At 43.0% G+C, this 144,179-nt stretch overlaps 3 protein-coding genes and 1 pseudogene across 7 annotated transcripts; 2 read left to right on the forward strand and 2 right to left on the reverse strand.

Annotated features, from left to right (window-relative positions):
• Positions 1–34,816: 34,816 nt before the first annotated feature.
• CHCHD7 (coiled-coil-helix-coiled-coil-helix domain containing 7) lies at positions 34,817–49,593 on the reverse strand. 4 transcript variants are annotated; one of them, XM_088844465.1, is made up of 5 exons: positions 48,232–48,352; positions 48,128–48,182; positions 46,337–46,406; positions 44,670–44,768; positions 34,817–43,710 (listed from the first exon to the last, which is right to left on the reverse strand). In XM_088844465.1, exons 1-5 carry the CDS (start codon positions 48,335–48,337, stop codon positions 43,606–43,608), a joined length of 435 nt encoding a protein of 144 aa, XP_088700591.1. In that variant the 5' UTR covers positions 48,338–48,352; the 3' UTR covers positions 34,817–43,605. The 4 variants fall into 4 exon arrangements, with proteins under 4 accessions (XP_088700591.1, XP_088700590.1, XP_055288059.1 ...); XM_088844463.1 differs by lacking the exons at positions 34,817–43,710; positions 48,128–48,182; positions 48,232–48,352 and adding exons at positions 43,717–44,526; positions 49,122–49,218; positions 49,493–49,525; XM_088844464.1 differs by lacking the exons at positions 48,128–48,182; positions 48,232–48,352 and adding an exon at positions 49,493–49,593.
• A 460-nt stretch (positions 49,594–50,053) lies between these two features.
• PLAG1 (PLAG1 zinc finger) lies at positions 50,054–98,162 on the forward strand. 2 transcript variants are annotated; one of them, XM_055432491.2, is made up of 4 exons: positions 50,054–50,217; positions 89,602–89,700; positions 92,620–92,978; positions 93,485–98,162. In XM_055432491.2, exons 3-4 carry the CDS (start codon positions 92,737–92,739, stop codon positions 94,740–94,742), a joined length of 1,500 nt encoding a protein of 499 aa, XP_055288466.1. In that variant the 5' UTR covers positions 50,054–50,217; positions 89,602–89,700; positions 92,620–92,736; the 3' UTR covers positions 94,743–98,162. The 2 variants fall into 2 exon arrangements, with proteins under 2 accessions (XP_055288466.1, XP_055288467.1); XM_055432492.2 differs by lacking the exon at positions 92,620–92,978.
• Positions 98,163–126,451: 28,289 nt separating this feature from the next.
• On the forward strand, positions 126,452–127,578 carry MOS (MOS proto-oncogene, serine/threonine kinase). Its single transcript, XM_055431572.1, has one exon. The coding sequence runs from the start codon at positions 126,556–126,558 to the stop codon at positions 127,576–127,578; it is 1,023 nt and encodes a 340-aa protein (XP_055287547.1). The 5' UTR covers positions 126,452–126,555.
• Positions 127,579–133,870: 6,292 nt separating this feature from the next.
• Positions 133,871–134,022, reverse strand: LOC129560545 (U1 spliceosomal RNA; annotated as a pseudogene).
• Positions 134,023–144,179: the final 10,157 nt, after the last annotated feature.

Consider the following 144,179-nt stretch of genomic DNA (forward strand, 5'->3'; position numbering starts at 1 on the left):
CGGGGAACAAGCATCCTCAGAGAGTGTTTCCTGGCAGTTTCCATCTGAAATTTAATCCTAATGAAGCCATGATCAAGAGCCCAACACCCAAAGAGGCCTCAAGACTCAAAAGGCTGGAGACAAGAGCTGTCCCAGGAATGGGCACGCTGCCCTCCAGATTGCATCACCTCACATCCTGCAATCAGCATACCACTCAAGAATGAGAAAGAACTCTTGATCTTGGAAGGAGTTTGGCTGAGGAAGATATGTATGACCGTGGTTTTAGGACAGCTTTTTGGCTTGTAAAGATCTACCACAGTCAAACAAATAAAAAATAAAAGTAATTATTATTTTAATATTTACTTTTAATTTGTTTGGCTGTGGTAGATCTTTAGTTGGGATATGTGAGATCTAGTTCCCTGACCAAGAATCAAACTCCAGCCACTTGCACTGGGAACATGGAGTCTTAGCCAATGGACCACCAGGGAAGACCCTGGCTTGGTGTTTACATTGTGATGCTGTATTAGCTCAGATTGGCCCACCATGACAAAATAGCAGAGACTGAAGGGCTTAAATAACAGACATTTATTTTCTCACAGTTCTGGAGGCTAAAAGTCCAAGATCAAGGTGCCAGTGGGTTTGGTTTCTGGTGAAGGCTCTTCCTGGTGTGAGCCCTCTTCTCACTTCCAGCCCTCTTCTCACTGTCCTCACATGGCCTTTCCCTGTGTGTGACCACTGAGAGAGAGAGGCCATGCTCTTCCTATAAGGGCACTAATGCTATCATGAGGGCCCCACCCTCACAACCTAATTGATCCTACTTACCTCCCCAAGGCTTCATCTCCACATATCATCACACTAGGAATTAGGGTTTCCAACACCACATGCTATCAGCCAGAATTAGTCACATGGCTGAACTAGCCTGCAACAGAGGCTGAGTGTGGTCCCTGACTTGCACTGCATGAGCCAGCTAAACATCAGGAGTTATAGCACTATGGAAACAAATAAAGACACCTGTTGATGTCAGCTTACAGCACTGTCACAGTCTACTTCCCCAAATGGCTATGTATCCTCTTCTCAGATGGAAACCACGGACACACTCTGCCTTCAAGACCTTCCCACTCTTCATCTCAGGCAAAATCTAGGACATCTGGATCAGGATAGCACTCTGCATCAGGTACAGAAATGGATCTTCTCAGTCTGATGACCAAGAAGGTAAAAGGTGATATTTGCTGCCATGCTAGATTCTATGGTCTAAAAGACAAGCTTTAATGGAAGCTGCTGGGAAAAGGCTTAGGACCACAGTCTTACTTTTGCTAAGGCCACTGTCTGGAATCCACACGTCCCAGGACTTCTTATCAGACATAGAGGGTGCTGGCTGCTTCAACCATTCCAGGCTCTGCTCTGCAGGTAGAAAGGGCCATCCTGGAATAGACTTTCATCCTATTAAACTTCCACTTGCACATGGTGCTCTCCAGTCTTCAATTTTAGAAAACTCTGCTGAAAGCAGCAGAAACATCCAAGTTGTAGCAAAGTTATGAATTTGTCTTAGCTTTCCCCCTCACACTGCAGTCTCTCTTAGTGGGTGACAGACCTTTCAAGGTAGAGTAAGGTCAATGTGAACCCAGTGTTCCCATATGCCAAACAGGATCACCAGATTTCTAGTCCATATGATTATGAGCCCTTGCCACCTCCCACATGAGAACTTGAACTTACATCACATATTTTCATCTCTGCCATACACAGCATTGCTCGACATGGTATTGAGTTATTGTTTGTTGTTCAGTCAGTCAGTCGTGTCCAACTCTTTGTGACCCCATGGACTGCAGCACACCAGGCTTCCCTGTCCTTCACTCTCTCCCAGAGTTTGCTCAAATTTACGTCCATTGAGTTGGTGACGCTATCCAACCATCTCATTCTCTGTGGTCCTCCTCTTCTCTTCTTGCCCTCAATCTTTCCCAGCATCAGGGTCTTTTCCAGTGAGTAGGGTCTTCTCCAATGAATCGGCTCTTTGCATCGTGGACAAAGTATTAGAGCTTCAGTTTCAGCATCAGTCCTTCCAATGAATATTCAGGGTTTATTTCCTTTAGGATTGACTGGTTTCATCTCCCTACTATCCAAGAGACTCTCAAGAGTCTTCTCTGGCACTAAAATTCAAAAGCATCAGTTCTTCAGCCCTCAGTCTTCTTTATGGTCCAACTCTCACATCTGTACATGACCACCAGAAAAACCATAGCTTTGACTAGATGGACATTTGTCAGCAAACTGATGTCTCTGCTTTTTAATATGCTGTCTAGGTTTGTCATAGATTTTCCCCCAAGGAGCAAGGTATTGAGTTATAGATTAGTTTAAAAACAAGGTTCAGTGACCCAGGGATTCAACCCACATCTCCTAAGTCTCCTGCAATGGCAGGTGGGTTCTTTACCACTAGCACTCCACGGGAAGCCCACTGGAGTGGGTTGCCATTCCTTTCTCCAGGGGATCTTCCAAAACCAGGGATCAAACTCAGGTCTCCTACATTGCAGGCATATTCTTTACCATCTGAGCCACCAGGAAAGCCTATCAATGGGCTTTCTAGTGACCTGGGCCACAGATAGCTCCTCACTTGGTCATGCCCATAGGGTGGAAACAGCATCGCCAGCAAGATGGCAGCTGTCATAGATCCCTCCAGGCAGCAGATGTAGGAAGACATAAGGATGGAAAAGACACGGGCACAGTTTGCCTTTTAAGAATATTTCTAGAAACAGCCACACAACATACTCTTCAAAAATTATTAGTCAGATGCAAGTGAGACTGAGGATTGTTGCTTTTATTATAGCAGCCATGATTCCATTTAATAACTTCAGAGATTTCTAAACATGTGAAACTCATGTGATCTTGGCCACAGGCTCTCTCAGATCATAGATGAGAATTCGGATCAGTTGAGTTATGCAACTTACATCAAGTGATGTGAGCTTTCTGAAACCCTTTTGCAATGCTGCAAATGACTATAATTCATCATGTGTAATTCCTCATAAACAGCCTCTTATAAAAGTGAAAGAGGAGAGTGAAAAAGTTGGCTTAAAACTCAACATTCAGAAAACTAAGATCATGGCATCCCTTCCATCACTTCATGGGAAATAGATGGGGAAACAGTGGAAACAGTGAGAGACTTTATTTTGGGGGGGGGCTCCAAAATCACTGCAGATGGTGACTGCAACCATGAAATTAAAAGACGCTTTCTTCTTGGAAGAAAAGCTATGACCAACCTAGACAGCCTATTAAGAAGCAGAGACGTTACTTTACCAACAAAGGTCCGTCTAGTCAAAGCTATGGTTTTTCCAGTAGTCGTGTATGGATGTGAGAGTTGGACTATAAAGAAAGCTGAGCACTGAAGAATTGATGCTTTTGAACTGTGGTGTTGGAGAAAACTCTTGAGAGTCCCTTGGACTGCAAGGAGATCCAACCAGTCCATCCTAAAGGAAATCGGTCCTAAATATTCATTGGAAGGACTGATGCCGAAGCTTAAACTTCAATACTTTGGCCACCTGATGCAAAGAACTGACTCACTGGAAAGACCCTGATGCTGGGAAAGATTGAAGGTGGGAGGAGAAGGGGACAACAGAGGATGTTGGATGGTTGGATGGCATCACCAAGTGAATGGACATGAGTTTGAGTAAACTCTGGGAGATAGTGGAGGACAGGGAAGCCTGGTGTACCGTGGTCCATGGGGTCACAAGGAGTCAGACATGACTGAGTGACTGAAATAAACTGAATTCCTCATAAGGAGTAAATGAGCTGACAGTTATAAAATGCCCAACATATGGTTTGGTGTCTACTAATGCTCAGTACTCCCGTAGACAGAGGAGCCTGGCAGGCTACAGTCCACGGGATCGCAAAGAGTCAGACACACTGAGTGATGAACACACCAACACACAATGCCCAACACACACCAGATTTTTACTGTGTCCCCTATGTTAATCCCAAACACCTAACTTATTGCCTTCAGTTTTCAGACGGGTCAAAGAAAAGTGATTTGTTTTCGGTTTATCTAGATTTTGTTGTTTAAGATTGGAATGATGACTTCATGTCAGAGATGAAACCTGAAGTTTAGAAGATGAAATATGAAACCAGAAGTTGGCATCTATCAGCTAATTCTGCATGTTTATGTTTAACACGGTTTTTCAGAATATAAAGATCCTTTTCATCCTCAGCTTTGTGGGTTCTGCCAGAAGTTCAAGGTATCAAGAAAATGTTCCACTTAAGAGCCTATAACTGGGGCTTCTCTGGCAGTTCATTGGTAAAGAAGTGACCTGCCAGTGCAGGAAACACTGGTTTGATCCCTGATCCAGGAAGATCCCACATGTTGTGGGGCAACTAAGCCTGTGTGCCACAACTGTTGAGCCTGTTACTGAGCCCACATGCCACAATTTACTGAAGTCTATGTGCCCTAGAGCCTGTGCTCCACAACAAGAGAAGCCACTGCAACGAAAAGCCCACACACCACAATTAGAGTAGCCCTGCTTGCTACTACTGAAGAAAGGTCTGTGCAGCAATGAAGACTCAGCACAGCCAAAAATAAATAAATACATATATATTTTTTTAAAAAAGAGCCTATAGCATACATTTGCACACCTAATACATTTTGTACACATAGTACTTTACAAAGTGAAACAAAATGGACATTCAGGACTTATTTTTGAAAGGAAGACAGGAAGAGATAGAGAGACAGAAGTTAGAAAGGTGAAAGTCAGGAGGAAAGAAAGAACAAATAGGAACCACACAACAAGACAGTCAAGATCCAAAGTTTATCCAAAATTATATCAATATAAGTGGCCGACATAGACTATAGTGAATAGTAACATGAGTGAAAACATCAAAGTAGAACATTATGTTTTCTTTTTGTGTGTGTGTACTCCAAAAGATAGCAAATTCTTTTAGATTGCAAAGAATTAAAAGAATATTCTATACCTAAATGTCCACTGACAAGAGGAATGAATTTTAAAATGTGGTACATATACACAATGGAATATTACTAAGCCATAAAAATGAATGAAATAATGTCATCTGCAGTATCATGGATGGACCTAGAGAGTTTTATACTGAGGGAAGTAAGTCAGACAGAGAAGAAGAAATATCACATTATATCCTTTATATGTGAAATCTAAAAAGAAATGATACAAACGAACTTACAAAACGGAAAGAATCTCATAGATTTAGAAAACAAGTGAATGGTTGCTGGGGGGAAGGGAGAGTTAGGGAGTTTGGGGAAGGTTGGGTACATGCTGCTATATTCAAAATAGATAACCAACAAGGACCTACTGAATAGCACAGGGAACTCTACTCAATATTATGTGGCAGCCTGGATGAGATGGGGGTTGGGGGGAGAGTGGATAAAGGTGTATGTATGGCTGAGTCCCCTTACTGTTCACCTGAAGCTATCACAACATTGTTAATCAGCTATACTCCAATACAAAGGAAAAAGTTAAAAGTTTGAAAAAGAATATTCTGTAGAAATCCATAGCTATAAATAATTCCACTTTCTGCAGTGAAATACTAAAATACCCTTAACATATAGGTTTTAATATGTCATTGCAAATGTGTTATAAAGAATTTCAAGTGGTACCAGGCACATTGCTACAACCTAGAAGTTTAACATATACACACAGTTCAATTCAGTCGCTCAGTTGTGTCCAACTCTTTGCGACCCCATGAACTGCAGCACGCCAGGCCTCCCTGTCCATCACCAACTCCCAGAGTTCACTCAAACTCATGTCCATCGAGTCGGTGATGCCATCCAGCCATCTCATTCTCTGTCGTCCCCTTCTCCTCCTGCCCCCAATCCCTCCTAGCATCAGGGTCTTTTTTTATGAGTCAAGTCTTCACATGAGGTGGCCAAAGTATTGGAATTTCAGCTTAGCATAAGTCCTTCCAATGAACACCCAGGACTGATCTCCTTTAGGATGGACTAGTCGGACCTCCTTGCAGTCCAAGGGACTCTCAAGAGTCTTTTCCAACACCACAGTTCAAAAGCATCAATTCTTCAGGGCTCAGCTTTCTTCACAGTCCAACTCTCACATCCATACATGACCACTGGAAAAACCATAGCATTGACTAGACAGACCTTTGTTGGCAAAGTAATATCTCTGCTTTCTAATATGCTATCTAGGTTGGTCGCACAGAGAACTATACTGAATATTTTGTAATACCTGTAAAGGAAAAGAATAAAAAAAAAAACAATATTGGTAGTTATAGATACACCTCCCTGATGGCTCAGATGGTAAACAATCTGCCCGTAATGCAGGAGATGTGGGTTCAATGCCTGGGTCAGAAAGATCTCCTGGAGAAGAAAATGGCAATCCACTCCAGTATTCTTGCCTGGGAATCCCATGGACAGAGGACCCTGGCGGGCTACAGTCCATGGAGTTGCAAAGAGTCAGACATGACCAAACAACTAAACAACAGCGATGATGACCTAGCATGACAACAAGAAACTTTTGAAAACCAAAATCTTAAGGACCCCCACACTTCAATGGGCTTTTTCTCCAGGAATCCCAGCAGGTTCTCACAGTAAAGGTCTGAGAAAGATCCCTTCCTGACTCTGGGAAGTGGGATCATTGGGAAAGACCCTCACACCAAAAGCCTATTTACTCCCATTCCCAGAACCCAATAAAACATGTTTGGCTTTCAACCAAAAATAGCAAAGCATGCTTTTTGAAAAAACATAGTCTGAAGAGACATAGTAATCATTGAAAACAGACTCACATATGACACAGATATTCACATTACCAGGCAAGAAATTTACAATAAATAGATTAATATATGGCAGAAAGTGAAGAGGAACGAAAAAGCCTCTTGATGAAAGTGAAAGAGGAGAGTGAAAAGGTTGGCTTGAAGTTCAACATTCAAAAAACTAAGATCATGGCATCTGGTCCCATCACTTCATGGCAAATAGATGGGGAAACAGTGGAAACAGTGTCAGACTTTGTGCTTTTGGGCTCCAAAATCACTGTGGATGCTGATTGCAGCCATAAAATTAAAAGATGCTTACTCCTTGGAAGGAAAGTTATGAACAACCTTGATAGTATATTAAAAAGCAGAGACATTACTTTGCCAACAAAGGTCCGTCTAGTCAAGGCTATGGTTTTTCCCGTGGTCATGTATGGATGTGAGAGTTGGACTGTGAAGAAAGCTGATCGCCGAAGAATTGATACTTTTGAACTGTGGTGCTGGAGAAGACTCTTGAGAGTCCCTTGGACTGCAAGGAGATCCAACCAGTCCATTCTGAAGGAGATCGATCCTGGGTGTTCATTGGAAGGACTGATGCTAAAGGTGAAACTCCAATACTTTGGCCACCTCATGCGACGAGTTGACTCACTGGAAAAGAGTCTGATGCTGGGAAGGATTAGGGGCGGGAGGAGAAGAGGACAACAGAGGATGAGATGGCTGGATGACATCACCGACTCGATGGGCATGAGTTTGAGTGAACTCCGGGAGCTGGTGATGGACAGGGAGGCCTGGCGTGCTGTGATTCATGGGGTCGCAAGGAGTCAGTCACAACTGAGCGACTGAACTGAACAGAACTGAAGGGCTCTCATGGAAATAGCAGACAACATGCACAAATAGACAGGTAATTGTGATACTGTGATTTGTATTAAGTCATACACATTCCTCTTCCCCAGTGCCGGCACGGAGTTCCTAAATCTCTTGCAACTCTTAAGTGATAAGCGATAAAGATAAAATAGATGTCCTAGTACTCAATTGACAAGTACCTTTCACTCACACCTGAGTTTAGATTAATGGGGGGACTTTTGGAAAGTCCCCGAGGGTCCAGGCTGGTTGCCAGGGGAACAAATCATGATTACAGGGTTGGAATTTTCAACCTCTGGGAAGGGAAGAGTGGCTGGAGGCTGAATCAGTCACCTAATGGCCAATGATGCAATCAATCATGCCTGTGTAATGAAGTTTCTATAAAACCTGAAGGACAGGCTTTAGAAAGTGTCCCTGTTGGTGAATGCTTCCCATGGCTGGAAGATGGGCACCCCCAGTCCCATGGAGACAGAAGCTCCTGCACTCAGAACCTATCCCACCTCTACCCAATTCATCTCTTCTGGCTCTTCATCTGTATCCTTTATAACATCCTTTATAATAAACTTAAATGTGTAAGTGTTTCTCTGACTTCTGTAGGGCTTCCCTGGTGGCTCAGATGGTAAAGAATCTGCCTGCAATGTAATAAAACCGGGTTAAATCCCTGGGTCAGGAAGATCCTCTGGAGAAGAAAATGGCAACCCACTCCAGTATTCTTGCCTGGATAATCCCATGCACAGAGGAGTCTGGCGGGCTACAGTCCCTGGGGTTGCAAGAGTCAAACACAACTGGACAACTAACACTTTCACTTCACTTTCACTTTATAATAAACTCATAAATGTAACTCAGTGTTTCTCTGACTTCTGTGAGCCATTCCAGCAAATTAATCAAACTGAAAAAAGGAGGCATGGGAACTTTCTATTTCAAGCCAGTAGGTCAGAAACACTGGTGACAGCCTGTGCTTACAACTGGCATCTGAAGCAGGGTCAGTCTTATAGGACTGAGCCCTAACCTGTACAATCAGATGCTAGCTCCAGGTAGATAGTGTCAGAATTGTGTCTATTTATAAGACACTCGGTCAGTGTCCACTGAGAACTGGAAAACTGCTTAATGTGGGGATAAAAAAACACACACATCTGACGTTGGAAGTGTTATGAGTGTGGAAGTCTTCCCAACGCAGTTGGCGGTGTTGGAAAACACGCATCAGAGTGATGCAAACAGAAAGATGGAAACTCTAAGAAAGAATTAAAAAAAAAAAAAGATAGAACTTCAAAGCACCATAACAGAAATGAATGTCTTTGATGGGCTCATTAGTAGACTATATATAGCCAAGGAAAGAATCAATGAAATTAAAGATGGATCGATACAAGCTAGAGGAGTAAGATGGGTTGAGGGTGGGAGGGGGGAACATACGTACACCTGTGGATGATTCATGTTGATGTATGGCAGAAAGCAACACAATATGTGAAGCAATTATCCTCCAATTAAAAATAAACTGATTTTTAAAAGACAATTCAATGGGAAGTTCCCAAATTGAAATAAAAAGAGGAAAAGATGAGGGGAGAAAACAGAACATTAAAGAACTGTGGGGCAATTTCAAATGTGTATCATATGCATAACTGGAATACCAGAAGGTAAAGAAAGAGTTTCTTATTCTTAATTTTCCAAAAGTTTCTTTTACTAGGATTAAACATACACGGACTCTCTCTTCTGGATTCTTGCTGAAGCAGTAAGAAGGTGTTGCATGATAATATGCTTTTGCAATTCCCCTTCTGGGCATGGACCCTTTCCCTTCACCTGATATTTATCTGTTTGTGTTACCTGCCTTCCCACATAAATGTGCAAATTGGATTCTGATGGCATAAGTGTGTGTCAGTCACTTAGTCATGTCCGACTCTTTGTGACTCCTTGGACTGTTGCCCATAAGGCTCCCTGTCCATGGGATTTTCCAGGCAAGAATACTGGAGTAGGTTGCCATTCCCTTCTCCAGGGGATCTTCCCAACCCAGGGATTGAACCCCGGCATCCTGCATTGCAGGCAAATTCTTTACCATCTAAGTCACCATATTGCCTGTGAATATAGTCACTTTGCTGTCTTGATGGATGCATCACCAGAAAATGTAAGGTTCTCTACACAAACCCTCCATGTTCCACAGATCTGGACCTACCAACCCAGCACCACTGCTCTCTGCTCACCCCCGACCAGTGACAGCTGTCAACCTGGATACTCACACAAGCCCTATCCAGACTTTTATTTTTTAAAGTGAAAGTGAAGTCACTCAGTCGTGTCCGACTCTTTGCGACCCCATGGACTGTAGCCTACCACACTCTTGGGATTTTCCATGGGATTTTCCAGGCAAGAGTACTGGAGTGGGTTGCCATTTCCTTCTCCAATAGCACATTAAATCAGAGGTGTACTATTTACTCTTAAATTTTTCATCATGATGAGAAGTGTTATGTTTGTATTACATTAAAAATTATGTTTCTAAAAATTCTTATGATGATTGAGAAGTGCTTCTCACAACTGATCCTGGGCTTTAAATAGCAGGAAAACAAATTGTGCAGAATCATAACTACATAAAGGGAAACTTAAAACAATTCAAAATCATATGGAGAAAAGCTTCTGTCCGTAAGCCTTCACAGGTAATGTGACCGCAGTGGTGTTTTTTTACTTCTCTTTCCTGTGTCTCTCAAATCGCAATGAGGATATCACACATGCTGGTGGAGTCCACTCAGATCCCTTTTGCCCCAATACACCCACCCTAGCTGTTGCAAGGGATTCCTAGCAGCTGATACTTGGACTCTTCACCCCAGGCTCCTTCCTGCCTGACTGAGCCAATCCACATCTTCGGGGCCTGGGTTTGTTTGAATGAGGGTCGAAACAGTGGTGTGTGTGTGGGTGCTCAGTCATATCCAACTGTTTGTGAACCCCATAGACTGTAGCCCACCAGGCTCCTGTGTCCATGGGATTTTTCAGGCAAGAGTACTGGAGTGGGCTATAAAAAGGAACACATTTGAATCAGTTCTAATGAGGTGGATGAACCTAGAGCCTATTATACATACTGAAGTTAGAAAGAGAAAGACAAATATCATGTATTAGCGTGTATATATGGAATCTAGAAAGACAGTACTGACAATCCTATGTGCAAGGCCGCAAAGGAGACACAGACAATAAAGAACAAACTTTTGGACGCAGTAGGGGAAGGCGAGAGTGGGATGATTTGAGAGAATAGCATTGAAACATACACATTACCATATACCAAACAGAGAGGCAGTGGAAGTTTCACCTATGACACAGGGCGCTCACACCCAGTGCTCTGTGACAACCTAGAGGGGTGGGAGGGGGTATAAGAGGGAGGGACACATGTATACCTATGGCTGTTTCATGCTGATGCACGGCAAAAACCATCACAATATTGCAAGGTAATTATCCTACAATTTAAAAAAAAAACCTAGTGGGATCCCATTCTACAACTATTTTAAAAAAAGAATACTGGAGTGGGAGAGGGAGAAAGAAAGAGAGGGTGGGGTAAGGCGGCACCCTGCATCTGTTCTTATAAGGGCACTAGTCTCATTCATGGGAGCTGAATGGGTAACTCATGATCTAGTCAGCTCCCAACGGCCCCACTTCCAACACCATCACATTTGGGAGGAGTTAGAATTTCAACATATGATCTGGGAGCTAGGAGAGACACAGTCCCTAAAACACTATCTTGCAACATGTTGTTGTTCTCAGCATCCCATCTTTAATTGCTTTCTCACTAGGACACACACTCCCTGGCTGGTCTCCTAAGGGCTAAGGAAACAAAAGAAAAATAAATGGGACCTAATTAACCTACAAACATTGCACAGCAAAGAAACTACTGACAAAACGAAAAGTCAACCTACTGAATAGGAGAGAATATTTGCAAATGATATGATCGATAAGGGATTCATATGCTCAGTCACTCAGTCATGTCCAAGTCTTTGTGACCCCATGGATCCCAAAGGAGCCAGCCATGCTCCTCTGTCTATGAGATTCTCCAGGCAAGAATCCTGGAGTGGGTTGCCATGCCCTCCTCCAGGGAATCCTCCCCAACCAGGGATCCTAAGCAAGTCTCTTCCATCTCTTGCATTGCAGGAGGATTATTTTTACTTCTGAATCACTAGGGAAACCCAAGGGATTAATACCCAAAACACAGAAGCCACTTATACAACTCAATATTTTTTTTAAAAATCTGATTTTAAGAAATGGTTGGAAAACCTAAGTAGACATCTTTCCAAAGAAGATACACAGATGTCCAAGAGGCACATGGAAAGGTGTTCAGTGTCACAAACCATCAGAGAAATGCAAATCAGGACCACAGTGAGATATCATCTTATACCTGTCAGAATGGCTATCATCAAAAAGTCACTCTGGGTGTGAGCAAACTGTTATTTTTCTTTGGGAACAGAAGGTCCCTTTAAAGCTAAAAGTCATGAGTAGATGCTGTATCCCTGTGCTCTAATACTTCGGCCACCTGATGCAAAGAGCGACTCATTGGGAAAGATTGAGGGCAGGGGAAGAAGAGGGAGACAGAGGATAAGATGGTCAGATGGGTATGCTTAGTTAGAAATGGGCACAAGGCAGGACTTTGGTTTTTAAACATAAAATCAGCTGGAATCCCTGCAGAGGGTACACTCTCAAACTCTTCAGATAACTGGTATCACAGTTCTCATTTTTTTCCCCCTAGAGTAAAAGAATAATTTTGAAACAATCTAAACAGCTCAGTTTACAGTTCAGACAATTCAAACAGTTCAAACATCCCAAACAACCTTCATTGCTAATAACAGCCAGTTCTAAAGGAATAGCTAGGTCTCAGAGGAGCAGAGTCAGGCTTTTCAGGCAGTTCCTATAGGTCAGCTCCTCTTCCAAAGGAACAGATGAACAGCTGAACGGGAATGGTTTTAGTGAAACATATACTGCAAAAATCAGACCAGGGACTTCCCTGGTGGTCCATGGTTAGGAATCCGTCTGCCGATGCAGGGGACACAGGTTAGATCCCTGGTCCAGGATGATCCCACATGACTCAGAGCAACTAATCTCCTGCCCAAAGACTACTGAAGCTCAAGTGGCCTAGAGCCAGCAATCCAGAACAAGAGAAGCCACGGCAATGAGAAGCTTGCTGACCACAACTACAGAAAGCCCACATGCAGCAATGAAGACCCAGCACAGCCAAAAATGAATAATAAAAGAAAAAAAAAAATCAGACCGAAGTACCAAACAAGTACACTCATGCAGAAGAAGGATTTCACCCGGAAAAAAAAGAAAGAAAAACCAGAACCTTAAAGATCCCAAATTAAACCCAGAGAGCTTCAAACGCAAAGAGGGTGGAGGCTGTGATGAAGGAGAAAGAGTTACCTTCAAGCTCCAGGGTCCTTGAGAGAAGCCGTGAGCTTGATGGGCTCCACTTGGCTCCCGGACCTTCTTGCTCACCAGCCCGGCACCCTCAGAGGTCTTCTCTGCACCCCAAATGGGCCACCAGGATGAAGACTTGAAGTGGACAGACTGCCCGATGCTTCTCAAGCAAAGAGGGTCTTATGTGGGACCCGCAGAACCTTGCAACTTGGGTTCGGCAACCACAGCAAGCCCCTGCAGGGGGAAAGAGGTGGGGAGGGATTCAGTAAGCACGTGGCTTGTCTTTGGCTGAGTCCTTCCTGCCTGGCTTCGCTATTGTCACGGGGTGTGAGAGCGCCGCCTGCTGGTCTACTGGCGCTATTTCACTGCTGCTGCTGCTGCTAAGTCACTTCAGTCGTGTCCGACTCTGTGTGACCCCCTAGACGGAAGCCCACCAGGCTCCCCCGTCCCTGGGATTCTCCAGGCAAGAACACTGGAGTGGGTTGCCATTTCCTTCTCCAATGTGTGACAGTGAAAAGTGAAAGTGAAGTCGCTCAGTCGTGTCCGACCCTTAGCGACCCCATGGACTGCAGCCTACCAGGCTCCTCCGTCCATGGGATTTTCTAGGCAAGAGTACTGGAGTGGCTTGCCATTGCCTTCTCCGGCTATTTCACTGAGGTTTCTACTAATCTTTTACATCTTCATCTGCAGTATGTAGATACTGATAATATTTAGTGTTAGTAGCTAAGAGGTGTCTGACTCTGCGATCCCACGAACTGCAACCCGCCAGGCTTCCCTGTCCTTCACCATCTCCCTGAGTTTGCTCAAACCCATGTCCATTGAGTCGGTGATGCTGTCCAACCATCTCATCCTCTGTCTTATTCTTCTCTAGCCCTCAGTCTTTCCCAGCATCAGGGTCTTTTCCAATGAGTCCGCTCTTCACATCAGGTACCCAAAGTATTGGTGCTTTAGCTTCAACATCAGTCCTTCCAATGAATATTCAGGGTTCGTTTCCTTTAGGATTGACTGGTTTGAACTCCTTGCTGTCCTAGGGACTCTCAAGAGTCTTCTCCAGCACTGCAGCTCAAAAGCACCAATTCTTCAGCACTCTGCCTTCTTCATGGTCCAGCTCTCACATCTATACATGCTGCTGCTGCTGCTAAGTCGCTTCAGTCGTGTCTGACTCTGTGCGACCCCATAGACGGCAGCCGACCAGGCTCCCCCATCCCTGGGATTCTCCAGGCAAGAACACTGGAGTGGGTTGCCATTTCCTTCTCCAATGCGTGAAAGTGAAGCTGCTCAGTCGTGTCCGACTAGTAGCGACCCCATGGACTGCACCCCACCAGGCTCCTCCGTCCATGCGATTTTCTAGGCAAGAGTACTGGAGTGGCTTGCCATTGCCTTCTCCGAGCACATCTATACATAACTACTGGAAAAACCATAGCTTTGACTAAGTGGACCTTTGTCGGCAAAATAATATTTCTGCTTTTTAATATGCTGTCTAGGTCTGTCATTGCTTTTCTTCTAAGAGCAAGCATCTTTTAATTTCATGGCTGCAGTCACCACCTGCAGTGATCTTGGAGCCCAAGAAAATAAAATCTGCCACTGTTTCCATGTTTTCCCCATTTACCATGAAGTAATGGGACCAGATCCCATGATTTTAGTTTTTTGAATGTTGAGTTTTAAGCTACCTTTTCCACTCTCCTCTTTCATCTTCATCAAGAGGCTCTTTAGTTCCTCTTCACTTTCTGGCATTAAGGTGGTATTATCTGCATATCTGAGGTTGTTGATATTTCTCTGGGGAATCTTGATTCCAGCTTGTTGCTACTCATCACCAAGTCCTGGCAATTTGGTGCCCCAGGTATCTCTACATTTACCCCTTCCTACATCCAGACCTTTATCTTTAACTGCCACCATCCTTGGGCAGGCTCTTATCCTCCCAGCTGGAGTTTTATAAGAGCTTTTTGCACTATCTCCCTGTCTCCTGAAATACCATCTTTCCCTCAAGACCACCATGCTGGCTCCTTGAAAAAGCAATTTCAAAACCATCTCAGTTCAGTTCAGTTCAGTCACTCAGTCGTGTCCGACTCTCCGCGACCCCATGAATCACAGCACGCCAGGCCTCCCTGTCCATCACCAACTCCCGGAGTTCACTCAAACTCATGTCCACAGAGTCGGTGATGCCATCCAGCCATCTCATTCTCTGTCGTCCCCTTCTCCTCCCGCCCCCAACCTTTCCCAGCATCAGAGTCTTTTCCAGTGAGTCAACTCGCCGCATGAGGTGGCCAAAGTATTGCAGTTTCAGCTTCAGCATCAGTCCCTCCAATGAACATCCAGGATTGATCTCCCTTAGAATGGACTGGTTGGATCTCCTTGCAGTATAAGGAACTCTCAAGAGTCTTCTCCAACACCACAGTTCAAAAGCATCGATTCTTCGGCGATCAGCTTTCTTCACAGTCCAACTCTCACATCTATACATGACCATGGGAAAAACCATTGCCTTGACTAGACGGACCTTGGTTGGCAAAGTAATGTCTCTGCTTTTTAATATACTATCAAGGTTGTTCATAACTTTCCTTCCAAGGAGCAAGCGTCTTTCAGTCCCTTGCAAAAACAAACTCAAAAAACAAACAGAACAAAATAAACCTCTCAAATGGTACCACAGTGACAACATCTTAGCCAGACACTCAAGGTTTTCCTGATATATTTTGGTATTTCTCGGATACGACCTCTGACCACTTTTAGCACATTAACTTGAAACCTGTTAAGTTTCCTGGGAGGGGATCCAGGATCTCCATATTTAACAAGCTTCCCAGATGTAAAATGGGAAGCCTCATGTCTACCCTCTTGAGTCATTTTCCTTCACACTCTGCAGCACAAACAGGGTTTCCCAACCCTGGATGCTTGTTAAAATCACCTAAGAGACTTATTTTGTTAAATACCAGCACCTAGGCATCTCCAGTTGAATTAAAGAAGACTATCTGGGAATTAGGGGCTTCCCTGGTGGCTCAGTGGTCAAGTATCCACCTGCCAATGCAGGAGACACAGTTTCAATCCCTGGGTTGGGAAGATCCCCTGGAGAAGGAAATGGCAACCCACCCCAGAGTTCTTGCCTGGAAAATCCTATGAACAGAGGAGCCGGGCGGGCTACAGTCCATACGGTCGCAAAGAGTCAGACACGACTTTAGTTTCTACTAAAGAACAATATCTGGGAGTGAAGTCCGGGGATTGTTATTTTTTAGAAAGTCCCCAAGTAATCTGATATGGACCCAAGACCAAGAACCCCTGGTAGCATTTAGGGTTGAGCTGTTCAGAAAAGTACCCTCACATGTATGATGTGTCTCATCTCCATTCCTTTACCCACAACCCTCCTCACCTAGATGGACCTGAGCCCGGATGTCTGCTGAACCAATTCCTCTTTATCCCTCAGGACTAGCCGTAGGTACTGCTGACAATCCCAGGAAGCATCCCCACACTCCCTCCCACAGGCTGGATTTGGTCCATTCTCTCTGGGCTCCTATAACATCAAGTACATATCTCTACTATTGAAGTAAGTTATATAGTACATAATATTTTAAAAATTCTCTCTGTTTCCTCCAAATAAGTTTTGGTGCTCAGTCACTTAGTCGTGTCCGACTCTGTGAGCCCATGGACTGTAGCCTCCTAGGTTCCTCTATCCATGGGATTCTCCAGGCAAGAATACTGAAGTGGGTTGCCATTTCTTCCTCCAGAGAATCTTCCCGACCCAGGGATCAAACCTGCGTCTTTTATGTCTCCTGCATTGACAGGTGGGTTCTTTACCACTAGTGTTACCTAGGAAGTCCAAATAAGTTTTGAGCTAAAGGCAAAGCCCATAAGCCACACATCTTTGCATCCTTCTGAACTTAGCAGTATCTGGAATATCGTTGTTGTTTTGTTTAATCACTAAGTCATATCTGACTCTTTTTTGATACCATAGACTGTAGCCCACTGGGCTCCTCTAGCGATGGAATTTCCTATCAAGAATACTGGAATGAAAAAAAAAAAAAAGAATACTGGAATGGGTTGCCATTTCCTTCTCCAGGGGATCTTCCCAACCCAGGGATCACACCTGTGTCATTTTCTGTATTGACAGGCAGATTCTTTACTGATGAGCCACCAGGAAATCCCCTTCTATCATATAGTAGGTACTGAATCAATGATTGTGGATTGAATAAATAAATGAATGGAAAAAACGAAGGGATTGATCTTTTTGATAAAATAGTAGGTGAGTTATCTGTCTAGACTAAGAGGCCTAAGGTGAAATTGCTCTGTCGTGTCTGACTCTTTGCGACCCTATGGAGTATATAGCCCACCAGTCTCAGCGTGAATTTAGAGTATTGGAAAGAGGAGGATATTTGGGACTATGGTTGTGAATCACCAAGAGATGAATGGGAAAAGTGAATTTGCGTATATATTCAAGTAAAATATGGGAGTAGAATTCTTTATTGTTCTTAAAATATTGGTTTAGCCATGCAATTCATTCTATGTGCAAGCATTGTTAAGTGCTATAGGACTGTATGTATGTATTTAGCTGAGACCCAAATAGGACTTAGTTACTGCTGTAATGGACTTGTCAGTCCTTTACACCTTAGTGTAAATAAAAGCTTTGAAGGTGGGAGAAGGGTGCCATCTACCGATAAAACGAAGAATAACAGAGACATGACAACTTCAGTGATTTCTTCTTTTTCATTGTTCCTAGGAATTGTCTTACCTAATTTCATACTTGGGGTCGCAAAGAGTCGGACACGACTGAGCGACTGAACTGAACTGAGCTAAATTTCATACTCAGTCCACTGAATATTTAATCAAGTCTTTTTCTAGATTATTTTAATCACATTACTATTTAGGAAAACATTACACCACCTCCATACATACCCCATGACTATTTTTAAATGTTGTTCACATCATCCTTAAAATTTTAGTGTGTGGTTTTTTTTCCTAATGTCCTTAATCGAAATGTTTAAAATAGAAATTAGTGGATAACGCAGCTGCAAAGTCTGGACAGTTATTTATCTTTAACAAACAAACAAAAGATACCACTGATTTTGTTCATAAATTCAGGGGGGAAAAGAATTTTTGACACAAGGCAAGGGCCAGATGTGTTCACATTATTTAATACAAATGCAAACAATGTGCAGTTAAATGCATCATTGGAGCCTCTGCAAGAAGGTATCCCTGGCCTGGCACTGCAGTCCTCACCGTGCATCCTGGAGGATGCATCCGTGCACCATGCATCATAAAGCTGATCAGTTCACACGGACAGTGGAGAGACGGTCACCCAAAACCCACTCTTTAGGTCCTGTACCCATTGTATGGGTAATATTCTGTACATTACATAAGGTATTTTCTTAACAGCCCTCCTCATACACAAGAGACATACTTATTATTCAGAGTGGAGGCAGAACCAAATAGTGAGCCTGTTTCATGACCTTCCTGCTCAGATTCCCTGAAAGTTCAAACGTAAGTTGTTATTGCTGCTGTTTAGTTGCTCAGTCATGTGTGACTCTTCTGCAACCCCCTGGTAGCCCACCAGGCTCCTCTGTCCATCAACTGTCCAAGGCAAGGATACTGGAGTGGGTTGCCATTCCCTTCTCCAGGGAATCTTCCCGACCCAGGGATCAAACCCACATCTCCTGCAAAGGCAGGGGGCTTCTTTATCACTGATCCACCAGTGAAGCCCTTCAAACATAGGTAAGAATAGCATTTATTGAGCAGTTTCTATATGCCAGTCACTGAGTTTTTTACCTTATAGATGGTGTATTGTTTAATCAGTTGGTCCCCTGGTGGCTCAGACAGTAAAGAATCCACCTGCCAATACAGGAGATGTGAGTTTGATCCCTGGGTCAATATGTGGTTTTGATACCTGGAGTAGGAAATGGCAACCCACTCCAGTATTCTTGCCTGGAAAATTCCATGGGCAAAGGAACCTGGTGGGTTACAGTCCATGGTGTCACAAAGAGTCGGACACGACTGAGTGACTGAGCACACACGCCAATACAGGAAATGTGGATTTGATCCCTGGGTTGGGAAGATCCCCTGGAGAAGGGAAAGGCTACGTACCCCAGTATCCTTGGCCTAGAGAATCCCACAGCCAGACAAACCTGATGGGCTACTGTCCGTGGGGTCACAAAGAGTCAGACACAACTGAACAACTAACACTTTTGTTGTTTAATCAAAACATTCCTGTGAGGTAGATTTTATACAGAATTTAACAATGGAGGAAAGAGACTAAAGAAACAGAAGCTTGCACCAGCTGGTAGGTCTATAAGTGGTTGAAATTGCAAAGTCAACCTCTTTGACCCTCAAATCTATTTCGTTTTCTCTCGCCAGGGCTGTGAGGAAGACAATGTAGCCAAGAAAAATGGTTAGGGGCAACATCAAAAGGGACACTAATTCTTACATGGGGGAGGCGGAGTGCAGTGAATCCCCACTGGTTTGAATTCTTCACAGTTGCTATAGGAAGTGTTTCTCAAAAGACTTCCTTTGTGATCCTGATCGCTGTTGTGTTTCCCTGGAGAAAGTGTGGGGCCCATCCAGCTAGATTTAGGAAAGGCTCTATCTCGCATCTTCTCTTACAAGGGTCGCAAAGGCCAGTAGTCTGCAACACATCACTGACTGGAGATACATCTTTTGTTACCAGAATGTTGTTGCCCAGAGACATATCAATGTTTTAAAGAGTGATACAATTAACATTATGTATTAATAAAACTATGGCATGCCACAGTCCATGGGCTTGCAAAGAGTCCGACAAGACTTAGCAACTGAATAGCAACATAGCAACTAAACAACAACAATTAACATCACCAGGTAAACTTGCTAGGGCTTAAAATTGATCAAAGGTTCATTAGCCAACTTATGATTGTCATTATCATTCACATTTGCTTGGTTAGGCTTTCGTTCCAACCTTTATTGTTGTTCAATCACTGAGTCATGTCCGACTCCTTGTGACCCTATGGACTGCAAAAGGCCAGGCTTCCCTGTCTTTCACCATCTCCTGGAGCTTGCTCAAACTCACGGCCATTGAGTCAGTGATGCCATCCAACCATCTCATCCTCTGTTGTCCCCTTCTCCTCCTGCCCTGTGTATATTATATACATAGAAATTTTTTAAATGCACATCATGAAATTTTGAATGAAGAACTTTACAGTGAATTTTGTGCAGATACTTTCTCTGATTGTCCAAGTGACATGTGTACTAGTATCTCAGAGGATGATAGTTCTTCAGAATATAGTGTTGATTCAAACAATGTGAATATTAGACCAACAAAAAGGCAAAAACCTTAGAGGCTAATTATTACTTGAAAAGTTAAAATGAAACCCACAAGGCTGGAGAATGCTCCTTTGCATCTACAGAAGAGTGTATGGAGGACAACATTTCATGAAAATTTGAAGACTTTACAGGTGTGTCAGGTGTAACTGACTGTAGTAACCATCAAAGTATTAGTGAAATAACAGAATTAAATTTTGCCCAACCAAAATAAACATCACCACCCACAGGCACTGGTTTCAGCAAACCAGTCAATATTTAAGAGCTCTAGGAGGTAAAGAGGGGCTTCCCTGGTGGCTCAGAGGTTAAAGTGTCTGCCTCCAATGCAGGAGACCCGGGTTCGATCCCTGGGTCGGAAAAGATCCCCTGGAGAAGGAAATGGTAACCCACTCCAGTATTCTTGCCTGGAGAATCCCATGGACGGGGAAGCCTGGTAGGCTACCGTCCGCGGGGTCGCAAAGAGTCGGACACGACTGAGCGACTTTACTACTACTAGGAGGTAAAGAACTCTATTTAAATTGGCTTATCCAAGGCTTCCTGCTGAATTTTTCTTGCAACTCTTCGAACATCCCAGTGAAACCAGTTAGAAAGCACCAGTGAGGAGTGGAATGGTTGTAAGCAGGGCATGATGTGTGATGTTTATGTTTTTAAATAGGATCTGGCAGTGGGGTTGGAAGAGGCTGATTAGGAAACACAGCCAAAACCTGAAATAGGATATTTGGTAGGGGAATTAGGATGGAGAGAGAAAGACAAAAATGGAGAAATATTTAGGAAGTAAAATGAATAGGGCTTGAAGATGTATTAGATACCAACAGGAAATAAATAATAATAATACATTATTTATTCTAATATTAAATAATTATTACATGAAGTTTTCGAACTGTGGTGCTGGAGAAGACTCTTGAGAGTCCCTTGGACAGCAAGGAGATCCAACCAGTCAATCCTGAAGGAAATCAGTCCTGAATATTCATTGGAAGGGCTGGTGCTGAAGCTGAAACTCCAGCCCTTTGGGCACCTGATGCAAAGAACTGACTCACTGGAAAAGACCCTGATGCTGGGAAATATTGAAGGCAGAAGGAGAAGAGGGTGACAGACGATGAGGTAATTGGATGGCATCACCAATTCAATGGACATGAAGTTGGGCAAACTTCGGGAGATGGTGAAGGACTGGGAGGGCTGGTGTGCCGCAGTCCATCGGGTCTCAAAGAGTCAGACACGACAACTGAACAACAAATTATCAATCTGCAGATTTCTAGTTGTTTGGGTAACTGGATATGTGACAGAGAAACTGGCTTAACTTTAAATTCAGTGCTTTCTAAATGTATTTACCCCTAATGCTGCTTTTCCTTTTTCCCCCTTGGAGATTTCCAAAAGGATCGGTGGCCTGCAGGACTTGCTTTCAGAAATGTTGCCATGGGAGTTCCATGTGTTAGAAAAGAACTGGCCTGGAGAATCTGCTCGACATCAGCCAACTTCTGTGTGGAAAATCCTGAGAAAATTGTTATGGAGACAAATGCATTTTACTGTTGAAATGAATCGCGGGGCCACCATTCCTGTGAAAGAACCTGGAAAGAGCAGTAGGTGAGCCACAGCCTGTGTAGAGGAAGGGAAAGAACCTGGGAACGGCGTTAAGTAAGTGAAGTCATTTTTCTCATGTCCCACTCTTTGCGACCCCATGGACTATGTAGCCCACCAGGCTCCTCTGTCCATGGGATTCTCCAGGCAAGAATACTGGAGTGGGTCGCCATTTCCTTCTCCAGGGGATCTTCCTGACCCAGGACTGAACCCACATCTTTTAAGTCTCCTGCACCGGCAGGCAGGTTCTTTACCACTCACGCCACCTGGGAGTGGTATTGGGAGCAGCTGAACTGCAGTATCCGACCCAGAGGCTGTGCTCCGCTCACTCCCCAACACTCTCTCTCCATGATCTGTCTGGGTGAAAACAACGCCGCCATCTTGCTGGTGCCCTGCCTGGACGTGTCTCCACAGGCCCCTTTGGCCTTGCTCGGTGTGTGTGTCACAACCTCCTTGCTCAGAATGTGACGGAGCAGGACCCCATGGGGTCTTCCCTGGACAAGCCTTCCCCATATCCTCTGTTGCAGCTCTTCCCCTGAAGAACCAAGATAACAGTACTGGATACACACTTCCTGAGTTGCTTGGCAGATGTGAAATCCCTCCATCAAATGGAAGATGTTAACTATTTGAAGACCACACAGCCCCAGGCCTCCTGGAGCCTAAGGAGTGAACCCCTGTGACCTCACCATCAGCCAAACAGAGAATCGTGCTCAAGCTGATCACAAACTCTGCAACCACACCCTCGCCCTACCTGGCTTTTAAAAATGCTTTGCTGAAACCCTCCAGGGACCTCAGAGCTTTTTAGGGCACAAATCAGCTGTGTCCTTGAAGGGCCCTGCAACAAACCTATCTCTACTCCACACTCCAATGTTTCAGCGTGTTTGGATTCACGGTGCATCAGGCACATGAACCTGTACTCACAATAACCCTGGGGACGATACACTGTGGAACAACCAGGGACACCACCTCTCTCCACTGACTTTCCCATGGTCCCTTTCATTCTTACTCTGAAGCGTGAAAAGAAGCAGGCTTCTTCAAGAAACTCCACCCAGTGTCCTCTCCAGCATCTCAGGATAGTTGCCCTCTGGGGGAACTTCCAGAAACCTCTAGACATGCCTGAACCTCCAGGTGGGTACAACTCAGGATCCCACTCTGGGATCCTTGCAAATCAAAAGGGCAGAGCCGGACAGAGGGGATAGAAACAGGGTTTCAGGAACACAGTGCCACAGACAGGATTTATGGAATACCTAACACTTGCCACAGGGTTCCCCATGTAGCTCAGTCAGTAAAGAATCTGCCTGCAATGCAGGAGACCTGGGTTCAATTCCTGGATCAAGAAGGTCCCCTGCAGAAGGAATGGCAACCCATTCCAGTACTCTTGCCTAGAGAATCCCATTGACAGAGGAGCCTGGCAGGCTACAGTCCACGGTGTTGCAACAGTCAGACATGACTTAGTGACTAAACCACTACCACTTGCCACAAACAAAGTCCATATTTTAATTATATGATATTAAATACATTCAATAAAATATTAAAGTCTATATTTTAATTTTAAATATTTGTCTATTTAAAAACCAGACCAGAAAGAAATTCTTGAAAATATGGTAACTAGTACAGTATTAGGGTCATTAAGTTTAATAAGAATCTTTATTTGGATGTTGGATGGACAGTTGGTTGGTTGGCTATTATTTTTTGTTAAAGTTTATGATAAAAAATAATAATACCAAATATAATATTGATTAAATACTGCATTAAAAATCAGTCAGTTTTTATTCTCCAAGTTAAAAAATTGTAATTGATGCAAATGAATCACAAAACGGGTATTTACCCCTTCGGCCATGTGTGAACATGACCAACATTACGTTGTTGTTGTTGTTTAGCCACTAAGTTGTAACCAACTCTCTTGAGACCCCATGAACTGCGGCCCACCAGGCTTCCCTGTTCTTCACTATCTCTTGTTGGAGTTTGCTCAAATTCATGTCCATGGAGTTGGTGATGCTATCTAACCATCTCATCCTCTGCCGCCCTCTGCTCCTTTTGCTTTCAATCTTAACCAGCATCAGGGTCTTTTCCAGTATACTGACCGAAAAGAGGAGACAGTAGGAAGGGCACCAAGTTATCTGAGAAGAAGCGAGACGTTGTCCACAGAGAAGAAAAGAAAATCAAAAGAACTAAGGAGTTCCTATGGCGCAGAGTGGACCAACAGGCTAAACCTCCGATTTTGCCTGTTATCTGGTGAGCCCGCTGAGAGCGAGTGAGTCAGACTCACTGGGGAGGCAGTGCAGCAGTTCACCACCAGATGGCAGCATAGAGCCACTGCCATTTTCACCCTTGGCCAGCATTGCCGCTTCATGATATTGAACTTTATTTTTTGTTGTTTTTTAGTTGTTCAGCCGAGTCCAACTCTTTGAGACCCCATGGACTGTAGCCCGCAAGGCTCCTCTGTCCATGGGATTTCCCAGTCAAGAATACTGGAGTGCCGTCCCCCCACACACCCTCTGCATTGCAGGTGGATTATTGACCACTGAGCCACCAGGGAAGTCCCACTGAACTATATACAATGTTTCAAAGAAGGACTGGACTCACAGCTATGGAAACAGGAATTATTCTAGCCAGACTCCTTTTACTGCACTACCCAAGACCTGAGCACTGATGCTCCTGAATCCCATTTCTGTTCACTTTCCCTCATTTCCCCTTTTCTTCTTGCTGTCACTGGGAATGTAGAATAACTAGTAAATCTGATTTATTCAAAAAAAGGAATCATTCTACTTCCAAATTAAAGAATTGCTGAGTCCATTCTGCATAAAGAATTTTTGCTGTTCTTTATAAACCCACAGCGGTTCAGCTATGGCTAAAACTTTTATTAAAACAAAACACCATTTGCCATGTTTAACAGTACCACCAGTAAGAGGCAAACCACATTTTAACAAGAGTAGTTCAAAAATAAAGACGCCACAGAAATCCAATTGCTCTTCTGCAGAAAAGTCAAGCTTTCTGCCATCAACATCCTTTAAGATTAATTTCCACATACTTAATAGCTTCTAAATGTGTTCAGTCGTGTCCGACTCTTTGCCACCCTGTGGACTGCAGCCCACCAGGCTCCTTTGTCCATGAAATTTTCCAGGCAAGAATACTGAATGGGTTGCCATTTCCTATTCCAGGGCATCTTTCCCACCCAGGGATTGAACACAAGCCTCTTACTTCTGCTTCTAAATGGATTCATACAAATAAAGTATATTGCATCCTCAAACCCAAGATCTTTATGAATTTTCATTGTTAAACTACGCAAACAAATCATTTTCCTTTATAGCCACCAATAGGAATAGCATTGTAGTGATCTATTCAAGATTAAAATACTGTAGGACAATCAGTCCACCCATTCATTTTAAGTTCGGGCCAAGTCATTCAAGAAGAATTTCACACATATACATGATGTCCCCCAAATGCTATCATTTACATTTGGTGCTTAGATTTTGTCAGCAGATGTGACATAAATATGTATCCAAATGGTTCTCTAGGAACTACACATTATACAGAAGTTGAAGACACGTTGTTCTTGCTTCTGTCAATGTTTACTCTTACTTGAAAGTTCCCTCGTTTGCCTTTCTGTTGTGATAGAGCCTGGCTGGTGTTGTAGCTATGCTCTCATCTCTTGTTTCTGTGTTGTTCTTTGGTCAGTAAGTCGTGTCCCACTCTTTGCTGCCCCACGGACTGTAGCCCTCCAGACTCCTCTGTTCATGGAATTTCCCAGACCAGAATACTGGAGTGGGTTGCCATTTCCTTCTCCACTGGATCTGCCCATCCCAAGGATCGAACCTGTGTCTGCTGCATTGGCAGGCAGATTCTTTACCACTGAGCCGCCAGGGAAGCTTTCAGCCTAAACTTAATGTGGATTAATTGTAAGTCTACATTAATTTTTAACATTTTTCCAAAACTACCTATTAATAATGACAGTACATTGAGCTGAAGATAATTAAAACATCGACTCTTTGAAATATGTAGGCTTAACCTAAAGTTAATATTACCAGTAATTAACCTCATCAGTGACAGTATCAAATCACATCATGCGTCTCCTAGTATCAGGCACTGGAAAAGCCACAATAGCTCTTAGATAGGACTCCATCCAAAAAAACCCCACAACCTGAACCTAATCATGAGGAGATCGATGATCAGCCAAACTGGGGAACATTCTACAAACAAATGGCTTGTACTCTTTGAAAATGTCAGTCATGAAAGAAAAAAGGAGAAACTGATCCCGATTAAAGAAAACGGAAGAGACGTGAAAACCCAGTGCAACGTGTAATCCAGGATTCCAGGTTGAACCAGGGGGGATAAATTGCTAGTTAGGACATTACTGGGAAAATCAGTGAAATTTGCATAAGGTCTACAGATTAGATGGGCTTCTCAGGTGACTCAGTAGTAAAGAATGCACTACCAATGCAAGAGATGAGGGTTCAATCCCTGGGTCGGGAAGATCCTCTGAAGAAGGAAGTGTCAACCTACTCCAGTATTCTTGCCTGGAAAATCCCATGGACAGAGGAACCTGGCGGGCAACAGTCCATGAGGTGGCAAAAGAGTCGGACAGGACTGAGCGACTGAGCACAGCACAGCACATAGATTAGATAATAATTCCATGATGTGAAGTGTCCCGACTTTAATCATTGTACACGTTTGTGTAAGTGGATGTCCTTGTTCTTAGGAAATATGCACTTAATGTGTTTAGGGATAAAGGGCAATGCACTCTCAAGAGACTCAGAGAGAACACATAATCCTCATGTGTAGGGGAAAGAGTGTGCAAACACAGAAAGTGTTAACAACTGGTGGATCTGAGTGAAGAGTAGGTTGGAATCCTTTGGACCATTCTTGAAATTTTTCTATTAGTTTGACATTTTTCAAAATTAAAAGTAACTCGTTAAGAAAAACATGGCAGCCAGAAAGTAGTTCCAAACTAAGATCCAGTCAGGTAATTTTTGTTGTTGCTATTTAGTTGCTAAGTTGTGTCTGACTCTTTGCACACTCCATGGACTGTAGCCCGCCAACCTCCTCTGTCCATGTGATTTCCCAGGCAAGAATACCGGAGTGGGTTGCCATTTCCTTCTCCAGGGGATCTTCCCCACCCAGGGATGGAACCCACATCTCCTGTGTCTCTTGCATTGCAGGTGGATACTTTACCACTAAGCCACCAGGGAAGCCCAAGACAATTTTTACTTTATACTTTTCTTAATGAATAACATACACCAAGGTGAAAAAATAGAATATTTACAAAGAAAGTAAAATCACCCTAAATCCACCTCCCTAACTTGCAGGTGTTCCCACGACTACAGATTTCCTCCCGTCCTTACTACCCTACATCTCTTGTCCCCTCTCTGTTCCCATTGCCTGTTTACAGCTTCCCCTTGAAGGCTGGATGCCCCTCTACCTGTCCCCTGCCCACCTAATCTTACCAGAGCAGCTAAGGTGCCCTTTTGTGTTTGGTACTTTCCACAAAGTTGTGCACATTCACCAGAAACCAAAACACGTTATGTACTTGGGCACATAATGAAGTGAGTGGCTGAGTGTGTTTGCATTTGAAGACATTTGAGCTTTGTTTAATCCTAGTAAAACCCCTTCTCCTCTCGCTCATCCCCAGAGTTCATCTTCTACTTAGTTGAAAAGGAGACCAAACACCCCCAACTCCACTTTTGTTCTTCCTCCCCGCTATCTTTATCTCATACTATATGCATGCACACATGAGCTTTCCAGGTGCTTGATGGTAAAGAATCTGCCTGCCAATGCAGGAGATGTGGGTTTGATCCCTGGGCCAGGAAGATACCCTGGAGAAGGAATGGCAACCCACTCCAGTGTTCTTGCCTGGGAAATCCCATGGGCAGAGGGGCTGGGGGCGGGCAGCACGGCAAGGAGTGAGAGACGTACGGCTTAGTGACTGAGCACACACATGCACGACTCTCCACCAGGGCGTTGCTGAGGCCAGGCAGCAATGGTCACACCTCTCGCTTGAGATCAGACTGAGCTCTGCCCTCCAAATGAGCCAGAGCCTCCCCAGTCTCACCAAAATCAGCAGGTTAAGTGTTAGGCATCTGCCACTAGCCAGCTGTAGGCCTTTGGCAAACTATAATCTTTCCTGTTTTTAATTTTCAATTAAGCCAACCAAAGGCAGGATTCAATAATTTCTAAAAATCACTTTTAGTTCTGAAAGTCTATGATCCATGATTCGATAGCCCAGAAATGTAGAAATAATCAGAAAATCAGAAGCGGAAAAATTTTGAAACAGCATAATAAAAGATGATTATAAACAACGTGGGTTTATTCTAGGACTTAGATGCAGAAGATAGAAGAATCAGACTCTCCTCACACATACTGGTGGAATAGAATTAGCTAATTAGAGACTGGGGGGTTTCACAATGAGACAGTTAATGACTTGATACAACAGTTGCCCATGACTTATCACTATGGATGAATGACACATCTCCAAATGCTGGAATTAAATAGATCAAAAACCAAATTCCAGCTATGAGTAAGCTTTTCTTCCTTTATACTTTCAGTAGCTTGGGAAGAAAAGTAGAGTCAGTTTTTTAGGTTATTAAATCAATGGTTCTACAAGTTTAGACCAGAGATAAGAGCATTTCAGACGAGAAGGGAAGGATTGATGACAACAAGCCCAATGTTTAGTTAGTGCACAGGGAAAGTAAAGACCAGGCTGGTTGAGTGACTTGCCAAAGGTCACACAGCATGGAGGTTCACTCCCAAAACGTCTGCTCGGTGGGGTACCCCACTGCTAAGCATCCTCATCCGTCAAACACTTCTCACCAGCTAGTATCGTGCTGGTCTCTGGGCTCTTATTGAAACCATCACCTTTGACACTGATTCACACGCTTCACCCCTGTACACACTTCATCCCTGAGGCTGTCAGCTTAGGTAGCCTGTGTACAAGGAGACCTTTTGTAGTGTTGGCAGTCATTCCAGCCCTCTGGGATGGAGTCCAAGATGCACACCTTCTCCCTCCCTGCTGTGGGTCCCACTGGCGACCATCCAGGTGTTTCCAACTCTTGCAACAGCAGTAGGTGAAGGGCTCCACTTGGCTCCAAGGATGTATATCTCCATCAGCATGCTGTCTAGAAATCTGCAAAACTTAAAAGCCCAGTACATGAGCTTCCCTGGTGGCCCAGACGGTAAAGAATTCATCTGCAAGGGACTTTCCCGGCGGTCCAGTGGTTAAGACTTTGCCTTCCATTGCAGGGGGTGCAGGTTCAATCCCAGGTCAGGGAGCTAAGATCTCACATGACTTCTGGCCAGGATAAAAATATATATATAGAAGCAATATTCTAACAAAGTCAATAAAGACTTTTAAAAAAAGATCCACATCAAAAAAAAAAAAAAGCCTGTCTGCAATGCGGGAGACCCAGGTTGAATCCCTGGGTCAGGAAGATCTCCTGGAGAACAGAATGGAAACCCAATCCAATATTCTTGCCTGGAGAATCTCATAGACCAAGGAGCCTGGTGGCATAGGATTGCGAAGAGTCAGACACGACTAAAACGACTTAGCATGCTTGCACATTACTTAGCCACTCGAGTCAAAGGTTCTCTTCTCTATGGATGAAGGCTGCTACGAAGAATAAGTGAGCAGGGACCACGGTGAGGACCGTGCTGCTTTCTGCCCACAGGCAGCTACACGACGACTATACTGAAGAGTTTGACTGTCCCATTTTAGATGCAGAGAGAACAGCTGATCAGTTAGAAAACCAAATGAGTGAAGGTGGAGGTCTTGTTGACTACTATGGTTGTGATTTCTTCCCTGAACGCTGGTTTCATATAGTATTTGTGCTGAAAACAGACAAGTGTTTTGTACAAGAGACTTGAAACTAGGGGTTATAATGAGAAGGAGTTAAAAGACAATATTCAGTGTGAAAGTTTTCTAGTTCTTTATAAAGAAGCCTTAGCATCCTACAAAGAAGAAATAGTGAATTAGCTGCCAAGCAATAAACCAGAAGATCTAGAGGGTAATACCAATCAGATATTGAAATGGATTGAGTAGTGAGTCAAAGATCCTAGTTCTTGACTTAACAAGAATGCCATTTTACAATCACTCTTGATATCTCTCTGCCATCATCATACAAATTGTTCAGTTATCAGTAAGACTTTCTTACTGAAATTGTGCTCTTGGACTAGGAGGTGGATAATATAAAGGTTTATGCTTGGGTTTTTTTTTTTTTTTCTCTCCATGAGAAAGCCAAACTCAAATATAATGAATAATACTATTATTAAAGGTTGAGAGTTAAAACTGTAATTGCTCAATGGTTCAGTTGCTAAAGAAAAAATGTGTTAGTCTCTCAGTCATGTCCCCAACTCTTTGCGACCCTATGGACTGTAGCCCACCAGGCTCCTCTGTCCATGGGATTCTCCAGGCAAGAATACTGGAGTGGGTTGCCATTCCCTTCTCCAGGGGATCTTCCTGACCCAGGGATTGAACCTGGGTGTCCTGCATTGCAGGCAGATTCTTTACCATCTGAGTCACCAGGGAAGCCAGTAAATAAATAAATCTGACCAATGGCGTAGAAAAGAAAAGAATAAATGAGGAGAAAATGCAAGATATTCACAAAAGTACCCGGCACAGCACTTGGTGCATAGTAAGCATTTTTAAAATATTAGTTATTGCTATTAGTGGAAATGCAGTGGCAGCAACATGGCAGGAGTAACAGCAATATCGCTTTATTTGGGAGACAACTTGTAATTAATAACAGTGGAATATCTCTGAAAAATGTTCTTGGCAGAATTCATGTTTCCATCTTTGACTGGAGCTCATTACAAATTACCATCTTCTCTGAACAGAGCAAGAACCTTTGAAAGAATGTCCTGGATGAATTGGGAGGGCACACCATCCAGTAATGTGTAGACAGAGAAACATTTTTTCCCCTCCTGAACTGTTCCATTGGACTTATTAAAAAACCTTTCTTCAGCTGCTTTAATCGTTGGGATACTAATAAAAACAATAAAAATTCCTGCCAATATTTATAATATAAAAATATTCACTGGCCTCATATTCGGAGCGTCTTAAGCATTTACCTGAAGTCAATTTATTCTCTTGAGGTACCATTATATAAGAGATGTACACTGGATTTTACATGCTTGTGCTTAGTTACTCAGTGGTATCTGACTCTGCAACCCCGTGGACTGTAACCTGCCAGGCCCCTCTATCCATGGAATTCTCCAGGCAAGAATACTAGAGTGGGTTGCCATTTCGTTTTCCAGGGGATCTTCCAGACCCAGGAATCGAACCTGGGTCACCTGCATTGGCAGGCAAATTCTTAATTGTCTGAGCCACCATGGAAGCCCAAGTTGAAACAAAACCAAACATGTTATATGCAAAATACTCCTCCATCTACTGACTTGGGTAGAATATCATGACCCTGGACCATCCCTTATTATTTCTTCATTTCTTCATCTGTCTCCTCATCCATGAAAATAGGAACCTTAGTCGCTGCCCTGCCAGTCTTCCAAGGTTGTTATTGGAGATGAGATGAGGAAAAACTTGGATCCAATAATTGCAATTGAACAAATTTAAAAGTTGTTCATATTTCAAAATGTGAGCTCACTGCCCTACACAAACACTGGTTCTCAGATTCTATTTGTGCTAACTGAAAAACAAATTCCGTGGTTGGTACATCTGCCCCGCCACTGGGGCCTGAAGCTGGCTCTCGGGAAGGGAGACAGGCCGACTCAGAACTTGCTTGAAGGTGTTTGGATGCTCACCTATCTGTGCTGCAGACAGGGAGGCCACGACAGCAGGAGCCTTTCCCAGACTGCTTGAAGGAATGTAACCAGGCTGTCTCAGAGCTGTGTGCAAGCCAGAATATATATTGACATGATAGACCACAATGGATTTAAGTGTTTAAAGTCAAAAATACACGTTTAAAAATAAGTGCTTGAGTTGGCTGCTTGAGCAATACCTGGGTGCCGAAGCAAATTTGTTTAGAATAAACCACGGAGTATACAGTGGCTCAGACAAAGAATCTTCCTGCAATGCAGAAGACCCAGGTTTGATCCCTGGGTTGAGAAGATTGCCTGGAGAAGGAAATGGCAACCCACTCCAGTATTCTTGCCTGGGAAATCCCAAGGACAGAGTAGCCTGATGGGCTACCGTCTATGGGGTCACAAAGAGTCTGACATGATTGAGTGACTAACACACACACATACTTTTTCTTAACTTTTTTGCACCGGGGCAAGGACAATCAAAGGGGAGAAGCACAGTTCTACGGACCACTTCCTCATTTCTGTGTTATGGACCAACTGCAGCTGTTGGCAGCGTTCTATCACAAGGCCAGCAAATTCTGCCGGTCTCTGTAAAACAAGGTTTAGCTTCAGATAAATGTGCTTCTGTGTCCCCTGCTCCATGTCCTTTCTAACGCTTCATACATGTCCCTTACGCTTCCTGTAGCCCTCCTTTTGATGGGCAGAAACTCTGCTGCAAAAGAATCTCCCGAATTTGGGAAAAAACTGCAAAAATGTCGGCTGCCTCCTTTGCCCTGATGTGCCTGAGGGTGTGCTTCCCAGGTGGCTCAGCAGTTAAGACCTTGCCTGCCAATGCAGGAAACGCAGGAGAGGAGGGTTCATCCCTGGGTCGGGAAGATCCCCTGGAGGAGGAAATGGCAACCCACTCCAGTATTCTTACCTGGGGAATCCCATGGACAGAGGAGCCTGGCGGGCCACAGTCATAGGTCGTAAAATCAGCACAACTGAGCATGCACAAGCATTCTGAGGGTGCCCAAACTGCTCTCCCTTCCTCTGGTAGTGGACAGCTCCTGTGACCCTCCCAGGTTATCTCCATTGCTTCAATACAGGTGTTATATTGTGAAGTATTTTGTCTTGAGTGACATCTTGTGTGCGTGGGAGAGCCAGGAGTTCTGAAGCATGGAGGTGAGTTTGTCTCATTCACTTGGCTCACTTAGGGAGACACCACTGCCTCTAGCATATTCTAAGAAGCGATAAGTTATTTCATTATTTGGTGATATTTCAAGCGCCAGCTTGAAGCATGAGGGGAAAAACCCTGCTGAACCAGGCAGGTGGTCAGACCACTCTTGGTCATGTCATGTCCTCAGATATGCAGACACTGGGCCATCACGTAGTGACAGGAGAGGTAAGGGGGTGGCCCTGGGAAGGTCTCAGAATTTGCCACAGGGGCCTCGCTCCTCCACTTCTGACCTGGTTCTGCATCCCAGGGGTGGGAATTGGGGAGCAGGACCCCACCCTCCAACACAAATGTAGAGCAGTAGGTCAGAGGTGGTTGACTCTCCCTTTGGCCTAGAGGGGCCCTCAGCAATTGAGACAGATTTATCAGGTCTTCCTGCCTCTGTCAGAGGTAAAGGTCCAATAAATAGTTAGCTCAGCCCCCAGCAGTGGGTAAACAATCTACCTGCGATGCAGGAGACATTGAGACACGGGTTCTATCCCCGGACCGGGAAGATCCCCTGGAGCAGGAAATGGCAACCCACTCCAGTATTCTTGTCTGGAGAATCCCACGGACAGAGGAGCCTGGCGGGCTACAATTCATGAAGTCACAGAGTCAGACATGACTGAGCGACTGAGTATGCACATCAGTGGCCAAGACAGCCTGTTTCCTCCGAAGGAAGGAAGCCTTCCTTCCCTCTGCCTTCCATCTACGGATGGCATTCCTCCGACCTCAAGTGAGTGTCCTGCTCAGCCTTCACCAGCTCCCAGCCACACCGCCGAGCTCGACCACAGGCACACAGGGCCGCGTCCTGGAGGAAAGAGAGACTGAGGCAGTCATGCAGGTGCTGGGGGTCACATCGCAGGCAGTCAACTGCATTCCTCACCTAGGTATTAGAATCCCCCTGTGGGGAGAGATCTCTTTCTTCCAAGGCGTTTAGCGCTCTGTAGACCCCAATCGGAAGCGTTTCTGAATGCCAAAGCTTCCTGCAGAGCCTCTGTGTATTCCGCAAGGGCACGCACTCCTCACTGCCCATGCTTTACAAGTTCATGGCACCCTGTGGGCTTCGGCTGCCTGGGCCCTGGGGAGTTTCAACACTGCTTTTCACTGTGAGTTTCCATCACCTCCATTACCTATGATTCCCAGGTTCTTAAATGCTTATTCCTGCTCTCCCTGGGACATTCGTATGACCTATTTTACTCCCACATCCTAAACCAGGAGATGATCATTAGAAAAACGAGGTCAGAACAGCAAGAAGGAAAGTCATCCATTTGGGTGGTGGCCCCAACTGCTATCAGAGAAATGCGCTTTGTTGCCCCTGAATCAGTACGTCCATACCCTCTTCTCATCCCACATCCACTACTCCTCACCCCTCTTCTCTTGCCTTTACAGTCCTTTTATTCACAACACTTATAACTTTCTAATAAGGTATCTAATAATAGTTTATTTATTGTGTTTATTGCTTACTCATTCTCTCTCCAATCATGTAAGTCCCATGAGGGCACAGGTTTTTGCCTATCTTGTTCAGTAATCTTAAGTTCCAAGGATAGTATAAGGCATAGTAAGTACTCAATAAATAGTTGCTGGAAAATAAAAAAGAAGTACTTGCTGTACAAATGAATGAATGCCAAAAGACAGATACCTGTCTGATGCTCAGGTCATAAAGCATACCCTTCAGAGTGCTAAATCTTTTCCTTGCTTAATTTCCTCATCTCCACATACAAAGCTTCAGCAAAATTTTAAAACTTGGCCATTCTTTTTTCTGTTTACCTCCTCTCACAACTGTAAACCAGAAATTTATTTAATCTGCTGCTGCTGCTGCTAAGTCACTTCAGCCTTGTCCGACTCTGTGCGACCCCATAGACGGAAGCCCACCAGGCTCCCTCGTCCCTGGGATTCTCCAGGCAAGAACACTGGAGTGGGTTGCCATTTCCTTCTCCAATGTGTGAAAGTGAAAAGTGAAAGTGAAGTTGCTCAGTCGTGTCCGACCCTTAGCGACCCCATGGACTGCAGCCTACCAGGCTCCTCCACCAATTCCTTGGTCCAGTCTGACTCTATTCTCCAAAGAACCCCATGCTTCAATAGGAAATGCATTCTCTCGCAGTCATTTACCGCTTCTAATTAAATCCATCCCATTATTTATTGTTCAGAGAAGCACTCAAAATTTCAGAATCATAAACATTTCCGGAAAAAAACCTCTTCAAGTTAACATAATTGTCTATCTTTGCAAATATGCTACTGTCTTCTGGAGGATTACTAGTGCCAAATCATACAATCTTGCGCAGCTGGCCCTCCCCCTTAGAGATACCCAGATAGTAGAATTACTATAATTAGTTTTGCAATCACTCAGCACCAAGGAACTCTTACTCAAGACCAGGATACTGTTTTTGAGATGACAAGCTCAACAACATGGAAGGAAGTGGTACTGATCTAAAGACTAGTCTAGTGAAGAGAAAACAAAGTCTAAGATCTCTGACTTTCAAAATTTAATCTCCTGGAATGGAGAGTTCATGGGTATATTTTGCTTTTCCTTCTCCTCAAAAGGGAGGGACACAGAATAAAAATAAGGGAGATTTATCAGTGCTTCCTATGGTCCAGTTACCATGCTAAGTTTTCGACAGCCATCATCTGACTCCTGGACCTCATTAACTGTAAAATGTTGGCATTTCACAGTTGCAAAACTGAGACTTCTACATCGAAGCAATTATCCAGAGCCCACTGCTTAGGACAGCTAGGAAGTAGGGTTGCCCTTACCTTCAATCACCAGCCGCACCCCTCCCGTCCTATCCCTTATTTCCTCCGCTTTCTACATCTTCTCCCCACGCCCATCCCGAAAGGATAAATAAAGGGGCTTCCGAAGAGATACAGGTAAGTGACCCAGACACTGCTCTGAGCCCTCTTGTGTCATGAGGGGCTGGAGTCATGCCCCCACCAGAAACAAAACTCAGGAGCAGCGACCAGGTAGGGTGTGCTGCTGTTTGCATTGTTGGGTCTTGTTTTCCCAAGAAATGTAGTCCATAGAGCTTGTGAAAGACATGTTTCAAAAGTGGGAATTACATACAGAAGCTGTCAAGGGTCTGGAATGCGGTTCTACAGGATATCATCCATGTTTCAAGGGAGACGAGATGACAGCTCCAGCTGCCAAGCCCATGAACCGCAAAGTGGAAACACCCCCGCCCCAGCCATGAGTCCCCAAGTCTCTAAGAAGCCTGGGTGTGTGTCAGGAAGCACTTCGGCACACCAGATTGACAAAGTCCACCTTTTTATCCAGGAGAGTCTCTGCAGATGACCCAGACCTTGGCCTTCCTCTTCCTTGCTCTTCACGTCAAACAGCGTGGTCATCATATCGATGTCATGTTCCTCTGACATCTCTGGAGCAGAAGACACAGGCATGGTGACGGGGCACCCAGGGCCAAGCACTTGAAGAGATTTCTTAGAGGTTTGGTGAAGAGTCAGTCACACGGTCACACACACTAACTTGTAAATTTACTCATATAAATCCTTATTCAATTTTACATCCCATGTGGAAGCCTTTTATTTGTGTAGACTCAGTAAGTATTAAATGATGAAATGAATAGTAACTGGAACACTAGGCAGTCAGGAGCTGCGAAGAAAATAAAATGCTGAGGCCGTGTCAATGCAGAGTGTGAAACGTGAAAGTCAGAGACGTGCGGTATTTGCATGGAGCACAGCTTATAGAGTACAAGTTTTGCTCTTTAATCTGTGACCCAGGAAGACACCTGGCTTCCCACGGGTGGGCTGTGAGATTAATAGGACATTTCTGACACTGCCTTCAAAACTGCAAAGTGCCACACAAACAGAAGTGTCAGGACAGCCCCTCGTTCTGCAGTTTTGCACAAGATGTAATAGGGACAACCTAGGTTTACAACTGGGCACATGACAGAACATGCATCTGGTTGCAGATTGAGTAGACTGGTGCTGCATGGGGTGCGCAGGCACTGGGAGGGTACAGGTGGCAGGCAGTTACTTCTGGAACAGGGCAAGGACTGGTGTGAAGCAGAGCTGACCCACCACAAGTCTGCGCCTCAACGGAGCAGAGGATGACTTTGCAAACGGAGCAGCAGAATGCTCCCAGCCTCAAGCAGAAGGACCAGTCAGCTCTGTTTATGCAGTTCAGACCCTAAGCACAGAGGCACAGTAAACTTCTGACTGATGTGGTGGTAAATAGCTTGTTCTTATAATACGCCCCCCACCCCAAAATGAAGTTTTTCACTTGTTCTTGCTTATCAGAGGTTTCGGGTATACACGAAGCAATTAGGATGGGGGCGTAGAGTGCGAAGTTGAACCACCAGTGCTCTGAGTACGTGATCTGAAGAGTCGACTAACTGGAGAAGACCCTGATGCTGGAAAAGATGGAGGGCAAAGGGGACAACAGAGGATGAGATGGTTGGATGGCATCACCAATTTAAAGGACGTGAATCTGAGCAAATGCCAGGAAATGCTGAAGGACAGGGAAGCCTGACATGCTACAGTCCATGGTGGCACAGAGTTGGACATGATTGAGTGACTGAACAATAGCGTGTGAGAAGTAACCTATAAGGACAACATTCTGGACCAAATTATATAATAAAACTATAGAAGTGAAGGAGTAAATGAAACAGAGTTTGACTTCTTGCAATCTTCTCCAGCAGAGATGGGTTTAGGGGGTCAAGTAAGAAGACTGTTGTAGTTGATATAGTTTTCAGAGTGGACCAAGAATTAGCCAGGCTTCCACTGATTACCTATAAATCCACTATCATCAATGCATTTGAAATATTAATACTTACTTGCATGCCATACATGAAACCTGCTGTGGGACACCCTACAGGAAGTTATGGCATTTTAAAAAGACTTATTCCCAGGAAGAAAGGCTTTGAAGAGTCAGTGGTTTGCTCAAGTTGTAATGGCAGCAAGTGGCATAGCCTGAAATCAGTTCTGGGAACTGACCCCAAATGCAGTGCCGTTTTCACAAGTTTGGGTCTGGCTTCTGGGTATTATGTGGATTTCTGCTGTTGGAACCTTTATTTTCACTGCGAACCTTTTCCCTCAGTGTTCACCACACCGGGCAGGTCACTCTCTCCTCCTCAACCCCCACCCCCTACTCCCGTCTCAACACCCTATACTTGCCCCTCCTTCTCCCCACCCACCCTGATGACAGGTAGAGCCCACCCTGATTCTCTTCTTTCTCCAGGACGACGATCAGGACTGGTGGAGGAGTCCGAGTTGGTATCAAACTAACTTATCTGTGGTCTCTAAACACAGCAACGAGGGGATGCCCCTGGTGGTCCAGTGGTTAAGAATCTGCCTCCTAATGTAGGGAGGCCAAGGTTCGATCCCTGGTTGGGGAACAAGATCTCACATGCCACAACTTAGATCCTACGTGCCGCATGGTGTGGCCAAAATAAATAAAATTTTGAGAAGAGAAAAATAAACAGTGATGAAACACAGTGAATCTGAGTGCACAGCCCAAGGGAATGTTTGTAAGTGGGGCTGGTCCTATAGGCCAGCAGGTTTGCAGAATGTAAGCCAGGAGATCTCCTAGAAGCAAGCAGGTGTTCAGATGTGGACTTGACATTTGGTTGTACAACAGCTCCATCCAGGGAAGAGGAAGAGCCTGGTGGCCCTGAAAGAGTCACTTGCTTGGGGACAGGGTGCCACAGCGGCCACCTCACCACCTCAGGTGTCAAGCACATTTGCTCCTGATGCGGGTGCCTGTCCATGAAAGCCGTTTCTGGGGTTGTAACTGCAGACCAGAACCAGTTCACCTCATTCAATCTCCTTTTCAGAATAGAGCATTTCACACTTACTACTCTTCTACAAAATATAAAAAGGTGAAAAGTTAAAAGTCGGTTCAGGTGGCACTGGTGGTAAAGAATCTCCCTGCCAATGCAGGCGATGCAAGGGACTTGGGTTTGATCCCTAGGTCAGGAAGATACCCTGGAGAAGGAAATGGCAACCCACTCCAGGATTCTTGCCTGAAAATTTCCATGGGCAGAGGAGACTGGTGGGCTTCAGTCCACGGGGCTGCAAAGGGTCGGACACGACTGAGCATACACAGGTGACTTTATTTTCCAGGTTCTACCACATCTGACTATGTGAACTCACAAAGTGAGAGCCACCATGGAGTTGGGGGTTAGGGAGTGAGATGGGCTCCGATAAGGTGGTACGGAGGCTGCAGAGACAGCCAAGGGCTGAAGGTCAGGGGAGATCTGACTGCAGCCCAGGAGGCCGGGGCGCTCCACTGGGAGGACTAGGTCGCTCAGGGAGCTGCATGGGTGCAGGAGACCCCGTGTCTGAAAGGAGGCAGCTGTGTACCTGTCTGTCTACCTCCCTGAAGTCTAGGGCCCTGAGGACAGAGCTTGGGTCTTCTGTGTCCAAAAACACACCCTCCCCACCCTGCTCAAGCCTGCACCCTTTACACATGGCACTGGATGGCCAGGACTGTGTAAAGGTGAGGAGGGAATGTGGATGTTTACCCTAAGGTGACGGCAGGTCTCAGGAAGTTCAAGGAGGAGGGTCACTGGGTTTCCGTTTGGGGAAGGTTCTCTGGGCTGCAATACCGAGGAGGGCCTGAAGCAAACCAGGATTCCTGCGGGAGACAGTGTAGATGGTAGAAGGGATCCTGGACCATCACCATAACCTCTGACTCAGCGTCTCCACAATTACCCTTCTCAACACACAAGTCAAGTGTGTTGACTTGACCTTCTTTATCTCAGAACCATGCAGAGCTTTCCTTTCTGTACAGAGTCAAGTTTAAGTCCTTGGAACAGCCTTCAAGGCCACACACAATGTGATCCTAAGCCACCTGTCCACAGCCCCTGCCACTGCCTTCATCTACTCTTTCAGCCAATAAGACGATGTGTCTGTCAAAGCCACTCACCTTCTGGGAAGCTTGCTTCTGTCCCTCCAGAGCCCATCGTCCAGGGAGCATCTCAAAGTCTCCTGAGGCCGGTGGTGCCTTGCTCCTCCCAATGGTTACCCCAGCGCTCTGCACACTGTGGGCACTTTGCTAAGGCTTTTGCTAAGACCCAGGAGTAGAATCGGAGAAGGCAACGGCACCCCACTACAGTACTCTTGCCTGGAAAATCCCATGGACGGAGGAGCCTGGTAGGCTGCAGTCCATGAGCTCGCTAAGAGTCAGACACGACTGAGCGACTTCACTTTCATGCATTGGAGAAGGAAATGGCAACCCACTCCAGTGTTCTTGCCTGGAGAATCCCAGGGACGGGGGAGCCTGGTAGGAGGCCGTCTATGGGGTTGCACAGAGTCGGACACGACTGAAGTGACTTAGCAGCAGCAGCAACAGGAGTAGAACCAATCTGCAGTGCTTGCAGCTGGATTCATTTAGTACTTACTGAGCAGCAGAAACCATAAGCAAAAAGACTGATCCATTTAATTACCTTAAAATATAAAATGTGTCTCCAAAATGAAAATAAAAAGTTAAAAGACAAACTGGGAAAAATACACAGAATATATATGACAAAGAGGTATTAATAAATTTTCTTACCAAACCAAGCATTCCCCAACCAGTTCACAGCAACAATCTAATTAGAAAAAAAAAAAATGGACAAAGGAAATGAGTATTTATTTTTCACTCGTCAATGATAAGGATGGAAATTTTAAAGTGCCCAGTGGGAATGAGAGCCTGAGAAACAAGGAAGGACTCACAGGTTTTTCATCCAGGACTGTGAAGGTGTGCTTCCTGGGGGAAGGAATAACTACAAAATTCAAACTACTGAAACCTTCAGCCTAGAAATTTCACTCTTAGAAATGCAGCATATAGATAAAGACAGAAGCAGCAAAGCACCACAGCTGACATTACTTCTAAGAGGGAAGGAATCCATCTGTGGGAAATGGGTCCATGACCTAGCATCTCACAAAGACAGACCTACAGTGGACCTGAAACCGGCCATGCAGAACTATTCCAAACTACACTGCTCAGTGGAAAAGGCCAAGCACCTCCACTCACACACTACCATGTTCCTTTTTTGCAAACCAAATAAATATACAGCAATACCTGCTGTTTAGTTGCTAAGTTGTGTCCAACTCTTTTGCGACCCCACAGACTACAGGCCTGCCAGGCTCCTGTGTCCATGGGACTTGCCAGGCAAGAATACTGGAGTGGGTTGCCATTTCCTTCTCCAGGGGATCTTCCTGACCCAGGGATAGAACCTGTGCCACTGAGTCACCTGGGAAGCACCAGATGTGCCTGTACTTGCATGCAAGACCTTGAAAATCCCTAACATTGGCTGCTTCCAGGCAGATTTATCTACATTGTATACCTGTTCACATCGTTTGAATCTGCCGTGTTTTCCAATGTGTTCAATTTTAAAAGCCTGCTCTCCCTAAACACATACACAGCTGTTGATCATTTATTATACACTAGAAGCTTCCTAGGGAGGTATTATGGACAGAGCTGCTTCTTGGAGTAGTTGACATTGCTATGTCCATTATAGTGGATGACATTGCTTCCGTCCTTCAAGAGCTTCTGGGTAACTACAAATATGCAGCTCTTAGAAGAAATACAGATGTTAACCTTTGGACTTTTTTGTAGACACCAAAAGCTACAACCACCACCACAAACTAGACAACATCAAAATGAAAAGCTTCTGTGTTTCAAAAGACACCATGAAGTGCAAACACAACATATTCAGAATGGGAGATAAAATTTACAAACCATGTATTTTATCAGGGACGTGTATCTACTGTGTGTAAAGGACTCTGGCAGTGATAAAGATACACAACCCAATTTAAAAATGGGCAAAGGATCTGGGCAAACATTTCTCCAAAGAGAATCTCTAAGTGGCCAATATGCATGTGAAAAGATGCTCAGCATCATCAGCCATCAGGAAAATGCAAATCAAAACCACAATGAGATACCAGCTCAGGCCTTCTAGGATGGCTGTCATCAAAGGCGGGTATTACAATAAATGTTAATGAGCATGTGAACAAACTGGAACTCTCATATACTGTCAAGTGGTGCTGCCACTCTGGAAAACATGTTGGCTCTTCAAAAGACTAAATGTACTTACCACATGACACAGTATGGTCACACCAGTTCAACTGCTGGGCATATATCCAAAAAGACGCTGTCTATGCAAAAACTTGTACACACAAGTTTCAAGGAGCAACACACCTCATAAAACAGCCAATAACACAAACAACCCAAATGCCTGTCAACTGATGAACGTATAAATAAAGTGTGGTATATTCACACAATGGAAGCTCTGTCAGCAACAAAAGGATTGAAGCACTGATACAAGCAATGGGACTGAACCTTGACAACAGGAGGTTGAGTGAAAGAAACCAGTCACCAAAGATCACAAGGTACGTGATTCCATCTATGGAAACGTCCAGAGCAGGCAATCCTAGAGACAGAAAGTAGGTGAGCGGGTGCCGGAGTGTTGGGGATGTGAGGTGGGGACGAAGGATGGTGTGTGTTAGGAGCAGACCAAGAGTGCTAATAGGTACAGGCTTTCTTTCTGGGGTGATGCCTCCTAAAATCAATTGTGGGGATGGATGACAATTTTGTCAATAAACTATTAATGAAAACCAGTGCACCGTACACTTTAAACAAATGATTTACATGGTATACAAATTGCACGTTGATAAACCTGCTATTTAAAAATAAAAAGAGCTAGGCCAGGACAAATAAATGTGGATATTGGTATGTACATTTAAAAAGGTAACATTAAAATTCCACTCTTAAATAAGCCTAGAAGTACTGAAATGTTTCTTACACAGTAAGTATTCATTTCTTGTCAGCATCAATTTTACAGCAATCATTACAAATCAAAGAATTTCTGAAACAATTCTACCTTTTATTCAAATAGAATCACATTTGAAAATAAAGGTTCCATAGTTTAAAAACCTCTGACCTGGATTTTGGACTAGGACCAATGAGCCGGACAGTTGTGTCAGCGGCCGCTGTAATACTCCTGCAGTAGGACCAGATGAAGAGAAGGGACACAAACTGTTTTCACTTTCTGCACACATGATATTTGATCAAATAATGTGTCTTTTACAAAGCAATCCTGTAAATGAAAGACCCTGGATTTTAAAAGGCAGCGAGTTGGAGAGCTGCTTTACAACCCCACCCCAGTCATGATACTGAATATTCTTGCTTTTATATCATAAAATGAAGCTCAGCTCCAGCCTCATCCTGTGTTGCGATCACCTGACGAACCCCAGTCCCTCCTTGTCCATCTTATCCTGCAGGTGAAACCCCACCTCTGACAGCACCACCTTTTCTTTAGCAGGCTGTCCAGTAACCACAGACTTCAGTCTCAGAATCCTTGACCAAGCCCATCCTTAAGTAAACATAAAGAAAACCAGTTCTCTGTAAGTCATTTAAAGACACCTGTGCCTCCCCAAGGCTTTTTAAATCAAGGTACATGAGTGAGGTCAGGGCAGAGACCTGAGTAACATGCCTGGGACAGAGGCCCATCAGTACCCACCCTGGACTTGCCATCCAGCCTTCTCCCCACCTCCCCTCCAGGGGCAGTCCACACACTGCTCTCCACACGTGGCTCCAGCCCACCCCGTCTCGCTGTCACGCACGTCACTTCCCTTCCTTGGAGACACTGCCTCCCTTTCACCCCCATTAATCCCTCCCTTGTTCACATCTTACTTCTCTCGAGACCCAGCGGAAAAGCGCAACTCTCCACTGAGCTGTTCCTAAGGCCCCCTTGCCTTCAGCAAGTCTTGTGAAGTCAGGAATGTTGCAGAGCTGGGGTGGCCCGCTCTCATCATGGCACTGAGAGCAGAAGTGGAGGACGTAAGGCGTCCTGTGAGGAATCCGAGATATGTCTGGGTAAGGCCTGAAAAGTCATGAAGACGCAGTAATCACTTATTAAAAATATTTATCTGTTCCTAAGTTAAATAAATAATTTTAATGCAAACACTCAATAGGGCATCTTCCCCAACGCTCCTAAGATCTCGTCTCTCTCTGCTGCTGTGGGCATGGGCGGCTTCACTCCGTTTTGTCTTCTCTGGATCATGACAGAGTTCTGCGAGTATGTACAAAAGAGAAGAAACTAGAATCAGTCATATACTAAATGCCAGTCAATTGCCAGTAATCAGGTACTGCGTCTTCTAAAAGGAAACATAAAAGGGCAGGTTACAAAAAAAAAAAAACAGAAGATAAATTCTAGGACTCTAGATAATGTTTTGAGATTATTATCCATTAAACAGAAGTGATTATTCCCTTGGTGGTGGTGGTAGTTTAGTTGCCAAGTCCTGTCTGACTGCTTTGCAACCCCATGGACTGTAGTCCTCCAGGCTCCTCTGTCCATGGGATTTCCTAGGCAAGAATACTGGAGTGGGTTGTCACTTCCTTCTCCAGGGGATCTTCCCGACCCAGGGATCAAACCCCCATCTCCTGCATTGCAGGTAGGTTCTCTACTACTGTGCCTCCAGGGAAGCCCCATTATTCCCACCGGAATAATACGTCCCCTGTTACTAGGATGGGGATACAGTGTTGAACTACCAGCCCAGGAGTATAGCCCACCAAGAGCTCAGGAACTGCCCAAAGGAGCCAACAGGTGACAAGTGAGCCGACGGAAAGGAAATCACTGGAGTCAGTGCTCAGAGAAGCAGAAATGACAATATATATGAGAAAATGGGGACCATGGGCGGTGGTGGGGGAGGAGGTGGAAAAAGAAGCCGGATACATGTGGTGACAGGGCAAGCCCACCATTCTATCCACCTCTAGAAAACTAACATGATGGCAAGATACCAATCCACGTAGGAAGACCTACCTCGGTTGGAGCTGAATCTTCACAAGTGACAGGGGGTGAGGCACCCATCGAGAGTGCCCAAGGGTCCTAAGGGCACACAGCGGATGTGGTCAGAAAGGTGGGCTTCCCACAGCCATCACTAATGAAGGGTGGTGGGTTCTGACAAACCTCAGGCTTCAGACTCACGCATAACAGATGAGTTCTGACAAAGGTGACCGAGCCAAGCTTACCCAGAACTTCCGGCAGTTCTTATACTTCAAGAAGTGAGAGGAGCAGCTCTCCTTGTCATAGCTGTTTTCAGCCATGCATCTGGTAGATGCATCCGATTCCTTAAATATGTAAGACAGGCAGCATTTAGGAGGCAGAGTCGCATCTAAAAAACAGATACACACTTCTGAAGCTGCACTCCCACCCCCCCACCGCCCAAGCAAATAACTGGAGATAGTTTCAAAACGGAATTAGCTTTCCAACTATCCCAGCATCCATTGTGCTCAAGGCCAACACCTTCCTCTCCATAGTTGGGGTCAGTTTTCTCTGTATCTGATTCACAGGAATTTGAGTCGAAGCACTGAATGAGATCAGTCAGTAACCACTTATCGAGGAGGCTGAGGCAAGGTTCAACTTCGATGTGCTCAGTCATGACTGCAGGGAGCTTTCTGCGGGTCCAGGGTTAGGGCTCAGCACTTTCACTCCCAGGGGCCTAGATTTAATCCCTGGTTGGGGAACTGACTGCACAGCAGGGCCAAAAGAAAAAAAAAAATTCACTGCTGCACAGCAGAAGCCAAACGCCATCTCCTGACTCAGAGGGCAGCTCCCTGCTCCTCCAAGTTCTAACCCGGACTTGAACATTTGATGTCAAGGTGGTTTCGAGACCCTAAGTAAACAGCTAATGACTGGTCTACAAAAAGGTAAATTAAAGTAACGACATTCATCTCAATGTATACTTGGCTATCATTCACTCCATTACCCAAGTAAATACACTATTATGTCAGTAATTTTAATAGGTATCATTAATATCACTTCAAAACTGAAGTAAGCCACACAAGTTCAAAGGAGGGTAGCTGCCATTTGGGAATTAAAGTTTAGCTGTTTGAACTGGAAGTAGATTCGATAACAAACTTCAAAGTGAAAGGCATGATTCTGAGAAGTCATCTAAAGGAAAACTTTAAATTAAGGGCAAGTAATTTGCTTCACAGATCTGAGAAACATGGTTTATCTAAAGCAACTTAGGAAAGCTGCTGAAAACAGATTTCAAGTAGAACAAAGCCAATACTCCAAGCCAAATATTTAACAAATGTGTATATTTGGAAAATGCATTATGTATCAGGAAATACAATTTTCACAGCACAGTCCAATGGCTGCCTTATTCAAGGATGACACCACCACCAGTACTGCTGATTGTACCAAATAAATGCCAATAAAAGCTTATTACAACAACAAAATGGTTTACATGATACCATTGTAAAAACCTTCGGGCTTTAAATACTCTCACTCAGTTATCAGCCCTTCACTCTAAGCGAGGTGGTCTCAGGGACATGATGAAATCATTGCTATAAAAACATAAACTTCAGGAACCATTTAAAAATACCTACTTTCCAACTTTGCGTGTTTGGACTCGAGAATTTCCTCAGGGTTGCACATGCTGGTCCAGTGTTAAGAGTGATAACTAAAAGTTCATATGCTCTACAATTAGGGAAACTTGCAAGAGACGAGTCTTTGTCAACTAAATGATGAATATCTAAAAATGCTCTTGTGAAATAAAGATATGCAGGCCATGAATGTTTCTTGTACAGGAATAACTTTATTCAAGAATTGCAGAAAACTGATGCCCACAAAATCAGAAGACGCTTATTTTTCCATCTTAATACTTGTGACAATTCAAAGCCAACCAGCTTACCGACAAGCAAGGGTTTATGTCAGGATCCCTCAGCCTCCGTGTCACCATGGGCATCCTAAGTGTCTTCTCCCTGCAGGCAGAGGTTGGGAAGGGTAACACAGTGGATGACACACAAGTCAGTTAAGCCTCATTAACTCCGCCAAGTACAGTACCTGAAAGGTTAACTCTGGCATAAAGATTTTCTAGTGAGGAACTCACACGCTCTCTGTATTTTCAGAATGAAGACTTGGATGTGATTCTCCTCTACACTGACTCATGCCTCAGCACACACAAAGGCCTTGTTTAAACTGTTTAAGTGCCTCTACTGAAATCTGACTACGATGTTCAGAGAAAAAGATAGTTCCGATAAAATTGTTTTAGTTTACTCCTATTTTTAAAGGTGACTCAGTGGTAAAGAATCCACCAGCCAATGCAGGAGGCAAGAGTTCTATCCCTGGGTTGGGAAGATCCCCTGGAGGTGGTACTCACAACCCACTCCCGTATTCTTGCCTGAAGAATTCCATGGATAGAGGAGCCTGGTGGGCTACAGTCTATGAGGTCGCAGAGTCAGACTGACTTTCAGTGACTAAAAGACAACAATATCTATAGACTAGCAATTAAATGTATTAACAAGGACTGATGCTAAAGCTGAAACTCCAATACTTTGGCCACCTCATGCGACGAGCTGACTCACTGGAAAAGACTCTGATGCTGGGAGGGATTGGGGGTGGGAGGAGACGGGGACAACAGAGAATGAGATGGCTGGATGGCATCACCGACTCAATGGACATGAGTTTGAGTGAACTCCAGGAGTTGGTGATGGACAGGGAGGCCTGGCGTGCTGTGATTCATGGGGTCGCAAAGAGTCGGACACGACTGAGCTACTGAACTGAACAACAAAAATACAGCATGCACTCTAATGATTACTTCCTTATTATACACTGATTAGCACACAAAATAAGGGTGGAATAATTTAGTACCACCCAACTTTAGCAAAAGTGTTTGTCAACTAAAGTACTAAAGTGCCTTTATCAACTAAAGATGATCACAGTTCTCTAAGAGCCAATTAAGCATTCCAAATCAAATCATATACTCTTATAACAAGTACGTCACCTATATCCCAGGACAACTGCCCTCTCCAATGAATCTAACGGAAATTGGTATGCCTGTTAACTTCAAAGACACATCATAGAAATGAACTAAAAGATAATTTTTTTAAAAAAACTCAACTACTTATTAAACGCAATTCTTTATTCCAACATATTGGCATATATCAATGAGGAACCCACAAGTATTTTTAAATGCTCTGTGCTAACTTTATGGAACTTACTCCTGAATCTCGCTCTAGCTTAACTGTCTTTTACCGAAAGATCAAAGAAAACAGCAAATAATGCAGGATGACCTACCCAAAGCACCAATAAATAAAAAACTGCGTCAGTGTAACTAGACAGAGCTCTGAACTCTCGTACAAAACGGTTTCTACTTTCCTTCCCCAAGATGGGACCACCAAAAAACATGAGCCATGTTAAAAGAAATAAAGTACATTCAGGAAAAACAATCAAACCCCCATAAGCTCCTGAAAAGTGGAGATATTCTAGGATCGTGAGTCAACTAGTTCCCTTTCTCTTTTACAAGATCTGTATGTCCAAGCTAAAGGGGATAACCTTTGCAAAGAAGGATGGAAAAGGACCATTCCGGGTCCTTTCAGTAAGTAATCCTTCTATTTTATCATCTTCATTGACCAATATGAGTACACCTAGCTAACAGAAATCTCTTGTCAGGAAGAAAATTCAAGATGCTGTTCAACTGTACCTAGAAGCTTCTTCCTCTCCCGAACACAATTCCTTTGCAGGCTTGACTTCTTCCTAAGACAGGTGAGGGCACAAAATGAACTCACTGCTTTCTTGTCTACATGTGTCCTTCGCTGTTCACACTCCTTGGATGTAACCTCAACAATGATCGGACGCAGACTGAACTCAGGTTGCCCCCCTTCCATGAAAGTGTTCTACTTTTTATCACCATCTTCGGATAAAAATTCTTTAAAAACCACACCACCTAGGTAACATCATATATACCGAATTAGGTTTGCTGCAGTTTATTCACCGTTCCTTTCCTTTCCCTTCTGGGTTCTAAATACCAGTCAATATAAGTTTGGATTTCCGACTGTCACCTGCTCTGCACGAATCCACATGTAATAACTGGAAATGAAGAGGAAATATCAGTTTACAGTGAGGAGCGGGTCTGAAAGCGGGTGTTCCGCTGGGAGGCCTCATCTACTTACTCTCTGAAGGTAACAAACAAACGTGCCTAAGCTCTGTCCGCAGAGAACAGTCAGAGAGAAACCAACGATCTGAGGGAGAGGGCTCAAAAAAGCACAGCACGTTTGAGGAAAAGCTCTCAACTCTTTTTGCAAACGGCAAACTGCTTTAAAAAGTATTTCTTAACTTTCCATCCAGTGGTTCCACGTCCCCACTCGGAGCAACTCTGCAAGGGAAGGGAAAGCTGCTGACCCGTCCAAGGCCCCCTGCCGCCACCACCGCCCGCGCTCCCAGGCTGTCCGATCCCAGGCAGGGCTGCGGGCCTCCCCACCGCAGGAGCAGCCGTCGGGAACCCGCAACACGTCCCGCGAGGCATTCGAGCCTCCAACGTACGTCTGGGAGCAGGCGGCGGATCAGGAAGTCTGGGTGGCCTTGCGGAGGGGGCGGGGAAGCCGAGAGGAGACCCCGGAACGAGGCGAACCCCAGGTCCGCGGCCTCCCGACAGCTGCCCGTCCAAACTCGTGAGCGGTGGGCGCAAGTGAACATACCTTGCTCTCACTTTCGACGGCACCCCAAGAGGGCAGGGGGCGAAAAAAACGCAGGGAACTGGGGGCGCGGGAGTGGGGCGGCAATACGCTCCAAAGGCTGAGAAGTAAGGGTGAAGGAAGGGCTGGGGGTGCCCGGGCACGGGGCACCTCCCTCGCCCCCGGCCCGAGGAGACCCGCCTTGCCACGAGGAAGCGCAACAGTAAGAGGACCGCGCCGAGGCGAGGCCTGGTGGCGGCGGCTTCACGCCGGAGACGCGACTGCGGATCCCGCGGCGGCCCGGGCGCGCCAGTCTCTCCCCGCAGCCCTGCAGCCGCGGCGGAGGGAAAGGCGGAGGCGGGGGGGAGTGGGGGGGGGGCGGGGAAACCACTCACCTCGGGCGGCCGCTCCGCCAGCGCCCAGGCCGTCTCCAGCTCCAAACACGTCAATGGCTCACGCAGCTGGGCCTTAAGTAGCGCGCATCCCAACGTGCTGCCCCCGCTCCGCGGCGGCCGCCGACCCAATCAGCGCGCCCCGCCGCCTGACTGACGGCCGAGCGGGGCCCGGCGCGGCGGGGGCGGGCGGGCCTCGCCCCGCCCCCAGCCGGCGGGAGGAGGGCCGAGACGGGAGGAGTGGGCGGGGCAGCGCTCGAGACCCCGCCTCCGCCCCCGCCCCGCCGCGCCCCCCGCGCCGCGGCCCGCCTCTTAACACTTCGGCTTGACGGGCGGCGCAGCGGGCCAATCGGAGCGAGCGGCTGCGGCGGCGGCGGCACCCAGTGGCCGGCCCCGGGGCGGAGCGCGTGAGGCAGGGCGGGGGGGGCGGGCGCAGCGGCGGGCGGGGGCAGGGGGCGGGCCGGCGGGAGGCGGGGGCGGCGGCCAAGCGGGCCGGGGGAGGCGGCGGTGGGCGCGACGTCGGCGGCGGCGGCGGCGGCGGCGGCGGCAGCTGCAAGTTGGGCTGCAGGGGCAGCGCATACACTACAATGGCTGCTGGAAAGAGGCGTAAGGAAACAATTTCCAGGCCCGCCGCGTCCAGCCCGAAATATGAGAAAAAAATTATTAGAAATTCCGCGGGCGGTGTAAAGGCGGCGGACGGGCCGGAGGGAGGATGTTAAAGCCCCGCGGTGAGTTCTCCCGGGGTCCGGGGCGGCGGAGAGGCGTTTAGCGGGAGAAATATCAGGGTTATTTAAATTATGGGACTCGCTGAGGGGGCAGAGGAGCCGCGGCGGCGAAAGGAGGAGGAAAAAGTTTGTGCTGCTCTTAGCCCCTGCTCAGGACCCCAGAGAGAAAAATAATAATAAAAAATAAAATAAAAATAATCGGGCGGGGGTGCGGGGACTCCCGAAGTCGCTTCTGACAGGGCAGGGGGCGATGCGGCTGGAGACCCGAAGGTGAGGTCGGTGGGAAAAAAAAAAAACCCTTTATTCAGGGTCTGGAAAGTTTGAAAAGTTTTCCTCCTCCTCCGCCTCCTCTCTGGTGCTGCGAATATTGTGACAGCGGCAGCGGCAGCAGCGAGAGCGGAAGACATTAGAGACCCGAAAAATAAGGGAAAAATTAATATAAATTCGGTTTTGAGAGTAAACTCTCCGCATTTTCTACCAAAACATCCCGGGGGAAGGTGGGTCCCCAAAGGGCCTGGCGGAAACCCGCAGTCGGCAATATTTGGGGGGCACTTGGAGTGACTTGGGGGGAACTTTGCCCCTTTTTTCAAAAGAGGTTTTTCTTTTTTGGAGAAATGCATTTGTTTTCGCCCTTTCCTCAGGTGGGCGAGTCGGGGTCGGGGTGCGGGGTCTGCGAGGAGGTGTGAGCCCCGGGTGTGTGGCTGCGGGGGGGGAGGGGGGTGCTAAATGAAAGCAGGAGATCTGCACAGACCAGGGACAGCTTGTTGTCAGTATCATAAACAACCAAAATGGAGGGAGAACTCAGGCATATAACCAAATAAAAATTTTTTAAAAATCGCAAAAAAATCCCAAAAAATCCGGGATGCTCCCCCTTTTCTCGCTCAAGGTAAAAGGATGAACCGCCTTTCCCCTGAAGTCCATTTTGACTTTGCAGGGACCAAGGAGTTAATATTTATTTATTTTTTCAAAACTTTCGAAGGGCAAAAGCCTTTTATAACTCAACCGACAATGAGAAAACGTGAAAATCCGATGCTCGAGAAGGAGGGGGAGGGGGGGGGAGGTGGTAGTGCAGAAACTGCTAAACTTATTGGTAATGTGGGCTGATCTGACATAAGATAAACACTATATTTGCTATTTTATAACTATGTTTTAATGATCGTTGCGGGGTTTTTTTTCTCCCCCCCCGGTGGAAAAAAAAAGTGATGCCATTTTCTTAATAGAGTTAATATGTGTGATTGGAAGAATAAACCCTTTCGGCTTTGAATTGCATTTTCGTCGCATTTATGCTTCAGGTTTTGTTGGTAGCTCCCTCCTTTCTTTAAACTAGGCTCTACAGAGGAGGGGTAGAGAGGTGGTGGTGCACACAGAGGCTGGTGTGCAAGACTGGAGCACCTTTTGGGGTGGGGTGGGGAGTTTACTGAGCTGCTCGCCTCCTGACACGTTTGCTTCACCTGCTCATCCTCAGGATAGAATGTCCAACCGAGGTTTTCTGGGTTTATGTATAGAAAAGGATGGTGCCTCTTGCATCACAGTGAAGTTAATGGGAAAGTGCTGCTGATGTTGGTTTCCACGTGGGATGTGGGACAGAGCAGGGCATTTTAAAGGGACAGCTTCTCTTTTCTTATGATTTTTCATCACCTAAACAGAAGCCCTGCGTGAGGACCAGCAGCAGAGGTGCTGGGAGGGTGTGGTGATGGAAGAGCCTCCTCTTTCCATGACTCAAACGCACCCACCTTTAGCAGTGATGGAGGGAAAGGAGGGCTAAAGCAGGCTCAACAGAAGATGGATATTGTGTAGATCAGTTTGTTTCCAAGCTGTTCTTTTGTGTAACAAGCCCTCCCAGGAACTTTGCATGTTACATTGCTGTGCTCTGGAAGCTGATTTTGGAAGGAATTGTGGAAAAATGGAAATAGTTTAAGGTGTGTGGTGTAATGGTATAGCATTATTGAACAGTTATGAATTCTGTGCAGTGAGATCAAAGAGCTGTGTATGCCCATAATATGATTTTACAGCCATTTTGTAAAAGCTGTAAAATACCTAATATTCAGTTTGGCTTAAGGTACACTGAGGACTTCTGGTTGAAAACTGCAGACAGAGTGGTGGAGATTCTTTTACTCTGTAAGCAGCAGGCATTTCTTTAAGGGAAAAAAAAAGCACATACACCAACACCATGGAAAAGTTTACGCATACCCATTTTAAAGCCCCATCCTATACATGTGCAGTAACTCTGTGCCTCTGAAATGAAAAGGTTTTAAAGTCCTGTGACCTACCAGTTTGCATCTTTTAAGTTGAATTTATTTGTGTTATTTAACAGGAAATGTTTACTGATCATAAACTACTGTTGACTCTGATGGCTTAGATTTTCACAATATTTTCAAAATTGAAAATATGTAAGTTGTGTGCTGTACTCTATTGGACATTAAGGTTCACCTTGAATAGAATTTACTTGTGTTCCATTTTCCACAGGTATATGAAGTTTCTGGAATAGATGCCTATTTTCCTTTGTTTTTATGATTTATAGAAATGGATTAAAATAAGGACTGGATTTTTAGACTTCTTATATAGAATATTTTTTCTGGCCATACTGTACAAACAAATTATTATTTTGAAGTCTGGTGTACGTTAACCTGTGTTCGCATCTGAACTCTTACCTGCACCTTTCTGTAAATACCTCCATAGTAGCAGTTACATCAGTGTAGTGTGGTTTCTGATTTTGGAAGCAATTGCAACTTTCTAAGAACTCATTAAAAAAATTAATCCCATGATTAAATCACAATTGATTGGAAAGTGATTAAACTGTCAGTGGAGAAGGGAAACTCCCCCCCCCCAAAAGTAATCTTTGCAGAGGATTCATGGTGCCATTAATACTTATAAAACCTTTGAAATTTATCTACATGTTCATTGTAGTTTGGCTGGAGACAGTTACATTGACTATAAGTAGTCAAATTCAGTATGGATTTAAAATAAGTGAGACTTTTAGATCTTGAATGGTTGCCACTTTGACAAACCCATTACTAATATCAATAAATTCAGTTTCTGTAAATGTGAAGGAAAAGTATTTCTTCCAGTTACATGAGACCATGGAGTTTTTCAGTTTGCTTGGATACTTCACATTATGATTAGTTTATTGTTATCCTAAATAAAAGTGCTGGTATTGTGATTTTTTTTTTTCTATATCACAAAAGGTGGTATGAAACCTTCATGTTTGGGTTTTTACACACCTGGCTACTTGTCTGAATCAAAAAATACACCCAGAGCACACAAGTATAAAACCTGTAATTCCTTGGAGAGTCTCATTTAGCTGGGACATAGCATAATTACTCATTTGAATTGATTGTACTGATCTTTTGTAATGCCTAAGAAATACTACCTGTTGAACATCCTTTTTCTGAAGCTACTATTAAATTGTACCAATTAACAGAAATAAGGCTGTTGTATACTCATAATCTTTATTTCAGGTAGAATTAGAGAAGCCTCATAGCTGGAGATGCTTATTTGCAATTTATATGCCTAATTTTGCTATTAGACATTCTATAAGGAATTTAGCTGCTGTGGAAGATGATTTATAAATATGGGCTAATTCTGATAAAGTTCAACATCTGCATATTTATTATAATCTAAATATTTTAATAAACAGACATCTTATAGCTAAATAAATTAGTGAATATGTTTTTATCAATATATTTTCAAAGTTGTAAGTGTACTCTTGGTGTTTTAAAATCATACAGAGATGTTCTTTTTTTTCCTTTGTTTTTAACATTATCCTGGTTGTCACTATATACATTTTGGTTTGGTATTCTGGAAATTTTCCTTTCTAAGGATTAAATTGTTTTTTGCTGAATGAAATATAATGCTGCTGTCTTTGAGATTTGAAAAGCTTGAGAACTAAAACATGTATCTATAGCTGTCTTTGAAGTTTTGTTTTGATAATCATTTGCCCCTTGAGCTGTGTAATCAAAATATTGGTTCCTTCCAGGAATGTTTTAATGTTTTTTATTTAAAATCCTGTTCTTTGGAAAATTAATATGTCTGAAAAGTTACCTGTTACACACACATATATACACACAAACACACACCCAAGAAAAAAGTTTTACTGAGTAACTTTACTTACACAATCTGGAATACTTGTTCTTTTTGATGTGTTTCCAAATGTATAGGAAATAAATAGAAATTTTCCTCTCTATATTGATAACATCTTAGATTCTTTAGTTAGTTGAGTAAGGGAAGAGTTTCAGAAGAAGGCAAGAACAACTGAATGTGTTCAACAAAATCCAGGATAGTGAATATGTTCAAGGTAAAAAGGCTAAAAATTGTCCCTTGAGCCATTTTTTAACTGTTTTAAGAACCTGATAAACACCTTATCTGAAACATCAAATACTTTGAAAATATAACAGACACTGCAGAGGAGCAAAAATGGACCCTTAATTTCTTTAATTGTAACAGGAATTAATGTAGGCAGCATATTTAACCAATTAGTAAGTGTTTAGGTAGCCTTGGGAAAGTATTTACAAATAAGTGTGAGGTCAGGATACAGTGAATTGATGAACTGAAAGTTAACTATGATTTTAGAATTCATGCAGGGAAATTCTTTGCCATTTTACAATAAGACCACTTTGGAGGTAACTAATTTTTACTTTTGTGTGTATTTCAGTACCTAATTTTTTCTTTTTTGAAAAAGCCTGAACCTGACATCTACTGTATTACTACATTTTTTTTATAACAGGGCAACTTTTATATCTCATTAGCAAATTTAATTTGAGAAATTAAATGCAAAATTTTACATTGTAACTTTTTCTGAAAGTATTGATGTGTAGTTACTAACATTTGAAGTTGTGAGAAATATACATGTATGAAAGCCTAGTATACGTTATTGCAGGGGCATAATTTGATTTTTAGTTTTAAATCGCTTGGCCTAGTGCCCAGTAGTTTACATTCTACCCTGGATGTCCACCTGTCTCTGTCTCCTCCCTCCAGGGTGATATTGACAAGGATGTGGTGATGAGGAACTACCAAGGGTGCTTTGGTATTTTTGCTTTCTGATTTTGTGTATGCACTGGTGTGTGTTGTTCAAGTGTTCAGGTTTTTGTTCTTTTTTTTTTTATTGCTTATCAGAGAACAAAATCCCGATTTTAGAAAACAGTATCTCATTTTTAAAAAGTGAAGTGGTGTGATACTGCATTAAAATTGTTCGTATTGAACAGTCCTTGGATGGTAAACAGAGTTACTGCAGGGACATGACATTAAAACTAACCACAGTGTGTGGGGGGAATTTGAGATGGCAACCCAAGAAATGGGTATGCCTATGTAGCATGAATGAATTTAGGCAGTTGTATCCTAGGTTAATAGGAGGAGCAATTTGCTTGAAGTGTTTCCTTGTGTTTTTTTTTAAATGAAAACTTTTTCCTAATCTAACTACATAGAAAACCTAGAAATATAAATGTGTTAGAAAGCAAAAATGTTCTTTTTCATGTTTTTTTTTTCTTAAAATTGTAAGGAAAAGTGTATTATAAGAACCTAAGTGTCCAAATTTAATGGGGAAATGTCCAAAACTAATGGGGAAAGAACTAGGTATATGAGAATATCAGATTTAATTGTGGTAAATTTAAAATTTGACTTCTGTAAATAAAGAATAACTAACTATAAAGCAAATAATAGTAAATTTACTCCCCCAAAATGAGAGTGATAATTGGGGGAATCTGTACGAGAGTATTTTTAATACAAATTGCTGGTTTATGGTAACCTTTTAAAAATAGATTCCTCCCCAGTTTTTCCTCCATATCTTTAGACTTGTAATAAACTAAATTAAACTTTAAGAATAATGTGTAGCAATTATTTGAAATACTTTATTTTTAAATAAGGAAAAATGATTTTTTGTTATTTTTTTAAAAGAGTAAAGATTATTTCAAATGTGTATCTAAGTGAAGTGTTCTGAAAAATCTTAGAAACTGTTGAAAATTATTTTCTTAATTCTTCATCAGAAACTTTAAAACTTCCCATTAAGTTAATGAGATAAATTTTAAAACCTTAGTTTAAGAACAGTGTACTTTTTTTTAGGGCAATTTAAGTCATTTCTTCCAGACTCAGTAACATTTTAAAAGCTTTCACAAGGTAAAGATAAGAACACTCAAAAAACTTTTGATTTCTGAAGTGTTTTTAGGGGTAGACTGACAGTTAAAGAAATCTTCTTCCCCATTTATTAATTAGCAGTTGATTTTCTGAAGGAGAATATAGATCTATTACAGTATTGTGTTCAAGAGTGGAATTTTCTTTTAATATTAAAAAATATTTTGAGGGTAAAGAAGACATCTTTTCTTCAAGGGTCTCAGCAGACTGTGATTATCTGTCATTGCAGAGCCTTGAGCCCTACCTTTTTTTGAGAGTCAGAGACACATTTTAGGCTTTCAGATATTAAATATTTGAATCATTGTCTCAAACCAGTGTTGGAATTGCACATTGTTTATTGATTATTTATGATATCCTATCTTTTAGTTTCTGAATATGGAAATGTTAATTGTCAGATGAAATGCTGCAACTACAAGGCTGCCATCCGATTTTTTGAAAAATTTTATCTTTTAAATCAATAGTTTGACATTAGAGCCTTGAGTTTTGAGATACATTTTCAGAGACTGTTCAACTAGAAGTCAGAGAATGAGGAATTCAGTCCCTTTGACTAATAGGCAGAATTAGAAAAAATGTTGTAATCAATTTTTTTCTACTTGAAGATATTTTAGTAAAAAGTTGACTGAATTGTTCTTAATCAGAAGAATTTTAAGAAATTGAACCTGAAAGTTTGAGGTAGTTCAAATGTGCAGGTTCAAAATAGCACCAGTTGAATTTTAGACTAGTGGATTTTCTCAATAAATTGATTTTATTTCCTTGTATTACCTTAATGCTGGAATTGCATAGAGCCCGCATCACTTTTCATCATATCCTAAAACAGTTTCACTAATAGGTTTTATTTTTATCAACTTTAGACAATAAAATGAAAATACTATTTTATATAAGGGTACATTACCTTTTTAAAACTATTTTGTGCGTTTCCTAAATTTAATTTCTTTAACTGTTCCATTCCAAGGAAGAGAAACTAGCTCCTTTACTTTAAAACTAAATTTGCTCTAAAGTTGCAGTTTATGGGAGAGTTGTCAGTTTATATGTTTAGATAAGATCTATTATAACCTTAAATGTCAATGTTAATATGATTATCATATCTGATTATAAAGTATATCGCAAACACAAATTTGCTCCCCTTCTTCTAAAATTGTTTTCTGAATAAAACTGAGAAAATATTTTTCATGTGTTTTTCTCATTTGTTATTGTCTGAAGTAATTTAATTGGGTAAGTTTTCAATTTCAGTTATATTTCTCTTCTAATATTAATAGAATTTTACCTAAAATTACTGTTCAAATATACAGTGTCTCAGCAGTAAAATAGAACTAGATATATAATAAAATAGTTAATTATACTATGAGTGGTGGAAGCAGTCTTAGTAGTTCTTATTTGGAATAGTTTAAAATGGCTCAAACAAACTGCCCATGGGTATAAGGCATACCTCTAACAGCAGTTAGTGATATTTTATAGTTTTCTTTTTCTGCTTCATAAAGTTTGAGCATTCTCAGAGCTACTGTCATGCAATAAATAACTGATTTAACTGTGCCCTGTATAAAGTACACATATCAGGTTTAGCTTTTAATATAAGTTGCTTTAGCTTTCTTATAAGAAAACTGAATAAGACAGGTATCCCTTAGTTATAATTTGGTGGACATCACATCTTAAAAGATATTACAGGTAAAATATATTATCATAATCACTTACCCAATTCAAAATGAAAGTAAACTATCAAGAAATTGTTTTAATTAGACATAGAATGATGGTTTAAATATTTAACTAGAAAACTTGATGTACTGCTGAAATATAGGGAATTTTAATTGAAAGTTGTTATTGTACCCGAATCTATTTTTGTATGCCTCAAAAATTTGTAAATAAAAGTGAACACATGTGAAAGTCTGGTAGTTTACACATGTTCCTAAACATCTATCCTTTGACAGTTAATGAAAATATATTTTTTAAATATGTGGGCAAAATTATTTTAATAATTATAGCATTCAATTATTATACTTATTTTTCAAAGAAAAGTGGAGATGAATGGTTTAGTGTTGCTTATATCTCTCATAAGTTGCATATTCATTGCATTTGAAATTTTAATCATTAAAGCATTTGATACTTTAGGGATATTTTAGACTTTTTTATTCTTTTTAGTAGTATAACAGTGTTTTCCTTAAACCCCTTTCTTTTTGGACATTATAATCTATTTAAGGTAGTTATTTTAAAACTTTAACTGCTTTTATTTAATAAGAGAATTTCTGTTCCCTAGATCATGTTATTCTTAAAAGAAGTTCCTGTCTTGAAATACTCTTAATCATAGCTAAGGTTATCTTTTTAAATATATGCTAGAAGCTTTTCTTCTTTCTGGAGTTAGGCATTTATCGCTATGAACTTACCTCTCAGAACTGCTTTTGCTGCATCCCATCAATTTTGGTTTGTTTCATTTTCATTTATCTCAAGGGTTTTTGTTTTTTAATTTCTCTTTGGATGTCTTCTTTGATCCTTTGGTTGTTTAGTAGCATTTTGTTTTATCTCCACATATTTGGAAATTTTCTGGTTTTCTTCATGTAATTGTCCTCTAGTTTCATACCATTGTGGTTCAGAAAAGATATTTGATGTGATTTCAGTTCTCTTAAATTTATTGGGACTTGTTTTGTGACCTAACATATGGTCTGTCTTGGAAAAATGCTTCATGTGCACTTGAGAAGAATGTGTATTCTGTTGCTTTTGGATAGAATGTTCTGCAAATATGCATTAAGTCTACGTGATCTAATATGGCATTTAAGGCTGATATTTCCTTATTTTCTTTCTGGATGATCTAACCATTGTTGTAAGTTGGGTTTTAAAGTTCTGTTCTATTATTGTATTGTTGTCTATTTCTCCCTATGTTTGCTTTATATATTTAGGGGCTCCTATGTTGGGTACATGAATATTCACAGATGTTCTATCTTCTTGTTCAAAGAAACAACCTAACTTTTAGAGATATTTTAGGAACTAGAAAAAGAGCTCAAGGAACTAGAAAAATAAGGAAACATGAAAGATTAGAGAAGAAATGAAATAGAGACTAAAAAGATAATAGAAAAAAATCAATGAAGCTAAGAGCTGGTTCTTTGAAAAGGTAAATAAATTGACAACCTTTAGTTAGACTCATCCCTCCAAAAAAGGGGACTAAAATAAGAAATGAAAGAGATAGTACAACTAATACCACAAAAATACAAAGCATCCTAAGAGACTGCTGTGAGCAGCTATAGGCCAACAAATTGGACAACATAAAAATGGACAAATTTCTAGAAACATAACAACCTGCCAAGACCGAATCATGACAAAAAAGAAGATCAGAACAAATGAGTTACTGGTAAGGAGATTGAATCAATAATCAAGACTTCCCAACAATCAGAAGTCTGGGATCAAGCAGATGCCTTCACTGGTGAATGCTCCCAAACATTAAAGAAGACTTACAGGCATGCCTCATCTTGTTGCGCTCTATAAGTATTGTGTTTCTCACAAATTAAAGGTTTGTGACAATCCTGAATCAAGCAAGTCTGTTGTTGCCATTTTTTCCAACAGCATGTGTTCACTTCTGTGTCACATTTTGGTAGTTCTCACAATATTTCAAACTTTTTCATCATTACTATATTTGTTATGGTGATCTGTCATCAATGATCTTTGATGTTACTATGGCAAAAAAAATGACAACTCATTGAAGGCTTAGATAATGATTAGTATTGTTTAGCAATAAAGTGTTTTTTAATTACATTTTTTTAAGACATTCTGTTGCACACTTAGTAGACTACAGGATAGTGTGAACAAAAATTTTATATGTATTGGGAAAACAAAAAAAAAAATCATATGACTTGCTTTTTGCAATATTTGCTATATTGCAGTGGTCTGGAACCAATCCTGCAATATCTTTGAGGTATGCTTGCAATTTCAATCCTTCTCAAACTCTTCCAAAAAATCCAAAAAATAGAAGAGGAGGGAACTCTTCCAAACTTATTTTATAAGGCCAGCATTACCCTGATACCAAAACCAGACAGGATGCCGCAAGTAAAGAACCTTATAGGCCATTATCTTTGATGAATGGGCTTCCCAGGTGACTCAGCGGTAAAGAATCCACCTGCCAATGTGGGAGACTCAGGAGACGTGTTTGATCCTTGGGTTGGGAAGATCCACTGGAGTAAGAAACAGCAACCCACTCCAGTATTCTTGCCTGGAAAATTCCATGGACAGAGGAGCCTGGTGGGCTACAGTCCATGGGGTTACAAAAGAGTCAGACACAGCTGAGCAACTGAATAAGCACGCACGCATCTTTGATGAACATAGATGCAAAAATGCTCAAAAAATCATTAGCCAGCCGAATTCAATAATATATTAAAAGGACCGTATACCATGATTAAATGGTATTTATTCCAGGGATGCAAGGATGGTTCAACATCCACAGATCAGTGTGATATGTCACATTAACAGATTGAAGGATAAAAATTACATGATCATTTCAATAGGTATAGAATAGGCATTTAACACGTATAGAGGAAATGTACCTGAACATAGTTATAACTGTATAGGGGAAGCTCAGAGCTAACATCATACTCAGTGGTGAGAACCTTTTCTCACTCAAAGGTGAGAACCTTTTCCTTGATAATCAGGAGGAAAGAAGGATACCTACTTTGACCACTTTCATTCAACACAGTATTTGAAGTCCCAGCCAGCCCAGTTAGGTAAGAAAAAGAAATAGAAGACATCCAAATGGGAAAGGAAGAAATTAAATTGTCACTATTTGCAGATGGCATGATACTTTATATAGAAAACCCTAAAGACTTTCCCCTGACCAAAAAAAAAACCTGTAAGTACTAGTAAATGAATTCAGTAAAGTTGCAAGAAACAAAATCAGTATAAAAAAAATCTATACGTTGCATTTCTGTATGTTAATAATGAACTATCCAAAAGAGAAATTAAGGAAACCAGTCCACTTAAAATTGTGAAAGACCGTATGCTGAAAACTGTTAAGACATTGATGAAAGAAATTAAAGAAGTCACAAATAAATTGAAAGATATCCTGTGCTCATGGATTAGAAGAGTTAACATTGTTTAAATTTCCCAAAGCAATCTACAGATTCATTGCAATCACTATCAAAATTCCAAAGGCATTTCTCAGAGAAATAGAACAAACAATCTTAAAATTTATATGAAACCATAAAAGACTTGGAGTACCCAAAGGAATCTTGTGAAAGAAAACCAAGCTGGAGGCTTCACACTTCCTTAGTTTCAAACTATACAAAACTGTAGTAAGAGAATAGTATGGTATCAGAATAAAAACAGACACATAGATCAGTGGACCAGAATAGAGAACTCAGAAATAAACCCATACATTTCGGTCAGTTAATAAATGACGAAGGAGCCAAGAGTGTACAGTGGGGAAAGGACAATCTCTTCAATAAATCATGTTGAGAAAACTGGAAGCCGTATGCAAGAGAATGGAACTGGACCACAGTCTTAAATTATGCACAGAAGTTAACTCAAAATGGATTAAAGACTTGAACATAAGACCTGAAAACATAAAACTCCTAAGCAAACATAGGCAGTAAGCTCCTTGACACAGGTCTTGGCAATGATTATTTTTGGTCCGGCATCAAAAACAAAAGCAATAAAGGCAAAAATTGAAAAGTGACATTACATCAAATTAAAACTTTCTCCACGGCAAAGGAAATCATCAGCAAGATTAACAGACAGCCTACTGAATGGGAGAAAATATTTGCACATCATATATCTGATTAGGGACTAATATTCAAAGTATATAAGGAAGTCATATAACTCAAAAGCAAAAAAAAAATCCAATTAAAAATGGACAGATCTGAGTAAACATTTTTCCCAAGAAAACATGCAGATGGCCAACAGGTTCATGAAAAGATGCTCAACATAATTAATCGTTAGGGAAATGCAAATCAAAACCACAGTGAGGTAATACCTCACAGCTGTTAGGATGGCTGTTAAAAAAAAAAAAGCTAGAAATAACAAGTGCTGGTGAGGATATGGAGAAAAGGGAACCCTTGTGAACTGTTGATGCAGCCACTATAGAAAAAACAGTATAGAGTTTCCTCAAAATATTAAAAATGGAAATATTGTATGATCCAACAATTCTACTTCTGGGTATTTATCTGAAGAAAACAAAAATAGTGACTTGAAAAGGTATATGCACCCCCAAGTTCATTGCAGCATTATTTATGATTGGCAGGATATGGAAACAATTTAAGTGTCCATCAGTGAATGAAGGGATATGGAAGATGTGGCATACTTGTGCATGTGTGAGTACATATTAATTCACCCATAAAAGAGAATGAAATCTTGCCACTGATGACAAAATGGATGGACCTCAGAGGTCTGTGTGAAATAAGTCAGAGATAGGTGCACATCCTATGATCTCTCCTATGTGGGATCTAATAAATAAACTAATTTTTAAAAAACCCACGCTCGCAGATACATAGAGCAGATTGGTGGTTACCAGAGGCAAGGAGTGGGAGATGGGAGAAATGGATGAACTGCATTTGGTTTTGATTTTGAGTTTAAATAAATGGGAAGCAGAAACAGCAAAAAATAATACTAGAGATCCACTTGGTGTGCTTAAGCATTGGATCTGCCGTGGTGCTTCAGTTTCATCATACTCATTTCACCTATTATCAGCTAGTGCAGGAAGAGGAAGAGAAAGCAATTTGTTTTGAGAGAAGGGCAGTTGATCATATTCAGGGGCTGACTCATAAGAGCTTTTCTAAAAGGCATGATACCTCTGCCAGAATTAAAAGGAATTTCTTAATTAAAACCATAATACCCGTGTGTCTAAGAAGTGTTTTCATAATCAGATTTCAGGCACACTTGTGTGCCTGCACTGGCCCTTCCAAGTGTTCTGCTGTTTGCACGTATTTGCTCTCAGTGCTGCCACCCTGTGTATGGCAGTGCCTCTGTCCTGTCTGCACTAATTTTCTGTGTGTCTGTGTGTGTGTGTGTGTTTTATGAAGCAATAGTGTCCAAAACTACTTCGGGAGAATGAACATGCATATTACAATAAATTTTAAAGATATTTTAGTATACTCTGCCCTGTGTTTAGTGCTGTACTAAATCTAGACTTTTAAAGGTTACACAATTCAGAAATATGGTATTCAGTTGCCAAAAATGAAATTTGGGGGATTTTTTAAAAGACAGATACCTTTATCTGTTTCATCCGTCACTTCACTAAAACAAGGTGGATTGTACTAGTAATTTCAAAATAGCTTGAAATTAGTGAAATATGAAAGCAGAGGGTTTGATTCTTTAAAGTTGAGAAATATTATAAGATGTTTTGTTTTAGCCAAGTTTTAGTTAAAAGTTCTTCCTAGCAAAAGCAAAACCAAAAATGAGCACAAAAGAGACTGTTCTGTTTAAAAGAAAAAGAAACTAAATTTGATTGGTTAAATTATTCCCTGAATCATTAGCCAACATGACTTTTAAATTGTATCACCCCAAATATTTTGAGTATTAATACTGTGCATCAGCAATAAAGTAGTTCGCCTGGATAGCAATCTCTGTTTTCACCTATATTATCTCATTTAATTTTCACTGCAGTCTTGTGAGAAAAGAAGGGCAAGCGTAATGTGTATGCAAGGAACAGTAATGACTTCAGAAACTGAAATTATGTTACTTTTTATGAGCAAGTCTCTAGACTGTACAGGTCACAGAAGCTCAGTACATTAATTTGCTGGAGAGTAAACCTGAATTATCTCCATATTGAGGATTTATTTTAAAAATCAATTTGCCTTAAAGCTAAAATTTTCAGTTGTAAAGTTGATACTGAGTAACTCCAGTTAGAAAGTACTGCTTGTCTAGATATTTTTAAAAGTTATAGATAAGGGGGAAATTTTTTTATGAACTTACTAAGTTAAAGGAGATTTTTAAAGATATACACCTAAACTTTGTTTTTTAATAACCTTAAATTGGTACAGTTTTGCTAATCTTTGCTTTAAAACACATTTATAGTAAAGCCTTCTGATATCAGAATAATGAACATCTCTTTTTTAATGTTCGGCTAGTTTTAGTTCAGTAAATAATGTAATCATATATCATAATTGAACATACTGTTTAGTTTGGTTACTTTCAGATGTTAAGCTTCCCAGATAGAAACGTCACTGACGATTTTACCACTCAGGAGAATTGAAAGAACGTTATGCAATATGTGGTGTCATTCCAACTACTGCAAAATTCCAAGTCAAGTTCAAAATCTCTTTTTTTAATTTTTTCTGGGAAAGATTGAGGGCAAAGAGAGAAGAGGGTGACAGAGGATGAGTTGGTTGGATGGCATCACTGACTCAGTGGACGTGAATTTGAGCAAACTCCAGGAGATAGTGAAGGACAGGGAAGCCTGGCGTGCTGCAGTCCATGGGGTCACAAGAACAGTTGAAATTTAGTTGATTAACAGTGATTCAGGTGTGCAGCAAAGTGAATCAGTTCTATATGTATTCTCTTTGAGATTCTTGTCCAATATAGGTTATTACAGGACAGTGAATATAGTTCCCTGCGCTGTACGCTCAGTTCTTGTTTACCCATCTTACGTACGGTCGTCTCTGTCTGTTAATTCCAGATTCCAGATCTCGTTAGCGTGTGCTTATCTCCGCAATTTAGGGAACTGGAGACACACACCACCTTTGATGGTGGCCATTTCTTGACTTTGTCCAGTCTGCATGCAACAGTGCTTTTCTCATGTACCTGTCCACCTTTTAGCTGTCCTAATGTTAAGCCCCATCTCAGACCATCTTTTTTTTTTTTTTTAAGTTTCTTTATTCTTTCTCCAAATGAGAGCCAGAAGTGGGGAGAGTAGCTCCTGCTCCTCTTAGGGTACTCATGTTGGCCTTTCCTTTTTCCTTGTCTCTTTTTTTAAGTGCCTTTCAGATAATAGGTTGATATATGAAAGAGATGCTACCAAGCAGTATATTTTAAAATGCCAAGTGAATGATGGACAGTAAAAACTAGATCTTCAAGGGAGGGGAGAAGTGGCCCTGGAGGTGGGCTTTGCACTAGGTGTGATTTGGGAATAGGCGGAAGGAGGGAGGGCATTCCGATGCAGCAGATGGTTTCAGCAGGGTTTAGGAGGAGGCAGAAGTGAGCTTGTTGTCAGCAGTCTCCAAGAGGACCAGTCCACCTGGAGGAGGTGCCGTGGTTGGGAGCAGGGCCGGGTGGAATTGCAAAGGGATGCTGGGGCCTGCCATGAACCACCTCACCCGCAGCCTGAGGAACCTGCAGTCTGCGCTGTAGATGGCACTGCAGGTTCTTGAGCACTGGAGGGTATTCGGAAAACGAAGTTGATTCAGAACCCAGAATGAACTGGGCCTACAGGTGTGAGACTAGAGTCACAAAAACGTTAATATGACCCAGATTTGGAGTGGTGATCACTGCTGCTCAGATCTCCATCACCAAGCCCATTCTCACTAGCAAGTTCCAGACCTTCATTCTCAGGGCCGCTTGGACGTACCCACCAGGCATCTCAGAGTCATCTGTACAACTAGCAACTCAGACCTCAGTCATCTTATTTACGGCCCCACTGTTCTTTCAGGCCCCTGGTCGGGAAACTGTCTTTTCTGTTGAGTTGGAACTTCTGTTGTAGGTTTTAGTACTTCTGTTGTAGAGATACCAAACCAAGTGGAAACGTAAGGGAAGAATAGGAGGATTCAAGTGGTCCTGGAGCAGGGAGTTTGGGGGGTAGGGTGGTGCGCGTCCAGCCAAGAACAAGGGAATGATGAGGGCCTCGGCCTGCAGTGCCCACAGAGTGCTGTCCTGGAACTGGGGCCTAAGGCGTGGTGAGTGAGCTGGTCGGTGAGGCTGGGAGGGAAGACTGGGGTCAGGATGGACCGGTCCTCACCGTTACAGAGTGACCCCATGGTTCAGAGCTGGGACTGCAGTGACGTGATGCCCCCTCTTCCCTGGGTCTCCTCACCCCTCTGCTCCATCCTCTCATCGTGAACCCCTAGCATCTGGCCTGCTCCAAGCCCCTTCCTCCATCCCCTCCCAGATCACGGAGAAACTCCCTGCCCGGGGCCTGCCCCGCAGCCTGGTGGGGATGGCCTCGCGTCTCATGCCCACCCAGGACTCCAGGCCTGGGCCATCTCCACGTCCACGTCCTTGTGCAGGACAATTTGTTGTATCTCCTGTTCAGTTCGCAGATTGACATAGAGGGCCCGCCATAGGCCAGGGATCCTGCCAGACTCAGCCAGGTGGGAGGCAGGAGACGGTAAGCAGCCATCTCACCTGTGGGCCGCTGCCTCGCTCCATGCCTGGGCCCTCCTATTGTGTGCAGACAGACCATTGCCTGCCAGCAGCAGGCCAGCCTCGTAGCCAGGCTGCAGAGATGAGCGCACGCGCCCCAGAGAAGGATTGGCACAGATGACAGGCTTGGGGAGGATGCACACACACACCCAGAACCGGGGGAACCCGAGTCCCAGGGAGACACGCCCACAGCCGTCCAGCGGACACTCGTACCCTGCGTCTGTGTCTCCGTGTCTGTGACTGTCGTCTGCAGTTCTGCAGAGAGAGAGCAGGGGAGAGGCGGAGGGAGGAGAGCGCACCCGGCTCAGGCCAGGGAGGGCACAGACACACGGCGGGGAGGGATACACGCTCCCACGGGGTGGGGCGAGTGACATAGTGACACATGTCCGGAAGACAGGTGTGGGAGGGAGAGCCAGACACCCAGAAATGCTGGGGTCCAGACCAAGATGGCATGGGTCACTCACTCGTGGGGACAGAAGGAGACCCACACAGGAGGTGGAGTCACACCCGCAGCAGGGTGTGAAGGGAGACACCCACACTGGGGCATGGGGACAGAGAGGCCCCGCTGCACCCAGGAGAAGCTGGACACCCACCCAGGCATCCAGAGTCAGGGAGAGACGGACACCCAGAGGGGAGAGAGGGACACACACACACACCAGGAGTGGGAGACAGGTGGCTGCGGGAGAGGAAGACAAGCAGTGGAGAAGGGAGTTGGCACAGGACACACGTGTCCGTACACTGCAGACACACGCGGAGGTGGGGTGGGGAGAGGTGTGTGCACACCAGAAGGGGAGAGGCAGACGTGAGCAGGGCACACACAGGCCCCCGAACCGTGGACACGGAGCTCACCTGCACCTTCTCTGTCTGTGCCCCACTCCAGGGTTGGGCTGATGTGTCCTAACGCCCCGTGGGTTTGTCCAGAGAGAATCGGAAGTTATCTCTTGACCGCTTAGGGGAACTGACCCTCCAGGCCCGCCTCAGGTCACAGCTCCACGCGGAAGGCCAGACCTCAGTCCTTTTACTCTCATTAAAGGACCAAACCGCTGTATAGCCCATCCAAATTGTTTTACTCCGAGCATAATGTCCATGTCATCACACCCATCTCCCGGGTCTTGAGCATAGAGTTCAGAATCTTGGGTGTGCCCAGACTCTAACCCATGAGTCCCGGCCTTTCCTCCTGGCCCCAGCACACAGCGGGCTTGGACTTGACTGGGGGCGCCCACGTCACCCATTCGTGGACCTGGGTCTTATTTGTCGTGAAATCTGCCCTCACCTTTGCCCAGTGTAGCTCTCGGAAGATATCCACTCCTGAGCTGAAACCATCAAAGCTGGGTCTCGGTCCAGCTTCCCACCCATCCAGTACTCCTCCAGGGTCTCCCCTCCCAGCTGGATGCCTGCCCCCACCACAAGCCAGACCCCCTCGCTTCATGGTGTCAGGTCGAGGGGCCTCCTGCACTCGGAGCACCTGCCTGCACTGCTCCCCCCGCGTGGTCCGGGGGTGGGAAGGTTCCATGGGGAGTGCGTCACCTGCTGTTACCTTTACCGAGTACTCACTGCGCTCTCCTGCTGGCACGCTCCTACCTGGCAACTTCTTTAAGCCTCATCACAGCCCTGTAGATGGTTTCTGAGCTCATCTGAGTTCCGAGTGGGAGAGGAAGAGGAGGCTGGGAGAAGTTAAGTAACCAAAGACTAAATGAGACAGTGCCTGAAAAAGTCTCCACGTGGCACCTAGTTCACACACGTGCCCCGGTGGCTCTCATTACCTGACAGCCCTGACAGACCGCGACTCTGGTCTGTGGGATTCTCCCTAGCAGTGGTGACGGTGTTAACAGTTCTGTCACAGAGCCAGGACCTCTGAGAGTCTGCTGCTGCTAAATAAGTTGGCCAGTTGTGTCCAACTCTTTGCGACCCCGTGGATGCTAGCCCGCCAGCCTCCTCTGTCCATGGGATTTTCTAGGCAAGACTGCTGGAGTGGCTTGCCATTTCCTTCTTCAGAGGATCTTCCTGACCCAGGGACTGAACCTGTGTCTCTTATGTCTCCTAAATTGGCAGGCAGGTTCTTTACCACTAGCACCACCTACTTCTAAGAGTCTGCTGCTGCTGCTGCTGCTAAGTCACTTCAGTCCTGTCCGACTCTGTGTGACCCCATAGACGGAAGCCCACCAGGCTCCCCCATCCCTGGGATTCCAGGCAAGAACACTGGAGCGGGCTGCCATTTCCTTCTCCAATGTGTGAAAGTGAAAAGTGAAAGTGAAGTTGCTAAGTCGTGTCCGACCCTTAGCGACCCCACGGACTGCAGTCTACTAGGCTCCCCCATCCATGGGATTTTCTAGGCAAGAGTACTGGAGTGGCTTGCCATTGCCTTCTCCATCTAAGAGTCTGGTAGTCTATTAATAGACTGATACTAATTAAGTGATTAATATTTTCCTTTTATTTATACTCAATATTTGATAGAGTAGGAATATCCATTTTATGTTCTAATTAATACTAATCTGTTAGTAGCTCATACTCTAATAGAGATTCCTATTAGAATTTATAGTAGACATTAGGTAACTTTACCCTAAGATCACTGAGAAGACTGGTCTGTCAGGCTTGCTTGTCAACAGCCTGTTCCCCTATCACCAACCTTATAGTGTGGGGCTTTCCAGGTGACACTCGTGGTAAAGAACCCACCTCCCAAAGTAGGGGACGTGAGAGACTTGGGTTCAATCCCTGGGTTGGGAAGATTCCCTGGAGGAGAGCACAGCAATCCTCTGCAGTATTCTTGCCTGGAGAATCCCATGGACAGAGGAACCTGGTGGGCTACAGTCCATAGCTGGGCCATAGTCTGTAGTCACAAGGAGACAGACACAACTGAAGCGACTTAGCCAGCATGCAACCTTATGGTATGGGCTTCCCAGGTGGCGGTAATAGTGCAGAATCCCCCAACATTATCTGCCCCCATATCCCTTCTTCTCTTGGCTGCTGGGCAGCTCTGCTCTCCTCCCCAAGGCTCACCATCTCTTTTCCTGCCCCACTGAAGATGGATATATGTTTACCCCACTGGTTCTGTTTCTCTGACAGTGGAGATGTGCAGGATTCTCCAGGCCGGGCTGTTGGAAGCTGGACTCTGCCACCTCCCTCCATCCAACTGTCCTCTTTTCCTTCAGACCTTCCTGGCCTCACCTCCTTTCTCAAACATCGCCACTTTGGGCTCCCATGTGTGTGAGCAAGTGCATGCACACGCCCCGCACACAGGCCCACCCCATTGCCAAGCCTGGCAGGTGCTCACCACCCCTCTCCCCCGTGTGATGCTCCCCCGGGTGCCAGTCCATCGACTCGCTCCGCGACTCAGGGCCCATCCCCTGTGGGGTGCCCACCACCTCCATCCCTCCGTGTTCAGCCCCTTCCCAGAACCAGACACAGTTCTCTGATCTTGCTAGACTGATTTAGCCTTCACTCATTACAGTTAAAAACGACCCAGCCATTATATGCCAAATGATTGTTTGAAAGCCTGAATCATGAAAACCCTCTCTCAGAATATTTATTTGTGGAAAATAATGTACACAGTTGAAAGGCCATGACTAATAAAGGTATTTGTTTCTATTACTTTTACATCCTCTCAAGCTTCAAGTGGTAATTGCCTGGCTTCAGCAGAGCATGTAGAGTGGCTGGTTGGCCTGTGACCCTGTGTCAGGGTTTCAGATATGATCCTGTGAATCCCTTCCTTCACAGAAATTGTGAGTCAGAAACTGCACGTGTATATTATCTTTTCTGACTTCATCATCATCACCTGTGTTTTATTGAGCATCCATGGGAGTTTGTACACAAGAGACGCTGGTATGATCCCTGGGTCACAAAGATCCCCTGGAGAAGGACATGGCAACCCACTCCAGTGTTCTTGCCTGGAGAATCCCATGGACAGAGGAGCCTGGTGAGCTACAGTCCATGGGGTCACAAAGAGCCGGGCATGACTGAAATGACCGAGCACACACACACTGCACATGGAATTTGTAGTACATCCCATACAGATTTACTGTGGAGGTTAAGTTTAGCACCGCATTTAGAGATGTTTTGTAAAACTTATTATAGAGTATGTCAAAAATGCTGAAAAATCAAAAGTGGAGAGAACAGTAGAATGCATCCTTTTCTACCCATGACCAGTTTCAGCAGTTACCACCTCTGTGGGGGACAGGGTGGTCCTCCTACCCATGCCCACCCATTCTCCTGCCCGCTAGTTTAATACAGAATTATTTCCCATCACTCGTGTAGTTTTGGTAAGTATTTCCAAAACGTACACTCTTTTTAAAGATATAGTCACAATACAATTGTCACACCCCAAAAGAACAGTAATGCCTTAATGTCATCAAATATAGTGTTCCATTCTTCCCAGTTCTCGTAGTTTTTTTTTAAAAACAATTTGCATGATTCAAATCCAATAAGACCTGTTTATATAGTCAGTTGACATATCTCTCAAGTCTATTTTGATCTGTAGGTTACCCCTGCCTTTTTTTCCCCTTAAAATTTTCTTGAAGAACTGATTTTTTGGGGGGATTTTTGGTTTTGTTTGATTTTGTCTTGTAGAGTTTCCCACAAGTCTGTATTTTGTTAATTGCATCCCTGTTGGATATTACTTGACGTGCCTCATTTTATGTGAGAATCAGGTTCTGCTTTCTGCCTCCAAACACGTTAAAGTCTCCTAGAAAGAAAAGTGGGGAAGGTGGAATGTGGAGGAAGTAAATTTTGAATGAAGTGCTATAAGCAGTAAAAATGACATTGATATACATATAGTAAATCTAGATATGTGATATCTTATTTCTGGTGGAATGTTGATATTCACATCATCAAAAATGACGTTCAGCACTAACAGGTATTTCCTTCCAGTATAATTTTTCTTTGAACCTGTGCAGTACTTTTGTAAAGTGGGACCTTCTTCATCATGTATGCTAACACTGTTTAAAGGTTATTTCCTGCATACTTTTGTGTTACTTCTACATACACCTCAGAAGCTAGGCTCCTTTGAAGGAGCATCTTTGAATGCAGAGCATCCTTTGAATGAGCACCTCATGTACTTCGCCTTCCCTGTGGTCGGCCAGGTAGCGTGTGTCTAGTCTTCACTTGATGCAGTGAGGGATGATCTTGTGCTTAAATCATTATGTGTGTCTCGTGTTGTTTTCTTCAGGTAAACTCTCAAGTGTGAAATGAGTGGAGAAAATGGTAAATGCCTTCTTTTACTTGGCCGTTGTGTGGCCAGTTTGACTTCTGGAAGTTGCCTGTAGTACGTGGGAGTGGTCATTTCCTTAACTCTGCCCAGCGTGGCCGTGACCACAGTCTATGCTTTTTTATTTCTGTTGTGTATATTTATGTTTCATATCTTGCCCCTGCTTAGCAGTCCCCACCACTGCAGCCGTCATTAATTTGACACCTGAGGCTTCTAATCTTCTCTGCACCAAAAATCTCAGCAACCCAACCTGTTGGGGTTTTGCTTGAGAGGTTGGCCCTGAGTGTGGGAAGGCACAGCACCCGCCTCCACAGTGTGGTGTGTGATGTGCGTGGGTGTGGGACTCAGGACTTGTGTTCTTTCTTTCTGTCCTCTCCCTTTGTTTTAGATCATTGATGTTTTGGTTCAAATGAAAGATCACTGTGTATTAATACTTCAAGTTCATGGTAGGATGAGGTGGGAGAAACTCACCTGCTGAATTCTGAATTAGAATTTGCAAAGCACATAAATTAAGGGAGTAATTACTCACATTACCCCAGATTCAGATGGGCACCTCTTTTGGTGTCTTGCATTATTGACTATGGAAGGGATGTTAGAAATCTCAAGTATTAGAAATATTCAAACATCATAATCAGGATACTCTGAAATCACAATACATCCTGAAAATACCTCCCATTTGCATAATGCTTTGTCATCATTCCTTGAACTGCTCGCCTCTGCGACCAGGTGATTCCGCGGCCGCATGTGTAGTGTTGAAGTAACAGCTGAGCCCCAGGCCTGCCCCCACCATGACTTGGTGACATGGTGTGGCCGCTCCTGGCCCTGCCCCGGTCATGTTCCTCCCTCCTGGGTCCCGTCATAGCCCCAAACTGCTGAAATTCCCCAGGCACAGCAGTCTGGTCTCCTGTGCCCATTCTCACCTTGGCAGGTTTTTCTCACTGCCCTAAAGGAATCGGTCGGGTTGAGGCTGATGCAAGTTCTGTGGAGTTCTTCTGGACGTGAATCTGAGCAAACTCCAGGAGATCATGAAGGACAGGGGAGCCTGGTGTGCTGCAGTCCATGGGCTCACTAAGAGTCAGACACGTCTTAGCGAGTGAACAACAACAGCTTCCCTGACAGAAGACTTGATCAGTGGAGAGAGGCCCTTCCACCCTGAGGCAGAACTGCACGGGGAAGACTGAGGGCCAGGCATAACCACAACCTTTAACACACCCTGCGCTGGAACGATGTGAGATGCCACGTCCTCCTCGGGGATATTCTCCCCTCCTCTGCCCATGTGACCAGTGACCAGTGTCCACCCCTCCTCACAACCTGCACTGGACTCACTGCTGCGGGGTACCCATAGGGAAAGGGAAGCAGGAGGGGCCATACAGGGGTAGGGGATTAAGAGGTACAAACTATCATGTATAAAATAAGCTGCATGTGTGCATTCGGACTCAGTTGCCTCTGACTCTTTGCGACCCAGTGAACTGTAGCCCTCCAGGCTCCTCTGTCCATGAAATTATCCAGGCAAGAATACTGGAGTGGGTTGCCGTTTCCTCCTCCAGGGGATCTTCCCCACCCAGGGATCAAGCCCACGTCTCTTATGTCTCCTGCATTGGCAGACAGGTTCTTTACCTCTGGCACCCGGGAAGCCCCATGTTAGTTCCTGCTATACAGCAAAGGGACTCAGTTACACATATACACGTATCCACTCTGTTTTAGATTCTTTCCCCATAAAGATCACTACAGAGTACTGAGTGGAGTTCCCTGTGCCATCCAGGGCATACTTACTAGTGACCTGTTGTAGATGTAGTCGGGTGTGTTTATCCGGAAGTGTGTTTGGACAGCACCTTCCAGGTGCAGGTGGGGGCCGCACTCCTCTGTTGAGGAGGACGAACGTTCTCAGCATGGCCACCAGGTGGCACAGTGACTGCAGCGTCCTGGTGTCTGGTGAGGGTGGGCCCAGCCAGGAACCACGGCAAGGTGTTCCTGACCGCTGGGCCCCAAGGGAACCCAAGGGAGTTTCATTTAAATGCTCAGCCAGCTCCTCCTTGCTCACAAAGGGAAATCGAGTAGGGTGGGCAGCTGTACCCCTCCACAGGTCCACGTGGCCAACAGGAGGAAGCTTCCCCCCGCCCCCCTTCCCTTCCTCCCCCTATGCCTTCAGCACATACGTGAGCACCTCCTTGGTGCACCCCCATTCTAGGTAGCGGGGATGTGGAAACAGACGAGGAAAGTCAGGATCTCGGCTCTGAGGGAACTTTCTCTGCAGCCTCGCCAGAGACCCCACTGGAGGCAGACCCAAGAGTCTCTCTGCTGTATTTTGTCACCCCCAAAGGCCCCTTTCCCCCTCGCCCCAGCATGGATTGACTTTTTTGTTATCTAAGTGGGCTTCAGTTTAGAAAGCAGAAGGGTTGCCCTCAGTGCACTGCTGTGACACGTTTTTTCTTCACCATGATTTTCTGTGGCCACTTTGACCATAAGTCCTGGTTAGCCCACTTGATCTGGAACTGACTGTTCTCTCTTTACAGTTAAGGATATTTAGGTCCAGAAAGGCCATGAGGCATGTTAATATGGCGTAGGTCAATACACGGAGAAATCCATGCTCAGGTCTCTGGGTCATCAGTCCATTAATGATAGAATCAGTGCCAGTAAAGTTTTTTATAACTTATTTTCAAAATTTATTTTATTGAAGTATAATCGATTTACAGTGTTGTGTTAGTTTCTGCTGTACAGCAAAGTGATTCCGTTATTATATATATTCTTTTTCACATTCTTTTCCATTATGTCTTTTCATAGAATGTTGAAAAGTTCCCTGTGCTCTGCTGTAGGACCTTGTTGTTTGTCCATCCTACATATAATAGCTTGCATCTGCTAATCCCAAACTCCCAATTCATCAATACCAGTAAAGTTTTTGAAAAAAGCAAAACAAGCAAGTCCAGGATTGTGGCAGGTGCCTGTAGATAAATTTGGCAAACACTGCGTTTGCTGGAGAGAGCTGTTTGACAAGGTCACCCCAATGTAAATGCATTTAGTTGAAATTACATCTAAACACCAGGGCTTCCCTGGTGACTCAGACAGTAAAGAATCTGCCTGCAATGCAGGAGACCTGAGTTCAATCCCCGGGTGGGGAAGATCCCCTGGAGAAGGGAATGGCAACCCGCTCCAATATTCTAGCCCAGAGAATCCCATGAACAGAGGAGCCCAAGTGGGCTATTGTCCATGGGGTTGCAAAGATGTTTAGAAACATTTCCTCTGCAAAGGGTGAGCAGGAGTGTGAGAAGAATGCAAATATGATCATTTAGAAACCTCAGTAAACACACATTGTTGGTTTAAGACCATGGGAAGTTACTGTCCAAGACTGCAGCCGTCTTCAATGTGTCAGACTTAGCTGAGGACACATGGGAATGCCGTCTCCTTCCCTCCATCCCTAATCCCTCCACCAGCCTGGCTCTGCGAGATGGCATTCAGTTCACAAACCCTTGCCAAGCCCACTTCAGTTTCAGGAGGATGTGGGGAGGGGACAAATTCAAGACGCTGTGTGACCAAGGCGGTCCCACGTCACAGCGTCCACAGTGAGGAATTTGGGTTTCGTGTGTACCTGGATAAAGTGGGTGTTTTCTCTGGTTTGGAGTAATCTTACTGTTCTCACAGGTGTGTTATAATCTTTTACCACAGTTAGAAGAGACGATCAAAAGTAAGCTGTTTCAGCAGGTATCAGTTTTCATTTGCATCTCATACCACATGTGGTGGAACAGTTCTTCCCACACAGTCCTGCCCTGACAGTCCTTCAGAGATTCTGTTAGCTCTGATTCTGTATAGGAGCCTGTGCCAGTAAAGAGGGAGAAAATAAATGAACCCTTTTTTTTAAGCACACATCCAGCTGTTTGGGGTCAGCACTTACTCCTGAGTCACCCATCGAATAGGGGACTTTGGGGAGCCCTGAGAACTCCACTAGAGATCTAGGTGCGTCCCCACGGTAATGCTCACAGACCCGCATGGTCCCATCCTGCCCTTAGGAAAGGGTCCAGCAGGATCTCAGGAATTGGGGCCTGTGCCTCTGGTCCCCACACTCTTGGCCCTGAACCTGGGTAAGAGTCTGTGTTTTGAGGCCCTCTCCAAGTCAGAGTTCCAAAGGAGCATCATGAAGACAATGGATCGACAGACTGCACTGGTCATAGGGACGGAAACACACAGCCCTGGTCACTCAGTCCTTATCAGAGTGTGGGGGGCCGGGTGGCACTCTCCCACCTGTGTGGAAGGAGCCCCCCAGGTCCTGACTGGGGCTTCAGGGGAGAGGACCCTCAGGCTTCACACTGATGGGTGTAACCCCTTTTTGTTAATTATTGATACCTGTCAGCAAACACTGCAACGGCCTGAGTTTCTAAGTAAGAAAGATCACATTTCTTTAAAAGAAAACATGCTGACCTAAAACAACTGGTAGGAAAATCATCACTTAATTCTGTTTCAGAAAGCCACACAAGCACACAGAGGTTGGCTGTTTGTTGAATGATTTAAAACTGTGTCTGGGGATGGGAGCGGTATGGGAGGGAACATGTCATATAGGCACCCTCATTTAGGATAATTTTAAATTAGGAGAATAATTTAAAGTGTCCAGCCCCAGTACAGGACTCCTCCACCATCTCCAGCTTCCTCCTGTCTTTCTCTCTTGGCTACCAACAACAACAAATTGCCTGAAGTCACCCAGACCCACCAGGCAGTTCCTGACCCCCTGCCTGCCCGTGCTTGACTGATAACCTGCTCATTCGTTGATTGTCTTGGCTCAACTGTTACTTTATTATTTTTTTAATTAATCAAAGGCAGGCCTCCCAGTCAGCATGACACTTCTTTCTTTTTAAGGTTACCACTAATTAATATATTTAGAAGATCTGTCCCCAGGCTGAATTGCAGCCCTCCACCGAGTGCTTCCTTTGGTATTTGATAAATGGAACCTGCCCCAGACTATTTATTGTGTGTAGGTCTCAGTTCCAGGCAGAGTGTATTCCCGGAGGCTCTAAATCACCGAGTGTGATGTGCCAGCCAGCGTGCAAGAAACAGGTGAACCTCACTGGCTTCCTCCAAGGGCGACAGCTGAGAATGTAGCTCTGAAAACGGCCTGGTCATCTTATCCTTTCTAGTAAGGACTGAATGTGACTCTTAACAGTTAACCCAGGATCCCGCTCATCTTTTTTTTTTCTTTTACCCCCTCCAAATGGGAAGGAAGTATTTTAGTCATTTTGAGTCATAACCTTTATGAAGAATTTAGGTGATGAGTTTATCACTTCACAGAAAAGCAGAGGTTTTATTGTGTGTGTGCAGACTCCAGCAAATTCATATGATGATTTGTTTCTGAGACTCATCAATTTTAAGTTTCTCTCAGTATGAAAACTTGCCTTCTTTTATTAGCTTTAGGTGGCAGTAGTGGTAAAGAATCCACCTGCTAATGCAGGAGATGCAAGGGACATAGGTTCCATCCCTGGGTCGGGAAGATCCCCTGGAGAGGAAATGCCAACCCACTCCAGTGTCCTTGCCTGGAGAATCCCATGGACAGAGGAGCCTGGCGGGCTACAGTCCATAGGGTCGCAAAGTCAGACATGACTGAGCAGCTGAGCAGCAGCAGCAGCACTGAAGTATAATTGGTATCTAGCAAACGGCATGCATTTAAGGTGCACGGTTTGCCAGGTGGTGACATCAGGGATGTAGCCATGAAACCAGCAGCACAGACAACGTAGTGAGAATGACTGTCATTCCCAAAGGTTTGCTCATGTCCTTCTGTGAATGCTGCTGCCCCATCCCGTCCCGTCCCCAGTAACCGCCGAGCTGTTTCCTGTCACTGTAGATGGGTTTGCATTTCCTAGAATGGTGTAGAAATGGAATCATGTAACATGCCTGATTCCTTGATTCAGCCTGGTTATGTTGTGGTTCGTCTTCTTATTGTGTGTATCAGTACTCTATTCCTTCTCATTGCTGGTGATTAGTTAGTTAATGGAGAAGACAATGGCACCCTACTCCAGTACTGTTGCCTGGAAAATCCCATGGATGGAGGAGCCTGGTGGGCTGCCGTCTATGGGGCCGCACAGAGTTGGACATGACTTAAGCAATTTAGCAGCAGCAGCAGCAGTTCGTTATTTGAACCTACTGCAGGTTGTTTATCTGTCCACACACTGATGGGCATTTGGGTTTTATCTAGTTTTTCAGTTTGACAAACAGGACTGCTCTGAATATCTACTTTCAGATTTTCATACAGACATATGTTTTCTTGTCTCTTGGGTACACACATAGTTGTGAAACGGCTGTGTCACATGCCGGGCACATATTTAACTTTCTAAGAAACTGCCAAACTTGTTACAAGTGACTGTACATTTTTACCTTCCGGCCAGTGGCGTGAGTCCCATTTGTCTCGCATCCTCACCGGCACTTGATACAGTCATGTGGTCAGTTGTTTTTTTAGTTGTAGTTATTCTAGTGTGCCGACAGCAGTGTGTCCTTGTGGTGTGATTTGCATTTCCCTCCTGATCCAGTGGTGGTGTGCATGTTTTAATGTGCTTATTTGTCATCTGCGTGTCTTCATTACTGAAATGTCCGTTCAGACGTTGCCCGTTTTTTTATTGGGTTCTGTTATTGTTGAGTTTCAGAAGTTCTCTGTGTGTGTATCCTGAATACAGGTTCTTTATCACATACATTCTTTGCAGAGTTCTTCCAGTCTTCTCGTGGCTTGTCTTTTCATTCTCTTCACCTTGTCTTTTGGAAGAGCAGTTTTAAAGTTTGATGGAGTCTAATTGATAAATTTGTTGCTCTATCGGTTGTGCTTTTGGTGTTGTAGCCAAAGAAGTTTTGACTTACTGAATGTCACAAAATCTTTATCCTGTTTCCTCACAGAATTCTTATAGGTTTAGGTTTTACATTTGTGTCCATGATCTACTTGTATATGGAATGAGGATTGGATACAAGTTCTTTTTTTCCCCCAGCATCATTATTTGAAACAGCTTTTTTTGTTGGGGAGGTAAAATGATTTTTTTCTAATTGTAAAAGTAAGACATTTGTAAAATACAGAAGAATATAAAGTCTATATCTTGCTAATTTTAAAAAATAACTTAGGACGGGACATTTAAGGGTATTGTGAGGTGAGTGGGGAGGAGTAGTTCTAAGTGTGTACTCTAGAAAATCGGAATCATGGTGTATTCTGTCTCCTGCTTTTAAAAATTCTTAGCATTATATTGGTGCTTAATCATGTGATTTATTGTTTTTAAATGCCAGGTTTTTAATGGCTGACTATTTTATCACATAGACATATCCTACTTCACCCCTTTTATTAGACATTATCAATTTATTCTTTTTTTAAACTTTTGTTCTTAAAATATGCTTTGAGCATGCTTATACTTAAATCTTTGTTTCTCGGTTTTTCTCCTTACATTTTTAGAAATTATTTATCAGATCAGCATAGGTGGACACTTAAAAGGCTTTGAGTACCTATTTCTACAACATATTCCAGGAAAGTTTCAACAGTTTACACTCCCAACAGCAATAGCTAAGAAACTTAATTTTTTAAATTGATCTTCAAATTCTTTTTTGAATTATAGATAGTTGATTTACAATATTATGTTTAAGGAAATTTGTGACTCAATATTTTTATAGATTATAATCCATTTCAGATTATTATAAAAGATTTGTTATACTCCCTGTGCTGTCCATCACACCCTTGTATCTTATTTAAGAATTTTTTAATTTTTATGGCAGGCTTTGTTTGTTTATATAAAAGCCTCAAGGATGCCTCTGGACACCCCCTTCTTGTCCACCACAGCATCACTCTAGCCTTGGCCACTGTCCCCAGGCCGGGCACCCTGCTCCTCCCCCGTCCTAACCACCCACACCACCCTCTTGTTTGTCTCTGCTGACACTGACCAAGTTAAGCCAGCTCCTCGCACCCCATACCCCTTTTACCAGACAACTTGCAGGATGAGTGTATGTCTCTCCCACATCTGTAATCACCTTGGATGAAAACCTCTCTGTTTTCTTGGGCACGGTTTTGGCTTGTCTTCTTCCCCTCCCCTCCCGCCTCTCTGTCCTCAGCCCCTCAGCTCTCTCCTGTCTCTCCTGCCAGGTACCTGACCGCCACCAGCCACTGCCCTACCATTTTTCTCCTCTTCCAGTACAGAGCTCCGAAAGGAAGTCTCTCTTCTCTGGAGGTCACTTCCTGTCCCTCCGCTGGCACCCAGATTGAGGGGAGCCCACTCCTGGCCCCAGTCTCCTCACTCCCTGGTCCACCCTCTTTCTTGCTGAAGCTTGATGCCGTCATTCCTAAGTGGTGAACTCTGCACAGGAGTGCAGGGTGGTTCTGGAACTCTTAGCAGTCCTGTCTTTTTGTGGGTTTGCCACCTTTTCCTTCTCGAAGCTCTGCCTGACCGCCACCCACCCCGCTCACAGATGGCCTGGTTTCATCCTCTCTTTGTGTCAGGAGGTTGTCTGTCCACCTTCCATTCATCTCCTGTGTTGATACTGTCAGGCACACGGGTGGCCTCTCTCTGGAAAGGCTTCTTCTTGCTGGTTTTTGGCTCTGTGCTCGTCCAGCACAGTCCTCCGCAGTTCATGGGACAAGCACTCCCTGCCCCTTCCCCCCGCCACCGCCTTTGCTCCCCGCATCCACCCCATCTCCCCAGTACTTGTTCTCAGAGCCGTGGACGCCTTACCTGTCTCACTCTTGCTTCTTGTCACAGTACATGGGTGTAAGAGCCCCCAGCCTCGGACATGACTGCACTTTTCTCATCTGAACCCTTATCATGTCCATGAGTACACCCCACTCCAGCCAGGGGTCACCTTGGCCTGCACGTAGCCTGCAGTGGTGACCCAGGTCCTGGCTTACCAGCGTGCTCCCCACACCCCCTTTCTTCTTCTTGACTGCGCATTCTTCAAGCACGAGTCTGTAGTATGCTTCTTTTCTGACCCTCTGTGTTTCTGGTTTACACCATATAATGTCTCTGCTGTCGATCCGTCATGCTAATACCACCTTACCTATGGCTGCGCGCTGACCCCTGGTCCAGGGGAGTGAAGCAGATGGTTTCTGCATGGAGCTCGTGGTGCCTTTTTCCCTGGTAGTCAGCACCATAGACGTAGGTCTGCGTCACCTGCACGGTATAACGAAGCTGAGGGCAAGACACAGAGTAGCGGCTTCAGAGTTCATTCGGGGTTTTCTTTTTGTTGACGATGAACTCGCCACCTGCGAATTCACCTTCAGACCAGTGGCAGCCTCATCTGACCCTGGAGACCAGCTTGGCGGCTGGTGCCCGTTGCCCTGCTTGTCCCGCCTCCACTGCGGGGGTGCCCTGGGTTTGCATACCGTCCTCAGCCTCCACCCCCCGCCCAGAACACGCAGCCCACGAGGAGACACTCATCCGTCAGGATTTCTCCCTCACCTGTTGTTCAGAACAAAATACACACCCCTAAAGGTTTTTCTGAAAAACGTTACAGCAAAAATAGCGCATGCGTTTAGAATGTAAGTGAAGAAAATAAGCAGCAATTCTGAGAAACAGCAGTAAACTTGGACTATTTTACTGAATTAAAAACGTGAACAACCTGGATCATTTCATGGTGGTTCAAGGGGAAAGTGCATGAGTCAAGGCATATTGATTGGTTTGCTTTTCATTTTTCCATGTACTGTAAATATTTTTCTTTGATTCACATTTGTTCCTAACGGATTCTGGGCTAGATTTGCCACTAAAGTATCAAGATATGAATAAGTGGTAATGAATAAGAACAGCGCTGTGGCTCACGTGCCGTTAGCCAAGCTGGTGTGACTTTTGGAACTTGAGACTAACTCTTCTTTTCTTTTTAGGTCGCCTCTTGGTGCTGTGTTGGCCGTATCTGGCACCCAGAATGTCTCACTCTGTGACGCTCTATTCATAAGGTTGCCTTGCTAGACTTGGGAGCAGAGCCCCCGGTAGGTGGCTTTTATCATTATATGGCACGGCTTCCCAAGCGATCGCTTATTCCAGTGTCTTCGTAATAGAAGATACGACATTAAAAGCTTTGGAAAGCCTGCCACATAATAAGCATGCCACTTACTATTCTAAGATCCATCAAAATGTATCATGCTCATCAGGACCTCGTTAATAGTTACGGTCTCACAGAAGGATCGGAATCCTGGCAACGAGCGATTTTTCCCCTGTCTCGTGCATGAAACGCAGAGCTGCTGTAAAAGCTTATTTGTCCACGTTCCCCAAATAGCCCGCAGATAAACTCTTCCTCCTCCAAGTCTTGCCCAGAGTTTCCACTGTGTCTCTTTCTGTCCACTGGGAAGGGTCTGGGTAACTCCGAGCAGGTGGGGAGAGGGCTGGTCCTGCCAGGTGGGATGCAGCGGATGCTAGAATAAGGACCCCAGTGGAACAGCAGCAGTTCGCTGATCTTGGAAAGAGGACACAGTCAGGCTGTTAGAGTCTGCAGCCTGTAGGGGCAGCTCAGTGGCTCAGATCTCGGTGTAGCCATACTTGGAAATCCAGGCACATGTGGATTTGGTACCAGGTAAGTCTGTCAGCAAGACCTTGAATACAGGATGGAGGTTTAGGGGCCTGGACCCTCAGCCCTGGGATGGGAAGGACACAGATGGCCATGCCGAGCTCCAGAGGATGGGCTCGCGTCACCGAACTCCACCAACAGCAGGCGGGCCATGCCTGGGAGAGGGGGACACAGCCAAAGGCCGAGGGCCAGGCAGGGTCTCACAGTTCACGAGGAAGGAGCTCTGATCAGATGAAAGGCCCCCAAACTGATCTGGCTGAACTGCCCCAATCTCAGCAGAAAAATCAAGTCAGAATAAACTTATAGTTGTTCCTATGTTGTGAATATTTTTAGTTATATATAAAGATGTTAATGGTTTCCTAGTGTTACAGGTTATGGGTTTGTTTGTTTTTTTCCCTCTATTTCATTATAACTTTTACACTTGCTTTGAATGAAGCTGTTTTGGAGCAATTAGAAAAAGAAAAATTTTCTCATTTCTTTTACTTAGCCAACTTGGTTCACACAGATTCGCTCCCTTCTCGTTTCTCTTAACTAGTCAAAAATTACCTCTGACATTTTCAACGTCATCCCCCCGTTGAAGATCACATGAAGAACATCCTATGTTAAGGGTTTTGAATTTTACTTGGTTCCTTTTTCTTTCCCGTAAAACCATTCATTTCCCAACAGTAAATCACAGTGGAGACAGGTTGCATGTGCTCACAGAGCTATGGAGCTGAACATTCAACAGCAGAAATGTTCTAAAAGTCCAGGCCAACCGAGTGCCACCCAGGAGCACCTCCCTGCCCATTGGGTCACCCGCAGGCCTCGAGGGGATGTGCCCACATCTCCACAGCTTTCCACACCCACAGCTTCCCAGTGGCTTCAGTGCTCACTAGGTCTCCACCCCGGTGCCAGAACTAACATCTTCCTTCTGTGGGACTTGTCTTCTCAGCTTGCTTTGAAACTTACTTGAAATTTCAGGAGCCCCACAACATGTTCACCTGCTTGCTTTGATTCCTGAAATTCCTTAGACTCAAGTGTGGTCCACGCATGTTCATCCAGCATCTGGCATGGTGCCAGGGACGTGGAGTGGGTGACCTGTGGTCTGTCCCTGCAGATGAATTTACAGTCCCTGGGGAGAGAGACAAGTCATTTCAACAAGGACTTGACCCTCCATGTTCGACATAAGAATCTCAGAGACATAGAATTCTGAAAAACTTCATTCTGAAAAAAGTTCACCCCGTCTCAAGTAAAACTGGTCAAGGAATAGAATTATCAGGTCTCTTCTAATCGTGACAGCTGGGGGAGGGCAGGGGTCCTCTGGTGGAGGGGGCAGTGGCCGCCCCAGCTTAACAGGCTTGCCTGGAACGAATCCCATTCACCTTCAACTCGGTAGGAATCAGTCGAAGTGGTTTTGCCCCCAGACAGTCACACGGACACAACCTGGGGAGGACAGGGTGAGGGCACAGGTGGAAACTTCCTGGGTGTGGGTTCCTTTGTGGTTTCGCTGTCTGGTCACACTTCACAACATCTGTGCCTTACCGTGTGCCGCAGCATAAGCCAACATCCACAGCGCACCCGACTTTGAGATGGCTTACAGCTAATTCTCTGCATGAGCTTTGGTAACTTAGTGAAACTCTCTTTCCTTACCCCTTGTGTTTTAATGTGTACTCTTCTGAACATACAGACAGATTCAGTGTGCGTGCTTGGGGAGGTCAGACTCGAAGCCTGGGTGATGCTGTATTTGTCATTTTAATAGCACTAGGCTGTTAACCATCTATGCCTGGAGGCAGCCCTCCGAATGTTCAGGGTCCTTCAGTGTGAACATTTTTATAGTTGGTGTCCAGCATTTTTCTTGTTACCCTAGGAATTTAAGGGGTCAGTAGTAAGAAAAACAGAGAAACAAGTCATCCCAGTTTGAGACACGTGCAGTTTTCAGATTGAGCTGACCTGTGACGCCTGAGCACTAGTATTTTGGGAATGCTTTATGCAAAAAAAGAAAAGAAAGAAAAGAAAACCTTTAGAAATAAAATTGTGATTAAGCAGTCTTAACTCTGTATTCAGATGTACTTGAGATTTTTTGCTCTCTCGCTCTTTCTCTGGCATCTTTGCTTCTCTTTTGCATCATTCTGTGCTCATTTCCTGTTTGCAAATACTGATCGTCTAGGTGAAGAAAGTGAAAATGCTCTAATATAGCACCCATCTGTAGTTTTTAGTTGTGTTTTTTTTTTTTTAATTTTGATATGAATATACAACCATTAAAAAAAAGGGCTTCCCTGGTGGCCGAATGGTAAAGAATCTGCCTGCGGTGCAGGAGACCCAAGTTCAATTCCTGAGTGGGGAAGATGCCCTGGAGGAGGGAATGGCCACCCACTCCAGTATTCTTGCCTGGGAAATCCCATGAATAGAGGAGCCTAGTGGGCTACATTCCATAGGGGTCACAAAGGGTCGGACACGACTGAGCAACTAAGCACACATACACACATACAACCAAATAAATGAACCAAGGAAGACATTTCTGAATTGAAAGATACAATTTATTTGGATAAGTTTGTTTTATTCATCCAGCTATCTATTCTTTCTTCTGGGGACTCTAGAAAATGTAATAAACAGCCCACACCCAAGTTCAAGGTGGCCCCAAAAGGAACATCCTCATTGTGCAGATGAGAGAACTGACATCGGAGTTTGTTGATGCCACTTTGGAATTCATTGAGTTTTTCCTCTTGGATCTTAAGCACAAATAGGTCTGCAGTTCCTTTCACTTCTCTGTCGGCTTTCAGTATTTGTATATTAAGTGTTAAAGTCTTTCGAAATGCTGTAGAGCTCCATCGCGTGGTAAATTTCAGAAGGGCTTTCCTAGAACTGCTTTTTAATGAATTGCTCAAAAGTTGAAAATAGCACATACAGCAGTTCCAAAAAGGCGTCCTCATAGTTGACTGATTTTCATTAATGACATTAAAAATAGGAAGATTAGTTCTGTGATTATCAGTATTCCGGGTGTAAAATGAGACATTTGGGTACCTGGTTACAACTTGGCAGGCCAGGTCAGGTGCGGCCCTGCTCGCTGCTGTGTCTCCTGCTTCTGGGCATGTGCCCTGCTCCATCCTGTCCTGTGGCATTGCAGACTCTCTAACCGCCTAACCATCTAGCCATCCTTCCTGCTCCATGCCAGGCACGGACGCAGGCTCCAGGCATGCCTTCACTTTAAAAATTTGCTTTAGGAATGAATGGGGACCAAACTGATATTATACACATACTAATTGATTCCTTAGCAGTAAAGTCAGTCAGAAAATGCTTGTTCTATGAAACAAAATGAGTATTTCAGACAGGTTTTAACTGCAGTTACTGGGTTCAATCCCTGGGTTGGGAAGATCCCCTGGAGAAGGGAAAGACTACCCACTCCAGTATTCTGGCCTGGAGAATTCCATGGACTGTATAGTCCATGGGGTTGCAAAGAGTCGGACACAACTGAGCAGTTTTCACTTTACTTCACTGTTGTTTTAATCTAAGTCCTTACAAATAGCTGTTTAGAAAGTCCCTTTCTAGTGGCTTAAGTTTAGTTTATTGGACCAAATTATATCCACACTGTATTATTTTTTACTTGAACTTAGATACATGCATTCTGCCCTGTGTCTACTATGGGGAATGAGCCTGTAAATTCACTTCCTTGCTGGAAAGCACTTGTCTTGCTTTAATTATTTTCATTCACTCAACAAAAATTTTACTTCCTTTTATGGGAAACAACAGTGAATACAACTAACACAGCTCCTGCCCCAATGCTGCCTACAGTCTATTTTTACTTCTGTTTTAGGTTTTTATACTTACAAGATAAGTTATTATTCTTAATAAGGGATTTTACAGACCTCCAAAAACCGAATGCTGTAAAAATCTGCACATTATCATACCGTATCAAAGAAGTGTTCCACGTATGCTGTTGCCCCTCAGAATTGACTTCAATTATGTTATCGTGTTAGTAATTTCTTTCATATTATTCGAAGCTTTATCGTGTTTTATACATATAAAGTATTAATTACTAGTAAACTTCCTTTTCCAACCCACCTGTTTACTATACATGAAAAACATGTTTTAAGCAAATGTGGACATTTTCTTATTAATGGTGTTTTATGATTAGCATAAAGGAGACTAGAACTTTGATTATGACGGCTTTTGCCCTTAATTAGCAAACTATATGCTTGACGTTTAGCTTAAATATGAAACAGTTATCGATGCAGGTAAGTGTTGTCAAAATTCACAGCTCTCAGAGAAACGACTGTCAGAACTGTGAAGCTTAAAGTACAAAGTACAGAAATAGTTTTAATTCAAGCTTTTCCTTTTGTCAGCATCCTCAGAGGAATTCATTTTAGTAGACCCTCTGATGTATGATTCATTTCGCTTGTTATTTTTCTGCATGAGTCACCATTTCAGAATGTAAAACACAGGGAGATAATAAACCTGTATGTGTGCACGCACACACTGTATTCCCTTTAATTATTGTTTTTATGTATGCAAAGTCGCCCTAGGAAACATAACATCTGTTCTGGTACCAGCAAAAATTGGGCAGGTATTCTGAAGAGTGTTACTTCATCTTAGGGTAATTTAAAATAGGTATATGTACGTTTTCTACCTTGCTCCATGATTCTTTAGATCAAGATAAAGAACTTTAATTATTTGGAAAAGCATAGTAACCCATCTTTGATATGTAAAAAAGGAAAACTGGAGTGCGAACTTCGTTGCAGATTTTTTAGAGGAGCCATAATGCTTTTTTTAAGACTTTCTTAACAGTATAAAAGAGAATACACAGGTAATTTTAGTTGACATTTTAGTTAGGAATCCATGAATGGAAACTGTATATTTATGTTTATTATGCCAAGCCAAATAGTTATAAACTCTAAACAGCTTCTGGTTTCCTTTGTTTGAGGAAATAATTAGCCACTCATAAGAACTCAAAATAATTAGACTGAATTCAGGGAAATTAACCATGACTTTGGAATTATGTTTTGTGATAAAATGAATGAAAATGATGTCTGTTATTTTATTTCAGGCTGTAAAATATGTAAGTGGGGTAATTTGTAGACTATTGTAACATTTCAAATCAAAATAGATGCAATTTTAAGCTATACTGAATTACTTTGACTCTAAAGGATTTTTTCTTTATTACAAACGCCATTGAACAGTAAGCATAAATAAACATTTTATGGATGTATTTGAGATGCAGTAAAATTTATATTGGTTGGGAAAAAAGGAAAAAAATTTGTTGTTCACTGGTCTACTTTGGTTTTAGATTTTTGTTTCTACCTATAAATCACTATCCACTGAAACAGATATGCTGCGTGTTACTTTAACTGCTATTTAAATTACCTTAAATTTACAAATTGTCATTATTTAAAACAAGCTTTGTAAATCTTAAAGGTGTATCTGTTTGGGGGTCATATTGGCAGCTCTGATAGAGAAAAGAGCACCATCCTCTGTTGCTTCATGCCTTTTAAGTGTAATGACAGGGTTTATCCACTTGCACGTTGGTTTGCCAGCCTGCCCTTCTACAGAGCAGTAGAATAGGACCGACACAGGACACTGGCCCCTTCTTGACCACATATATGCTATCAAGATGTTCAGCTTCTCTGGGCCTCTCACTTTAAAATGGACTTAGTGATAAAAGCATCTGCGTCTCAGACCCATTGAGTTCCAGGGAGGTAATAGAAATGAAAACACCCTCCACTGTGTAAGGCATTTATATTATTGAATTAGCCTAACGTGCAACACAGGCTTTCATATTCTTAATTACCCTACCAAAACCCCAGTATGTGTCCTGGGCAAGTAAGTATTCACCAAGTTTATTTTATCATTTTGCAATTTTGAAGTGCAGAATTCAGTTCTTCCATTTATGCATGTTCTGTGCTTTACCAAAAATGGAGCCTTTGCTTTAACTTTGTTGAGCATCCTTTATTAGTCTAAATTTTTGTTTTCTCTTGTCTTTTAAACTATGAGAATAATACTGCTTTCACATATACCTGTAGTATTTTTGTACTGATGCTTGAATGCCCTCTATTAAATATTGTATCTACAGATCATCAAATTCTTAAAGTATGTGAAAATTTGATTTCAGGGGAAATTAATTAAATGTGTGTTAGGGCTTCCCTCATAGCTCAGTGGTAAAGAATCTGCCTGCAATGCAGGAGACCCAGGTTCAATTCCTGGGTCGGGAAGATCCCCTGGAGAAGGAAATGGCTACCCACTCCAGTATTCTTGCCTGGAGAATCCCATGGACAAGGAACCTGGCGGGCTACAGTCAATGGGGTCACAAGAGTTGGACACATCTGAGTGACTTTCACTTCACTTCACTTAGAATGTTAAGTAAAATTATTGTCATTTAACCTGTCATCAGGGAAGCTTATCTTGTTTCAAGTGTTTGATTTATATTCTCAGATTCTGATAATCATGATTTCTGAATTGTTATCTATAAACCATTTACTTATTTCTCTGTGCCCTGTACTCTCTATAATAGAGAATTCTACTTTTTCTTCCATTCTCTTTGACCATTTCTGCTGTTTGTTCTTTTCACATTTACTTGTATAATCAGGAATTATTAGCAGATTTTTTTTTATGCGTGTTATTTGTCTACTAAGGATCTTGGTACTAATAGGCATTTTTAAGATATTCTAAGATTTTTCAACATTGATCTCTTAAAACACCCATTCTCCTGTAGGAAACCTATATTTAACTTCCCTTGCGTGCTTTTGAAATCTAAGGAGTGCAAGGTTATTGCCACATGTCAGCAGCACTTGCAGCATCCTGGGAAATAAAGTGGGGGCTATTGCAGGTAACACACATGTAGCTTAGAGAAGCCTGTGTTGCACAAGCATGGGCAGTGTGAGCTTGGGAGGTGCTCTCTCGGGGAGCCCGCTGTTGTTCTGAGCTCAGGCTGCTGGTGCACTGTCCCCAAGAGAGAACCGAGCTTGTCTGTTCTTGAGCAGTGTTTAGCTTCATGAAAATGTGACCCATTTGGTTTAGTCACCCGACAGGCATTTCTCTGAGTAGGCGAGTTAGGATTAAAAACTTGAATCTGGGGAAAAGTGTGGGGTCATTCAGCATCACGAGGTGCCATTTATCTAGGTAATACTGTCTTACTTTTCATTTCTGCTTTAATTTGGTCATGTAAATGTGCTCAGAACTAATAAAGATTTGCAACTGGTAAAAATTAATGCATGACTCTTGAGCCGAGTACTGAATGAAAGCATGTGTCATGAAATCGCCATTCTCTGATCCCGTATTATCCATCACTTACGGACTGGTTCCGTTTAGAGTGTAGTCCATGCTTATTTTTTGTTTCATAGGTTGGCCAAAATGGGAAGGACTGGATTCCGCTCTCTTCCACGAAGAGTCAATGGGACTGGCTAAGATCAAGGTCTGAGGCTTCGTCCATCCATCATCAGGTATGCATTGAACAAAAATCACTACAGTTCTGTGCATGTATCTTTGAAGTATTTGGTTGATATGCATATTATGAATTTGGATTTTTATACAATGTTGAGTCACAACTTTATCCTATAGTTTTTAAATGCACTGTAAGTAATTTAAATTTTGCAATATATTGAGTTAAATGATATTGTTAGCCATGAAAAAATTTCAGCTGGTCTTAGAAAAGTGTAATATTTGAAATATGCAATTCTTCATTGCTCAGTCTGTACATCCAAAGATAACAGAATTCTTGTGTTACTCCATATTGAGCGTCACCAATTTTCATAGGATCAATTGTTTGCTGCATCATGATGCAGTTTTAGTACATTTTTTTTCAATAACTTAAAAACTGTTTTTCTCAACTGGAATTCTCTGCCCAATTATAGTTGGGTTCTTCTAACATGATAATGGCAAAATATGACCAGTCTTTGAAATATTTTCAGATATTAGTTATACATGGGGGTTTAGATACTTTGTATTCCATGTTGACTTAACAGTTGCAAAATTTAACAGCTTGTTTCCCACACCATTCTAAATAGATGCACAAAAGCATCATGTTAGGAAATCAGATATTCAGCATTACTCTTTTTTCCTGCTTTGGCAGAATGCTTTATATCAACTTACATTGTCTTTACTGGTTACTGCAGAATAACTGTTTAGATATTTCTGAGAGAGGCAGAGAAGCTGTGTCTTGAATGAAAATCTAACAGGGAAAGAACAAGCCCTTGAGATTCAGAAAAATTAAAACCAGAGGGAACACATTGTGTTAGCAGTAGTGATGTCAGTTGCATTAATTGTGTTAATGGCAATTAAAAAAATTTTTTTTTAATTATGAAAAGTATAACACATATACAGAAGACTTGGAAAATACAAAACAGAGTTACATATAGTTATAATACATATTACAATTTTTAAGTAGATAAGATTTTTAGTTGGAGTTTCTCAAAATAGCAAACTCTTAAAAAATAATAGAATGGATAGAAAAGTAGAAGGATATAGTCTACCCAAAAAGCACTGTGCACTAATTCAATGTAATTAAGATTTATCCAGTTTTCATACAATAGCTTGGTACAAATGCTTTCTTCTCTGCAATAAGCCTCTGTGATTTTTCAGTGTTTTCATCTTGAGGCTTTTGGTGACCAAGTCTAAGGTCTTTCTTGGTAATGGTCACATTGCACTTGAAAATATGTGGGTTATTTTCCAATATCTTTTGATATTTATTTCTCACGTAATTCCATAGTATGTGGAAACTTGAATTTGTACCCTGCTGTTGTGTGGAAAAGGTGTTAACGTCACTTTTAAACTGCAGAGGAAACTTAGACGTGAAGGAAAGCCTTGATGTGTCTACCTACCAAGAAGAAAGGCTATGTGAATCAGACACCAATTAACTCACGTACGTGCTTTACACTTTAGACACATGAGCGGATGATTGCTGTATTTTGCCTGTTTAGGGACAGCCTTTATATTAAAATACAATAGGATCAATTGCAGTGCACACTTAATTTTACAAAAATGTAGGTTAAATCCATCCACTTTTCATGAGGACAAGTGTCAGTGTGATACCAAAACACAAGTGATAGAAAGAAACTGGTTTTCATTGTTTTTTGATTGTATAATAGGATGAGAAATCCAATTGATCAGTAGTTGATAACATTTAGCCACCTTCCAATTTTCAATTTAAAATCAGATCTTTCTGAAAGAGGTTGCCGGTATTATCAGTTCTGTGTCTCTTAGAAATATAGTACCCTGCTAAAAACTAGCATTCATGAACTTAAGGAATTGTTTTAACTTTTTAATATCAAATGGATCTTTGAGGAGCTGGTTTCTTCCTCTGAGAAATACAGTTGATAATATTTACTATCTCTTGTCCACAAGTTTTCAAAGGTTTCATTCAATCTAAGTTTTTAAGTAGACATATTCTTTGCCATACACGATACACATTTCATTCTTTCTTTCTCAAAGCACTGATAATGAATTGAAACTCTGACCCACCTTTTTCAAACTGACACCTCCACACTGATGTACCCCTGCACAAGTATTGTGCTCACCACTCTCATAGGTCACAGGTGTGTCAGAGACTAGCCCCCTATATCTGACTCATCCGCTCTCCTTGGGTGCCCAGTGAACAGCATCTTCTTCTGTGACGTGAAAGATGGTGGGGAAAATTTCTTCAGCCAAATCATTGCTTCCACCCAAGAGACAGGGAGCCAATGACCCTCACCTAACATAACACCAAAACGTTTCACCACCTCAAGAATGTATATTTGTCCTGAAGACAAGTCATTTCTACTCTTGAGTCAGAAACCCCTCTGTGTGTGATGACATGGATGTAAAGAATTGATTTTCACCTTGGGCAGTGAGTTCAACTCTTTCAGGCCTCTGGTGTCTCTGTCTTAAGAACTCATTCTCTGGACTGAATGGTTCACAAGGTGCCTAAAAGAGTTTTTGGCTGATTATCTATATTTTTCTATGACACAAATTGTGACTAGAGCCGCCTCGCACAAATTAAGAGGATTTTTAGACATTAAAACATACGCGGAAACATTTGTATGTTCTCAGCAAGATTTATGTTCTCTGGGTCCTTGTAAAAAGTGAAGCTTTAATGACGCTTTCAGTGTCACATCTTGATGATTCCCAAGGGTTCCCTGCTGCTCTTCCTGAGTACGACGTTTGTCAGGTGGGATCTCAGGGGATCTGTGAACTGTTCATTCTGAGCAATGCCTTTATATGTATTTTGACAAATATAAAAGAAGCCTACAGATATTACATTAGACCAGCTGAATCCATTTTATGGTTTCTTCTTTCTTTTTTAATTCAAAAGCATCACATAGCAAGTAAAACTTTTAAAAATTAAATCTAGTTACAAACTAGTTGTTTCTTATTTTTTTTTCCAGTCCCTTTTTGCTTTCTTTTACGACCACATGAAACTTGAGAAGCCACCTAAAGCTAAATCATTTAGTGGAGTTGGGCAGTTCCCAAGTGTCCAACAAGAAGGCCTGCTTTAGGCTGCGATGGCCACTGTCATTCCTGGTGATTTGTCAGAAGTAAGAGATACCCAGAAAGTCCCTTCAGGGAAACGTAAGCGTGGTGAAACCAAACCAAGAAAAAACTTTCCTTGCCAACTGTGTGACAAGGCCTTTAACAGTGTTGAGAAATTAAAGGTGCACTCCTACTCTCACACAGGAGAGAGGCCCTACAAGTGCATACAACAAGACTGCACGAAAGCCTTTGTTTCTAAGTACAAATTACAAAGGTATTAAACTCTATTTGTCTTTCAGATTCTATTTTCTATTATGTTGGCTATTTGAAGCCATTGTTAACGTATATATTGTATCCACCTCTTTCCGCTGACTTGCAGAGAGAAATGTTTAAGTAGATTAGACGTTTTAGCATTCTAAGTCACAGACTTTTATGTGTTAGTGCTTTTGGATCTTTTTTAATGCAATGCTTAAACGAGAGTAGAATGTCCATTTGTACAAAGAAATTGCAAGAGAAGGGTATGGACGTTAACGTGAGTATGTTCTGTCTTGCTCAGTTGCATTTGCAATCACTAAAAACCAGCGAGAACTAAAGTGGCGACTTAGAAGGTTCCAGGTCTGCGGTGTGTAGGTGTGTTAACTACCCTTTGTAGCAGACGCGTAGTGAGTTAGTGTCGGTGAGTAGGGCAGGTCTGTGTTAGCCTAGCAGCTTAGCTTCCGTTTGAACAGGGAGGCCAGGCCGTTCTTACCATGACGCTGACAGAATATGTCTGTGTTCAAGGCACATGGCTACGCACTCTCCTGAGAAAACCCACAAGTGTAACTATTGCGAGAAAATGTTTCACCGGAAGGACCACCTGAAGAACCACCTGCACACGCACGACCCCAACAAAGAGACGTTCAAGTGCGAAGAGTGCGGCAAGAGCTACAACACCAAGCTGGGCTTCAAGCGGCACCTGGCCCTGCACGCGGCCACGAGCGGCGACCTCACCTGCAAGGTGTGCCTGCAGGCGTTCGAGAGCACCGGCGTGCTGCTGGAGCACCTGAAGTCGCACGCGGGCAAGTCGGCGGGCGGCGTGAAGGAGAAGAAGCACCCGTGCGAGCACTGCGAGCGCCGCTTCTACACGCGCAAGGATGTGCGCCGACACATGGTGGTGCACACGGGGAGGAAGGACTTCCTCTGCCAGTACTGCGCCCAGAGGTTCGGGCGCAAGGACCACCTGACGCGGCACATGAAGAAGAGCCACAGCCAGGAGCTCCTGAAGGTCAAGACGGAGCCCGTGGACTTCCTGGACCCCTTCACCTGCAACGTGTCGGTGCCCATCAAGGACGAGCTCCTCCCGGTGATGTCGCTGCCCTCCAGCGAGCTGCTGTCCAAGCCGTTCCCCAGCACGCTGCAGCTGAACCTCTACAACACTCCGTTCCAGTCCGTGCAGAGCTCAGGCTCTGCCCACCAGATGATCACCACCCTGCCTTTGGGCATGACGTGCCCCATAGACATGGATGCTGTCCACCCCTCCCACCACCTTTCCTTCAAGTACCCGTTCAGTTCTACCTCATATGCCATCTCTATTCCCGAAAAAGAACAGCCCTTGAAGGGGGAGATTGAGAGCTACCTGATGGAGCTGCAGGGCGGCATGCCCTCCTCCTCCCAGGACTCTCCAGCGTCCTCGTCCAAACTGGGGTTGGAGCCGCAGCTCGGGTCCCTGGAGGACAGCGCGGGGGACCTCTCCCTGTCCAAAAGCTCCATTTCCATCAGTGACCCCCTGAACACACCAGCATTGGATTTCTCTCAGTTGTTCAATTTCATACCATTAAACGGCCCTCCCTATAACCCGATCTCGGTGGGGAGCCTGGGGATGAGTTACTCCCAGGAGGAGGCACACTCTTCGGTGTCTCAGCTCCCCCCGCAGAGCCAGGACCTGCCGGATCCTGCCAGCACCATAGGGCTGGGCTCTCTGCACTCGCTGTCCGCAGCCTTTACCAGTAGTCTGAGCACGAGCACAACCCTGCCCCGTTTCCACCAGGCTTTCCAGTAGAGCCCCACCGTGCGCATCGATGGCCGAAACATACGTGCAGCCCTGCCTTAGCTGACCGTTCTGGTTTTAGTGCCTACTTTAAGACAGTATCACAGTTTCTGCTTCTGTATAGTACCAATTTTCATTAAGCCAGTATAAAATAGAAACTAGCTTTTTAAATGAGCTTCAGAACCATTTGTGTTCAGCTATGTTTACCTGGGTATTTTGTCCAGATTCACTGCCAACTGTCATATTTTAAGACGATTTCTCACATAGGAAAGCCATTATTAGCAGTCAAGTCTTACAAATCCCATGTTCTGACTTACTGTTAGATCTTAAACTTTGCATTTTTGTCCGAGATCAATGGCTCTACCTTTTGACATTTGGCTCCTTAAAACTATTTTGCTACAGAATGTAAGTTTTCTAAAACGTACATGAATGACCTGAGAGTTTAAAAAAATTTACTAGCCTCTAAATGGATTAATAAGGAAATGCTTCAAATGAATTTAGAATCCAGTCTGGGGACATAGCATATGTTTCTTAGATATAACCATAATTTCAGGTCAGTATATTTTGAAGACTTGCTATTGTCTGGCTCACATGTTTGCTGTCTTTTTTATGCACATATAAGAAAAATAAATCCTAGACACAAAGCGCACCAGTATTTGTAGCAAACAGAGACCCCCTCAGAAGGTGACACGGCAGTCCATGTTACTTAAGAGTTGGCCTTAAATTAGTACACAGGATGTTTGCCACGTTTTATCCTTGTTGCTGTCTTTCTTGCATTCATGCTGATAGTCTGTGGCGTCAAGAGTCTTCAGCGTCAGTCTTTAGTGTGTCTCTTTCATCTTCTCCACCTTTCATGGCCAGAGGGTAGGTCAAGGACAGCCAGCCGTTTCCCTTGGCTTCTCACTGCATAATTGGTCCAGAGTCCAGAGCTGTTGGGGAACACAGGTGTGCTTATCCCAGGGGTGGGGCTGTCCCATCTTCTAGGGTGAGAGACACCAGGCAGGGAGACCAGTGCGAGGCCTGCCACTCTGCCAGGGACTTGTCTGGGGACCACGTCCCCTGCTGCCAGGGTGGAAATGAGGGGTCAAGTCATAGCATATCACTTACATCACTTCTTGCTCCCTTTGATTCAGTTTTCTCTCCCTGAGCACTGAAAGCAGAAATCAGAACAACCCTGCTAGCCAACCACCCCCCCAACACACTGTGGTACTTTCTTATTCACTGTTAATTCATTTTTCCCTGCTGTTTTTGGACAGAGACTTTAAATGCATTCGAAAACTATTTGAGGAATGATCACAAAATTTAAGTGACTAAAAGTATATACAGTAAAGCCCACTTTTACAAGTCCCTGGGAAAGTGGGAGGAACCTCACAAAGAAGCTGAGTTTGCAGAGGGAGGGAGAAGAGCACAGTAAAACAAGCACTGTCTTAGGTGATGTGAAAAATAACAAGAGCGTGGTGTTCGGTGAATACAGTAGTTATTACAGGCTTTCCTCACTTGAGACAACCAGCACATTTTCTCAAAGGTCAAAATATTATTCTATTTTTCTAATAATCAGTTGGGGCGTCACCCGAAGAAACATATCTTATTAAGCACTTGTTAACACCTTATTTGGGGACCCTGTCTGTAGGGGTGGGTTTGAGGAGGGAGGGTTTATAGAAGAGTATATATCTCTTTAAAAAAAAAATATTTCTGAGCACTCATGAGCCCTGTGTGGAAGCTTCTCTTCCCTTTGACAGGGCCAGCTATCACTGCGGATTTCCATGTTTACCAAGAAGTTCTAAAGATGAGTGCAGATTACTGAATATAATACATTATTTAAACTATTGGGGAGTAGTATAATTTGTGGAGAGATGTAAATTGTAATAATGTAAATGGGGGTTTCACTATATATTATATATATGTACACACACGTGTATCGCACTTCATAGAATCAGAGTTGCTCTCGTACGGAGCTTTGGCTCCAGTATTTTTATCATGCTCCTATTTGTTTTTGTTTTTTTTTAAATCCCAGGAGCAGTAGTTTTTATACATATGTATTTAAATTTTATTATTAAAAGTCACATTTTATTAAAAAAAAAGTGTGTTCCAAAGTCATTAAAATTATATATGTTAATAAGGAAATACATTAAAAAATTTTTCAAACTGCTCCTGAGCGTTTGCCTAGGAGACTGCTCTCAAAGTAGGCTTTTAGCTCTGCTGTGTTGCTGCCCGCTTTAGTTTCTATGAAACAGATTGCTTACTTAAATCATTAGTTGAATGATTAGTGTTCAGTATTGCTTTAATCACCGTCGAGAGGAAAAGAAAAAAGAAAAAAAATTTTGGTGACAGAGCACAAATAAATAGAAAACCTGTTTTTAAATAGAAATCACGAATCACAAGTGTGGAAGCACTACTTTATTTTTGTCTAAAATTTGCTAAAAGAGAAGTCAGATGAACGAACTGAGATGTTGGCCTTTTAGTGGGCTGTATTTCACTGCTAATAAAAAAGTAAAAAGGGAGTACCAGGATTTATTAAATAAAGCATTTTGGAAATGGGGAATGGCGCCATGTAGGTGTATATATATATTTTTAGCCTAATTCTCGCCCAGCGTACCTTCCAGGGCACCAGGGCTGAAATTGTGGACTCTATTTTCACGTGTACACACCCCTTTGCCTATTCCTTTCCCACAGACTTGAAATCATACTTCCAAGTAAGAGGGAATTGAGCTCATTCATTTTTTAAACTGACTGTAGTGGTCACTAAACCCCCTTTTAGAGAATCTCTATTAAACATGAGGTAGACTCATTTTATTTTAATTGCACAATGGTCTGACAAGGCTGTAACACCGAACTGGCTCTTTTTTTTTTTTTTCCTTAAAAAGAAAATTGACACTTTTGATGTCAACTGGATGTGATTAAAAATAATTATTGCCAATTCTGTTTTCATTCTCCAGTGGCCAGAATCATCATCCTCAAAATTTCTAGTAGTGCCTTTGCTTGGGTTTGTTTTTTTCTTTTTTTCTTTTTTTTAAAGGGATTGTTATTAAGTAAAAATATTTCAGTTTAGAATTTGGACCTCAGACAAGATATTGAACCTCATTCAGTTTGACCTTCCACGTGTTTGTACAAATTAAGGTCACCAGATACCGAAGCAGGAGCATGGAAGGATACTGACACTATAAGCAATATTCTCCACGGATGGACCCAAACATCACCGTGATAGCTACTGGTCACTGCTACAAAGTGCATCTTAAAACCCTGTTACCAAGTTCCGTTGTTCATGTCCTGACTGATCACGCGCTACTCTTTGTGCATCTTGTTAATTTCATGTAGGTGTTTCTTCCAAACTATGTATTTTTGCCGATGTGTTGCTTGTGTTTTATTCTTCTTAGTCACTTGTGCAACATAGTGATATATTGTGTTAATTTGGACAGTAGCGGTTTTTAAAAACCATATACTGACTGAAAACATGAGCCAGAGCTGACTGCTTTATTAAGCTAATAATGAATGTTAAAGAGTACATATTTTCAGGATTATTCATCTAGTAAGCAATACACATATATAGGCCAATATTTTTTTAAAAAATAGAGCTTGGTCAACCTCTATACTACACATATTACAAGATATAGCACTTTCAAAACGAATCTAAACCTTTACAGAAAAACTTTCTTATAGGTTATGCCTTTTATTTTAAGACTTATTATAATTTGTTTCAAGTGCCATTAGAGGATAGATATATAGGCCTTTGATATATAATGCTTTGTGTTCAAGAATGGTAGACGGTATTTTAAACAGGTACAGTTTTACAGTGTTTTCTTATCAATTTGCTATATTGCACAGAATCAGTGTGTGTCTTTTCATAAGGTTTTACAATGGTTTATTTTTTTACAAGGTTTACGTGTCTCAAAACACACTGTCTTCCCAGTATGTAAGTTAAAATACAAAAAAAAAAAAATATTCACCCAAGTTGCTTCCAGCCTACTGAGATCCAGGTGACATTGGAGGAGATTTTTTAGACGTCACGTATTCTTCGTTAGCAATGGCAGACTGTTACCTCTGAGAAATGAGTGCCTACGTCAAGACGTTGTCTTAGTTTCCCCCACTGTGTCAGCAGCCACGTCAATCACACAGATAGTGTGGTGATCCCACAGATCCACGTTAAGCTGTGTTGTGTAGCTCTGTGCTGAGAACCCACACAGAGCTCCTTTCTGATCCTATATACATCCAAATGATACGACCCACAACGGGCAAGGCACGTTCCTATCACCCCCGGCCCTTCTGCAGTATTGTCAACCCTCTGAGGATGGAAGGCAGTGTCTTTTGATAAGCTTAGAAAGGGTGGAACTATTGCTAATGTGTAAAACACTTCATTGTATAAGCTTCAGTGGTACAGATGACCCAGAATGAATGTGTATCTTCTCAGAAACACTCCTTCAATATTCTGTTGGATCATGCTGCTAATGTAACTTGGGATACAACTCTTCATGGTGCTACAGACTTCTCTGTCTCGTTCAGTCGTATTTTTTTTTTTATCCATAGGAAAAAAAAAAGGACTACATTAGGTGTAAAGGTGTACAATATATTTTTATACTGTGACTTCATTTGTCTTTAACAAGACTGTTACACCACCCACCACAATGTATTCACGTGCACTTGCGAAAGGAAGCCTTGGACGTGCAAATGTTACACCAGAACAAACCCAGCTTTGTCCACAAAGGTGACCGTGACTCGGAAAGAAACATGGGCTTTATAATACGGTGTGGAGTGAAGAACGTGCTGTACGTTACTAACAGCCCTTTGAATTTAACAAAAACTGGGCATCCATTCGGAAATGGATTGCATCATGCCTGAACATAAGCTGGACTGCTGAAATTGTATTTTTAGCTGACGAAAAAGTGTTTGGACTAGTACTCTAAAAATGTTCTGATGATAAAGTTTTGAGTCAAAATAGAAAAGAGAAACTGCATTCCAGGCTGCATTTTGTATATTTTTATTGCATTTAAAATTTGCTCTTCTGTGATACCGGGAAATCAAGTGGCTTATCCTGTATATCATGTACTTAAAATGTATTCACAAACTACTGTTGTGTTTGTATAAAATATAGACAAAGATCATATTTTCTGTGTGTGTATAAGCTCTGTAAAATAGCAATCACATTATGAAGCTGCAGCGAGACGACATTTTAAACATCCACATCCAAAGAAGCAGGCTATTTATTGTCCAGTTACCCAGTTATAAAATATTCATTTGCTGCTAATTAAACAATAGTACTGCAGCTTCTCGTGGCCTACAGTGTTATGTTTGCTGTAAGAAAAAGATATGTGAACTCCACAAAAATATATGAATAAAAATTATAGAATGGCTTTAGATAATGTAGATCTTCCTGAAATTATAACAGATAAATTTCTATTTGGTATAACATTTTTTCCCTTTGAATTTTAAATATTTTCTCATTTGATAAATATAAGATTCTAATAGCTGCCTCTAGGACAATACTTGGTTGTTGAAATGTAAAGTTCTAGGGTTTCTTTTGTTTTGTCTTAAAACTTTTGTACCTTGAAAGGAAGGATAGAAATTGTAAATAAAAAAGTCAAAATGTTGTGCATCAAAACTTTAATCCAGGCGAGAATTCAAACAAAGAATCTCCCAAACGCTGTTAGAATGTATAGATCAATCATGTTTCTTATTCATATGAGATAAAATTGGCATTAAGCATTCATTTGGCACTTACTGTCAGTCCTGTAAATTATCTTTTTAGACGTTCTCTTTGGGCTACGTGTCTAAAACTTTGCTGAAAACCCTCCCTTGACCATTCACCTGGACCAATGTGATGAGCTCACAGATGTCATTTCGTCTCAAAATTCATCAGTTAAACAGTGATGCATCTTTGAAAGAAAGAGATTAATTCTGAAAATCCAGTTAATAATCTGGCCAGGAACCAGTGGCAGGAAAAAAAATTTTTTTTTTTTATTTCTCATAGCACCTCTTTCAGTATGATAGGAAAAATTGCTTCTTCACCTTTGACTTTCTTGTCCTAAGGTTCTCTACCTTCAGAGAGGTAAAGTAAATGCAGTGACTCCCCATTTGGCAGTTCCTTTTTTCACATACTTAATTCCAGCAAATCTAAAAGCATTTCTTTGTTAATTCTTAGCATTCACACTACATACATTTTTATTTAAATTCACGCATATGAAATGCATGACTTTTTATAGAAGGGAAAGTGCTATTGCTTTTTATAGTCAGAATACTCTGAAAAAGGATGTTTGGGGTTAATTCACTTAAGGTGTATTCTCCCTTATGGAAAAGCAATTAGAAGTGCAGTTTAAGCAAAGCATTAAGCATAAGCACTGCACCATAGATCCAGTGTGGCTAAAAGACTTCTTCATTCAGGTTTTTGTTAGAAGAAAAGTTCGTTCTGGTGGTTTATCATTAAGGGGAGGAAAACTTCAGTCTAACTATAGACAGCTTGAGTTTTTGCTGCCACTTTTCCTTAAATGAGCATTTCTTAAGCAGAAAGCATCTCTTCATGCAAAGTCCTGGGCTGTTCCCAATGAGTCAGCTTTATAGAAAGAGACTGGTTTCCTGATGAACCATTGGAATGAAGATGACACCATCATTACAACAGTGGGAAAGTGTAAATGCTGTATTGAGTTGTACCCAGTTACCCTTTTTTGTAGATCAAAAATGATCAAATATTGGTGGTTTCGGGCTAAAACTAAAAACAACCAAGCCCCGAATGTCTCGACTTCACCTGCTTTTTATTCAACACAGAGGTCAATAATAAATCTGTGTATTGAAGATGTTTGACTCCTGACTAGCGTGATGGTTAATTTTATGTGTCCACTCGGCTTGGCTGTTGTACCCAGCCTGGATGCCTGGTCTAGTCAAACACCGGTCTAGCTGTTGCTGTGGAGGTTCTTTGTTAGATGTGATTAACATTTATAGTCAGCTGACTTTAAATAAAACAGACTGTCCTCCATAATGTGGGTGGGCCTCATCTCATCAGTTGGAGGCCATAAGAGAAAAAACCCATTCTGCCAGGAAAAGGGAGGTCTGCCTTCAGATGGCTTCAGATTCAACCTACAGCATCAACTCTCCACGGGTCCCCAGCCTCCCTGAGTCTCCAACCTGCTGGCTTGCCCTGCAGATTTCAGACTTGTCAGCCTCCACAGTCATGTGAGTCAATTTCTTGTAGTAAATCTCTATCTCTATTGTACGCAGTATCCTATGGCTTCAGTTTCTCTGGAAAACACTAACGCAGCTAGTTCAACTGCTGTTCTTCAGAGGTTCTGGTTTTACCTCAAAAGAAGTGGGAACATCTTTCTCTCTGATACACTGTAACAGCAGAGAATGCAAATTTTCAGGTTCTTCTCAGGAAGAGAAAACTATCGTATATTAACGCATATCCGTGGAATCTGGACAAATGGTACAGATGAACCTATTTGCAAGGTGGGAACAGAGATGCAGACATAAAGAACAGACATGGACACAGCGGGAAGGGGAGGGTGGGATGAACGGAGAGATTGGATTGATATATATACACATGTAAAACAGTGAGTGGGAAGCTGCTGTATACCACAGGGAGCTAGGAGGGGTGGGGGGGATGGGGCTGGGTAGGATGGAAGGAGGTCCAAGAGGGAGGGGATAAGATGCATACTTACAGCTGATGCCCTTTGCTGTACAGCAGAAACTAACACAACATTGTAAAGCAATTACACTAAGAAAAATAAAAAATGGTTAACAAAAAGTTCCCAAGTTCTGACTGCTTTAGAAAAGAGATAAACAGCACAGTGCCTAATGGAGATTGTACCTAAAAAGGAGTCCTCGGGCTCTCCTTTTGCATACCAGTATTTTGACTGCCATGATTTTTTAAAACTTTATTTATTGAAGTACAGTTGATTTGACCATGTGCTCATTTCTGCTGTGCAGCAAAGTGACTCAGATACACATATATATACATTCTTCATATTCTTTTCCATTATGGCTTATCACAGGATACTGAGTATTAGTTCCCTGTGCTCTACAGTAGGACTGCATTATTAATAACTGCAGTTATTGCCGATGAAAATGATTTTCTCCTAATGAACCAGCTTTCTTTTAAAAACCATGTCAGCAGGCTAATCTTGCTTTACCCTATAGAGGCATACTTAACATGTAAACCAATGTTTATCCTAACGCACACATGGAAACGTTCATAAATTGAATCCTTTTGAAAACATGGGATTCTGGGAGAGATGAGCGTTGGAAATGTAATGGTGCCTCACATAAGCTGCAGAAGTTTCCTGTTTTAATGTGGCAGCATTTTTGCAAAGGTTTAACTTTTGGTTTAGTCTGAAATTAGAGCACTCTCATCTTTTTCTTGGAGCCCCTTTCAATGTGTTGTTCATGCTGTTTCGAAAAACACATAATTGATCTGCTGTTTGTTTCTACACACACCTGGTGACATTTCTAAGATCGCTCCTGTAACCAGATTTTCATGTCCTAGAAATGTGCATTATGTAAGTAGGTTAACAGCCAAAACCATGCCCTATTTCAGATTTTAAGCTATGTCAGCTTTTCCCACCCCAGAATTACGTAGTGGTGATCAGTGGCTGTAATAAATACACACCCTTAGAAACATCTTGAAGGCCATTTTGTTTACAGAATGCAGGCAGACCAGTTCAACTATTCCCAGTTTCCTAAGTTACGTTAACTTTCACAGGAGTGAAGTGCACCTACTGTTGTATTTTCTGTCCTGAATCCTTTCATACGCTATTTCTGTAGTTATTCCTAACCTCGACATTTACGAAAAGAGCTTCAGGTTAGTATCAGTCAGTGCTTTAAGGGACCCTGAAAATTCTTTCCCACTCTTGACAGCGGTCTGCCCGTTTCCTCCTCTTACTTTTTCTGTCATTTTCATGTGAAGTCACTCTCTGTTCCTTGTGCTTATCCCTCCCTGGAATGCCCGCTTTCTCTGCTCCTGCCTCTGAATCCCGGGGCTTCCCAAGTTGCACAGTTGGTAAAGAATCTGCCTGCAATGCGGGAGATCCAGGTTCCTTCCCTGGGTCAGGAAGATCCCCTGGAGGAGGAAATGGCAACCCACTCCAGTATTCTTGCCCGGGGAATCCCAGGGACAGAGGAGCCTGGCAGGCTACAATCCATGGGGTCACAAAGAGTGGGACACGACTGAGCATGAGCATGCCTGTGAATTCCACATGCCAAAATCTTACCATCCTCCACAGATGGTGACTGCAGCCATGAAATTAAAAGATGCCTGCTCCTTGGAAGAAAAGGACTTGGCTGTGACAAAGGAAAACTATGACAAACCTAGACAGGATATTGAAAAGCAGAGATATTACTTTGCCAACAAAGTCAAAGCTATGGTTTTTCCAGTAGTCATGTATGGATGTGAGAGTTGGACCATAAAGAAAACTGAGCACCAAAGAACTGATGCTTTTGAACTGTGGTGTTGAAGAAGACTCTTGAGAGTCCCTTGGACTGCAAGGAGATCCAACCAGTCCATCCTAAAAGAGATCAGTCCTGGGTGTTCATTGGAAGGACTGATGTTGAGGCTGAAACTCCAATACTTTGGCCACCTGCTGCGAAGAACTGACTCCTTAGAAAAGACTCTAATGCTCGGAAAGATTGAAGGAAGGAGGAGAAAGAGATGACAGAGGATGAGATGGTTGGATGGCATCACTGACTCAATGGACATGAGTTTCAGCAAGCTCCGGGAGTTGGTGATGGACAGGGAAGCCTGGTGTGTTGCAGTCCATGGGGTCGCAAAGAGCCAGACACGACTGAGTATCTCAACTGAACTGAGCCCTTTTTTCTTTTTTTTGACCGCACCATGCAGCATATGGGATCTTAGTTCCTCGACCAGAGATCAAACCCACGCCCCCTGCACTGAAAGCACAGAGTCTTAACCACTGGGCCACCAGGGAAGCCCTCCCTCTAGCTGTTTCTTGATGATCACTCTTCCATTCACAGTACCTTCTCAGCTTTCACCCACTGAAAAGTATCTTATTTTCCCTATGGACTTTTATTAGATCTTCTCAGGGCTGTGTCTGTTTTTTTAAATTCTTTTAAGCCCCTAAATTCAAAGCTCTGTCCACTTAGTTTCCTGCATACAGCAGATAATGAACATACATTTGTTGCCTCAAGGGCAATGATGGCTTTGACCTTTCTCAGCCATCTTAATAATTAGGACATATAGCTTAACAGAAGTACTGTTTCAAAAGTTGACCCTAGAAAAAATTTTATATGCCAGTCATAATGCTCGGGTTATCTTTGTTCTATAGAAAGGCTTATTTGATACACTGAAGACTGTGTGATCATACTTAAACCTCACATTTTGTTCTGCCTTCCTGCACTGAAATAAGCAAATTCTATAATAGTGTACCCTTTCTTCAGAAATAAACCACTCTAAACACGTTCACTGCAACGGACCAAAATTAGACAAGAACCTTTGATAATTCCAATTCTTGTAACTTTGTACTTCAAAAGCTCTGTGGAATTGTTCAGTTCAGTCCCTCAGTCGTGTCCGACTCTTTGCGCCCCCATGAATCAGAGCACGCCAGGCCTCCCTGTCCATCACCAACTCCCGGAGTTCACTCAAACTCATGTCCACAGAGTCAGTGATGCCATCCAGCCATCTCATTCTCTGTCGTCCCCTTCTACTCCCACCCCCAATCCCTCCCAGCATCAGAGTCTTTTCCAGTGAGTCAACTCATCGCATGAGGTGGCCAAAGTATTGCAGTTTCAGCTTTAGCATCAGCCCTTCCAATGAACACCCAGGATTGATCTCCTTTAGAATGGACTGGTTGGATCTCCATGCAGTCCAAGGGACTCTCAAGAGTCTTCTCCAGCACCACAGTTCAAAAGCATCAATTCTTCAGCGCTCAGCTTTCTTCACAGTCCAACACTCACATCCATACATGACCGCTGGAAAAACCATAGCCTTGACTAGACGGACCTTTGTTGACAAAGTAATGTCTCTGCTTTTTAATATACTATCTAGGTTGGTCATTGTTAGCTCTGTTTAAACTTTCTGGAAGTTGAGTGACTATCTAAAGATAAGTAGGTAGGGTTCTTAAGATGCTATTTCACCAAGTACTATGATAAGTTCTCATGACAGAAATTATCATTTGGAAATCTCCTTAGCTCTTATTCAAATTTTAGTTTGCATTTACCCTCAGCAGTTAGGCCAGTGAGTAAAAAACCACTGAAGGAGAACTTTTTGTTTGCTTATTCTACACACAATGAGAGTCATTCTGTGCTCAGTAGTGTCTGACTTTTTGCAACCCCATGGACTGTAGCCCACCAGGCTTCTCTGTCCATGGGATTCTCCAAGCAAGAATACTAGAGTGAGTTGCCATTTCCTACTCCAGGGGATCTTCCTGACCCAGAAATCGAACCTGTGTCTCTTGTGTCTCTTGCATTGGCGGGCAGATTCTTTACCCCTGGGCTACCTGGAAATGAGAGAGATTGGTAATCCTTTCAGATCAAGATGGAAGAAAATAAGAAAGGACATAAAATTAAATAATACAATCAAACTTAATGCATATAGTAAATAAAACTTTGTCACTTGAAGGACTACATCAACATTCATATGTATGTCCAGGTATTACAGAATCTTTTATGTGTGTGATCATAAATAAGGCAAACACATTTTCAAAAGGGTAAGTGTTAAGGCCACATCCTATTAATAAAATTAGAAATAAATTAGTCATATTCTTATATGACTTCAGGAACTTCCCTGGTGGTCCAGTGGCTAAGACTCCACTCTCCCAATTCAGGGGACCTGGGTTCAATCCTTGGTCAGGGAAGTAGATCCCACATGCTGCAACTAAGAGCTTACATGCCACAACTAAAGATTTTGAATGCCGAAACTAAAACCTAGTACAGCCAAATAAGCAAATAAAATACATACATATATATTACAAAAGCACCAACTCCAGGGACTTCCCTGGTGGTCCAGTGGTTAAGACTGCTTCTACTGCAACAGGTGTGGGTTTGATCCCTGGTCAGGAAACTAGATCCCATGTGCCACAACTAAGATCCTGCAACTAAGACCTACCTGGCACAGCCAAAAAAATAATATATATATAATTTTTTTAAAGGCTATGACTTTAAAAAATAGGTAACTACTGGAAAACTAAGAAACATCATCCTAAATATTCCTTGGATGAACAAAAAATTCCAAACTGAAATTACATGGGGAAAAAAGGCCATGAAAAGAAGAATGCATCATATTAAACCTCCGAAGTCAATGTTTAAGTTATGCTGGGAAAATATTCAGTTCAGTTCAGTTCAGTTCAGTCGCTCAGTCGTGTCCGACTCTCCGCGACCCCATGAATCACAGCACGCCAGGCCTCCCTGTCCATCACCAACTCCCGGAGTTCACTCAGACTCATGTCCACAGAGTCGGTGATGCCATCCAGCCACCTCATTCTCGGTCGTCCCCTTCTCCTCCCGCCCCCAACCCTTCCCAGCATCAGAGTCTTTTCCAGTGAGTGAACTTGTCGCATGAGGTGGCCAAAGTATTGCACTTTCAGCTTTAGCATCAGTCCTTCCAATGAACACCCAGGATCGATCTCCCTTAGAATGGACTGGTTGGATCTCCATTAGGACTTGAAAATGCTTCATTATTAAAAGAGAAAGACAGACGATAAAAGAATGCTCTCTTTAGCTATGGGAGACTATCCAAATCCACTCCTTTATCCCTGTGAAAGAACAGTAGCTGGGCTCATGGCATGTCTAGCTGGGGCCAATTACACTGCACCCCTAAGACCCCCTCGCAGCTCAATTGGCCATGGAGCTACATTGTCACCAATAAAACATAAGTGACAGTGTTACACGCTGCAGGGGACTGACATCACATTTCCTATCCCCTCCCCACCAGCTGGAATGAGGGCAAGGAAGTGACCCAGTTTTAAAGAAGCACGCAGGACATTGCTTTAGAGCTCTGTCAACACATTTTCTGAAAAAGGTCAGAGAGGAAATAATTTGGGTTTTGTAGGTCAACTGATTGCTGTCATAACTACTCATTGTGGCTACTGCCACTCAAATGCAGTCATAGACAAAATGTAAACCAATCAGCATTGTTGTACTGCAGTTAAACTTTATTACCAGAAGCAGGCAGTTATCCCTCATGTAAGGACGTCTATGGCTTCCCAGGTGGCTCAGTGGTAAAGAATCTGCCTGCCAGTGCAGGAGACACAGGTTCGATCCCTGCGTGGGGAAGATCCCCTGGAGGAGGAAATGGCAACTCACTCCAGTATTCTTGCCTGGGAAATCCTTTGGACATAGGAGCCTGGTGGGCTACAGTCCACAGGGTTGCAAAGAGTTGGACAGGACTTAGGGACTAAAACAACAACAAAGAACTTAAAAGTCCTTAGATATGCTGATGTGACTTCCTATTCAGACCAATATGGTGGATTACATTGTTAGACTTTCAAATACTGAACTATATTTGCATGTCTTGAATCAACATCACTTTGGTCTTGATGTACAGTTTTTTGTTATGTAGCTGAATTCTATTTATTAATATTTTGTGAAGGATTATTTTGCATTAACTCTTGTGAGGAATATTGGTCTTATAGTTTGCTTTTCTTGTAGTGTCTTTGGTTTTCATATCAAAGTAATACTAACTTCATAAAATGAGTTGGAACGTGTTCTCTCCTCTTCTATTTTCTGGAATAGACTTTGTAGAATCTGTGCTTTTTGTGTGTGTGTGCTAATTTTTCTTTAAGCCTTTGGGAGAATTCTCCAGTGAAACCATCTGGGCCTCAAGATTTCATTTGGGAGAGTTTTTAAATTTAAATTCCATTTTCTTAATACTTAAAGAGCAATTCAAATTATGTACTTTTTATTGAGTGAATTATGGTCATTTATATTTTTTGAGGAATTTATCTATTTCATCTAATTTCCCAAATTAATACATATATTAATAGAGTTGTTTGTAATATTTTTTTTATGTTTGCAGAGTCTGTAGTAACACTCCTCATTTCAGTCTCAATATTGGGAATTTGTCTTTTCTCTTGATAAATGACAATGTTGCTAGAGGTTTGTTAATATAGTTGATCTTTTCAAAGACCTAGATTTTGTTCCATTGATATTCTCCCTTGCTTACAATCACATTGTTTTTTGATCTCTATTATTTCCTTCCTTAAGCTTCTTTTGAATTTATTTGCCCTTCTTTTTCTAAGTTCTTGAGGTGAGGGTATAGACTATTGATCTGAGACTTTTCTTTTTTCCTAACATGACAATTCGGGGTTAAAATTTGCCTACTTAGCACTGCGCTAGCTGTGTCTCACAAATTTTCATATGCTATTTGCATATCAGTTCTATGTTGTTGTTGCTTTTAATTTCCTTTGAGATTTCCTATTTGACACATGGAATATTTTGAAAAGTGTAATTTAGCTTCCAAGTATTTGGAGATTTTTCCTGTTATCTTTCCGTTATTCCTTTATTGTTTAATCCCATTGTGATCAGAGAAAACACTCTATTTGGTTTCAATTCTTTTACATTTGCTGGGTTTTTTTGTTTTTTGTTTTTTATGGAGGGGCTTCCCTGGTGGCTTAGACAGTAAAGAATCTGCCTACAACGTAGGAAACCCAGTTTCAATCCACTGAGTTGGGAAGATCCCCTGAAGAGGGGAATCACTACTGACTTCTGTATTCTTGCCTAGAGAATTCCATGGACAGAGGAGCCTGGTGGGGTCGAAATTTATGCAGGTTGTCTTGACACGTTTCATGGACAATTGAAGAGAATGTGTTAGGTGGAATACTCTGTCAATGTCAATTTGATATGGTAAATAATGGAGAACAGGGAAACATGAGAAATACACCCCCAAGAATTTGTTGTTGTTCAGTTGCTCAGTCATGTCCAACTCTTTGCAGCCCCATGGACTGATGCACGTCAGGCTTCCCTGTCCTTCACTATCTCCTAGAGTTCGCTTAAACTCATGTCCATTGAGTCAGTGATGCCATCCAACCATCTCATCCTCTGTCGCCCTCTTCTCGTCCTGCCCTCAATCTTTCTCAGCATCAGGGTCTTTTCCAATGAGTCAGCTCTTTGCATCAGGTGGTCAAAGTATTGGAGCTTCAGCTTTAGCATCAGTCCTTCCAATGAATATTTAGGATTGATTTCCTTTAGGATTCCTGTAAGTATACAAACAGTAAAAATCCAGATGGGGGAACGTCTACCAATAAAATGGTCCACATGCGTCAACAGATAAATTGTAAAGACAAAGAAGGGATGGAAAGAGCCTGTAGATTAAAAGCTTAAAATATACACCAGCGTAAATAATGTATGATATTAACCACAGTGTTCAGGGATGGACACATGGGTGATAAAAAACACTAAAACACACACAAGGAAGTAATTACTGTCAAGTCAGGGTAGCAGTGACTTCTGGAGAGAGAGGACTGGGATGGAAAATATAGAGGGGTTACCGAGGTGGCTGGCAAAGTTTTATTTATTAGCTTGTGGTTTTCTTTCTTTCCTTGGGTGGCGGTTACAAGCAGCGGTAGGCTGGTGTGTAACAGCTGACTCTCCAAGGGGGAAAGAAAGCCCTGACTTGTAGAGGTTCCTGATCTCCATCATGTAAATACTACCACCGTGGCCAATTTCAGGCTACCAACATGATGTCATTGTGGAACTGGGAAGAGATTACACAAACAGCTCTTAGGGGCTGTGTGAGCCGGCGCCAGCGCAACACTGGAAGGGTGTGTTCCTTATAATAATTCACTCCGCTGTACGTTTATTTTTTGAATATTTTAAAGTTAAAAAGATTTTTTAAAAATTGCACTGGCTAAATGGCCAATTCTAGGACTGGAATGGGAAAGAAATAAAAGGAGCCTAGAGCATCTTTTTGTGTCAGAAAGTACAGAAGTGTTTAAAATGGAAATAAAAGCCCCATAATGATGAGGTATGTCAAACGGAAACAGTAGCCAATTGAATGAATTTCCATGGCCAAAGCTGGATATAATTTTAGCAAGAAGATAAAGTATAACCTGAAGTATAATATCCATGACTACATATTGATATAAATAAATGGAGGAGGAATAGACATATCTCCTGGTCAGAAAAATCCAAATAATCTGTGTATCCACACAACCACATAATTCCCTGCCCCTTAAGTAAGGACTGCACATAAGGACCTCTTTCTAATGCGGACAGCATGGAAAGGGGGTAAACATAGAGATTTTATAGTACAGAAACCTGACAAACACAACCTTAGCCAGACGAGCGAGTGCAGCATGAATGAGGGGAAGCTGTGTTGATGTTACACACCCGCCACAGGATGTGATGAGAACAGCAGTCGACTCCTTCCAGAAAACCATCGGCCCCGGCTAAGTATGAGAAAAACACCAGACAAACCCCGAATGGGAGACACATTATAAAACACTTAACCCGGACTGCTCAGAACTGTCCAGGTCATCAAAAATAAGGACAGTCTGGGGATCTGCCGTAGGCAAGAGGAGCCTGAGAGCATGTGACAACTACATGCAATGCGTCTGTCCTGTGTGGGATCCTGGGTGTTTGGCAGACATTGGTCTCAAAAGCTGAATGAAGCCAGCCCGTCACGTCCAGAAAGAAACCACTGACAGCATTTGTTGCTTCTGATAAAAATCTGGTTTCAAGAGAAAAGTGTGATTTTGGAAACTTTTATCCACACCTTGATGTGGCTTCTCATTACTTTCTGATGAGATGAGTGGTGATATCAATGAATGTAATTTTTTGGTATTGTGTAATGAAATGTGTCAACATCTGGAAGGTTTGCATAACTCAGGGAATTATTTTTTTTTTCAAATGACCAATGTTACAAATTCATACCTCTGTAAAAGACCCAGTGTTCAAGAGAGACCATTGGATTTTAATGTTATGGAGTACAAAAAGTACATTGTTACAGTTTCAAATTCTACATGGCAACTAACATTTAAGAAACTACCACTTGCCAAGTTTGGATATCGTTTCAAAGTAGACTAGCCACAATTATTTGAAAACACTAATAAAAAAAAATGCAGCTGTGCCTATCTCTGCCACACTAGTTTCCTTCAGATATTTCATCCACAACAACATATCACAACAGACTGAATGTTCAAACAGGTGTGAGGAGCTGGTTGTTTTCGATTAAGCCCCAATCTTGCAAAAAGTACTTTTTGCAAAAGTACTTGCAAAAATGTTAAACAACGTCACTCTTCTCACTAAACTGTTTTTTTTTTCTTTTTTTTTTTTTTTTTGCAAAAGAGTTGCTTTTTTATTAAACAGATAGAAGCTTTATTCCTGGAGTAGAGGCAAAAAAAAAAAAAACAACTACTATGGATCCATGGGGGCAGGTTCTTTTCTTTTCTTTTTTTTTTTTTGAGGGGCGGGCGTCTTCTTGCAGGTAATGGTAGTCAGGCACTCCTGCTGGGGCACATAGAGAGGAATGCAAGGATATGCAAGGAAAATGGCTGAGCTCCCTCAAGGAAAACTCCTCCATCCCTAGTAAAGTGGACAGACATGGCTGGCTCTTCCAGCATCTTGCCTGGGATGTAGCTGTGATGCTGAAGCTGGCACACCAACTCAACCTTAAGTCCTCTGACAGCTCTGACCATTTCCTTCTACATTTCATGTTACATGGAATAACCCTTCGTCACTTAAACTGATCTTAATTAGCTGTTCTGTGACCTGTGATAGAAACCATTCCACACTGATACGTGACCTCACACATCTGGGAACAGAGAAGTCACAATCCTCCAAAGGACAGGAATTCTTTTGTTTTTTGGTAGATCTAGACTTATTTCTCTTAGCTTTTATTTTGAAAAATTACAGTCCTACAGAAAGTTCCCAAGTACAGTGAAGATCCATATAACCTTTAGAGAGATTCCCAGTTATTTTGTCACGTGTTATTCCTCTCTCTGGAAAGGACAGGAGTTCTAATGTCGGAGTCGCCCAGTTTTGACTGGGTGAACTCCATTTCTCTCCCTTCTCCTTCCTCATCTTAAGACCCCCAAAAGCAATGGCCACGGGGGTGATAAGGACTTACAGTGCCAGGAAAGCTAAATTCAGGATTTGCACGCACCAGGACAGGGCCCTGAGTGTCCTGAAGCATCTCCCCTCACTGTTCCCCCGGCCCCAGGTCCAAGAGCAGAGGTGAGGTGTGCGCTGCTGTGTGTGTAATGTCACCACGTTCCTGCGGTGACTCTCAGTGAAGTTCTGAGTGGTTTAAAAGTTGGGGAATAATCCTTTTAAACTGCTTATAATTGCTATTAACTCATAAATTTCCTGTAATTAATAGGACTAAGGACCAGTTGATGGTGGTGGTGTTTTTCCAGGGTTAGTCAGTGGAGTAGCACTCACACCTCATGCATCACATGGATGTTTGACAGAATCGGCGTTTGTCCAGGGACAGCCTCATACCTGCTGCACCTACCCTCAGGGATCCCACTCCTCAATCTTTGTGCTTCTTGTGCTAAAACAGCAGCTCTAGATAATGGATAGCCCCAATTACTTTTCCATTAACTTCTAAATGTTGGCAGATACCCCAGAAATACCTTGGGACTTCATTCAAAATTTAAAACTATATATATATATATATATATATATACACACACACCAAGTGTGAGTAATATTAGATACATATATGTATAGTTTATACTACATACATACATATTTATATTAGTATTACTAGTAATGTATACTAATATAAACATGTACATATCAAGTATTACTACTAATATAAACTATATACACATATGTATCTAGTATTACTCAGCCATATATATATATATTATATATTCTGTTCCGTTGCATCGCTCAGTCGTGTCCGACTCTTTGCGACCCCGTGGACTGAAGCCAGGCTTCTCTGTCCATGGGATTCTCCAGGCAAGAATACTGGAGTGGGTTACTGTTTCCTTCTCCAGGGGATCTTCCCGACCCAGGGATCGAACCTGGGTCTCCCACATTGGAGGCAGACGCTTTAACCTCTGAGCCACCAGGGAAGCCCATATTATATATTACTTACCATTAAAAAAGAACAGTGAAATTCTGCATTGGTAACAACATGGATGGAGATAGAGAATATTATGCTTAGAGATATGGCAGACAGAGAAAGACAAATACTCTATGATATCACATATTTATGGAAGCTAAAAAAGAAAACAAACATATATGCAAAACAGAAACAGACTCACAGATACAGAAAACAAACCAGTGGTTACCAAAGGGGAGAGGGAAGCAGAGAGGAGCACATTAAGGGCATAGGATTAAGACATATAAACTATTATATATAAAATAGATAAGAAAAAAGGATACACTGTACAGCACAGGGAATTATAGTTATTCTCCCTTAATAACTTTTAATGGAGTATGAGCAATAGAAATACTGCATCACACTGCTGTATGCTTGAAATGATTATAATAGTATACATCAACTATACTTCAACTATATGGCATTTTTTTAATGCCATAATATTGAAACATCCCGGAAGGAGGAAAGCTACCTTTGAGAGCTTCCTGAACTTTCCCTAAATGAGAAATAAACATTTCTTCTTAAAAAAATGTTTCTAAACCACAAAGGACACTGAAGGCAGTTCTGGCTTTGCCCTCCTCAGCCTTACGTGTTAGTTACTACCTAATCCTCAAGTCCAATACTGAGGACTAACAACGAGGAACAATGGATTCACCTATTGTACTCCTTGGAAGGAAAGTTATGACCAACCTAGATAGCATATTAAAAAGCAGAGACATTACTTTGTCAACAAAGGTCCGTCTAGTCAAGGCTATGGTTTTTCCAGTGGTCATGTATGGATGTGAGAGTTGGACTCTAAAGAAAGCTGAGCACCGAAGAATTGATGCTTTTGAACTGTGGTGTTGAAGACGCTTGAGAGTCACTTGGACTGCGGAGATCCAACCAGTCCATCCGAAAGGAGATCAGTCGTGGGTGTTCATTGGAAGGATGATGTTGAAGCTGAAACTCCAATACTTTGGCCACCTGATGCGAAGAGCTGACTCATTTGAAAAGACCCTGATGCTGGGAAAGATTGGGGGTTAGGAGGAGAAGGGGACGACAGAGAATGAGATGGCTGGATGGCATCACTGACTCAATGGACATGGGTTTGGGTGCACTCCAGGAGTTGGTGATGGACAGGGAGGCCTGGCATGCTGCAGTTCATGGGGTTGCAAAGAGTTGGACATGACTAAGCGACTGATCTAACTAGGCTCCTATTCACTTGTTACTTTCTGATCCTTCCTCATCACCACCAGGCAGGCTGAAGGGGATGGATAAAGTCTCTAAGTTTAACATGTCCTAGCATCAACTGATCACTCTCTAATGAGCTCTCATGAGTCCTAGACTTAATCATCTTCCCTTAGTCAGTTCAGTTGCTCAGTCATGTCCACCTTTTTGCCACCCCATGAACCACAGCACACCAGGCTTCCCTGTCCGTCACCAAATCCTGAAGCTTGCTCAAACTCATGTCCATCAAGTCGGTGAAGCCATCCAACCGTCTCATTCTCTGTCATCCCCTTCTCCTCCTGCCTTCAATCTTCCCCAGCATCAGAGTCTTTTCCAATGAGTCAGTTCTTCGAATCAGGTGGTCAAAGTATTGGAGCTTCAGCTTCAGCATCAGTCCTTCCAATGAATATTCAGGACTGATTTCCTTTAGGATTGACTGGCTGGATCTCCTTGCAGTCCAAGGGACTCTCAAGAGTCTTTTCCAACACCACAGTTCAAAAGCATCAATTCTTCAGCATTCAGTTTTCTTTACGGTCCAACTCTCACATCCATACATGACTACTGGAAAAGCCATAGCTTTGACCAGTAGGCAAAGTAATGTCTTTGTTGGCAAAATAATGTCTCTGCTTTTTAACATACTGTCTAGATTGGTCATAGCTTTTCTTCCAAGGAGCAAGCATCTTTTAATTTAATGGCTGCAGCCACCATCTGCAGTGATTTTGGAGCCCAAGAAAATAAAGTCTGTTACTGTTTCCATTGTTTCTGCATCTATTTGCAATGAAGTGATGGGACCAGATGCCATGATCTTCGTTTTCTGAATGTTGATTTTTAAGCCAGGTTTTTCACTCTCCTCTTTCACTTTCATCAAGAGGCTCTTTAGTTCTTCTTCACTTTCTGCCATAAGGGTGGAGTCATCTGTGTATCTGAGGTTATTGATATTTCTCCCAGCAATCTTGATTCAAGTTAGTGCTTCATCCAGCCCGGCATTTCACATGATGTCCTCTGCATATAAGTTAAATAAGCAGGGTGACGACAAGCAGGGTACAGCCTTGATGTACTCCTTTCCCAATTTGGAACCAGTCTGTTTTTCTATGTCCAGTTCTAACTCTTGCTTCCTGACCTGCATACAGATTTCTCAGGAGGCAGGTCAGGTGGTCTAGTATTCATATCTCATTCAGAATTTTCCACAGTTTGTTGTGATCTACACAAAGACTTTGGCATAGTCAGTAAAGCAGAAGTAAATGTTTTTCTGGAACTTTCTTGCTTTTTCCATAATCCAACAGATGTTGGCAATTTGATCTCTGGTTCCTCTGCCTTTTCTAAATCCACCTTGAACATCTGGAACTTCATGTACTGTTGAAGCCTGGCTTGGAGAATTCTGAGCATTACTTTGCTAGGGTGTGAGATGAGTGCAATTGTGCGGTAGTTTGAGCATTCTTTGGCATTGCCTTTCTTTGGGATTGGAATGAAAACTGACCTTTTCCAGTCCTGTGGCCACTGCTGAGTTTTTCAAGTTTGCTGGCATATTGAGTGCAGCACTTTCACAGCATCATCTTTCAGGATTTGAAATAGCTCAACTGGAATTCCATCACCTCCACTAGCTTTGTTCGTAGTGATGCTTCCTAAGGCCCACTTGACTTCACATTCCAGGATGTCTGGCTCTAGGTGAGTGATCACACCATCCTGGTTATCTGGGTCATGAAGATCTTTTCTGTATAGATTTTCTGTGTATTCTTGCCACCTCTTCTTAATATCTTCTGCTCCTGTTAGGTCCATATCATTTCTGTCCTTTATTGTGCCCATCTTTGCATGAATTTTTCCCTTGGTATCTCTAATTTTCTTGAAGAGATCTCTAGTCTTTCCCATTCTATTGTTTTCCTGTATTTCTTTGCATTGATCATAGAGGAACTTTTGATCACTGAGTACCTTTCTCAGTGTGCTGGAGACTCAATAAATGGATTTATATATTGATATTTAAAGGTTTGTTTGCATTCACTTAATGTTATAGAAAATGTATTATTTTTTAAAATTATAACTTAAAATACCAAATTTTGAAGTTGACTGCATTGTTTTCGGATCCAGGGATAAAGTGCTATTGAAAAGAGTATTTATATTGAACTAGCCCTGCTTATTTAACTTATATGCAGAGTACATCATGAGGAACGCTGGGCTGGAAGAAGCACAAGCTGGAATCAAGATTGCTGGGAGAAATATCAATAACCTCAGATATGCAGATGACACCACCCTTATGGCAGAAAGTGAAGAGGAACTAAAAAGCCTCTTGAGGAAAGTGAAAGAGGAGAGTGAAAAATTTGGCTTGAAGCTCAACATTCAGAAAACAAAGATCATGGCATCTGGTCCCATCACTTCATGGGAAATAGATGGGAAAACAGTGGAAACAGTGTCAGACTTTATTTTGGGGGGCTCCAAAATCACTGCGGATGCTGATGGCAGCCATGAAATTAAAAGACGCTTACTCCTTGGAAGGAAAGTTATGACCAACCTAGATAGCATATTAAAAAGCAGAGACATTACTTTGCCAACAAAGGTCCGTCTAGTCAAGGCTATGGTTTTTCCCGTGGTCATGTATGGACGTGAGAGTTGGACTGTGAAGAAAGCTGATTGCCGAAGAATTGATGCTTTTGAGCTGTGGTGCTAGAGAAGACTCTTGAGAGTCCCTTGGACTGCAAGGAGATCCAACCAGTCCATTCTAAAGGAGATCAATCCTGGGTGTTCATTGGAGGGACTGATGCTAAAGCTGAAACTACAATACTTTGGCCACCTCATGCGATGAGTTGACTCACTGGAAAAGACTCTGATACTGGGAAGGATTGGGAGCGGGAGGAGAAGGGGACGACAGAGAATGAGATGGCTGGATGGCATCACCGACTCGATGGACATGAGTTTGAGTGAACTCCGGGAGTTGGTGATGGACAGGGAGGCCTGGTGTGCTGTGATTCATGGGGTCGCAAAGAGTCGGACACGACTGAGCGACCGAACTGAACTGAACTGAGTCAGATGAGAACAAGACCCAGTTTCCCCCACAGTCAGTCTCTCCCATCAGGAAGCTTCCATCAGCCTCTTATTCTTATCTGAAAGATGGCAGACAGAATGAAAACCACAATCACAGATATCTAACCAAACTGATCACATGGACCACAGATTTGTCTAACTCAAAGAAACTATGAGTCATGCCGTGTAGGGCCACCCAAGACAGATGGGTCATGGTGGAGAGTTCAACAAAACATGGTCCACTGGAGAAGGGAATGGCAAACCACTTCAGTATTCTTGCCTTGAGAATCCCATGAACAGTATGAAAAGGCAAAAAGATAGGACACTAAAAGATGAACTCCCCACGTTGGTAGGTGTCCAATATGCTACTGGATATCAGTGAAGAAATAACTCCAGAAAGAATATGGACATGACTGGTGATGGAAGTAAAGGCCAATGCTGTAAAGAGCAATGTTGCATAGGAACCTGGAATGTTAGGTCCATGAATCAAGGTAAATTGTTAAGTGGTCAAACAGGAGATGGCAAGAGTGAACATCAACATTTTAGGAATCAGTGAAATAAAATGGACTTGAATGGACGATTTTAATTCAGGTGATCATTATATCTACTACTGTGGGCAAGAATCCCTTAGAAGAAATGGAGTAGCCCTCATAGTCAACAAAAGAGTCTGAAATGCAGTACTTGGGTGCAGTCTCAAAAACAGAATGATCTCTGTTCGTTTCCAAGGCAAATCATTCAATATCAAAGTAATCCAAGTCTATGCCCCAACTACTAATACTGAAGAAGCTGAAGTTGAACAGTTCTATGAAGACCTACAAGACCTTCTAGAACTAAAACCAAAAAAAGTTGTCCTTTTCATCATAGGGGATTGGAATGCAAAAGTAGGAAATCAAGAGATACCTGGAATAACAGGCAAATTTGGCTTTGGAGTACAGAATGAAGCAGGGCAAAGGCTAACAGAGTTTTGCCAAGAGAACACACTGGTGATAGCAAACACACACTTCCAACAACACAAGAGACGACTCTACACATGGACATCACCAGATGATCAAAACCGAAATCAGATTGATTATATTCTTTGCAGCCAAAGATGGAAAAACTCTATACAGGCAGCAAAAACAAGACTGGGAGCTGACTGTGGCACAGATCATGAATTCCTTATTGCCAAATTCAGGCTCTGGGAAGATCCCACATACTGTGAAGCAACTAAGCTCATGCTACAACTACTGAGCCTGTGCTCTAGAGGCCGGGAGCCACAACTACTGAGCCCACGTGCTGCAACTACGTAGGACTGCAAGCCCTAGAGCCTGTGCTCAGCAACAAGAGAAGCCACCACAATGAGAAGCTCACACACCGCAACTAGAGTGTAGCACCTGCTCACCACAACTAGAGAAAGCCTGCATTCAGCAAGGGAGACCCAGTGCAGCCAATAAATAAATAAAAGTGTTTCCTTTACAGTCTCCTTCCATTCCTCAGAACCAGAGATTTTCTGAAGTCAGAGTCCTGGTTCTGGACTCCTGCTCAGCCTCTAAGGCCCATGGGCATTTGCTTCCAGAACAGGAAGCGGCTGAACAGCCAGACCTCTAGCACTGTCCACTGGCCCCATTACTGGGTCACCAATCTTCAAGGGCTAAGAATTGTTCCACTGGGTGCCAGCACTGTTGGGATGCCTCTTCCGCTGGATGAGCAATTATGGCATCAGCTCCTCAGTGGTCTGCATGATCCCTTTGGGAAATTCCAATCTAAGTACATAATCCAGCACTTAAGCCACTGAGACCCAACACTTCCAATCTCCATCATGAGAGATGCTGGGATGCTTCTTATAAAATGAATGCTGGGCTCTTAAGAACATCCTCTGTAACTGCCGAGTTTCAAATTTCCTCTGTTTTCCCCACTTACCTCCATCGAGTCACCAGCAGCCACTGTAAATGCAGGCATGCATGCTCAGTCATGTCCGAATCCTTTGCAACCCCATGGACTGTAGCCCACCAGGCTCCTCTGTCCATGGGATCTCCCAGGCAAGAATACTGGAGTGGGTTGCCATTTCACTCTCCAGGGGATCTTCCTGACCCAAGGATTGAACCTGGGTCTCCTGCATTGTGGGCAGATTCTTTGTTGTGTGAGCCACCAGGGAAGTCGAAGTTCATGAGAAGTTTTTACTTCATGCAGAATTAGTCCCAAGAGTCCAAACACTGGGTCTTTTTTATAAAAACAAAAAAAGTTTATTTTATTTATTTGGCTACACTTGGATGGGATCTTTAGTTGGAGCATGTGGGATTTAGTTCCCTGACCAGGGATTGAACTGGGCCCCCTGCAGTGAGAACTCGGAGTCTTAGCCACTGGACCAGTAGGGTAGTCCTCACACATTGTTAACAGCTCACCATCTCTCTTTTACCAGATCTTTGCTCTGCTTTATTCTGCATTCACTTCTCTCTCAGGTAAGCAGTATCCTAAAGATGCTGGTTCTTCACTGACCTAGAAAATTCCCTAAACTGAGACTTATTGAATCAATCATTATGGCCAAGAGAAGGAAAATATGATGACTAGATAGACCTGGAGACCCTAATCAACAAAAATATCCCGTTAACCACTAGAACTTATGGAGAAGTTAGTGTCCAAAATAATTAAACTGTGCTAACACCCCAAGTGACTCAGACATGCCTGGTGATTACCCTGTGATGGTTTTCCCCTTCCCAAGAGGGCCACAAGAATTGAGTCATCACAGTCCTGAAGAAATAGGAAAGTACCCTGGAAATGTCTGAATGAGTGCAGAGCACAATTGGGAAGGACTGTTTTGGGGACATGCAGACTGCTCTTCAGACATGGTCTTCAGAATCCTCTCCCACAACCCAAAGTCTTCCCTGGTGGCTCAGAGGTAAAGAATCCACCTGACAATGTAGGAGATGTGGGTTCAATCTCTGGGTCAGTAAGGAGGAGGAAATGGCAACCCACTCCAGTATTCTTGCCTGGGAAATCTCATAGACAGAAGAACCCGAAGGGCTACAGTTCATGGGGCCACAAAGAGTTGGACATGACTGAACACACATGTACAAGCACAAGACCACAGCCCAAATGACAAACATGAAACAGCATGAGGGAGCAGGGGACAGGACATCATCCCAGCTGAACTCAGGGTGTAGATGCACTAGGGAAGTTTATACTCCAAGTCCCCCTTACTGCCCTGGCTTTGCCAGAGGCAGGTCCCCTGGTGAGTGCAGAGGACAAGTCTCTCTCTGGCTGTATGATATCTAGCGCTTCCTTCAACGCCTTGGTTTTCTTTTCAGAAATTACTTCTCCCTACAATGTTTCATGATCTGGTTGAGACAGTATATCCAGGTGCCCAATTCCTACAAGGGGAACCAAAGTTTCACGTACTGTCTTTGCCCATGCTGTGCCACCAGGAAGGGAGAACAGTGGACGAAATAGACCTGTGGGTCACTCCATCCTGAGACGACAATAATGACCGTGGGACACTCAGTCCAGCAACTGGCATCCTGGCCATACTTTTCTGTCCAGATTGCTTCAGTGGTTCCTGTTTCCTGGTTTTGTAGAAACGTCTCAGTTCTTCTCAGGTGGCGCTAGTGGTAAAGAATCCACCTGCCAATGCAAGAGACATAAGTGACATGGGTTTGATCCCTGGCTCAGGGAGATCCTCTGGAGGAAGAAATGGCATCCCACTCCAGTATTCTCACCTGGGAAATTCCCTGGACAGAAGAGCCTGGTGGGCTGCAGTCCATAGGGTCACGAAGAGTTGGACATGACTGAAGTGACTTAGCATGCATGCATGCTCAGGTCTTGCCCACTTCTGAGTGTATTTCTTCAGGTTCCCAAGTCTGTGATCCTGCAAAATCTCTCCAATAAACTTCTCCTTGCTTAAGTTGGTTTCCACTACTTTGGGGGAACCTAAGAAGCCTAACTAATACAGTGGTTAACCGTGGATTATAGTAAACTGAATGAGGCTGTTCCTGCTGTGTCAATGCTATGCCTCATTTTATTTCTGTATTGAAAGATTATCCTAAATCCCCATAATTTTTATAAGCTTTTATGAATCCAGCTAAGGCAGACTTCTCTCCCTGAACACCACTGAAAACAATGATAATCTGATGTATACACTCCCTAGTTTATGTCATAATGTGGTGTCATGGAATTTAAGCTTATGTCCTACAGTAGATTCAAGTAGTATAATGACCCATCACACTGATAATATATTGACGTGCTCATCTGTGCTCAGGTGTGTCCGACTCTTCTGCGACCCCATGGACTGGAGCCCACCAGGCTCCTCTGTCCATGGGATTTCCCCGGCTAGAATACTGGAGTGGGTTGCCATTTCCTTCTCCAGGGGATAATCCCCAACTCAGGGATTGAATTCACATCTCCTGCATTGGTAGGCAGCTTCTTTACCACTAGCGCCACCATGGGGTTGTACATCCATGGAAAACAGAGTGTAGGTTAATTATGCAAGAAACAAACCAAATAATAGGAAAGCATAAGTTAAAAGTACTGGAAACATAGAATTGAACAGAGGACTACCTAAAACCTGAAGCCATTCAAAATTAAGATTTATAGTAATTTCATATCTTCTACCATGCTTCCTGGACCCCGCTTCTTCTGACTTCAGCTGTTGTTGTTCAAAGTTGGAGCCACAGTTCCACTTCATCTGGACAAACAAGCTTGCTAATGTGCCAACTCAACACCATTTCTTTTGGTGGAAAATAGCACAAGTTACAGAATGCCTGCTATCTCCTGTGGGGTCATCTGGGGCAAATTACTGTGTGGCCACCTCCTTCCTTGGGTTGGGCTGAACATGGGGACCTATACCCAGGCCAGTTATTAATAACATCTGGTCATATAATTGGACATTATCGTCTGCAGGCGAGAGCTAGGTCATATGGGATTACACTCAATAGTGGAAGAGACCGTGCTATTCTTTTCTGGTAATCTGTAAATTAACGGTCTTTGAAATGTGGCGATATTAATTGGGACATATAAATCCCAAATCAGCCTCCAGTCGATTGGTCCACTAACACAGTTTATATAATACAATACTGTACTTCCCTAGTGGTACAGTAGTAAGAACCCACTTGCCAATGCAGGGGACATGGGTTCAACCCCTGTTTTGGGAAGGTTCCACTATGGAGCAACTACTCCACTAGCCTGGTGCCGCAACTACTGAAGCCTGTCTGCCCTGGAGCCTGTGCACTGAAACAAGAGAAGCCACCACAGTGAGCCCACACACAGCAGCTGGAGAAAGCCCGCTCACACCAACTGAGACCCAGTGCAGCCAAAAATAAAAAAGACACATAAATAATTTTAAAAATTATACAATAGTGATCTGAGACATACAAAAGCCCGAAATCAAATGTTTCTGTGAATAAGGCAACACAGACATTTAACCCTTGGATGACATAGGGTCAGGGACACTGACCCCCAAGCAGTTCAAAATCCACATATAACTTTACAGTTGTCCCTCCACATCTGAGGTTTCACATCCTCAGATTCAACCAACTGTGACTTGTGTAGTATTGTAGAACGTACTGAAAAAAATCCATATCTCTGTTGATACTTTCAAATTGTGGTGCTGGAGAAGACTCTTGAGAGTCCTTTGGTCTGCAAGGAGATCAAACCAGTCAATCCTAAGGGAAATCAACCCTGAATATTCATTGGAAGGACTGACACTGAAGCTGAAGATCCAATACTTTGGCCACCAGATGTGAAGAGCTGACTCATTGGAAAAGATCCTGATGCTGGGAAAGGGGAGAGAAAGCTCTGCTATAAGTTACTGAGAAAGTGGCCCAAACCTCAGTAAACACAGGGAGGGAAATATTGAGAGGAAGCCCTCCAGAAGGTTCTTTCTCCATTTCCTGCCTAAGCATGGCCCATTGAGACTGTACCACAGCTTCCCCATCTCAACAAGCCCTAAAGACCTTCTAATAATTGGGCTTCTCCTCCAGATTGGAGGATTGGGCAGGGCATGGGTTCAATCCCTAGTTTGGGAACTAAGATCCCACATGCTGTGAGGCAACTAAGCCCATGTGGGGCAAGTAGAGAGTCTGTGTGCCACAACAAAAGGTCATGAGCACCCAAGTAAATAAATACTAAAAAAAAAAACCCCAAAAAACCAATCAAATAAAATCCACACTATGGTATCATTTTTTAAAAAACAAACACAAAAACCCCCAAACCAATACTGTCTAATAGATCTTATTGGTATAATCCCGTAATACCTTTTTATGAGTTTCATAAATAATAACTAGCAGGCCCTGATCTAAATAATTGGAACTCTCTTAATCTTCACATAAGAGATAGGTATATGATCCTGAGATAGGACTATGCTCTTCACTTTGCAGATGAGGAAACTTAGGGGCAAGAAACCCAGGCCATCTGGCCTGAGAGACTGAATATTCAGTTAAATATTCTTGGGCAGATCGGCAGATGATGGATCTAATGAACTTTAGGGTTTGTGAATGGGTAGAGTACCATATTTTCATTATTACCTTATATTTTATGTAAATAATAAAGTCAAATTGTGAAGAATAAGTAGTTTATGCTATTTATTATCTTTGAAATAATAAAGATTACATTATAGAAAGTCACATCCATTTTGCATTATGTGTAATGCTCAAGTTAAGGCACTCTACTGCTCTCATTTGGCCAGTCTTCACAGCATTTCTGATATAACAGTTTCAGAGCCCCAGAGTGTAATTCCAACTGTTTGACAGCAATAAAATAGATTCTGCACTATAGGCTTATTATAGAAAATAATTGTACTTTCTTAGTGTACTCTATTTACTGCTATCTTTTTTACATTTCAGGTCTGACATATCTGCATTTGTACTATAACAGTTAATAGTTGACATTTTTTAGATTTTTGTTGTTATTACTCTAGGCAGTGTCAGTTGCTCAGTCGTGTCTGACTCTTTGTGACCCCATAGACTGTAGCCCACCAGGCTCCTCCGTCCATAAATGCTCCAGGCAAGAATACTGCAGTGGGTTGCCATTCCCTTCTCCAGGGGATCTTCCCTACCCAGGGATCAAATCCAGGTCTCTGGCATTGTAGGTAGATTCTTTATTATCTGAGCCACCAGAGAAGCTCCATTACTCCAGATAGGGCTCCCCAAATTTTGTTCCAAAATTTAGAAGTTTATTTTAATGATTATCCTGTTTTGTTAAATAAAAGGACTGAGGTTCAAATAGGTTAAATATTATACATGATATCACATAGTAAGTCACAGGGGTAATACAGAATAGAAATCTTATTCTAGGTTTCAGAAGACTTCCAATGGCTTATGTAAATGGACTGTTTATTAACATATCTTCTTGGAAAAAATATACTTCAGAAGCATAGACCCATCATCAGAAAAATGTGTTTACATGTCACCTATGTGCTCTAAGTGCAGAAATAAAGTCAAGATAGAACTTTACCATTTGACTTTTCAAAAGGCAGATCCTAACATCTTCCTGTGTTTTTTTATGAACAGGGTGGTATTGTTGGTTTTTTCCCCAAAGGTATGAAATGAAAACTGTCTTTTTAAAATTAAAATTAGAACAGAAGAACTCATGGCTGAACAGCAAGGTCCTGGATTTAATTTCAACATCTGATTTTCCACAGTATATGGAGGAAATATGACTGTATATGACACAGTATATGACTGTGACTCTTTTTATTTCTTCAGATTTTTCCTTTCCTAGGATTCTCTTATTTGTTATTATCTGACGCTCTGGTTGTGGCTCTGAATCATTTTCTTTCTTTCTCCTCCTCTAACTCTGCTTCAAAACTTCTGTAACTTATTTGCTGTGAAGTCTAGAATCTCTTCTGCAAGTGAACTTACTGGGTGCGCCAGACAGCCATGGACCCCAAGGACTGCTAAGGACTCCCTATGTTGCTAAGAAGTCTTGTTAATTTTCTCTATCAGCTGAATGGGGTGGCAGAGAATTTTCTTTTTGCTTATGAACTCAGAGTGTTTGTGCTGTGACCTGTATCAGCGATTCTCTTTGGATCAATCACTTTCAGCTTACCATTTTTCATCCCTCTGTGAATGCTGCACCTAGTTTTCCCTGAAATCGGTTCAACAAGTGTCAGCTGTTCATGTTTCAACTCTTTCTGCCAATAACTGCTGGAAGTGATTTAATGCAGCTGGAGAATAAACTGACAATCATTATAGCCTGCAAAGTGTGAAAAAAATTTCATTGCACTGTTGTGATCTGAGGACCGATGACGCCCAGCGGGTGAGACTTGGTAGGGGGTGAGGGGGTAGGGGGGAAGCCTGCTTTATAATAATTAAAGAACTTGTAGAAGAGGGGTGAGTCCTGGGGCAAGTTCAACTGTTTATCCGGTGAACCCTCTTTCGGGGCTTGTTTTATAAGAATTCACTGTAAGTGCCCAAGGGAAATGCCTTCATCTGAATGGGGTTGTGGTGCTGCCTGCTCTCAGATGGTTTCCCCAGCTGATAAAAGTCCTCGCTGAGGAACGGCACAGATGTGGCTCCTTTGGGGAAGATGAAGGCAGAGGAGACAAACAACGGGGTAGAGCGGAGGGGCAGCAGCCAGTGATGCCTGCAGGCCGGCGGGGCCCCCTCTTCCAGGCCGGCTCACCTGCGCCCCCGCGGGGTCCACGCGGCAGGAGAGATGCCCTCGCCCCTCCCGCGGCGCCCTCACCTGCCCGGCGACCTCTCGCCGTCGTCGGGGGACTCGCGGCCCTACAGCAGCCCCTGCGAGCTCTTGGGGGGCATCCCGCCGCGGGCCCCGCGCCTCCGGCGCCGGCTGGCCTGGTGCTCCATCGACTGGGAGCAGGTGTGTGTGCTACGGAGGCTGGGAGCGGGGGGCTTCGGCTCAGTCTACGAGGCCACCTACCACGGCGTGCGAGTGGCCATCAAGCAGGTGAGCCGGTGCTCCAAGAACCCGCGGGCGTCACGGCGCAGCTTCTGGGCCGAGCTCAACGCGGCCCGGCTGCGCCATGCTAACATCGTGCGCGTGCTGGCGGCCAGCACACGCGCGCCCCCAGGTTTCGACAGCCTGGGGACCGTCATCATGGAGTTCGGGGGCAACAGCTCCTTGCACCAGGTCATCTACGGCCCCACCGGCTGCCTCGGGGACGCCGGCGCGCATCTGGGCTTGGAGAGGTGTCTGAAGTACTCCCTAGACGTGGTCAGCGGCCTGCTGTTCCTCCACGCGCAAAGCATCGTGCACCTGGACCTCAAGCCGGCCAACATCCTCATCAGTGAGCAGGACGTCTGCAAGATCGGGGACTTCGGCTGCTCCGCGAGGCTGGAAGACCTGCGGAGCCAGCGGCCGCCTCGCCACCTGGGCGGCACCTACACTCACCGAGCCCCGGAGCTCCTCAAAGGAGAGCCCGTTACGCCCAAGGCCGACATCTACTCCTTCGCCATCACCCTCTGGCAGATGAGCACGCGGGAGGCGCCCTTCTCGGGGGAGCGGCAGCACGTGCTCTACGCCGTGGTGGCCTACCACCTCCGGCCCGCCCTCCGGGCGCCCGTCTTCACCGATTCGGTCCCCAGGAAGACGCTGGCGGGCATCGTCCAGCGCTGCTGGGCGGCCCTTGCTCCCGAGAGGCCGAGCGCAGAACTTCTCTTGGGGGACCTCCACGCTTTGAAAGACGAGCTGGGAGGGCTCGAGACTGGATCCAGATAAGCGTCTGTCTTTGTTTCTGATAGTTTTTAACGAAGTGAAGATTTAGCGGGGGGAAAAAATCATATACGTAGGATGGATTTTTAGAAAATAAAGTTCCTAAAAAACTCCCTTCATCTCGAATGTTTTTTCTAAGACAAACCGCAGAACGATCGTGGTGCTCTTTGTCGTTCAGTTCAGTCGCTCAGTCGTGTCCGACTCTCCGCGACCCCATGAATCACAGCACGCCAGGCCTCCCTGTCCATCACCAACTCCCGGAGTTCACTCAAACTCATGTCCATCGAGTCGGTGATGACATCCAGCCATCTCATTCTCGGTCGTCCCCGTCTCCTCCCACCCCCAACCTTTCCCAGCATCAGAGTCTTTTCCAGTGAGTCAACTCGTCGCATGAGGTGACCAAAGTATTGGAGTTTCAGTTTTAGCATCAGTCCTTCCAATGAACACCCAGGGTTGATCTCCTTTAGAATGGACTGGTTGGATCTCCTTGCAGTACAAGGGACTCTCAAGAGTCTTCTCCAGCACCACAGCTCAAAAGCATCAATTCTTCGGTGATCAGCTTTCTTCACAGTCTAACTCTCGCATCCATACATGACCACTGGAAAAACCATAGCCTTGACTAGACGGACCTTGGTTGGCAAAGTAATGTCTCTGCTTTTTAATATGCTATCTAGGTTGGTCATAACTTTCCTTCCAAGGAGTAAGCGTCTTTTAATTTCCTGGCTGCAATCAGCATCTGCAGTGATTTTGGAGCCCCCCCAAAATAAAGTCTGACACTGTTTCCACTGTTTCCCCATCTATTTCCCATGAAGTGATGTCGTTACTTAGTCGCTAAGTCGTTGCCAACCAAGGTCCATCTAGTCAAGGCTATGGTTTTTCCCGTGGTCACGTATGGATGTGAGAGTTGGACTTTGAAGAAAGCTGATTGCCGAAGAATTGATGTTTTTGAACTGTGGTGTTGAAGACTCATGAGAGTCCCTTGGACTACAAGGAGATCAGTCCTGGGTGTTCATTGGAAGGACTGATGCTAAAGCTGAAACTCCAATACTTTGGCCACCTGATGTGAAGAACTGACTCATTGGAAAAGACTCTGATGCTGGGAGGGATTGGGGGCAGGAGGAGAAGGGGACGACGGAGAATGAGATGGCTGGATGGCATCACCGACTCGGTGGACATGAGTTTGGGTGAACTGCGGGAGTTGGTGATGGACAGGGAAGCCTGGTATGCTGTGATTCATGGGGTCGCAAAGAGTAGGACATTACTGAGCGACTGAACTGAACTGAAGTCATGTCCGACTCTTTTGCCACCTCATGGACTACAGCCAGCCAGGCTCGTCTGCACATGGACTTCTCCAGGCAAGAACACTGGAGTGTGTTGCCATGCCCTCCTCCAGGCAGTAACAGGTATTCCTGAATCAATTGTAAAAAATAGTTGTCTGCAACCCCAACAAAGAGGACATCAGCTCATATCTCTTGCTGTTTTCATTAAAATGGCTATTCTTTGTATTTGTTGTTGTTGTTGAGTCACTAAGTGGTGCCTGACTCTTTGCTGACCCCACGGACTGTAGGACACCAGGCTCCCCTATCCATGGGATTTCCCAGGCAAGAATATTGGAGTCGGTAGTCATTTCCTCCTCCAGGGGAACTTCCTGATCTTCCTGACCCAGGGATGGAATCAGGGTCTCCTACATTGGCAGCCAGATTCTTTACCGCTGAGCCACCAGAGAAGCCCCCTGGTGGTTTTAGGACCTACCTTATCTCCTTACAGGGTTATGTTTTGCTTTCACAGCTACTGTGCTTACTTTAACAGTTCCATGGTACTGCACTTTTTCAAATTTGTTATTTATAAAACCAGGTTTTCCAAAACAGAACTGAATTAGAAAATGCCAAAATTTTTGATACTCAAATAACATGCTCCATACCCACCACCTAAATTTAAACTACTAACAATTAATTCTGTTCCCATACTAAATAAGTGAAAACATTTAAGAAAAAAAGATTAATTTTTCCTTCCTCCTCCAAAAACCTACTTGTTTGTAATGACCTTCACACATACAACTCTCGAATTGAGATAAATTTAGTTTTGTAGGAATAATATGTTAAATGATTTCTTGTGACATTTTGAACTTGTATAATTTTGGTAAAATACTTCTGAACTGGGTCCCTTTTCCAGTTATCTGCATGAGACAACAAGGAAAGATGACATGATGTGAGAAGAAATAATAACCTTGAGGAATAGTAAAATTTAACATTGGGATGGAGGAAAGCAGACAAGGAGAACCAGATTCCCATCCTAGAAATCAAGGCCATGGTTGCTGGTAGATGGATTTAGAACAATGAGGTGACTGAACCTGGTTTTTAAGACAAAGTTGACTTCTGTTCAGCAACAGCACTTTCAGCAAGGGCTTGAGATAGGAGCTACTGCTGTTCAGTAGCTCAGTCGGGTCCAACACTTTGTGAGCCCATGGACTGCAGCACACCAGGCTTCCCTGTCCTTCACTATCTCCCAGAGTTCACTCAAACTCATGTCCATTGAGTCGGTGATGCCATCGAACCATCTCATCCTCTGTCACCCCCTTCTCCTCTTGCCCTCAGTCTTTCCCAGCATTAGGGTCTTTCCCAATGAGTTGGCTCTTTGCATCAGATGGCCAATATATTGGAGCTTCAGCATCAGTCCTTCAAATGAATATTCAGAGTTGATTTCTTTTAGGATTGCCTGGTTTGATCTCCTTGCAGTCCAAGGGACTCTCGAGAGTCTTCTCCAACACCACAGTTCAAAAGCATCCATTCTTTGGTGCTCAGTCTTCTTTATGGTCCAACTCTTACATCCATACATGACTAATGGGAAAACCATAGCTGTGACTATATGGACCTTTGTCGGCAAAGTGATGGCTCTATGATATAGGAGCTGTGCTTGGTCTTTAAAGAATGAAGTGACCGGACCAGGTCATTAGGTTGACTTGCCTTTAACAACAGCACTTTCAGCAACAGTTTGATATAAAGCTGTGTTTGGATCGTTACGGCAGAGGGGAGAAGCAGAAACCTTCAGAGGGGGTGAGATGCACAGAAGTGTTTTGAGATTGCTGGTTTGGTTGAGTTTACTTTTAGGATAAAAGAAGTGAGTTTATCTGTGAAAGAAGCAAGAGGAGACAGTGATGACTGGTGAAGTGTTAAGAACTGTGGAAGAAATGAAAAGGAATGCCTCTCAGAGGAAAGAGACTGTGGCCTTGGAGAGGAAGATCTCTTTCTGGATGTGGGCAGAGGGTAGGACAACTGCTACCACAGATGAGACTTTAAGCAGGAGGAAGAGGGACTGGGGAGGTTCACATCTGTGGACTTCCCCTTTCTTCTGTTAAGACAGATTGAGAGTAGGGGGTCTACAGAGTGAGATGATGGTTTAGAACCATTCTCCAGGGAAGCAAAAGGGAGCTGTCTATGACTGCATGGTATTGGTCCAGTGCTGTGGGCTCTGTCTACAAACCTGGGGAAAAACCAGTCACAGATCCATACTAACAAAAGCTTCCCTCTGTGCATGGTAGCAACAAGAGTTCATGGCTGGCATGTTTAAAATACAATGGATTGAAGAAACTACAGAGGATCAGTTTGTATACCAGATGTGTTAAAACAAGATTTGAACTATGCTGAAATACCTTATTTCAGACAGACAAGCCATGGAAAGATACCTTTTAAAAGCATTCTTAAATAAATTCTGGAATTCAGTTCCCTAAATGAACATGGCCACAGCTGAGATCCAAACATCTTCCCTGCTCCTAGGAACTGCATAGAGTGACACAGAGGAAAGGGGCTAGGGACCTTGTAAAGCCCATGGTCAGGGACACTAAGAGACAGAGAAAATGTACAGACTCCAAAGGTCAGCAGTGACGCCTAATGACTGGAAAAGCTTTCCAGGAAAGAAAGCAGGGACCAATGGCGGGTGGCTCAGGGGAGGACCTTGTCATGGAAGATACCAGAAAGACTTTGTAAAAATACACGCTCTGAAGAGCAAGTGGCCATGTAGAGGGCACAAGCTGAGGATGAAACTCCTGAGAACAGGGCTGAGATCATACAGAGCTAAGCTTACAAGAGTTATGAGAGAGCAAAAGAGAACAGAGAGTGTTGAGGAGGGTCTACCTACTGCTGAGCTCGGAAAGCAGTTAAATGAGAGGGTCACTGGGTGTGGGGTCGGGAAACACAAGACAGGCACAGAAGCCCCCTGATAAGCACAGAGAAATGAAGAACTTTCCCAGGGTCACACAGCTAAGTGATTGGGCCAGAACCCATGTCCTTAACCATTCTACGTCACCACCCAGAATGGTGGTGATGTCAGGGAATACCCTACTCTTAGCTTCATGATTTCAAACATTTAAATGTATTTTATCTAATTCACAAAAGTCAACCAAGAAAATTGCTATTGAAGGCATTACTTGCTACCACATTAGGACAGTGTCGTTGGAGATGGTTTTTAAAGGGAAACAGAAAGGTATCTGACAAAAATAGTATAGTGCCCAATGCTGATAGAAGGAGGCAGATATAGAGTATACTTGGCGCTTCCCTGGTGGCTCAGTGGTGAAGAATCCACCTGCCAATGCAGGAGATGCAGGTTCAATCCCCGAGTTGGGAAGATACCCTGGAGAAGGATATGGCAACCCACTCCAGTATTCTTGCCTGGAAAATTCCACAGTTAGAGGAGCCTGGTGGGCTACAGTTCATGGGGTTACAAAGAGTTGAACACAACTTTGCAACTGAGCATGCATGCATTAAATGAGAGCAGACAGCTCAGTTAATTTCTTTTATAAAAAATCCTTTAATATGAAAGAGGAAAATAAAACTTTATCCTTAGAGACCTATAAAAGGAACTACTGGTTACTTGAAAAAAACAAAGTTCTATTTTTTTAAACCTAGAAAACAGTATAGAGAGCTTTGAAGTTAAAGCTATGGCAATACTATAAATTAAAATTCATTTGGAAAATTGATACATAAAGATAAAAATGAATTTCTCAGAAACCAGGAGAGAAGCAAAATACATGGAAAACAGCAAGACAAGGCAATGGGAGGCTCAGTCTGGGAAGTCTAATATCCAAATTTTAGAAGTTCTAGGAAGAGAAAAACATGGAAAATAGGATAAAACTATCAACAGTTTATGAAACAAAACTTTCCAGATTGAAAAGATATAGTATTGAATTCCCAGACAATGAATGAAAACACACTAAAAGAAGGCATATCACCATAAGATTTCGGAACAGTAGGGGCAATGAGAAAGTCCTGAAAACCTCCAGGAATTTTACTGAAAATCCAGATCACATACCAAAGATAAGAATCCTGAAAGATAATAGAGGCTACTACTTACAAAATTCGGAGGGAAGATCATTTCCAACTTAGAATTCTATACCCAGCCAAACTATCAACTGAATGGACAAGCTGACTAAAGGCCTCTCCACAGAGGCGAGGTCACAAATTTACTTCTGTGCACCTTCTCTCAGGAAACTACTTGAGGGTTTACTCCACCAAAAGTGAGTATATAAACCAAAGAAGAACAAAAAGAAAACACAGGATCCAGGAAATCAGCACAACACAGAGACAAAGGGCAAACAAAGCTGATGGCAAGTAAAGACCACAAGCAGACTGGGGCAGGTCTGAAGACTCACAGACAATAAAGCAAATGAATGTCCACGTGTGAATGGACTAAAAGAACACTGCCATAATTTGAAGAGAGTCTGGACTTAATGATGAGTACAGAGAAAATGAAACAAATAAAACAGAAAGTTTATTAGCCTTCAGGGGGGCATGAAATATTGGGCAACACAAGAAAAGTCAATTTTCATAAGAAATGATTCAGTTCAAAATAGCCTTGTAGAGTTCTAATGATGTAATGCAGTATGCTGATATAATCAGAGCTATAACATAAAAATGATGACAGGAAAATGGAGAGGAATTATGACTATAGAGAACAGGAATAGGAGTGATCCTAATTTTCCAAAGAGAGAAGTCACTAAACAATAACTGAAACTAAACAAATCAAGAAGAGTCTACATAAGCACTCTATTTAGAGGTGCAGACTTAGACAACAAAATTGATAGCAAAAAGTTAAAAGTGGTTGGGAGACTCTAAGAGTTTGTGTGACATCCTAGAGGGATTCGGGGGGTGGGGTGGGTGGTAGTAATAATTCTAGTGCAAATATTTGACTCTTTGATGTGCATGTATAACTGATGAAAATCAAGACTAAATTCAAAAATAAAAAGAAATTGAGTGTGTGGCTAGGTCTTCGGAGAAGATTGACGATTCGGACATATTTTGTTTTTTAGGGGATAGTGTGAACACAGTCCCCTACTACCACAACGATTCCCACATCTGGGGAAGTCACAGAGGTCAGCACATCAGGAATGCAATGGATGAGCCTCGCCCTGGGAAAACCACCTTCCTGACCATGGTATATCTCCTGCCAGATATGTATGATAGGGACATATTTTTAATGTGATTTTTCTATGAAAAGAATTTTAAGAAACAATATCAAAGTGATTGAACTAAATATTTTCTGATTATGCTGATACATGTGCATCAACTCACTATGAGTAATCCATACTTTCTTTATAATAGAGTAGTAAAACAGTACAGTGTCCCCTAAAAGACTAAAAGAAAAACACAAGCCACCCATTCAGCTAAGGAAAGCAGAAGCAGCTGAGAAGGACTGAACTAAAGCAAGACAGCTTCCTGAACACTGCTGGATAGGGCATCAGATTACAAAAAGGGAAAACCTAAAGGTCTATGGAATAATAGAGTGCAGCCAGAAGAAATTTAAAGGGAAAGGAGAAAAAAAAAAAAAACTTGACAAAATAATGACAGCCAATGCCAGAAGCCAGTCCTCTTACAGAGGAGTAGAGTTACAGAATCTCCCTGGCTTCAGAAGTGGAAGTAGACCTTGCCCCTTTTAGGAACGGTAAATCATATTAGAACACACTGTACTGTCCGTCTGACCAAATATTTGTCAAACACTGAGTAATTGTGAAGTCCTTAAGAAATTTCAATTCTGCCACAAGATGAAGAATAAGAATCTTTTTAAAGGCAGAAAAAATAACCTGTTTTCTCCCCTATTTCTCAAGTGAATGTCATAACAAGGGTCACACTGGTCTACTCTGGGTAGATCACGTGACCATCACTCACTGTCTGCTGGAATGTTTCTTTCCACAGTTATTTCTGAATTTCCTGCTATCGTGGATTTCCCTGGTGGCTCAGTGGTAAAAATTCTGCTTGTCAATGCAGGAGATGCAGGTTCCATCCCTGGGTCGGAAAGATCCCCTGGAGAAGGCAATGGCAACCCACTCCTGCATTTTCACCTGGGTAATTCCATGGACAGAAGAGCCTGGCAGGCTATATAGTCCATGGAGTCACAAAGAGTCGGACATGACTTAGCATCCAAACAACAACAACAGTTCCACTATCCAGTATTGGTTTTAATTAGATTTGAGGACAACTTTTAGATTACATTTATCAGCATTCTTCCCACTCTCCGTATTTTACAGATTTCTCCTTAGGCATCAAAAATCTAATTTTAAGGAAGTTTTTTTTCCTCCTAATTCTCTGAAGAGGGTCCCAGAGTCAGATCTATATTTGGAAATCACAACCGGGCAGGTACCTGATGAGTAGAGGGACCCCTATGATTGGTGTTTTATTTGTGAAACTGAAAGTCACTGTGTCAGACTCTTTGCAACCCCGTGGACTATACAGTCCATGGAATTCTCCAGGCCAGAATACTGGAGTGGGTAGCTGTTCCCAACCCAGGGATCGAATCCAAGTCTCCCACATTGCAGGCAGATTCTTTACCACCTGAGCCACCAGAGAAGCCCGTACAGAGGCTCAAAAACCTCATGGAAGAGACCACTAAGAAGTTGGGGCTGTTATTAATAGTTGGCCCCACCCACAATCCCTCTGCTTCTCCCCATCAAAAGGATACAACTGCAACCAGGAAAAAAAAGACTTCTCTTTAATTGGGGAGGAACTGTTCAACTGGAAAATAAATTTACCCTAAAAAGAATATCAGGGTTGCTCTACAGAAAGAAGGAGAAAGCTGTTTTGAGGCTCCTTCCAGGAATTTGCCCCTGGAGCAAGTGGAGTATGTGGAGTCGAAATGAGAATACTGGAAGGAAGGGGGCGCCAGGGGGCGCTGCTAGCTCACTGCTGGGGTGCGCTTTTCCCTGCCTGCAAAGTGGAAAGTCCTTAAGGGACAGAGGGCAGCAGCCTGGGGAGGTGTTAGGACACTCACAGGACAGGCAGGCAGTGTCCCCAGCAGAGGGAAGCGGGTACTCGTCTCTCCTGACTGTAGCCGTGTTTGGTGATTGTACCGTCTGGGAAAGTCGAGGAAACCAAAGAGTGAATCAATCATGCTTTTTGTTTTCAAGGAGCTTTTAGCCTACCACCAACAGTTTAACTAAAACTATATATATATATATTTTTTTTTTTTTTTTTTAAATAAATACTTTACATACCACATACCAAAATCATTTCCAGATGGATTAGAGAGCATCTGTAAAACTGGAGGAAAATAGAATCGAATAGTTAATACGAATTTGCAGGAGGAGGGGATTTCCAAGTTTTTATAAAAGCAGTGAAAAAAAATGTATAAAGGAGATTGTCACGTTTAATTATATAAAAATTATAACTTCTGGATATTAAAATGTGAATAAATAAAATATGAACACAGGACTGAGAAAAATATTTAGTCAAAATATGACTGGGAAAAAAGGTTAATGTTCTTTTCCTATAAAGAACACATAAAAATAAAACTAAAATATTATCATGCCCTAACAGGGAAAAAGAAAAAATCTTGAAAAGTCAATTCATAATAAAGAAAATACATTTAGGACACAAATATTAAAAAAAGGAAAATATCTCAGAAGTACTGAAGAACTGCAAATTAAAAATACATACATGCACAAAATCCTTCCTGCTAATGAAATTGTGGCAAAACAGGATCTTCCATGCATTGCTGGTGACAGTATAGGACACAATAATTTGGAAAGTACTTGCAGTTTGGCAATGTCTATCAAGATTCTGCAAAACAGTTATATTCACTGATTTAATAATTATGTCTCTGGAAATCCATCTTACCAAATATTAAAACATAAAATAAGCATATTAATGAACAGAATGTTCACTCAGGGCCATTTATTCTGGAGAAAAATTCAAAACAAGGTAAATATCCAAAATGATTAAATAAATTACAATACACAGTTGATTCAAAATGTTATGATGGTGGTGATAATATGAAAATACTTGTACTACATTGTTAAGTGAATGAGGAAGAGTCTAAAACTTTGTATTAGTTTGATTATTACCTTTTAAAAATCAACACATTTTTCATAAAATATACAGACAAAAAGACTGAAAGAAGTTTTGTTTGTTTGGGGCTGGTTGTCTGGGGAACTGTGAATGCTTTTTTTTCTTCCTTTTTAAAAATTTTTCTCTTTTTTCAAATTTCTAAAAATTCTTTATAACATAAACATTCATTTAAAAATGAAAAGTCACAAAAATCACTTGCATTTCTATACATTAACAATGAACAATCTGAAAAGAAAATCAAGAGAACAACTCCATTTGTAATACATTAAAAAGAATAAAATATTTAGGAAGAAATCTAATCAACGACATAGAAGACTTATACCCTGATAACTACAAAACGTTGCTGAAAGAAATTAAAGAAGATACAGATAAATAGAAAGACATCTCATGTTCATGGATTGGAAGACTTTAATATTGTTAAAAAATGCCTATAGTACTCAAAGTGATATACATATTCAACATAATCCCTATCAAAACCTCGATGGAAATTTTTCAGGAATAGAAAAATTCATCCTTAAATTCATAGGGCATTTCAAGGGACCTCTGATAACCAAATCAATTTTGAAGAAGAACAAATTTGAAAGCCTCACACTTCCTGTTTCAAAACATTACAAAGACCCAGTAAGCAAAAGAGCATGGTGCTAGCATAAAGACAGAGAAATAGACCAATGGAATACAATAAAAGAGTCCAGAAATAAGCCCTCACTTACATCGTCAAATGATTTTTGATAAGGGTGCTGAGACCACTTAGTTGGGAAAGGACTGTCTCTTGACCAAATGGTTCTGGGAACTGGATATCCTCATGCAAAAGAATGACATGGGACCCTTATACTATATGCAAAAATTAACCCAAAATGGATTAAAATCTAAACATAAACCTTAAAACTATAAAATTCCCAGAAGAAAACAGAGGAGGAAACCTTCACGATATTGGACTTGGCAGTAATTTCTTGGATATGACACTAAAGGCATAGGCAACAGAAGCAAAAATGAACAGATGGGACCTACACCAAACTTCAAAACAGGCGCAGTGAGAGGAAGCAAAGCGGAACGGCAACCTGGGGAACACAGGAATTACCTGCAAGTTGTGCATCTGATAGCGGGTTATATTCAGGATATATGACAAACTCCTACAGTTCAACAACTAAAATCAAATAACCTGAATTTCAAATGGGCAAAGGAATTCAGACACCCCCAGAGGAGATAAACAAAGCACATGAAAAGATGCTCATCATCACTAATCATCACAGAAATGCAAATCAAAACCAAAACAAGGTATCGCCTCACATCCATTTGGATGACTACTAGCAAAATATCCCAAAATATCAAGTGTTGAGGATGTGGAGAAAATGAAATGTTTATGCATTTTGGGTGGGACTGTAAAACTGTGCAGCGGTCTCTATTGAGTATTCTTTTTAATATTTATTTATTTATTTGGCTGCTTCGGGTCTTGGTTGCAGCACTCAGGACACTCAGGATCTTCACTGAGGTGCAGACTCTTTAGCTGTTATGCATGGGCTTAGCTGCCCCACACCATGTGGGATCTTAGTTCCCTGACCAGGGATCGAACTTGCGTCCCCTGCATTGCAAGGCAGATTCCTAACTACTGGACCACCAGAGAAGTCCCCTCTATTGAGTATTGAAACAGTATTGAGGTTCCTAAAAAAAATGTAAAAAGGAACTACCATGTGATCCAGCAGTCCCACTTCTAGTATATATAAAAAGAATTGAAAAACAAACTGTGGTTATTCAGATTGCAGTATTTGGCAGACATTTCCTGGGGAATGAATGAAGTGAGTCCATCAACACGGAAAACAGTCAGTAGTCAATTATCAATAATAAAAATCTGGGCTTCAAGCAAAAATTCGAACTTTGGAAAACTTGTAGCTGCCACCCTGAACTTCACAGCATCCCAATACATAATGACTTTACTGAAGTGATGTTAACAGATGTGACATTTTACTATTATATAATCAAACATTCAGAAGAGCTGCATAAGCCAGTGAATCAATATTTTCCAAAGGACCAATGCACAATGTTGCAAAATTATGCATGAGTAGAGGTAAAAGATCCATTCAAGGTCCTTGTGTGCGTGTGTGTGAGTTGCTCAGTCGTGTCTGACTCTTGGCCACCCCATGGACTGTAGCCTGCCAGGCTCCTCAGTCCATGGAATTCTCCAGACAAGAATACTGGAGTGGGTTGCCATTTCCTTCTCCAGCAAGGTACTAGAGACTGATGTTTTTTTAATGTAAGAGAGTACAAAAAGGTCAGGGATATGGTTTCAGATTCTGACTGTAACTAATCTTTAAGAAAATATCACTGGGACTTCCCCGGCAGTCCAATGGTTAGGACTCTGCTCTTCCAATGCAGGAGGTGCGGGATCAATCCCTGGTCAGGGAACAAAGGTCCCACATGCATGAGGTGTGACCAAAAAATAAATATTAAAAAACTGAGGGACTGCAATAACAATTGAGATAAAAGCAGAAATCAATGAATCAGAAGACAAAAATAAAATAAAACTTAAAAAAATGGAAGGAACTACCACTCATCCAGCTTTGGTATATCAAAGACTATCCATGAATATCTGAAAAGATAATTAAAGTTATCCTCCTTTTACCAGCTACATATCTGTACCTCTACAAAAACAGAGTATTATGACAGACTGGATGCAGAAAGCAGATATGACATTTCTTCCTCTATTACGCCAGACATTAAAGAGATTTGCAAAAATGTAAAAACATTCTTCTCACTAAACTTTTTTGTTATGGAAAATATCCTTATTTTTCATAAAAATATGTGGTGCCAAAGAAGCAACTCTGGAAGTTTTTCCTGCATGCCCTAGAAAAGTTTATGGAGTAGTGTGGTAATGGGTGCCTAAAAGATTTGGTAGAATGCATGCTTTTTTGAGAGGTAACTATAAACTTTAACTTTTTAACTATATACTTTCTTTTTATGGTAGTTGATTTGTCTCAGTCTCTCTTTTCTGGGGTCAGTTTTGGCAATTTAAATGTTCTAGAACAGTGATTCTCAAACTTTTTGGTCTTAAGAACTCTTTATATACCAACTGAGCTATCAGGGAAGCCCAATATTTGTTGTAATAGAGACTAAAAATTGGGAAATTTAAAAACATTTACTTATTTTAAAATGGTAACAGATTTAAAAGTATAGCAATGAATAAATCTGTATATTCACAATGTTATTTGTCGCTGAACAGAAAAGCTGCCACACAGTGGGCAGATGAAAATAGCACATGGTTAGGATCTCACTTCCTGCGTATCGGAATCCAGGCAGGCTCAGGCTCAGGGTCCCTGGTGAAGGCTGCACTCAAGCTATAGGCTCCTGCAGGGGGAAGATGGCTCCCAACACCCAGGGTTACTGGCAGCATCTCAGTACCTTTGGGGCTTTTTGCTTTGGGGCTGTTGCACCGGGAGCCTCAGTTCCTTGCTGGCCACAGGATGCCTTCATTCCCTGCACCCACGCCTCTCCATCCAGTGTCTCTTGTGGGGATAGCTGCTCCACCAAAGCTAGCGACTGGGGGCCAGCAGGCCAGGGATCAGCATCTTAGTTAATCTATTCATGGAGGGTGAGAGCCCAGCACTTTCCCTGAAGAGAAGGGCGAGCATGGGGGTCTCATCAGAGGGCATCCCCATACAGGAGCGATGGGGCAGAATTCACCCATGGTGAGAGCCAGGGGCTCCAATCTTCTCACAATGGAAGGCAAGCTATAGAAATCTTTTCCAAAAATTGTGGGGACTTCCCTGGTGGTCCAGTGGCAGAGACTCTGTGGGCCCAATGGAGGGGGTCCCAAATTAGATCCCTGGTCAGGGAACTAGATCCCACATGCTGCAACCAAGACCTGGCAAAGCCAAAGAAAAAAGTGTACGAGTTCTATATAACAAGAAACACACAAGCCCGGGAAAAAGTAACTAATAAGAGAAACACATCCCTGGCTCCCCTGCAGGGCATCGGAATCACAAGGTGTGGCTGTGGATATCCTCTGCAGGTTACCTGTGAGTGCTAGAAAAGGGCGCTGAGTAATTCTTCAGGCTGAAACAAGGGACGGTAGCATCTCTAGGCCTGCAGACCTAGAAACAGGAGGGTTAAAGGGAGGAGGGTGTGCTGAGGCCCAGAGGGCCGGGCATTCAGCCCCACCCCTACAGGAATTCCCTGAGCTCAGCTGTTCAATATGACTGAAAATTACCAACCCCGAAGCAGGCTGCATAGGAATCAGTGTCAGTGAAAAGACCTTCCTGTGTCCTTGGTTCTTTTCCACTGCTCACTTTGCGGACCAATGTTAATGAGCAAATAGAGTTAACTGACTGTAGCTGTCTATGGAATGTCAAACTAAAAACTGAAAGAGTTTTTTAAAAAATGAGGATTCTTGGGTAAAGAAGATGTGGTACATCATACAATGGAGTGTCACTCGGCCATAAAAAGGAATGAAATAACGCCATCTGCAGCAACGTGAACGGACCTGGAGATTGTCATGCTGAGTGAAGTAAGTCAGACAAAGAGGCTTATCGTATATTATTTCTTATATGTGTGATCTGAAGAAAGATACAAATGAATCTACTTACAAAACAGAAACAGACTCACAGATGTCGAAGACACAGTAGGGGGGAAGATGAATTAGGAGATTGTGACATAGACACACTACGATATGTAAACTACAGAACTAACAAGGACCTACTTTACAGGTCAGGGAACGCCACCCAGTAATCTGTAATGACCTGCTTTGGAAAAGGACCTAAGAGAGTAAATATATGTAAATGTTTAATTTATTCACTTTGCTATACAGTGGAAACTAACACTGTAAATCAACTCTACTCAAATACAAAAATTTTTTAAATGTAGATTCTACCTTAAAATGGATCTCTACAAGGAGATCAAACCAGTCCATCCTAAAGGAAATCAGTCCTGAATATTCATTGGAAGGACTGATGCTGAAGCTGAAGCTGCAATACCAGGCCACCTGATGTGAAGAACTGTCTCACTGGAAAAGACCCTGATGCTGGGAAAGACTGAAGGCAAGAGGAGAAGGGGATGACAGAGGATGAGATGGTTGGATGGCATCACCAAGGGTCACCAACTCAATGGACATGAGTTTGAGCAAGCTCCGAGAGTTGGTGATGGACAGGGGAGCCTGGCGTGCTGCAGTCCATGGGGTCACAAAGAGTCAGTCACAACTGAGTGACGGAATTGAACTGATCTTAAAATGGACACACATTAATAGCTCAATGAAATTTCTGACCTCAACTAGACTGAAATCTATAAAGCTCTGCTATGTCATTTTCTTTAACATAAGAGGATTTTAACCTCTCAGACATTCTAATGCTACTAGTGATGAAGATTAGACTAATGGACACTGAGAAACAAGGCTTCCCAGGTGCCTGCCAATGCAGGTTACACATAACAACACAGGTTTGATCCCTGGGTGGGGAAGAGCCGCTGGAGGAGAGCCAGGCAATCCACTCCAGTATTCTTGCCTGGGATATCCCATGGACAGAGGAGCCTGGTGGGCTACAGTCCATGCGGTCGCACAGAGTTGAACATGACTGAAGCTACTTGGCACACACACACACAAAGAGAAATAGTACAGGATAGTGGCCAAGATGCAGCCTCGGAGTTCAAACTAGACAGTGTGGGTTCAGACAATGGCTTTTCCTGTGACCTTGGGCAGGTCACCTAAGCTCAGCTTTCTCATATATATAGAATATGAATCCAAGGTTGCTGTGAGGATCAAACAAAGGGATCTTCACACAGGTAGTCCATTTCCAACAGTGCTGGCTACTGTCACATAGGTGATGGTACACATCAGGCGCTCTGATCCTCACCTGTAATCCTAGTAAAGCGGCAGCTTCCTTTCCACACAACATTGGTGGACACGAGACCAAGTTTTTATTCTTTCTCTTTCTGGTTTCTATTCTGAAATTTCAGAGTGAGGAGTTTTCACACATTTTATTTAGATCAAAAATTATTAAAGTAGTGTCTAAGCAGAGTCATCCACATTCGACAATCTATTTTTATTATTTTCTTTCCACACGTACACATGGGCACCATGAACTGAGTCATTTTGAACTGTTGTTAATTTCCTTCTGGAAGTAGTTTGATGACACTGTCATTGCAGCGAAAGACCAGCAGATGGCTGTCCACAAAAACACACAAATACCTGCAGTAAAAGGCTTTATAAGATAGTTTCCAAAGAACTGCAAAAATTAGTGCAAGAAAGCTGCTGCTGCTGCTGCTAAGTCACTTCAGTCGTGTCCAACTCTGTGTGACCCCATAGATGGCAACCCACCAGGCTCCCCCGTCCCTGGGACTCTCCAGGCAAGAACACTGGAGTAGGTTGCCACCATTTCCTTCTCCTTATGTATGTCCATATTGAAAGCACAGACTTTGTAACGGTCTCAAGAATACTTTTTAACAGACTTGGTTGCCAAGGGAGAAGGCGGGTGGGGAGGGATGGGCCGGGAGTTTGGGATTAGCAAACTATGATATGCAGATGAATAAACAACAAGGTCCCGTTATATAGCACAGGGAATTACAATCAATATCCTGTGATAAACCATGATGGAAAAGAATAGGAGAAAGAATACATATGTATACAACTGAATCACTCTGCTATACAGCAGAAGTTAACACCACATGCTTAAGCAACTATACTCCAATAAAAACTTTTAAAGAATATTATTACATTTGAGGCAAAAATTTAATTCTATTCTTCACACAAAAATCTTTGTCACACTGCCAGAAGAAGTATTTCCCAGAGGGCAATTTACTTAATGCCAAAGTATTTAAAAATGTTTTTCTTTGATGAAGCCATCAAAAAATAAATATACCTAGTCATTGATCTAAGATATTAAGCCTGAGCTAAAAAGTCTGTCAACAGCAGTGGTTCTCATTTGGGGTGGTTTTGTCCCATGGTGGGGGACATTTGACGATATCTAGGGACGTGTTCGTCACAATGGGAGGGGAGGGGCTGGGACAGGCATCCAGTGGGCAGAGGCCAGGATAACCCTAGACATCCTACAACACACAGGACAGCCCCCCTCAACAGAGACTCATGTGGCCCCAAATGTCAACCGTGCTGAGATTGAGACACCCTGGACTAGAAGCATGTGCCTCGTGTACTGTTTTTTTAAGAGTCCAAAACAGAGGACGCGCTGAATAAATGACAAATGACTCATCCATACCAGACAGTTGTTAAAAGGAATGTTGCAGAGGTATAATTACTGTGACAAAATATTCTGTGGATAAAGCTTACTGAACTGTATA

This window comes from Moschus berezovskii, chromosome 16 (assembly GCF_049115385.1).
Source record: "Moschus berezovskii isolate FMDL1 chromosome 16, NW_MosBer_1.0, whole genome shotgun sequence".
NCBI lineage: Eukaryota > Metazoa > Chordata > Mammalia > Artiodactyla > Moschidae > Moschus > Moschus berezovskii.

Excerpts from the sequence above, each read along its gene's own strand:
- CHCHD7 (XM_088844465.1), bottom strand. The coding sequence starts at position 48,337 with ATGGTGATAAAAAGTAGAACACTTTCATGGAAGGGGGGCAACCTGAGT. Across the intron at positions 48,183-48,231 it reads GAGTGTGAACAGCGAAGGAC|AGGAAGAAGTCAAGCCTGCA; the intron begins ACATGTAGACAA and ends CTCACCTGTCTT. Across the intron at positions 43,711-44,669 it reads AGAACTGCCGGAAGTTCTGG|AACTCTGTCATGATCCAGAG; the intron begins GTAAGCTTGGCT and ends ACATACTCGCAG.
- PLAG1 (XM_055432491.2), top strand. The coding sequence starts at position 92,737 with ATGGCCACTGTCATTCCTGGTGATTTGTCAGAAGTAAGAGATACCCAG. Across the intron at positions 92,979-93,484 it reads TCTAAGTACAAATTACAAAG|GCACATGGCTACGCACTCTC; the intron begins GTATTAAACTCT and ends TCTGTGTTCAAG.
- MOS (XM_055431572.1), top strand. The coding sequence starts at position 126,556 with ATGCCCTCGCCCCTCCCGCGGCGCCCTCACCTGCCCGGCGACCTCTCG.